At 42.4% G+C, this 127544-nt stretch overlaps 1 protein-coding gene across 7 annotated transcripts; it reads right to left on the reverse strand.

Moving 5' to 3' along the window:
* Window positions 1–10876: 10876 nt before the first annotated feature.
* Window positions 10877–72527, reverse strand: LOC148019021 (Peptidase S24/S26A/S26B/S26C family protein). Of its 7 annotated transcripts, none has more exons than XR_015695066.1 (5): window positions 72316–72526; window positions 71433–71790; window positions 71139–71304; window positions 70853–71036; window positions 10877–11095 (listed from the first exon to the last, which is right to left on the reverse strand). XR_015695066.1 is itself a non-coding variant. In XM_087701561.1 (5 exons), exons 2-4 carry the CDS (start codon window positions 71681–71683, stop codon window positions 70911–70913), a joined length of 543 nt encoding a protein of 180 aa, XP_087557687.1. In that variant the 5' UTR covers window positions 71684–71790; window positions 72316–72527; the 3' UTR covers window positions 13199–13216; window positions 70897–70910. The 7 variants fall into 7 exon arrangements, 3 of the variants coding, with proteins under 3 accessions (XP_087557687.1, XP_087557686.1, XP_087557685.1); XM_087701561.1 differs by lacking the exon at window positions 10877–11095 and adding an exon at window positions 13199–13216 and having other exon boundaries at window positions 70897–71036; window positions 72316–72527; XR_015695067.1 differs by lacking the exon at window positions 10877–11095 and adding an exon at window positions 13289–14167.
* Between the last annotated feature and the right edge of the window lie 55017 nt (window positions 72528–127544).

Here is a 127544-nt window from a genome sequence, read left to right on the forward strand (position 1 = left end):
ACCTATCATGCCTACACATGTACACTAGTAGAACCACATGAGATTTATGAATACACACCTTTCAAAGGGGATTGAGCCTCACATAGTGCTTCAATGTTAGCCTTAGGAGATATTACTAGGAGAGAAATTATAAACAATGTTACAACTTGGGAAGGGGTTGAGCACTACATAGTGCTTTGAGTGTTGGCTTTGGCAGACACTACTAGGCTAGAAATCATAAACACAAGAAAATTATTATCAATAGCCAAATACTTTACAAGTGTGATAACCATACAGATTACTCTACCAATGGAGCTAAGGTTAAGCCCATGAGAGTACTAAAAGATTGGCTAGGAAATATTGTGGATGAATTAATTTTATGCTTACAAAAAACATTGGCTAGGTGTTGCTCTTGGGAAAACCATGGATGCATAATGTAATACACCTTCAATGCCAAAACAATCAATATTGTTGATAAAAATGTGTAAATTTGCCTTCGTTTTGAGCTTTTTGTGAAGATTTCGAGGAACTACTATATCAAAAGTTGAAACAAAAGTTTTTGGAAACTATGCAAATAATCGTACTAGAGAGTACATTGGAGCGAGTGATCCATGGATTTGGTTGTAGTCCTATTTTGAAGGATGGTACCTACTACATCCTCCCAATAGTCATTGCTTAACCCAAAGAGGCTAAGTAAAGCTTGAGCAACATTCATGAGTGTGCAATTCTTGTATTTGAAAACACCATTTTATTAAGGATGGTAGGGGATTCAATGCTCTTGTTGAATACCTCTTGTTTGAAGATATTCTTCTTCAAACTCATTGGAGAAATATTCTCCACCATGATTATTTGGAGAACAGTGATAGAGAATTGAGATAATTGATTGGTTTTGTTTCGACAAAAAGGAAGTGGTGTTGGTAGAACTGAAGGCTTGGAAAACTTCTCCTAGTACCATAGACACCATATCGAGAATCCTCGCATGACACAAAGGCCACAACTAATAACCAAAGCTAGTAAATTAATGTATACTTGCCCCTAAGAATGAGTATAATTTGGCATACATCTTCACCACATTACCTACCATTCAAGTGAGGTAGAGTGTGTGCCCTCACTATCTAGAGCATAATAGACAAGTTAACCAAGGAGATATCGTATGAGGTGCTTAGAGATTTAGGTTTCCTAGCGCACCAACCACCTTTTCACGCTTGATGTCTCTAATGCTCAACACCTCTGTATTCCCATGTTTGGAAAGATCACCTCAACCAAAGAGGCTAAGCATAGCTTGAGAAACATTCATGAGTGTGCAGTTTTTGTATTTGAAAACACTGTTTTATTAAGGATGGTAGGGGTTTGAATACTTGTGTTGAATACCTCTTGTTTGAAGATATTCTTCTTAAAACTCATTGGAGAAATATTCTCCACCATGATTGTTGGCAGAACACTAATAGAGAATTGAGATAATCAATTGGTTTTGTTTTGACAAAAAGGAAGTGGTGTTGGTAGAACTCAAGGCATTGAAAACTCCTCCTATTATCGTAGACACCATATTGAGAATCCTCGCATGACACAAAGGCCACAACTAATAACCAAAGCTAGTCAATCGATGTATCCTTGCCACTAAGAATGAGTTATAATTTGACATACATCTTCACCACATTACCTACCATTCACAAACTCACATATTAAGCACATGATATGCAAATGAGAAGATATTAGGGCATCAAGTCATGTAAATGGAGAAAGTGAAGTAGAGTGTGTGCCCTCACTATCTAAAGCTTAATACACAAGTTAACCAAGGAGATGCCATATGAGGTGCTTAGAGATTTAAGTTTTCCAAAGCACCAACCACCTTTTGATGCTTCATGTCTCTAATGCTCAACACCTTTGTATTCCCATATTTGGAAAGATTGCCTAAACAAGCATAACCAGTTCTTTAAGAGTTCTAAGAATAGCATATATTACTTAATCGATAAATTATAAAAAAATGTTAGATCTAGGGAGGGGGTTAAGCACTACATAGTGCTTTGAGTGTTGGCTTTGGGAGACATTACCAGGCTAGAAATGAGACATAAGAGAAAAATATCATCAATAGTCAAGTACTTTACGAGTGTGATTACCATAGAGGACAGCCTAACAATGGAGCAAAGGTTAAGCCCATGAGAGTACTAAAAGATTGGCTAGGAAATATCGTGGGTGAATTAATTTCATGCTTACAAAAAACATTGGCTAGGTGTTGCTCTTGGGAAAACCATGGATGCACAATGTAATATGCCTTCATGCCAAAACAATCACTATCACTAATAAAAATGTGCAATTTCGCCTTCGGTTTGAGCTTTTTGTGAAGATTTCAAGGGACTACTATATTGAAAAGTGTACCAAAAGCTTTTAGAAATTATACAAATAATCATACTAGAGAGTATGTGGGAGCGACTGTTGCGTGAATTCGGTTGTAGTCCCATGTTGAAGGTGGCATATGGTGCCTACTATCTCCTCCCAATGGTCATTGCTTAACCCAAAGAGGCTAAGCATGAGCAACACTCATGAGTGTGCAATTTTTGTATTTGACAACAACACTTTATTAAGGATGGTAAGGGATTGAAAACTCGTGTTGAATACCTCTTCTTTGAAGACAATCTTCTTCAAACTCATTGGAGAAATATTTTCCACCACGAATGTTGGGAGAAGATTGATAGAGAATTGAGATAATTAACTGGTTTTGTTTTGACAAAAAGGAAGTGGTGTTGGTAGAACTCAAGGCGCTGAAAACTTCTCCTATTACCATACACACCATATTGAGAATTCTTGCAAGACAAATGCCACAACTAATTACCAAAATTAGTCAATTAATGTATCCTTGCCCCTAAGAATGAGCATAATTTGACATACATCTTCACCATGTTATCCACCATCCACAAACTCACAAATTAAGCACATGACATGCAAATGAGAAGATATTAGGGCACCAAGTCATGTAAATGTAGAAAGTGAAGTAGAGTACATGCCCTCACTATCTAGAGCTTAATACACAAGCTAACCAAGGAGATGCCGTATGAGGTGCTTAGAGATTTAAGCTTCCCAAAGCACCAACAACCCTTTGATGCTTCATGTCTCTACTGCTCAATAGCTCTATATTCCCATGTTTGGAAAGATCACCTCAATAAGCTTAAACAAGTTTTTTAAGAGTTCTAAGAATATCAGATATTACTTGATCGATAAATTATAAACCATGTTAGATCTTGGGAGGGGGTCGAGCACTACATAGTGCTTTTAGTGTTGGCTTTGGGAGACACTACTAGGCTAGAAATCATAAACCTAACAGAAAAATATCATCAATAGCCAAATACTTTACATGTGTGATAACAATAGAGGACAGTCTAACAATGGAGCTAAGTTAAACCCATGAGAGTACTAAAAGATTGGCTAGGAAATATTGTGGGTGAATTAATTTCATGCTTACAGAAAACATTGGCTAGGTGTTGCTCTTGGGAAAACCATGGATGCACAATGTAATATGCCTTCATGCCAAAACAATCACTATCACTTATAAACATGTGCAATTTTGCCTTTGGTTCAAGATATTTGTGTGGGAGCACCTACTTCATTGACTTGGTTGTAGTCCTATCTTGAAGGTGGTATATGGTACATACTGCAGAAGCGGTGTTGATAGAACTAAAGGCTTGGAAAACTTCTATTATCATAGACACCATACTGAAAATCCTTTCAAGACACAAAGGCCATAGCTAATAACCAAAGCTAGTAAATTAATGTATCCTTGCCCCTAAGAATGAGTATAATTTGACATACATCTTAACCACATTACCTACCATTCACAAACTAACAGATTAAGCACACAACATGTGAATGAGAGGATATTAGGGCACCAAGTCATGTAAATGAAGAAAGTGAAGTAGAGTGTGCATCCTCACTATCTAGAGCATAATATACAAGTTAACCAAGGAGATGCCATATGAGGAGCTTAGAGATTTAAGTTTCGCAAAGCACCAATCACCTTTTGAGGCTTGATGTATCTAATTCTCAATACCTTTGAATTCCCATGTTTGGAAAGAACACCTCAACAAGCTTAAACAAGTTTTTTTAGAGTTCTAAGAATATCGAGTATTACTTGATTGATTAAAGTGCCAATTTAGAACTAAGCATTTTTGCAGTATGGGGTGTGTGCTTAACATGCGATGTCTAAAAATGGGATAGTAGAGATATAAGGACTCCTTAAAGTGGCATTACAACTTGTCATCTAAGATATGGGATGGATCAAGTATATAAAGTAGGCTAGCTTGAAATCTATTATGTATCATAAGGTGATATAGAATACATTTTATGTTAGCATGTCACCCTATGATACACACTACATTGAGGCTACTTAGTCAATATATACTTGATCTATCCCATATCTCTGATGATGGACGAGTTATAGTGCCATCTTAAGGTGCGCTTGAGATCTATCTAAATATAATTTTAACAAGCCATGAAAGAGTCCTTATGAGCAAATAAATCCATGAAGATATTGTACAATGGCAAGATAAGCCATACGAAAGTAACTTGTAAAGAGGGGACTAACTATATAATGAGTTCCCTTATGTAAGTCTAAGATGGGACCATTTGGACTTCTATAAGGGAGAGAGGATGTAATGTACCCACATGGGTCGCCATGGTCAGCTAACCTTTCTTTTCATGTTACCAAAATTTATTTGAAGATTTTCGAGAAAACCCATCCATAACTCTAAATTGTCCAAATTTTGATTACATGTGTTTGCATCATGGCAAATTTATTGACTCCCCCCCCCCCCCCCCCCCCTTCCCTTTTTTTTAAAGGTAACCCAATAAGTACCTTTTCAAAGGACTCAATTATAGTGCATATCAATAGAACAAGTTGTTACAGGTTGTTTTTGCATAAAGGAAAATGGGCTCTTGGATCCTCCCCAACATACAAAACAAAGAAAGATGACCAAACACCCCTCCCCCCAAATTTAAGCCATGAGATCTTTCCTCTTTTAGTCCATGCTAAATGATACTAATTGACTTAAGGGAGGAAATTTTCAAGATCTAGGAATTTTTCCAATTAAGGACTCCAACCTTATAGATCCAAAGGGATTCCTCTATCTTGGATGCACAACCCCCTCCCCTCTCATAAAGTATCTGCTTCATCTATGGAGAGTGAAGGAAAGAGAGTAAATTTTCGTTGCCATGAGTGTCCTCATCATTCAACTAACTCTCATTCTTTACATCTACTAGTATCCATCCTCCTAAACCGCTTCGGAGCCGATTCAACAAATCTCATAAAAGCCTCATATCTACCTCCACTATATAACTAGTGCCCACATGTCAATTCCCTTTTGCCAATAAGGATTTGGAGTGCTCTTCATTGAGATACAAGATGCTAACCTATGTCATGAAGCTCAAATGTTTTCCCATCCACCCATATGAGTCAAACGCCAAAACACTATTTATAAGATCTCCTAAGCAAGTAGCTCCCCCAACAAATTTGTAATAATTATTGACTTAGCATGTTTAATGAGATGGCAAGAAATGCAAGTGCCTTATTAGTCGCCTTAGCATTGCGCACACCCTCATCATCAAAGGCATTATCAATCCCCAATTCACTTAGTTTTGAAATTTCTAAGAGCCATAGAAGGTTGTTTAATACTCCAATATACAACTTAAGGATAACCAAGGAAAACCTTGGGAAAATAAAAGGGCTTAAACACCCCTCCCTCCAAATTTTAATCTATGAGATTTCTCCTCTTTTAGTTCAAGCTGAATAATACTAAATTTTGCACTTAAACTAATTTCATTTTCCCCAAGGGAATTTTTTTTCCATGAACGGGGAAATGAGAATTGAGCATTGGACTCTTATAGGTTAAAGGGGATATCCCCCTCTTGAATGCAAAACTCCCTTCCCTCTTTTAATATACACATAAAAGTCTTCCCTTTTCATGTGGAGAGTGAAGAAAAGGGAGGAAATTTTCACTACCATGAGAGCCTCCATAATCTAACTCACTCTCATTCTTTACATTAACTAGTCTCCATCGTCATTAACCCTTCTCAAGTTTAGACTTGATTCAAAATATCTCATTGAAGCCTCGTATCTATGTCCACCACATGACTAGCCACCATATCAACTACCAATTCCCATTTGCCATTCAAAATGTGGACTACTCTTCTTTGGGGTACAAGATGCTAACCTTTGTCATGAAGCTTATATATTTTATATCCAACCATATGAATCAAATGCCAAAACACTTTCTAAAAGATTTCATGGGAAGTTCTCTCTCCCAACAAATTTATAATGATTATTGGCATAATATGCTTAATCAAACAGCAATAAATATAAAAGCATTATCCACTACTTCAACATTGCATAGACCCTCACCATTAAAGCCACTATTTTTTCCCAATAGACTATGATATATCACAAAAGCCGCAAAATTTCACTTAGCTTATAAGAGCCACCAAGATTGCTCAGCACTCGAATATGCAACTCAAGGACAAGGGGAAAAAAAGGACTAAAAACCCCTTCCCCAAAATTTTAAGCTATGACAAGTTTCCTCTTTTAGTTCAAGCCAAATGATACTTACTTCCTTTGTCCTGGGGAAAAAAAATGTATGGTGACCCCCTATGAATTTTCCCAATCAAGGATTTAACTTTTGTAGGTTGAAAAGCATACCCCTCTATGGGATGCAAGACCCCCTTCCCCCTTTAAATACAAACATAAATCTCCCCTTCACATGTCCACAATGTACATAAGAGAAATTTTTTGCTGCCAAGAAAGCTCCATCATTCAACTAACTCTCATTCTTTACATTAACTAGTCTTCATCCTCTTAAGCACCTCTCAAGTTTGGAACCGATTCAACAAATCTCAAAGAAGCCACACATCTACCTCCACTATATGACTAGTCCCCCACATATCAATTGCCAATTTCTTTTCGCCAATCAAGATTTGGAGCACTCTTTACCAAGATACGAGATGCTAAGCTTTGTCATGAAGCTCACATGTTTTCATCCACCCATGAGTCAAATGCCAAAATACATTTTACAAGACCTCCTAATTAGGTCGCTCCCCCAACAAATTTATAGTGCTCATTGACTTACTGTGTTTAATGAGATGGCAAGAAATACAAGAGCATTATCGTTTACTTTGACATTGCATAAACGCTCATCATTAAAGCCATTATCAATCCCCAAGGCACTACCATAGATGACAAAAGCCTCCAAAATTCACTTAGTTTTTCTAAGAGCCACCAACATTGCTCGACACTCCCATATGCAACATAAGGACACGAAATGAAAATCTTGGGAAAAGAAAAAAACAACAAAAAGAAAAGAAAAGCAAGTTGAGAAAGAGAAAGGTCAATTATTGAGCAAAATGTAAGACTTTGGTGGCATGGATGGTCTCTCCTTAATATGCAATGATCAAGAAAATAAAGACCTAGGAATTGCCCTAGAGCTATCAAAGGAGCCAAAAGAAGTTAAGAGTATTCATGCGTGTCTCACACAAGAAGAGATTGCAAATATTGAAGTTGTGGCATATGCTGTTCAATTAAAAAGAGATCATGAACAATAATATGGGTCATCAACAAGGAAAGCAAGTAAGAGTCCAACACGGCTACCTCCAAGGGAGAGCGATAATTTAAAAATTTCCTTTCCTAAATGGTCTAAAATGATCTTTCATAGCAAAATGCCCTCACTCCACAATTGTTCCAATTCTCAATGAGCTCAAACAGGACACCATTAGCACACCAGTCACCCCAACCTCTCAATCTTCTTGTTATTGTTATTATAAAAGAGCATCTCAAACCCACCTATGAGGACTTCAAGACTTGAACTTCAAAGATTCATGTTTTTGTCATCTTTGATATCAAAATCCCAACAAAGCTACTGAAGGTTCTCCCCCTTTTCATCATCTATCAATTCGCCCAAATTGGCCACCAAGCCTACTACCAATTTCACTAAGACCATAAGGCGTGGTGTGCCAACCATCAAGCTAAACATGTAAATATCTACAATTATCAACCAAATTGGGGATCCTCACTACTCAAATGACATGAGATACTAAAGTTCCCTTCTCACTTTACTTCAACCCACAACCGCTCCACTATTCTTATCCCTAAACACTTTGATGGTAAGCTAGATGGTAGGTGTAAATTTCCTAAAACTAACAATAGATATACCTCCAACCCTCATTCCTCTTCCAATGTTATAACATCCTACCTTCCAAGCCTTCTTTGCTTGATGATTTACAATCCTAACCACAAAAATAAAAGCAACATTTTTGCATACATTATTGGATAGATCTATTACCGTTCCATCTCCCTCAACTTGTGATAATGTACAAGGAGGGAATCGATCACCAAAAGGTAGAAAGTCGAACATTTTCAAAATTCCTCAAACTTCGCATGTGATAGTGCCTTAGTGAAAATATCTCCAACATTCCCCTCTATGGGGATATAGATCATGCTAATCTCCCCTGCATGTGATCTCTCTTAGATATAGTGATAATGTATCTCAATGTGTTTCATACAAGCATGAAACACTGGATTCCTTTGCTACTCCAATAGTACTCTGACTATAAAAAAGGATAGGAGTGGGTCTCTCCAAATAAACATGAAGATTAGCCAATACACGACGCAACCAAACACATTCGACTATCGCTATGAAAGTTGCCCTGTACTCAGCTCCACAAGATGAGGTAGCCATAGTAGGCTTTGCTTCTTGCTTAGCCAAGAACTAAATGACTGGCCCAGAAAGAAAAATGTCCCCTAGTGGACTACCTTGTATCTAATCACCAACCCAATTTAAATCATTGTAAGTATACATTTGCAAGTCTCCCACCTTGAAAAATAGCAAACCATATGAGTGTGTTCCTTGCAAATAGCAAAAAACGCCCTTAACAACTTACCGATGTAGTGTCCTTGGACTATGCATGTATCTACTCATCTATGATATTGCATACTATATATTGAGTCGGGTGTTGCACAAATAGATGAGACAACCAATAGCTTGGTTGTAAATAGCAACATTTGATAGATCACTACCATCATGCATCGAAAGCTTCAACCTTGTTTCCATAGGTGTGCTCATAAGTTTACAATCTTACACGTTAAACCTTACTAGTAACTTCTGAACATACTGTGACTAAGACATAACAATACCAATTTTGGGCAAATTGAATCCCCCAAAAATAGTGAATCAGTCCCATATTTGCCATATCAAACATAGACTGCAATTCAACCTTGAAATCTGCAAATTTTCTCATTTGGTCCAGTGGGCAACATATCATCTACATAAAGAATGATGATGATCAAATCCTCCCCTTTCTTCTTAACGTAGAGACTGGGTTCAGTTGGGCTATTTTGGAATCCTTGTGCATTCAAAAATGCATCTATCTTAGAGTACCAATCACGTGGAGCTTGTTTTAAGCAATGCAAGGTAGCTTTATTCAACTTGCAAACCTTGTGCTCTTGGCCATGCACAACAAAGCCTGGAGGTTATGAAACATATACATCCTCTTCCAAATCTCCATTCTGAATTGTTGTCTTTATGTATAATTGATGTACATCCCAACTGAAACGTGCAGCCATAGCAATCACATATCTAATGGTGGTAATTCTGGATATAGGAACAAATGACTCCTCATAGGCAGTGTGCTTTTTCTGAGCATATCCCTTCGTAACCAGCCTTGCCTTTCATCTGTCAATAGACCCATTAGATTTCCTTTTCAGCTTGTAAACCCAACATGTGCCAATCGCCTTTTTACCAAAAGGCAGGTCAACAAGACTAGGTGTTATTTTGCTCAATAAGTGCATCTCATCACTCATGGCTTGCACCCAATGCAATATCGTACATCCTCAAAACGTGTAGGCTCATCTCCATCCAAAAGAATACTAGCAAAAGCATATGCTTCCTCATCATCAATAAGATGGCATATATCAACAAAATGTGCCCCCCTTTATTTCTAGCACTTGAACTTGTACATCTTTAAGAGTCTGTAACAGCCATCTAGAGACTGTTTTGGTTGTATGTATAGTAGCCCTTTCTTGCACAACTGCGTCATCCACCGCCCTAGGAGAAACTAAATTAGTTGGAGGCTGATTTTGGGCAACTAAGGTAGGTTCATCATGCATTGCATCTATCTCTACATTTACGCTAGGCACGGATCCCAATGCAAGTGGAAAAAGACCCTCAAAGACATCACCATTCTCATTGGTGGTTGGCATTTCAAACTAATCAAGGGAATAGGCTACATTTTCAGCAAAAATGACATCTCTACTAACAAAAACCTTTCCAGTGTGAGGCTCATACAAACGATAGCCTTTGCTCTTTGAACTATATCCAACAAAAATACATTTAAGTGCCTTATCATCTAGCTTCTCGTGAAGCTCTTTAGACACATGAGCATATGCTAAGCATCCAAACACCTGAAAGCAATCAACCTTCAGTTTTCAATCATGCCATGCCTCAAAAGGAGCGATCATCTTAAGTGCCTTTGTTGGAGCCCTATTAAGTACATGATTGGCACATTGTAGGTCCTCAAGCCAAAACTTATGTGGCAACTCTTTACTTTTTAGCATGCATCTAGTCATCTCGATAAGTGTGTAATTCTTTATTTCAGCCACTCTATTTTGTTGAGGTGTCATCCTCACAGCCCCATAAGGTGTAATGCCATGCTTAAGCAAGACTGTTTGAAATGCACGAGACATATACTCCCCTCCTTGATCCGTGTATAGGGTCTATACCTTCAAAGTTATTTATGCTTCTAATTTTGCAACCAAGTGTTTGAAGTGCATATGCTTTGGCCTTCAAACTATACACCGAAGTGTACCTAGAGTAGTCATCAATAAATATAACAAAATACAAATGACCACCGAGTGCTCTCATCCACATAGGACCATACACGTTGGAGTGTATAAGCAACATTTTCAAGACATCACACACTGCACCATCCTAGCAAACTTGTGTATTTTGCCAATGCAACTCTTACAAGCATGGGGAGGTGAAACATCCAAAGTAGGCAAAGCATCAACCATCTAACACCTCTGAAGAGTCATGAGACTGCCAAAACTCATGTGACCATATTGAGCATGCCAAAGCTCCACATTCTGCATAGCGGGAGTTAGTGTTCTAATTGTCAGAGCATGAACAAATTTATTCTCATGAGTATCAAGCTTATTGAAGGTTGAAACTGAAAGAAGGTTTTTAGCGATCCCAAGCACAAACAAAACATTCATAAGCTTAAAATTTGACCCATCTGTAGTAGCAGTGATTATGACTGTATCAATGCAACACCATGAAGTGACGAACATAGATGCCCCACTATTAAAATATCATGTATGCTGCATTCAACAACATTAAATATTGAATCAACAATAGACATGTCATAGCTGCAAGTCAGAAACCTCAACCAATTTGGATGTAGCATCACCGTCTAAAGACCAAGTGACTGATGTTTCCTAGATAGCCAAGCCAAAGTCCTTTTCCTTTTCTAACCTCTTGCCACATTCGTCTATGTAATGACCTGCCCTTTTACAATAGTGGCATTTTCCCTTCTTTTTCCCTTTATTTGAATCTTGGACAACCTTGGTAGGTGATATCCCACATCAACCTTAGGCTAATTTTCATATGTTCTTTAGAGTCTGTTCCCCCTACAACAAGAGGCCGGTCAACTCCACAAATGTGAGGGGCTGTTGTGTCCCCCCTTAAAGATAAGTGCAATGGAGTGTGAAAACCAAGATAAGATTCTAGAAGACAATTTAGGGTGGTGATGATTATCTCCCCATTGGTCATCACCTCATCAAGCTATTGCTCTCGCAAATCCTAAATGTACGTAAGGTGATTTGTCATAGCATCACCCTCATGTATGTATGCATTTGCCAACTCTCTTCTCAGGTAAGAGATTCTAGTTTCATTGCCGGCTGCAAACATCTACTCAAGGATATCCCAAGCTACCTTTGAGGTCTTGCATGACTGGATATGAGGTATAATTCCCCCCTTGATTGAAGAGCAATGAAGGATAAGGCATGTGCATCCTTAAAGTCCCACTTCCTTGGTTCTTCAATAGGAGGAATGTGGACAGAAGCAAGGGCAGCTTGCTGTCCTCTAGCCCCTCTTTGAGGGGTCTGAGGTGCAAACCCTCCTAGTCTAGCTAAATTGCCAATAACAAAATCCCAAAAACCCTTGGCAACAAGCACATTGCGCACCATGAAACTCCAAAAGGAGTACCTAGCACCATCCAATTTATCCTCCTGAGTGAGGACACCCAAAATGTTGCTGTGCTCATTGTGGCAGTGCACAAATTGCGACCAAACACTTCCAAGATGAACTACAAAATGCACTCACATAAGTATGGAGATCCCAACACAAGATAGGTTACACAATCACAAAACTGTCTCAAAGCAAAATCTGCTTTTAAATGCCTTGAAAAGTTTGCCAAAACTGTTAAGAACAGCAGTACACTGCTGTACCTCAAAATATGTGTCAAAAAGTCAATTTCAGCAATTTAATGCTGTAAATGCCCAAATTTACAGAATTTTTTTTGTCAAATTGGATCCAAACAACAAATGTTGTTGCTGCACCTATTTGTTGCCTTAGGACGTGTGCCAAGCAAAATCCCCAAATTTTCTCAACAAAATTTTAAGAAGTAGAACAAATTGTATACTTACAACCTTAAAATTCAGTGTAATGTCACCTTTGGATGTGCCTAGGCAGCAACCAACAACTGGACTTCATCTCGGAATGCATGACAGACCCAAAAATCAAAAAAGCCCCAAACTTCTCGCACCAATGTCAAAGAAATTGCACAATCTTGGCAATTTCAGTGGAGATTCACGCAAAGGAACTCGGATTGGGCACAAGACTCAAATTTTCTCAAAGAAATTTGAAAAGCAATTTTGGTAAAATATCACGCACCATAAAGTCAAACTATACGGTCATCCATCCTAGATAGCGGATATTTATCTTCATTATCACTTTAGTGAGACCTTCGCAATCAACCCAAAAGCACATTATGCATTAAGTAGCACCTTATCCCAACGATCCACACTAGGTCATCCATCCTAGATAGCGGATATTTATCTTCATTATCACTTTAGTGAGACCTTCGCAATCAACCCAAAAGCACATTATGCATTAAGTAGCACCTTATCCCAACGATCCACACTAGGGCCCTCCACATAATGGACACAATAAACTTGGTTAGTGGGTACTGAATGGAGCTACAGTTTCTGCACCAACCAAGAAGTAAGGAAATCGTGAGTAGAGTCATTATCAAACGAAATTATAACTTCTTTGCCATTTATACACCTAGTGACCTTTAAAAGATCATCCGGACCAAATACAATTTTGTTAATGGAACAACCATTGCAACTACTTACATTAACAAAACAATCTTCCAAAAAGATTTCAAAAGAAATACCTAGAGCTTTGATAATGTTTACTAAAGTCTTAGACTTCAACTTCTTATTTTGGGGACACTCTTGACCGCCACAAAAATGACGTGTCTCATAGGAAGCAAAGCAACAACCCTTTGAGCGATCCTCACTGCAAGTGACCTTGCACTCATCATTTTTCTTCATATGCAACTTTGAAGGTAGTTGAGGAGTTGCTACCGGGGTAGATTACCTTTTTTTACTTAAAGATAGAGGTAGCTCGAGGGAAACCACTCAGTCAACTGGCTGCCCCTATTTGCAGCCAAAGTATTATCAAATTTTTTTTGCATACCTGTAGACGTCCTTGAGCAAGAGTAATGGATTGCAGAGCACCTTGGTTTGGGTATCCGGCAGCAATCCAAAAAAGTATCACATGTAGACTAGTGCTTGAGGATTATCAAGGACCTTGGTTTTATGTAACAAATATATAAACTCTTGAGAATGTGCATCCAAGCTCTTCTTCCCCATATCTAGCTCAAAAAACTTATGGAAATTTTCAATCGGATCATTGGCTATGGAACTCTTCCGAAAAATGGATTGAAAATCAGTCTCTGTCTCACGCTTGTACATAGCCCCATGCAGCAAGTGTACGCCTTCCCCTATAACATGATTTTTATCTACCTAATATGTTGAGTGTCAAAGAACTAATACAAATCAAAGTATGCCATCCATTTGGCCAGTCATGAATCGATGTTCATCTCATTACATTCCTCCTTCTCTCGGTTTGGAAACAGCCAAATAGACATCCTCCATATGTTGAAGTTCAGTAGGAATGAGTGCCATGATGGTAAGACAGAATGTATAAACCAAGAGAAAATAAGAAGATTGAGAAAGCGCATAAGAATATTTGTTAATCAAAATTGAAAGAGAGACACTGCACTATAAAGAACGTGATTATAAACAAAGTGAATTTAATGGAGATCTCTGCAATCTTTTTTTTTTTTGAAATTAAAGCAAGCAAGGGGGTAACTCTTTTTAGAAACCTTTTAAAAGAAAGGTTGTAAGAAGAGAAGAAGAAGAATGATATATGAGCCTTCGGCTCTTCTTTCTTGTTAATAAGGTCTATTATATGCGGCACAAAAAAAAGGGCTACATCTGGCTCAAATACAACCTACATTCCACGTGACATGTCTAATGACCCCCCAAAAGAATAATAAAGTTTGTTTGGGATCCGTCACGTCAGATCCTGCACAGCTACCAAGTCCCAACCTGATTGCAGCCACTGCCTTGCCAGATTTAGGATCGATATCCTATGCTCAACCCACTCGACTTCCTTGCACCCAAGCAACAGACGCCATCCTGCACCCAGTCAACAAAGAATCCCTCTCTCTTTCGCTCTATCCACTACTCTGTATCTATTATTCTCACACCCCACATCAAGAGAGTTCCTCTCTCTCTCTCTCTCTCTCTCTCCGTGCATTCTCCCCGATTGGTTCTGAGCATCTGTCTCCCCAGCACTTAACAAAACATTGACAGTAATATTTGTGTTCATATTAAACATAATATTAACATTAGCATTAAAATTAACATAAATGGTAACATCACAATAACCTTTAATGTCTAGTTAACATTAAATTTAATGGTAACCTTACTTTAAAATATCAAATCAACAAAAATCACTGTTAATCAAAATTCTAATACCTATACAAGCTACAAGAATTCAGCTTGCAATGATGGTCTATCATAGCCTTGGAGTGACAACTCCTCAAACTCCAATCATCAGAGCCATTGAAATTTCTTGCACACAAGCATCACCCCAACACAAAACCTGAGCAGGAGTACCAAACAAGAAACATATCTTATCAATGTACCCACCACCCAAACATGTGCCCCTTGTATACACCACTCCCACTAGAAGTGTCCCATACCACCCTAAACGAGACAAAGGTGTAGCTATCAGGTGTAAACCATCACAGTTCTATGAGCAAAAGTGATTTTATGCACGTCATTGGATCTCATGTCCAATTGTAGGTTGATGCTTTGATACCAACAAAATGTCCCCCTACGATACCTGCACAAGAGACACGACACAAGAAATATCCACAAATAAAAGAGGCTGGTCGTCAGAGTAACCTTCCAAAGCCACAAAGCCAAACAAGCTCACCCCCACACTTGGAAGTTAGTAGTGCTCTAGGTCACGACCACATCCAAGGGTTGGTGTCCCATACCACTAGCCCACACCATCCGGTGCACACATGCATTGGCCAACGAGCCAAGAGTCCAAGAGTGGTAGACAAACTACCTAGGAGAGCCTTCGTGACCTCTAGGCAGCTAGCTCAGGCAAGACAAGAGACCTCATGGTATGCACAGGTTGAGTAGTGGCTTACAAGACATGATCAATATGGACCATCTCCCCCCCTTCAGTATGATCCTGACTTCCCCCTTCATACACCTCTCCTACACAGAGAGGAACTTCATCATGTAATAAGGATCTCTATTAATTGTACACACAGCACACATGGCTATTACCTAGGCAGCCCCTTTCCTCGAAGATATCTTACTACAAAGACGACTTCATGAAGACTAACATGGATGGCCTCATTGAGAGACCTGGATACCTAGATGTATACATGCCACATGAGAGGGGTATAGCCATTGGCTAGCTTAGGGTATCCTCTCACTAGCTCGAGATCGAGGTCGGGAGAGCAGCCCATATCCCTAGAGCTAAGTAGATTTGCAGATTATGCCGAGATGAGATAGAGAGCGAGGATCACTACATCTGCAAATGCACAGCCTATAGCATAGGCCGAGCTAGATACCCCACGCTATTTGGAGGAGACACCTTGCTCAGACTAGTTAGGGAAGCCCCACACCAACGCCACTTGGGCCAATTTCTAGTTGATATCCAAAGGCTCTACACATCACTACTACATGCTGGCACTACATAGAGAGGGTAGCACCAATCACAACTTACTAATTTCTTCCAAACAATGACCACACACAAGGCACCTACACAAAGAGAGGGGTGACAGTCTGTATACCACCTTAGCTTCTTTTACAGTATATCACTAACCAAACTCCAACATGTCACATTTTGATGTCCAGTGACGATCAACATTGTACATGACTATCTCATAGGCCAATTTGGCCTTAGAAGACGTTAATATATTTTTCTTTCTTCCTTTCTCTCATCACCTATCCAACCCTTGCCAACTTCAACCACATTTACTACAGCCCTTCGCACCCAATTCCTAGCTGATGTTCACTAAAGCTAGCGGACGGCCTACTAGTAGGAGTTATCGAACGGTTGTGTTTGCTATCAACCTACCATCACCAGCTGCTGACATCATTTTCTCTCCCTTCTGTTTGCTTTTACGACAACTCCACATCGCCCTACATCAGATTAGCCATCCGCAATTGTAAACCAACCTTCTATTGTTAACAATGATCAAGTGACGTCATCATTTAGGCAGTACACTACTGCGTTTACAAGGTCCAACCCTCCAAACAGCTACATTTTGGTTTTCAGCCTGCTACCCTTCACATTTCAGCTTTGATTGGGTCATTGACCTTGCGACCTACCTCCCACGAATGTCACACTCCAACTATTTCTATTGCTCTGCCTTTGAGCATTCTGTACATTCTTACATTCATTTAAAACATTGATTCATTCTCTTCAGAGTTCTCTCTCCTCTATTTTTGTTTTGTGTTTTTGCGTTTATAGCATTCTTGTTTGAGTTCTTGTGTTTCAATCGTGTTCATACATTCTCTGTTTTCTCGTAGAAAACCCTAGCATCACTTCACAACTACTTTTTTGGACCACGACAAATGGCTGAGTTAATTTTTAAAATTACTAATTCTGAAATTTAATTAAAATGATCAAAAATTCAAATAGATGGCCGCCAAGTGGCAAAACAGGCTACCAACTTCCAAGTGGCAAACTTTTCCATCCAAGCTAGGGGAAAGGCTGTGGGGGTTGATTGAGAGTCATTCCAGCCATTCTAAAGGTGGTGGAGGCTGAGAGAGACAAAGGTGAGGTTTTAGATGAAATGAAGCAATCTTCAAACTAAAAATCAACCATCACTTCTAGCAAAAATAACAAGAAATCATAGGAACCCATAGCCACAGCCATATCATACATTGCAATAATGCACATAGCACAAGGAATGCACATGGCATCGTAGGAAACCATAGCTGGAAGGAGAAAGATAACAAAACATATGTGGTGGCTCTTAATGAGGCCTACTCATGCATGAATACTCACCTTCATGCTAGGTGGACATGAGAATTCACCCTCATGTGAGGTGGGAGGATCCAAGAACCTCAAGAGCTCCAGAACGGTAGAAACTTACAGATGGTAGTCCAAAAATGATCAAAAGATGTGGCACCAAGCTAAATGCCCACCTTTTATAGCAAACACTAATTCCCTAGGTTTAGTGTAAATGCCATACCTAAAATTTGCAACATTATAGCAAACTACAAGTGCCAGCTGTTCCAAGTGGTTTCCACCCAATAGAAGACTACCTAAGGCCAGGTGATAGCATCCAAGAGGTGTACTGGGGAGCTGGGCGACAACATTTCCAGCCCGATTGGCTGTAACGGACAGCCTCCAAGTTGATCCGAGTGGTGGCAGCAGTTCTAGCCTGTTTTCTATGATAGAAGCCTGTAAATTCTTTCTCATCAGCTTTCTCTCTTATCGACACACATTTCCATAGCAGCCAGCAACCTTGGGTCCCATGCTTCAGAGTTGAAGACCTAGCACTTGGAATCAGCTGCTAGAAATTGGCCATTTTTAGAGATTCTAAGAGGTCAATTCATCCCAATTGAATTTGGGGTTAGATTTGACCAGACAAGTGTCGATTGAAGGCCAATCCTTTGTCAAATCAAGGGACGAATTGATTTGAAGGCTTGGTGATCATTATGACAGCAAGACGTATCGGATTTCAAAGAAGATTGGAGTAATCTAAATGTACTTCTTCCAATTGCAATACAAGTTAAAGGAATACCACAAGGGGCGCCAAAATTTGTGGCTAATCAAGAGTCCACTATCTAAGATTAATCGGTAACATTTGTATTTCAGTTTTATGTAAATTTATTGCTTGCTGTAATTTGTATATAATCAGGTCATTTACCACCCTTTCAGAGGACCATTGATTTCAGATTTGGTCCTTGAGAATAAATTAATGACAATATTGATACATACATAGCCAATTCGTAATATTCGTAAACTGAAACCACCGATCAAAAGTACTGGTTAGTTTACAAGTAAGGCTGTTTTGTGTCTCTAAGTTGCACAAAAAGACTTTTTTAGCATAAAACATCATTGACTAGCATGAGGCAATCGATTGGCATTTGGGTCATGAGAGCATCAATGTAAGGAAATGCCAGAGCAAACAAACAAAAACAGAAATGTATAGCACAATAAACAGAATCTGATGAATGCTCAATGAAGATGGTGTATAGGAATGATGAATAATACAAGGAGCATCAAACCTCTGTGTCTCAACAACCAAGGCAAAGGTCAGCTGAAAGTGGTATTGGAGACACCAAGAACAGCTCTAAGAGCGTGTTGTACTCAGGATGGATCCCAAACACAGCAGCAACATTTGAGGGAGTGAAACACAGTCCTCCAAGCAGTAAAACATATTCCAGGCTGAAACACAGTTCAATCTGGATCAGTTGAAGAAGACGATGATGACAACAGCTCTCGCCCACCTAGCAGCAGAAAATGCAGGCCACAGATTGAGAAACGCGAGCTGCTGCTCCTCTTGGCAGGCTGCAGCACTCAATTAGGTAGCAGCAGGTGGCAGCCTCAGGATGGCTAGGCATCAACAACTGATGAGACCAAAGCCTTTAGGATGATGAGCAGCACCTCCTAAATGTTGACAACAGCTGTTGAGCTACCAAATTTGTCTTTTAAATTATCACATTTTTCTAGCATTTTTTAAGGTCATTAAACTACCCAAAAAGGCATTTTTGATTTTTGATATTGCTCTCTCTTTTTGCTTTTTGTGTTCTTGTCCAACTTCACTACAGTTTCGCCTAGTGCTAGCTCTTTCGTGCAAGTGGCAGCCACTCTCGCAATGTTCCACTCTAGGTCCCTACTATATGTTTGAAGTGTGATCTGAAGGATAGCAGGTTTAGGTTGTCTGTCCGAATCTCTATTGGGGTATGGTCAGTGATGACCGCAATTGCTCCTGGACTGTCGGGTCTCAGCTCTCGAGTCAATCAGCTCTATTGCCCCTTTCACTCACCTAGGGATCTACCAAGGTGTCCTACAGCTAGGGCTTTGGCCTCTACAGGGTCTACTGCGGTCAAAGTTTGTCAGAATTTGAGGTTCTAAACATAGAATAATGCCATAAGATCACAAAAATAGGCACCAGAAAAATGCATAAAATATGCTCTTGTGCCCAACCCATTAAACTACATCCAGACTCACTCATGAGCTGACTAATCTTCTAACACTCTCTCCCAAATCATAGGTGATTTGATACAATACAATGATACAATGATTATGACTCATCATAGTCCATATAACAAAGACTATCAAAACAGGACCATGGATACCCAAGCAGTGAGTGGCCAGCTCACCATCAAGGTGCCCCATCGAGAACCTGATGTCAATGTTGATCGTACTAGATCTTGAAAACAAAGAAGAATCATAACAGCTCTCTATGTATGTTAACAATGCCTTGCAATAGCATACATAACCATCCTGTCAGCAATGCCTCTTAGCATACATGAACATGGATTCTGCACCTTTTGTCATAGTGCAACATTGAGCATATGACTGGACTGAAAGAAAATGAACACAAGAGAAGAGGAAGAGAGAAAAGAGACAGTAGAACCTAGAAATCTGCAGCAAATGAATGCTGAAATGAAGAAGGTAGATGTATACACAGGCTATCAAATGTATCTCCATGAGCTGCTCTCTCTCTCCACCTGAAAACCAAGTGAATGCAGGGCAGGCTGCCTATGAATAGGTAAGAAAAATACACATAAAATAATCAGGTCGGCCAGTTAAAAATTGGCCTACTACTGCCCAGAAAGCAATCGCTGAATAAAATAACACATAAAATGCTGCACAATAAATGTGGCTGCCACATGGCATTCTGCACAGCCTGTTTGGCTTGCCCAATTGCCCAAAAGTGCTTGAAATAACCTATAGACTGCATAGAACTATTTGACTTGAAAATAGGAAATGTGTAACTGTGCCCAAGTGTACTAACTATACAACAATAGACTGCCAATACCTGTCCAAGGGATGAATCGATCTATAACACCCCTCTCACATCCTAGACGGGACATAAGGCTGAGGGATCAGGAGTGCTATTGAAGAATGGCCTAAGGAAAAGCCTTCGTATACAAATCTGACAAGCATGAGATGCATTTGGAAGTAGGAATTGAACCTTTTCATGAAATGCATGGAATGGAAAATTGGGATCAAGGGTAGAGGCTGACCAAGTAGTGACTCACTGCTGACTTACCCTTATGCAATGGATTTTTTAATGATTCAAGTGGTTCAGTCAAGAAACAACAACTCAATTGGTTAAGATAAGCAAAAGCAATAATCCTCAATGAGTTTCAGCATGAATTTACCCATTCCAATGTGATGAGAGTGAAGCAAAAGGATTGTGAAGAATTGAACAGCAGACAAGCATCAAATTTATCTCTTAATGCCTACTTGAGCTCTTGCATTCTCTCAAGCAATTGGTTATGGCTCAGCAAGAGGATGAATTTGAGAGAATAAGAGTTCAAGAACCAAGTACCTTATGTGTCCTCTGTCTTGAAATATACCACATCAAAGGTCTCATCCAAGATCTCCCAAATGAAATGGTATTGTCTCAATGTGCTTCCACCTAGCAAGCAATACGAGATTCTATGCCAAAGCAATGCAACTCTCATTGTTGCAATGCAAAGTAGTAGGAGGTTTCTCATTCCACGTGCAGATTTCAGCCATCAGCCTCCTCCCACGTGGTTGTCCAGCCCTTGAGAGTGCTGCCACTCCATTCGTGTTTGCTCCTGCTGCTGGTGCCTTCATCCATACTGACATCAGCCGCTGGCAACATCATCATCTGCTGTGATCTGATCATCCAATGATCACCAGCCACATCAGACACTGTTTCAGCCTGCTGTTTACAGCAGACTGCGCAATTTCCAACCTCCCATCGGTGGTACACTGCTGCGTTTACCAATTTCCAGCCTCCAAACTGTTGTGTTTTGGTGATCAGCCTGCTGCCATTCACTGTTCAGCACTCCTACACTCTAACAGGTGGTCATAGACTTGGGATCCGTCTCCGGTGGATGTCACACTCTAACATTGCTCGGCCCTTGAGCACACTATACACTCTTACATTCTTTTACAGCATTCATTCACTTCAGAGTTGTGTTCTCTCTCTCCCTTCTTCTGTTTGTGTTTGAGTTTTGAGTTTTGTGTTTAGGGTTTGAGTTTTGCCCTCTGTGTCTGTCTCTTTGTGTTTCTGTCATGGACGTACACTCTGTGTGTCCTCAGTGCAAACCCTAGCAGTTTTCTTCACATGGTATCAGAGCCGGTGCTCTTGTAAAGAGTATCCTGCGGATATTATGGAGAGCTAGTCTTTGTGCGAGGCACACAATACGACTCGTAACCAAATCACAATGTCCCAGACACCTCCTTCTCCAGTTCCTACGATGCCTTATCAGGCTTCTCCATCATTGGAGGCCCTGAGACGGTATTATGGACTCGGTGAGGAGGACGACACTCCACCTTCACCAGATTTCACTAACATGACAGAGAAGAACTTTGAGGAGTACTATCACAACAAGTACGGTGATGTTTACACCCCTCCTACTAGTTTTGCTACCACATCCGGACCGGTTGGTGAGCCTGGCCACCTCTCCAATCATGGAGGACATACAGCATTCGGAACGTCTAGCAATCCATCTTCATCATCTCAACTAGGTCCAATGTCAAGTTTGTACAATTCTTTTGTGTTGCATGAATCAAAACCCTCGCTTGTTTCTTCTTTTGAGATACAGGATCCAGATGGATTTACGTATGTGAACTTCAATAGAGGGGGCTCACGAAGCAGACAAAATTCACGTACATCTATAGCTTCTGTTTCATTTGAGCATGTCACACACACTTCTCACTTCCCTCCCATCCCACCCTCTTCAATATCACACCTTGATCACCTCTCATCATCTTTCCAAAACCTTGGATTACACTTCACATCTGCATCACACACCCTAGGGGTTGGATCTTCCATCTCCGCTCCTAGCACCTTTTTCTTTGCACCATGGTACTTCGTTAGGGAGAATGCCACCCTTTAACACAATGCCTCTCACCTTTCAACAAATGAGCACACCCATAACTCCTGTGTTACATTTATTGTGTAATATTTGGGAAACAAGCTCAAGGGATGATGGTCCGGGGGCCTTGGGCGCCCAAACGGGGTCAAGGGGAGCCTAGGAAGTAAGTGAGTTTAAAAATAGTATAGCTCACCTGAAGTTAATGGCTCGCAGTTGGGTCAATTTAGCGAGCCAGCAACCTCCTAGGCGTTGCTAGGGGGTAAGACGAAAGGATCTCTCATGCCATTTTCCTGTTACGAACAGAGGGCCGTCCACAAAGTTATCGGCAAAAGACAGTCTACCAGATACGTAACACTGGTATCTAACACTGGTATCAGAGCCACGTCAACTATCACTCGGCCACCTCTCGCCCAGCTGCGCAACGTACGGAGAGTTTGGATTTGCGATTTAAAGTCGGACCTGTAATCTGTCTGGGCCGTCGCCCGTTTTTTCTTCAAGCAACTCCATAAACGTGGCCACTAGCGTTTTTTTTTTTAATGTTTTATCCGTTTCCTCTTCAGGCAACCTTGTAAAGTGTGGCCACTGCCATTTTTTTTCACTGGCCGACAAATTTTGTTTTCTACACCAGCATTTTCGCCATCCAAGCACAGATCAACACAAGAAAATGGCCAATCCAATCAAGGATATCTATAGCATTATCGTGCATCGAATCTATACCACGCAATCTGCACATAACTAGTACAGATCTGAGAAAAGCTGCACTGTTCTTCGCGCCATCTTTACCACTGAGCTATAAAAGCCATCGACATCTGTCCTACCTTTGTAATCAGGGAAGTGCCTCATCTTTGCCTGCAAATTTCTTATATTTTCTTTCCAATTCCAATGTATAGATGGAGGGGAAAAAAAGAGAGGGGTAACCGAAGGCTCTAGTTTCGGGGACCACCCTATGGTGGATCCCATGAAACGGAAATACAAGAAGAACAATGGGAAGAATTTTTTGCTACACGAGAACAATTTGATGATCTAACTACTCGTGTGCAAGCACAGGGGGTTCAAATGGAGTTGCTAACTCAAGCACTCACAAAAATAAAATCCCAATTAGCCTTACTACTAGAAAGGGATAAAGGTAAGGTAGAGACCTCAGATATTCCATCTTCATCGAAAGATGTAGATGTGACTATGCGAGACCCTAGGGAAACCCACCAAAAGCTGAGAAATAACCCAGTGTTAAAAGATATGAAACCCCCTCAGTTTCATGGGGAGGAAAAAGATAGAAATAAATATATTATCTTTAACTTCCTCCAAAAATGGGAGGATTTGCACAAATTAAAGAATACTCCACCACATCTTCAAGCGCTGGAGGCCAATTTAACCTTGGGGCCAAAGGCATATAAATGGTAGATAACTTTAAAGGAGGCAAATAAAATACCTGAAACTTGGGCTCAATTTGAATCGGTCTTTTTGAAAGAATTCCTTCCTAAAAATGAAATGGAAAGAAATTGGGAATATTGGGATTTTGTCAGACAAAAGGGAAGATCTTTGCTAACATATCTGGAGGAGTATTGTGAGATAATACTCAAATTGGAAGAAATAGATGAATTTCAAAAGACAAGAGGATTCATAAGGGAACTAGATAAGACCTGTAAAAAGGAAGTGAAAAGGAGTTCACCCAAGACGCTTGAAGAGGCAATTAAATTTACATTAATCAATAAAGATAATACGCATCCAGGCGCACTCACTAGTCTCACTAATACGGAGCCCAAGACTAAGGAATTTGAAGCCTCAAAATTTGTAGGCAAATCCAAAAGGAAAATGCCATTCCTTAAGGGTAAGAAATAACTCTTTGAAAAGAAACAATATGTACGGCCGAAGCCAAGTCAAGCTAACTTCGATAAGGCAAAAAAAGAAAGGTTGTGTTTCAATTGTCTATCCCCTAACCATGATGCTTGGAATTGCTCTCAAAGAAAGAAGGGGGAAGATAAAGGAAAGGATAAGGACAAAGGCAAGGGAAAAGATAAACAAATCCATGTAGTGAAGACCCTAGAATTAAAGGGGCATGAAAAGTATAAATCTTTACAGGTCTTGCACAAGGATGTACAACACAGGTGTTGTATATCAACTTCTATGTGGCAACCTACCTTCGGGCCTCATGATTTAGTTAGAGTGCATGGATTGATAGCTAGAAAGAGGGTTAGAGTCATGATTGATGACTCTGCCACCCATTACTTCATAAATTATGCACTTGTCAAAAAGTTGAAACTTCCCCAACAAAAGAGTGAGCATCAATATTTTGTTCGTATGATGCAAGGTCAGGATAATAAAATATAGGAGACAATGGTATCCAATTTGGAAATCGAGATCCAAGGATATAAAGATAAGCTTGATTTCCAAATAATGAATATGGAAAGAGCCGATACTGCTTTAGGGAGGGAGTGGCTATGGGGATCGGAACCATCCTTAAAGCGTAGTTATCATCATAATACACTGGAATTTGAAAGGGATGGTAAGACTTTTGTGATTCAAGGTGAACATGAAGTATCTGATAACCAAAAACGTGGCTGCTGCTCTAGGCCGAGGACGGCGACGGAGGCGGAGGTTCAGGTTGAGGTGACGGGGCGCGGTGGTGTCATATTTCCTTTGCTATCACATTGTTGATCTGGACACACCAAGAACATTTTGCTCCTGATGATGATATATGAATTAAGTAGTTTGTTAGATGAATTTAAAGATGTCTTTCCATCTGACTTACATAGTGGCCTTCCACCAGATAGGGGTGATGTAAATCACCCAATTGACATAGATAGGGATGCACACCCAGTTTCTAAACCACCTTACAAGCTAAGTGCAATACAGCACCAAGAAGCCGAAAGACAAATCAAGGATTACCTTGATAAGGGGTTTATACAACCCAGCAATTCACCTTGGGCTTCGCCAATTTTATTGGTAAAGAAAAAAGATGATTCTATGCGACTTTGTGTTGATTATAGAGCACTTAATAAGATAACAGTGAAGAATAAGTTTCCTATGCCCAGAATGGAAGATCTTTTTGATCAATTACAAGGGGCAAAATTCTTCACAAAGATTGACTTAAGATCAGGCTATCACCAAGTAAGAATTAAGGCCCAGGATGTTCCTAAGACGGCATTTCGTACTAGATACGAGCACTATGATTTTTTGGTGATGCCTTTTGGTCTCACTAATGCACCAGCTACTTTTATGAAGCTGATGAATAGTGTTACGGCCCTATCTATGACACTTAGTAGTAGTCTTCTTGGATGATATCTTAATCTTTAGTAAATCAAGAGAAGAACGTTTGGAACACTTACGGTTAGTATTCCAATTATTAAAAACCCATTCCCTTTATGCGAAGAAAACTAAATGTGAATTCTTCCCACAAGAAGTCAAATACTTGGGGCATATTATCTCGAAAGAGGGAATCAAGATGGATTCAGAAAAAGTAAGGGCAATTACTGAACGGCCATCTCCAAGGAACCTGGAAGAGCTGCAGATCTTCCTAGGTTTATCTAGATTTTATCGTAGATTCATTCGAGATTATGTCAAGATAGTTGTTCCAATGACGGACCAACTTAAAGGGCAAGGGAAGAGCTTTAATTGGGAAACAAACCAAAATGAAAGTTTTCAAAAACTTAAGGTAGCTATTGCTACAACTCCAATACTATTAATTGTGGATCCCAATAAACCATTCGTGGTTGAAGGTGATGCCAGTGATAGGGCAGTAGTAGGCGCGGTCTTATTACAAGAAGGTCAACCAGTTGCTTTTGAAAGCAAGAAATTAGACCGTGCAAAACGGAATTATTATGTTTATGAGAGGGAGCTATATGCAATAGTACATGCAATGAAGAAATGGAGGCACTATCTGTACGGTGCCAAACTTTTGATCTTGGCGGATCATGAAAGCATTAAGTGGCTTAATGACCAACCAGATCTACCTACAAGGGCATAAAGCCAGATGGGCCGAACTCCTCCAAGAGTTCGACTATGAGATAAGGTATAGAAAAGCAAAGTACAATATAGTGGCTGATGCGCTCAGTAGAATGCCCATCATAAATGAATTGAGTTTTACTCGGTTCGCTTCCGATTTACTTGAATCCTTAAAAGGAAAATGCCAGGTTGATCCGGCATATTCCAACATATGGGAAGCAATTGAAAATGGGGATCCAAATGGAAGGGCCTCCACTGAGGAAGAAACATCTGAGGATGCTCAACAAGGAAATGGAGCATCAGGGGTTGCTCGAATGGGATTCAAGTGGAAGAATTTTACCATTGATAATGGTTATTTACTCTATAAGGATAGGATATGTGTCCCGAAAGAGGAAGAAATAAGGCACCAGATACTCTTCGAGTGTCATGATACCCCTAGTGTGCGACATCCAAGAGTTAATAAGACTTATAGTCTTATTAAAAGGCAGTTCTATTGGCCAGGAATGAATAAGGACGTCCTTGACTATGTGGGCAAATGTAATAAATGCCAGGTTAATAAAGCTGAAAGATTGAAAATGGGAGGACTTTTCCATCCATTAGAGATCCCTTCGGGAAAATTGGAGAGTATCTCCATGGACTTTATTGTCGCGTTACCTAGGACACAAAGGGGGCACGACTCTGTGTGGATGATTGTGGATAGGTTAACCAAAATGGCTAAGTTTATTCCAACTTCAACTGATGTTAAAACACCAGAATTGGCTAGATTACTCATAGAGAACATATACCGATTATATGGCCTTCCGGCAAATATAGTATCTAATCGGGATAGAAATTTTAATGGTTAATTTTGGCGTGTTGTATTTAGGAAGTTGGATACTAAACTTAGCATGAGCACAGCGGAGCACCTATAAACTAATGGGCAAACTGAAAGGGTTAACCAAATCCTTGAAGATATGTTGAGAGCATAAGTAGAAGGCAAACTAATTGGGAAGAGTATTTACCAATAGCAGAGTTTGCATATAATAGTGCCAAGCACTCTTCCACTGGATATAGTCCATTTATGCTAATGTATGGGTTTCAGCCCAAAGCTCCTCATGCAGTAGAACTGCATAAGAAAAAGGTTCAGGCAGCAAAGGATTTTTTGGAGGATATGAATAGTATGTTAAAATATGCTCAAGAAAATATTAAGAAAGCTCAAAATCGAGCTAGAGCTTATGCAGATTCTCACTGAAGAGACATCTCCTTTGAAGAAGGGGAATTGGTCTATCTTAAGGTGTTGAACAAACTAAAACCATGAAAACGGGACGATGTCCAAAGCTTTCACCCAGGTATTGTGGTCCTTTCACAATACTTGAGAGGGTGGGAAAACAAGCTTACAAGCTCCAACTACCTGTTGGTAGTAAAACACATCCAATTTTCCATGTAAGCAAGCTAAGAAAGAAGCTGAGTGATATGGATAATCTAATCTTAAATGATAACATTGAGGAGTTAATAGGTGACCAATCTATTCCACATGAACCAAAAAGAATTTTAAATGTTCGTAACAGACGAACAAGGAATATTATTTATCAAGAATATCTGGTGAAATGGAAAGATTGTTCAGAAGAAAGCTCAACATGGGAGCGAGTAAGTACCTTAGGGAAAAGGTTTCCCAATTTATAGTTGGGCCTTCCAAATATCGTTTTCGAGGATGAAACCAATTCTTAAGGGGGAGGAAATGTTACATTTATTGTGTAATATTTGGAAAACAAGCTCGAGGGATGACCGTCCGGGGGCCTTGGGCACTCGAACAGGGTCAAGGGGACCCTAGGAAGTAAGTGAGTTTAAAAATAGTATAGCTCGTCTCAAGTTGACGGCTGGCAGTCGGGTCATGATTTAGCAAGCCAGCAACCTCCTAGGCGTGGCTAGGGGGTGAGACAAAAGGATCTCTCGTGCCATTTTCCTGTTATGAACAGAGGATCGTCGGTAGCATTGTCGACAGAAGACAGTCTACCAGATACGTAACAATGGTATCTAACACCTGGGTCGACTATAATGGGCATCCCCCTCACTATCCCCAGCTTCACATCTCACATGACCACTCATACGAAGGGGTTTCCATCCTCAGCATATGGTGTGTCTTCACACTATCCTTGGGTTACACCTACGCAGGGATTCCCATCTTCTACTTCCCGTGTTCCCATCCCACCTTGTTAACCCTCAAACGAATAAGGTGGAAAAGCCGAAAAATTTAAAGCAGAAGACAAGGCAAAGGCAAAAGTGAAACAGAAGACGAAGGCGCGCCAAGAAGAATTTAGAAACACAAGAAGTGCAGGAAAATCCTAAATCAAGGAAAAAGATGCACATGAAAAAGCGCGAGTCTATACTGTTATAAAAAAGCGCAAGGCGCACCATGATTTATTTTAGGAGTGTTAGGCTCTTACCCGTGCAATTTGCAAATGTAGACAGGCGGTGGAAAGAAAGCTAGGAAGATAGGAGGACAATGGGAAAAATGGCCTAGGCTACGGCCGACCATGTAAAAAAGGGGATAAGGGGATGACCGCCCAAAAGGGATTTAGGGTTTTGTATATAAAGTTGAAAAGTAAATGAGAAGCTCATTCTTATGTGTGGCCAAAAGTGGGTCTCCTCTTCTTCTTCTTTTTCTTCTTCTTGTTGCTTGCTTGAGCTTGTGCTTAAGAGAGGGAGTGTGAGAGTGTGAGGAAGTGAGTGTGTAAGGGTGAGGGACCGGGGAGAAGAAGCTCTCCATCTTCTCCTCTCTCCTTCTCTTCTCTTCTCTTCTCTTCTCTTGCTCGTGGCAATGGAGCTTGGAGCATGGAGCTTGAGGAGGGAGCTTGCTTGAAGCTTGCACTTGGTTCATGGAGCTACCGGAGTGCACATGAGAGGAGGTAACTCGATTGGCATGGAGGTAAGCTCACTACACCCGTAGATATGGATGGCGCGTTGGCTATGTGAGAGGTAGCCATTAGTGCTCAGCTTGGAACGCTTGAAGCAATAAGCAGTCCGTGGGTCTTGGCGGTTGAGCAAAAGCTCCCACATTTTGGTTCCGTTGCCGAGACCAACGGATTCAAGCCTTGAGTGCTTGGGCACTTTGAATCGAGCATTGAAGTAAGGTTTTTCCTGAACCGGTACTTAAGGTAGATCGGTAGGAATCGAGGGAGTTTGAAGAGATATTCGATCTCCTTAGAAAGTAGGTTTTTGGTTTTTGAACTTGGAAAAGCATCTTGGAGTAGTGTAGATATTTGCTTTGTGATTTGGATGCATTAGGGTAGGAAAAAACAAAGAAAAATAAGAAAAATAAGCATCAAGGTTTCTGCTGTCATAACAAGGCATGAGGATTTGATTCATTTGCCGATTTGCATTTTGGAGTTTATTGGCTATTCCAGGTATATACAACTCTTTCCCTCCATCCATAGCTTTGATCTGAAGGTATGTGCAATAGGCCGTGACATGAATCATGTGATTCGAGTGATTTATCATTGCGTCGGTCAAAATCGCACTGCGTTCGGCCCATCCAAGTGACGGCGATTCTGGGCCGAGTCTCAAAATCGGCCCTCGGCCCATCGTCCTACATTCAAACCTCGGACCACTCAATCCACTCGGCCCTTTCCCATTCAGCCCTCGGCCAACTACACTCGAACGCCTTTCACTCAGCCCGTCTGAGTCAAGCATTCGGACTACTTGATACTCGAACTAACTCCACTCGGCCCATCGGAATCAAGCATTCGAACCAGCTTGATATTCGGCCCTCGGCCAACCTACCTCGACCAACCTGCCTTGGCCCAACCTGACTTGGCCCTTGGTCCACTCAACCACTTGGCCCTTGGATACCCACATTCGGATTGGCTAAATTTAACATTCGGCCCAGTTACATTCGGCCCTTTCTCATTCGGCCCTCGGCCATTCGGACAGGCCGAATCGGGCATTCAGCCCCTACAATTCGGACCTATTAGGCCAAATTTGGATTTTTTCAAATTTTAACCTATAGACCTTAAAACTGACCGAGAGACCATATAGAGCCAAAACCACATCATAGGTCTATCACTAGGTTGAAATCTAGAGCAAGTAGTTCAAAACTTGGCTATAAACGGTCCTTCAAATTGCGCATGGTATTTACCGTAACGGCCCTGCGAGCCGAGGGGGACTGCCCCCCTCAGACCCCCGCAAAGAAGGCTCTGCCCCCTCCGCACCTCCCCCAAGTAGGCTCGAGAGAAAACGCGCGCCGTGATAGGTCCTCCAAATTAGATCCTATTGTAGTAATGGCTCTACATAAGCATGGATTCTCACTTACAAAAGAGCAACCAAAAGCCCATACCCGAACAAAGACAAACATAGACCCTAGAACCTCAATAGGCCAATCTAGCCTACAAGGGCAAAAAGGCCATGCCACAAAAACATGTCTACATTGCGTCCGGACTACATCTAGTCAAGCAGAATGCAACAACCTCAAGCTACAATTGCGAGGATGACTAGATATGACAATCTTGAAGATAGATGCACCTTGAATAGCACTGCACAGACAATCCAAGACATCAGTGGAGAATCCACATCTGGTCATGCAGTTGGGGACTCAAGGGCATTTGTCAGGAGGCTTAAATTTATAAGCCAAGACCCGGAAAATAAAGACATAGTACCACCTGCTTATCTTAGGGTCAAACTCACCGCGAAAAGAAAGCACACTGTCGATGCCCTCATTGATGAAGAAGTTGATTTTAATATCTTGACCTATGACGCATGGACCCTACTAGGCCAACCAAAGCTCACACCAACTAATGCAACTCTTAGTCCTTATGGGAGACACTCACAAGCACTTATAGGGAAGTGCGAAATCCTTGTAACTATTGAAACGGAAAGCTTTCCTATCCTCTTCCATATTCCTCTAAATGGTGCTAATTGTGGAAAAGAAACCCTCCTAGAAAGACCCTTCAAAAGGGCGACAAAGTGTGAGGCTGATTATATAGCATAGAGGATACACTTGACACTACCGAGTGTGAGGATAGTCACAACCTTTAGCAAGGGTGACCTCATAGAACCTCGAGGGAAAGGCAAGGAAGGTGTTGACATAACAGGCAAGCCTAGTAATGAGAGTAAGGACCTGTTGAAAGAGTTGATACAAGCACAGGTTGAACAATGAGAACCAGTGAGTGACGCCATGCTTGAAACACGAAGGTTAGGAGACAATGCCAAGGATAGGCTTTGAACTTATAAATATCGTAGAAGACCCCAAAAGAAGCCCAAGCCTTATAGACGAAGGCATCGATGAAGAGCTAGCATAACGCCGCGATGGATACCCAAAGCATTGCTACGTGCACAAGGGTATTACACAAGTAACCGATGGATTTGGGTACCAAAACCCCCGGCTAAACCTCCTCTGTCGGCCGAAGGCGAGGACGTATCAAGAGCAAAGAAACGTAGAAGGTCTAAACGAAAAACCAAGTCTCGAGTCAAAAACATTGGAGTGACCAAGCCCCTCACGATAGAAATCAAAAAACCAAACGGGACTAATCGAAGGGTAGATCCTCAGCCTAGCGTGCTTGACAAGCAGATATCAGATGTAATCGTTGAGGATACGCAAAAGCCACTAGTGCCCAAGAAGCCTTTGATTTTCCAAGTGAATAACAAGCATCATAGGCACAACATTGCTCATGGCAAGGCTAAATGCTCAACAAAGCAAATGGCAGAACCATCTAACAGCCACAAGCAAATCTTCCAACCAGTGTCAAAGCCACTTAGGAGTCCAAAGTCTCCTACACCCTCTTTCCCTAAATGGACACAGGAAGCACAACAGCAGCTGTCAAGTGCAGCTGCTCAATCCCAACCTCTATTTCTATCTAAGCTTCCAAATGTCCAAGAGGTGGGACATGACACCACCTGTAGCTCTCGGCCCAAGGATATGACTGTGCAACCTAATGTGACTAGATCGGCTGATGCTCGATTCACACAAGTGAATGCTCAAAGGGCAACAAAAGACACGACCACTTCCGATCGGTCTAAGGACTTGACACCGCAATCCACCAATAGTAGCCAGCCCACTGAACTAGCTACTACTACTTCCAATCAAGGATCACAGCAGTTACAACCCTTGGCCGTGACAAAGCCCCTAACGGAGCGTGCCCTCAGTCATCCACCTGTGGAGGAGGTGTCACAACTAACATCCTTGACAACTCCAGCACTTCCAAATCACCTAAAGCTTAGACTTGAGGAGAAACCTCTCAAGGATGTGGCCAAAGAGATGGCACATCTGACCAATCAACCTAGCAAGGCTGTTCAGCAAGCCGCAACTATGTCCCATGAGGACACACTAGAGAAAGACAGTGCTAAGGCCCATCCAAGCACATCAACCATTGATCTAGTTCAGGGTCTTGAGTCCTTAAAGGAGACATCTCAATTGCCCAAGAAAAAAAGGACAAAACAACGAAAACAACAACAGCAATTGCAAGCGGTTGTAGACCCCAAGAAGATTAAGATCAAGGGTGCCGAAGAGCTAAGGAATAAAGCATCGAGCCCATACACCAATGAACCCATTGTCATCTCTCCTAACAGCAGTGAAACCTCAAACGCATCCATGTGTTCTGATACGTCAAAGCAACCATTACCATCAACGGTTGCTTGCAACACTCAATCCACCGACAACAGAACTCGCATTGACCAATTAAGAGTGGATACAACACTGTCACAACAGGGTGACAAGACTATACCGGTCACATCCAAGGAGAACCATGACACAATAGCAGAAAGGCCTTAGGAGAAACATGGAAACCCCGAGAGCATAAGCAATCCTAGCGTTGACCAATCTTGCTCATCTAGGCCTGAGCCCCCAGCTACGCTAAAGCCTAGGGAAACTCCTAGAACCTTGCATGAGATAGCAATCGAGCAAGCCCTCGTTGAATATAGAAATGTCGCAGAATGCTTCACTGAGTTAGATGCTAAGCTCAAAGCATTCGCACGTGTCTATGTCCTTGCAGACATAGGCGCATTCCCTAAGGAGCAGCTTGCAGAATACTTGCCATTTCCCCTATCCTGGGAAGAGCAAGAACATCTTGACGCGCATTATGGCAAGCTCCTGTATGAACGCATACGACTCACCTCTGACGAGGAAGCTGACAAACTGCACTTAACCGTAACATTCAATGATATGCTCTGCCAACCAAATCTCTTAGAAATAGAGCAACTAAAGCGACAATCAGAGGGTCGAAGCCAATTTGAAAAACGTTGGTTCGAAAACCGTGTTGCAATGGCCGAACTAGGAGCCCAAATTATGACGGTCTCAGAGGAGCGATTGGCCAAATGGCGGTCTCAAAGAGACCCAATCTATGTGGCGCCGACTTCCTTTCGAGTACTGACTGCCATTCGGGGTATGTAGCTAGAACTAGCCAAGATAACTCTCTGGCTGATAAGGTTCTCACTGAGGAGAAGCTACATGTTGCAAGTAGACTCGGACAAGGTACCATGATACTTGACCTTGCAAAATACCTGATGTTATTAAGAAGGCTGCCACGTGTACTCGATGTGTGTGCCACACTTCAGTACAATCCTGAGTTTTACAATTGGTTTTTATCCTCATGAAGTGACATGGATTCATAAATATATACATAAATAAACAATGAGTTTTGTGACCTTATATAGAAAATATCAACAGACACAAGCAATGATTGTCAAGCGCAGCGAGAAGAGTTCGGTTAGATAAGCTGAGCTCCTCAGGTCCTCCTCTCACCACACATCTAGAAGTTGTGTGACCATTCCCGCCTCCAGGTGGAGGGCATACAACCCTCATTACCGCCATAGGAAGCCCTGACCAACATCTCTGACAGCATAGATGGAATGTTGTCCCCTTCTATATACCTTTCCCCTTTCCAGTCTATCCTTCTGGGGACGAGCCCTCCTCCGCTCCATAACAACCAGTCCACGCAACTTAGCATAAGTCAAGATCTGCTATAGCTGGAATACACTCCGCAGTCAAAGCAGGACGAATATCATCACGGGGGCCGTCCCTCTACAACAAACAATGCATGCCTTACCTCACCGCACTTCTCCTCATATGCGCTTGATAATCCACTATTTAATCCCTTCCATACAAATAATTATACCCTCCCTCAAAGCCTAACCTTAGTTCACATTTTGTAGGTTCCTCTACAATAGCCGTCATGGAGCACCCAGTGCAGCTGGCTTGTAAGGACGCTATCCGCCGTCGGAGGGAGCATGCAGCACAAGCTCCTCCGCCAGAACGCTATGTGTCTACCTTTAAGAGGTATGCAAAGAAACGAGGCCCCAACCGACACCGCCCCAGACGTAAGCCATAAACTTCCCACGCCAGGAAAACAAAAGCTCAGGGGAATGCCCGGAGAGTGGTAACCCCGGCCGTGCGGGCCCTTCCCAGAAGCTCAAGCACTAGGTGCTCAAAGGAGGAGAAGCAAGCTCGATTCAAAGAGGATTTTGATGAATTGTTTCGAGGCATTCTTGAGATCGAGGCAGCCAAGGACTATACCTTTTGATTCCTAGCCGACGTCTTCCCTGCTGCCCAGCCTGCCAAGAGCCCACCACCGGCACAGCCCCAGTCGCCTGACCACCCAAATTCACCCCGCCTCATACAAATCAAGTAGGCCCTATGTTGTATGAGCTACTTGCCAAACACTATCCTGCCACAACTTTTTATCTTTAAGTAGTTAAAGGGACAAGCCTCCCCCAATTGTACAAACCTTCCTTACTACTAATGCATGGCACGTCTTTAACAAGCTCAGATGAGATGCATCGCAATCACCACCATAGAATTTAGATGAAGTAATATATTTATGCATTGCAGCTGTTCATCATAATTGACGCATGTGATTTACATATACTCTCACGAGGCATCAAGTGGATGCAGGACGACACAGGTCTGTGTACGAAAGTGTTCAATGCCCAAGTCAACGCAAGACCACCAACCTCACAAGAGCCATGACGGAAGCCTCACCGCCGGAATCGAAAATCACCATTGCGATCATCCACATCGCACGGCCCACAGCGTGATCAGTGGCAACTCTCTTCTTCTGGGTTAAACTCTACACTTGGTACTCACGGCAGCTGTCACCTCAATTATACCAACATCGCACGTTACAAAGAGATTTTACAAAATCTCCAGTGTATCTCCCCATCTCAACGATGGTTTCTCTAGCAACGAGGCTAGGGCACAATCATCGCTGTAATATCCATTTCCAGAGCCTTCGAATCTCGACATTTTTCAACCCATGGAAAGCCTACGGCCTCAATGCATTGCAATGGTTGTACTCATGTTATTCCAAAAAAAAAAAAAAAAAAAAAAAGAGTCTGGGAAACAAAAGGAAAAAGAAAAAGAAAAAAAAAACACTCACAATCACAGTACGACACCTAGGGGTCCTCGTCACCTTGGTCGGCTGGCTCCGTCCCTAGTCCCCTAGCCCTGTACACATCCCCCACAATTGTTCAGGGCACATCAAGGATAGGACATACCTAGGGAGCTTGTCTCACCTATGGTTAGACCTGTCACCTTGACCCATTTGCATGATTCCTTTTTGCACTCCACCTTAGTATCATTGCAATCGATCGTGGTAAGCACCGTACGAATGGCCATGAGAAGTACACCGTACTCGTCGAGCATACCCTGTGGCTACCAGCAACCGAAAGTTCGGTGTCAATGTGTTCAATTATACTGCATCATGCTATCACATCGCACAGGATGTCTCATACACCTTCATGTGTACTTCTCAACATGAACAACTTTGCTTCATCCACACCTTGTTACGAGAAACCAGCCCGCGGTCTTCTAACTACGTAATATCTAAGTATGCACGAGCACTCACATAATATCTGCACCACAATATATACATAGTTTGGGTCCTCAAGTGCAGGACAATACTCTCAGTTTGCTTAGAGTTCAACCTGTCTCCCAAACTAATCAAACTACATCTTGTGCATGATAAGAAAACTAGCACTACCCCCAAGGAGAGACCACATATGAGAGGTTTTCAATTACAGGTATTGAAGACTCCAACGAAAGTGTCGTTCGCTCTTCATCAACAATCACCTCTGAATTCTTATCCTTTATCGTCCTGCAAGCCCGCCAAGAATCGTCATGTGCAGAATCCCCAAAAACCAATACCCGTGCCAACCATCAGTGCAATTCCCAACAAAGAACAGGCCTATCACCAACTCCAACAACCCTACCACTAGCCACCCAAGCCAACAACGTGCCCCCAACGACCTTCCTCCGTACCACTACCAATACGCCTCCACAGCAACCACAGATGTCCCACATCTTCGGTGCATGTCAAAGCCTGCTACCTATGACAGTGAGTGCCATGGAACTGGCACTCGTCTAGGAGGGGAGTAATGTTAACCCTCAAACAAATAAGGTAAAAAAGCTGAAAAATCTAAAGCAAAAGACAAGGCAAAGGCAAAAGTGAAACATAAGACGAAGGCGCGCCAAGAAGAATTTAGAAACACAAGAAGTGTAGGAAAGTCCTAAATCAAGGAAAAAGATGCACGAGAAAAAGCGCGAGTCTATACTGTTATAAAAAAGCGCAAGGCGCACCATGATTTATTTTAGGAGTGTTGGGCTCTCACCCGTGCAATTTGCAAATGTAGACGGGCGGTGAAAAGGAAGCTAGGAAGATAGGAGGACAATGGGAAAAATGGCCTAGGCCACAACCGACCATGTAAAAAAGGGGATAAGGAGATGACCGCCCAAAAGTAATTTAGAGTTTTGTCTATAAAGTTGAAAAGTAAATGAGAAGCTCATTCTTGTGTGTGGCCAAAAGTGGGTCTCCTCTTCTTCTTCTTCTGCTTGCTTGCTTGAGCTGGTACTTGAGAGAGGGAGTGTGAGAGTGTGAGGGAGTGAGTGTATAAGGGTGAGGGACCGGGGAGAAGAAGCTCTCCATCTTCTCCTCTCTCCTTCTCTTCTCTTCTTTTCTCTTCTCTTCTCTTGCTCATGGCAATGGAACTTGGAGCGTGGAGCTTGAGGAGGGAGCTTGCTTGAAGCTTGCACTTGGATCCTAGAGCTACCGGAGTGCGCAGGAGAGGAGGTAACTCAATCGGCATGGAGGTAAGCTCACTACACCCGTAGATATGGATGGCGCGTCGGCTATATGAGAGGTAGCCATTAGTGCTCGGCTTGGAACACTTGAAGCAATAAGCGGTCCGTGGGTCTTGGAGGTTGAGCAAAAGCTCCCACACATCTCCTTGGGTTCCTTATGTGGCTACCATGCCCATGCCTAGTCAGCCCATCCCTACCTATGGATCCAACTTACACAGTACCCGTATGCCTGGTGGACACTCTAGGGCCCATTCCCAAGTGTACTCCACTCCCCCATCCTAACCCCACTACACTTTTTCACACTATCCATCTCGGAGCGCTACCACTCTTGTTGCAACGGCCAAGAATGCCTTCACAAATAAGACACGTTTTAATAGGTCAAATTTCACCACTTGGTCTAATTTCATGCAACAAGTGCTTGAGTCTCAAGGCCTTTGGGACCTCGTCCTTGGTCTAGACCCTATGCCGTACCCTCGACTAGCTCACCTTGATTACATCCGTCAATGGAGAGCCCGCAATGCCATGGCGAATGTTGAGCTGACACAAGGATTGCTTCCTGAGTTTCACTCTCAGTTGCAGTACTTCCCACTCGCGTCAGAGCGTTGGAGTCACCTTCTCGACCGCTATGCGGCTTGTGATCGTACTCAGCGCATCAATCTCGACTTTGAGCTTCAAGATTTCTCTATTGATGGGATGATCTGAAAGTCAAGCTAGCTGAATATAGGCGGTTACTTGCCAAGTTTGCCACTACTGGCTCTTCAAAGTCAGATGACGATTAGGTTATATTCTTCTTGAATAAGTTGCCCGAAAAATACTTCAATTTTATTCAACACATCATCTCCCAACCTCGATTGCCAACCTTCTACGAGTTTGAGTGCCAGTTCTTGCGTTACGCAAGGCTACATAATCAAGTCCACAAAAAATCCTCATCACAGCCTTATTCAGAGTAGAGGGGGTTGGTTGCCTCTTCTTCGGGAGGGAAAACCACCAGTGGCAAGAACTCGCAAGATGCGAAGGCAAGCCAATCAAAGGGTGACTCCTCTTTCTCAGATGGAACCAAAGAATCTAGACCTATCTGGCAACAACTCCCTAAGAAAAACCGGTTTTGCACCCACTGCCAGAAAGCAGGCCATGTGGACGAGGAGTGTTGCTCCAAGGCCCAAGGTCTTCCACCTAAAAAGCCTCTACAGACCGCTGTAACTGCACAGTCCAATGGGGCTACGCCTTCCGCTCCTGCTTCATCTGCTCCTTCAATACCCGTTGTTGTTCCTGGACATGTGGCTCAAGTACAGCCTCAGCAATCCATCTCTTTCACTACCCCTAAGGGATTGACTGATTGGTCTACAGGTTCCAATCCCGTTGCACTTCATACATCTATCTCACCTTCCTCCCCACCTCGTCAAGCGTTCCCTTGGCACAGCCCTGCTACTGGACGTACGCGATGGTGGCCACCTTCTTAGACTAGCATGTCTCTAGGTCCTTTCAGATACCCTAGGTCAATCTAGCATTCATTTTTCGCACTCTTAGAGTCGGGTCCATAGGATTCATTGTCCTTAGCTTTTCCCTTCTTTTGTCTTCCACTACATTTACTCACACATTCAATGCATTTATTTCAAGTTAGCTTTTCTTTCTGTTATGTTTTGCTTTGGAGCATCTTACCACTAACCTCTGTGTTTGCAGATTCTCATCTCTTTTGTAGGGTTTTGTCTTTCAGTGTAGGGCTAACTTGCAGATTGCTTTGGTTCTATCTGGGCTAGAGACATGGAGATGTGCACCGTTCCTTTCATGGTTTCACCATTCTAGGAGTGCTTGCTCTTCTTCCAGCATGGCGGTTTTCCTTCCCGAGGCGGATCATGCAGCATCTCTCTCCATGCTATCATGGCGGTGACTTCCACCTTGCTCTTCTAGCGGGATGTTTCATCCACTTCATCTTCTTTCATTCCTTATGGTTCTCGGCACCATACGAAGACCGACATCAGGCTCCTTTTTCTTCTTCGGTATCTATATCCAAGTTGAGAGGGGGTTCCTACCCTTCTCGGTATTCTACAGGCTTCAGCACTTTGTCTTCGACATGGGCTTCTCTCCCCTGTTGTACCTTACCCTTTGCATTGCATGATTTCATCATCTTTGTACTAGGGCGCTTGGGAAAGTAAACAACTTTCCCATGAGGAACATTGTCCAAGTGACACCTGCTACATGAGCATTCTTCAGCATGTAGCATACTTTACATCTCATTGTGTCAAGCACCACTTGAGCGGATCCTAACTTGTTTCCACCGGCGGCTATTATTACTACACCACCATCCTCCATCACATGGATACCTCAACACCTATTTTTCCTCGTCATCGACACCCTGAGTGGATGGGTTAGCTTGTTCTGTTTTGTGATGTGTTGGGTGTACCCTCCCTACTCCTACCTTCTAGGTCACTATTACTCAATCGGCCGCATCCCATAAAATTTACCTCACTTCTTTTTTTTTTTTAAGTTCCATGTAGTTCCATCCGCCTTTGTAGGGCTTGGTAGGCCACTGGGCAGCTGACGTGCACCCTTTGTCCGATACACTCTCCTCTCTGGGGTGACTACTTGGATTCCCCTGGTAAGATAACCATCGCCTCTGTAGTCTTGGTAGGCCACTGGGCAGCCGACGTGCACCCTTTGTCTGATGCCCTAGCTGCTTTGGGGTGGGACGCCTTGGGGTCAATAAACATCACAGTGGTTGGCCTAACCTTTCGGCTCAGTTTTGGGCTTGAAAGGGGGTGTTAAGCTAAAACATGCATTACTTGCTGATTAGCCTTTTAAACAGCCCCAAGACACACGAAAAAATGCTCTTTTGGAGTTTAGGGTTCGAGAGAGTTCAGTGGAAACCCTAAAACGGGGAGTGGTTCGAGAGAGTTCAGTGGAAACCCTAAAACGGGGAGCGGTTTGAGAGAGTTCAGTGGAAATCCTAATTTTTGGGGCGCCCTTCCACATCTATAAATAGACAGGCTGCCCCCATTCAGCCTCATTCCGTCTGTGCAAGTTTCTCACTCCACGTGCAGATTTCAACCATCAGCCTCCTCCCACGTGGCTATCCAACCCTCAAGATTGCTGCAACTCCATTCGTGTTTGCTCCTGCTGCTGGCGCCTTCATCCATGTTGACATCAGCTGCTGGCAACATCATCATTTGCTGCAATCTGATCATCCAATGATCGCCAGCCACATCAGACACTGTTTCAGCCTACTGTTTACAGCAGACTGCGCAATTTCCAACCTCCCATCGGTGGTACACTGCTGTGTTAACCAATTTCTAGCCTCCAAACTGCTATGTTTTGGTGACCAGCCTGCTGCCATTTACTGTTCAGCACTCCTACACTCCAACTGGTGGTCACAGACTCGGGATCCGTCTCCGGTGGATGTCACACTCCAACATTGCTTTGCCCTTGAGCACACTGTACACTCTTACATTCATTTACAGCATTCATTCACTTCAGAGTTGTGTTCTCTCTCTCCCTTCTTCTGTTTGTGTTTGAGTTTTGAGTTTTGCGTTTAGGGTTTGAGTTTTGCCCTCTCTGTCTGTGTCTATCTCTTTGTGTTTCTATCGTGGACGCACACTCTGTGTGTCCTCAATGCAAACCCTAGTAGTTTTCTTCATAGAAGCATCTTTACCCGCCGTATACGGTAATTCTCCTCACCCTAAAGCAATCAATGTAGAATAGAATGCACTAAATCGGGGCGGCAACTACAAAAGAAAAGTTATTGCCATGTCCTCTAAGATAGTTACCTTTCATGTGTTTTGGACTTGCATCTACAATTGCCAAAGCTTATTGACATACTCCTGCAGTGGACTTGGATGGGTTCATCGTCCGCCTTTGTACCTCTAGAGACGACCATTTCATAACGGCCATCCAATTGTATGACTATGATCTAATTCCAACCATAACTCACAAGCAACTATCAAATAGCTCTATGTGAGCTACAACGGCTAGAGTACAAGAGGGAAAGAGGAAGGACCGAATACGAGCATGCAATTTATCCCAATGTGCTTGTACCTTGATCAACTCGTCAACTTTCTTGCTAGCAGAAAGCTTGGAGGCATCACAAGCTATAAGATGGTCTAGACTCTATAGCCTCAGCCATGGGCTCCACCAAACCATAGGACTCCAGGATGGCAAGCATCATTATCTGCCATATACAGTAATTCTCCCCATTAAGCTTCTAATCGGAAGGAAGAGCCGGTAACTGTTAGCAATATAGTCAGCTCATGAGTGAGTTTGGGATATGCCTTGGTGAAACAAGCATTGCTAAGTATTTTAGGTGTTTTTTTAGTCATTATGGTGATTATTTTGGCATTTATTTTTAGCCAACCTGATCAAATTATTGGCATATTCTTTGCCTTTATATTATGGCTCCCTCCTCCACAGTCAATCATTCACCACTTGCAAATTCCAATGCAAGGTTCTATTGAAGAGAGGGAGCCAGTGCCAGTGCCCACACAAACAGTGACTCACTATTGTACAAGACTGTCTCATGTTTGGTATAAGGATTCCCTTTCCCAAGCATATTTCTAAGTTCTCCTTTGCAATGTTCTTGTGTTTTCTCTTTTCTTTCTCTTTTGTCTTGTGTTCAGCAATTTGTTTTAGCATTCTTCTATGCTTCCATTGTTACATCCACTTCTAAATATTAAGGATAACATTCTCAGCCATATAATGGATGTGAAAACTCTTAAAAAATCCTACGAGACCTTGAAGAACATACAACTGAAAAAGTACATCAAGACAAATAGCCTTGGGAGTCAAGCTAACCAACACAAAGAGAAATGAAGAAGAGACTGCCATAGAGTTCATCAAAAGAGTCGAGGATCTACATTAGCAACTAATTGTAATGGGAGATAAAATGACAAAGAATGAGCTATCCATAATCATCATTCATGGTTGAAAGGGAGGATATAAAGGGCCTGTCCAAGGCAGCATCATTTGGAGGCAAAAACCCTCACTCGATGAGATGGAGCATATTCTTAAAGATAAAGATGAAAGACAAGTAGCTATGAAGAACATTCAAAATGGAAACTCTACAAGTACTTCAGCAAGTACACTTGATAAACCTTTCTTTTCAACAAGAGGAAGAGGAAGAGGAAGATTTAAGTCCCAAAGGAAAAAAGAAAGACAAGATCTACATCTGCATTGCTGTCTTCTGCTGATTACTGATCATCTATGTCTATTGCAACTAGGCGACTAGTTCTGGGGCTTTTCAGCCATCAGATATTTGCATTTTACTACTACGATCATCTTCCAGGCGGTGTTGACTGCATTTAATGCTGTTGCTGCCTGCATTCTCTGATTTTCTGCATTATTTTAATGCTGTCGCAACAGCATTGCAACATTTGTGTTTGCAGCCTCTTGGACTCCTGAAGGCTGCACAACAGGGGTTTCAGCCTCTATCCATCTTTGATTGGCTGATTCTTTCTGATTTTTGAAGATTCCATGATATCTACATTGCGTGTGAACTTTGTCTCTCCTCCTCTTCTTTCCTTTAAAGCATTGTTTGTGAAGCAGTTATGGTACATTATTCCTGGAGCTACTAAGCGTCCTAAGTGCCCCACTCCTCTTCTAGTTGATTTCAACGAGGCCAACCTCGAGGAAGCTATGCTCACATCGGATTCCGATGATGCCCGTGCATATTCAAATCTTCTTCGTTGTATCTCTAAAGAGGTTCTTCCGACAGTCACCTCCTGCAGGACCACTTCAATCACATGAAGTTTGAGCCAAAGGATACTATCCAGTCATTTTTGCTTCGTGTTACACAAGTACATGATCAACTTCGTCATACGCAATAAACCCACCAAGAGGCTCATCTTGTGGGAACTGAGCTCTACAAGCTCCCTTTGGAGTTTGATGGAGTAGCCAATGCTTTGAGGGCCCAAATGTCATCAACACTAATAAGCTTTACCCATTTGTTCTCCATGCTACTTGAGCATGAGGCATCTTTGCGGTTGTCATGAGGACATGTATATTTGAAACCTCACTTAACATGTGGATTAATTTTTAATCATGTGATTAAGTAAATGTTGCACATATGAGGTGTAACTAAGGTTAAAGTAAATTTACGAGCCCTGGACCTGAGAAAATCACAAGATGTCAAAGGCAAAAGTTGCTATAAGTTATGTTGCACAGGTACTTGGTGGAATCTGGTGTCAACTGTTGAACTAGGTCATTCATTTGGCCATAAGTGTCAATTGTTTGCTGACACTAGAAATGTGGCGTTTAATGATACCTAACATCGATCAATGGTTAAAGATGGCATAGAGAGACTCGGGAGTGGAAGATACCTAGCTAATTTAATTATTGGCCAATTAGATTATTTTTATGGGCACCAAAATAAATATTAGATTAATTTTTAGTAATTAAAGGCTGAAAATTAATATTTAATTATGAATAATGTTGGAAAAACCATTTGGGAAGGCTGCCACTTGGCAAACTTGCCCATATAAAGGCTGAAGAAGAGAAAAAACGAGATCATCCTTGTTGTAGCAAATGTGGGAGAGCTGTGAGCAACCATGGCTAGCCTATTTTCAACCATTGCAGCCAATCACAGGTGAGTCTTAAGGAGGCGATTGTGGTTTCGGACCCTTCACAGCAGTTGGGCGATTGCATCGAGATACAAGTTAACAGCTGATTTGGATGTTCCAGTTGTAGGCGACAGCATTTAATGCTGTTCTGGCAGGGCAACAGCCACATTTGACTGATTTTCAATCATTCTTCGAGACAAAACTCTGAATTTTCTCTCTCTACAGCTTTCTCTCTCATCTTCCAACCATTTCACAGCCTTGCTCCAAAGATCTCAACATTTGGACCCTTGGAGACTAAGAAATTGCCAATTTCTTTGATGTAAACCCTAATTTACAGAAGAAATTAGGGTTTACCAGCAACCTTGAGAATCATGCCAGAAATTGGAAACTCCAAGACTTGGATTTTTTAGCGCGGAAGGTGAATTTCAGCTAAATTCAAGTAGAGGACTAGCCAACCACTGAATTTTGGGGCATTTCCATCGTCAATGAAGGGGGTGAACGCCAATTAAGTGCCCGAATCAAGGGGCAAAACAAAATGAAGACTTGCTGGTCACTTTGGATAGCAAGGGGAGTTTGGATTGCAAAGGGAATCGCGAGAATCCCATTGTAAATCAACTTCTTCTTCAATAAAGCTAAAGAAATACTACAAGGGGCGCCAATTTTGGGGCCAATCGGGTGTGCAGGGTTCAAGATCAATAGGTAAATTTGTATTTTCAGATTTGCATTTATTGTTTGCTACTATAATTAAGTTACAATCAAGGTTTCACCACCCATCTACAAAAGGAAGGCTGGTTTCATGGTTCCATTGCCGGGATACCATCAAGTCCTTTGAATTGGTGGGCCCGTGGTACTTGATTGCAACTTGGGACTATTGCATTATTGCTGAAATTGTTCTCAGCAATGAATTACAGCAAGCATGTCTTCACATGGTGATATGGGATCAAGTGGAGAGGATGCAACACTCCTTGATCAATCAATTATGTGGTGAAGAGGGAAATGCAATGACTGATGTTGGGCATGGTTCTTAGCATGGACAGCATGCTGAAAATGTGGCAAATGACCCAAATGTTGGCACTTCAATGCATAAAGATGCTGATGACCAGCAAGGGGCTGAAGAATTTGATGATAGCTTCAAGGATCAAATGCGTACAACAGCAAATCTTTTTGCTGAATTGGCAAAGGATCCCCAGTTTACTCGATTCTTGAATGCCCCAAAGGACAGCAAAGGCAAAGAGAAGAAGACACCTTCTACAGCTTCGGGACAACCACAAGAACTAAAGGAAATGCCTAAGCCTTCTTTAGAAGAGCCCAAAATGCCAGATGAGCACAAACAGTTGGTATCTGTGGGGCAGTAAGTACAAATGCATGGCCAACTTGGTAGTGCCAATCCATGGCAACATGGACACCAAGGCAATTATACCCATGCAAGCATGGGACAGCAAGGATAATTGGTGGTGGTACCATTTTTCATGCTATGATTGGACAGGCATCGCATACAAGAATGTATGGCACAAATCCCTATGGTATGCAGCAGCCAATGCATGGCTCACAACACCCAATGTATCCGAGTAATGCAAGTGGAATGCCTAACCGCATGTATGGCAGCATAGGCATGATGCCTAGGGCACAAACGGAGCCATATGAATATGTATCAGCACCCCCAGGGACTGTTGGAGCACAAGGATTTGGTGCTAGTCATGTAGGTGCTTTAGATAGTATTGGTTTTTATGCAAATACAGCCAATGCACCCTTTTTGCACCAGTCCATTTATGATAACTTGACTCCCATAGGTCCATCGAAGGACTATGATGAAGGTGGCAAAAGTGCAAAGTTTCAATGGTACACAAGATAGGCTAAAAGCACTTGTTTTTATTCGGCAGTTTAATGCAGCCTATTTTGGAGGCAACTTCACAAAGGCATCGAAGATACACAAGGCAACCACATTTTTTAAGGGAAATGCATTGTAGTGGTGGTCTATACTTCTTATTCAAGGGAAGTCACCTACCACTTGGGTCCAGTTCAAGCAAATGTTTGCTCCAAATTGGTTGACAAATACCTTTAAAGTAGAAATTATGACAGCTTGAAATCAATTGAATTCCAAAGACTGCAAGAACTTGAATCAGTATACTAACAAGTTTTGGGATGCATTGCTGCCAGTTACTTCTTATTGCACAGTATCCCTCCATGAGCAGGTGGAGAAGTATATTTGTGGTTTGCCAAAGGCTATTCATGATTTTTGCATTAAGTCCACTATCTCCAACATGTCTCAATGTATAGAAACTGCTACTACAGCAGACACATTGTTGCATGGAAAGGATGCAGGATTCCACGATGATGATGCCAAGTCACATGTCAACATCAAGTCACATGTCAAAGAGGCAAAGGCTGAGAAAAAGGGTAAATCTAAAAATAAAGCTGAAAATCAGGGCAGATCTGAAAATAGGGCTGGAAAGAGGAACAGATCACACAGAAAGAGTGGGAAAAGTGATGCAGGACGTAAGAAGCTGATGGCTGCAACTAAATGCTATATTTGTGAATAGGAAGGACATATGGCACGCAACTATCCTAATAAACAACAAGCTGAAAAGGATGATAATTAGGGAGAGAAAGGCAAAACCCCTGCTGGTTTAGTGCTTGATATAGTGGCAAATCAGTCTAATCAAGATAGTACTGAACTTTGCAGGACATGGGGCAAAATCAAATATCAGCATGCATTGATTTTTCTTGATCCAGGGGCACGGTCAAATTTCATCTCTCTTGATATGGCAGTCTGTCTAGGCATCAGAGAGGATGACATGGGGCCCATGAGTGAGATTGGTATGGCATGCAAGGGACATGCAGAGCTGGTCACTCCTATCATTGGAAAGCTTTGTTTGCACATTCAAAGTTATGTGGACAGCCAAGAGTTCTTTATTGCTCTATTGGAAGGATATGATGTCTTGCTTGGTATGCCTTGTTGTCATCGTGTGCATGCAATGATTGATATTCATGATAAGATTGTGACCCTCTTCCATAGAGGCAAAGTTCATACTTTGGATGTAAAATTGAAAGGGGAATCTGTCCCTGTTGCATCTACTCCTGCTATTTCCAAAGTAATGAAAAATCATCTTTCAGCTTACTTAGTTTTCACCAAGGATAAAAGTGATAATGGAAATGTTGGGAATGTGCCTACTTTGGATAAAGATCGCATGTCATTTTTGCAAATGTATGCTAATTGCTTTTCTCAGTCACTTTCGGCACACTTGCCACTTGAAAGGCCCAAGGATCATAACATAGATTTGATTCCTGGCAATAGCCCACCTAATAACCCACCTTATAGGGTTAGTGCAGCCCAACATGATTGTTGGAGAGGATCACTAATGCATGCTATAGGCTGAAATTGCCTCCACACTAGCGGATACACGATGCCTTTCATGTGAGCTTGCTTACACCTTTTCATGGAGATGTGCCAGAGGATGTATCTGCTGAAATTCAGCCGGAGGCTGAAGAGCTTGATGAAATACTAGTAACAGAGCAGATTTTGGCACACAAAGAGAGGAAGATCAGGCAGAAGGGTTCTAGAAGGTACTTGGTGAAGTTTTAGAATTATTCACCGATGGATGCCAAATGGATGGAGGAGGATGACTTGGCAGGCCATCCTCAGTTGTAGCTTTACCTTGATGCTTTCCAATTAGAGCCGACTTTAATTCTGGCTCAATCAGGTTCAGCAGAGCAAAGGTCCTGAGTATTACCTAATGCTTGTGAGGGAGCTAGCACCTCCGCCCCTCAAAAATGGACAGCTCTAGAAGTAGTGGATCTCGAATGTATTCAGTAAAGTAGTGGATCTCGAATGTATTCAGCATACATTTAGGGTATTGTAGCTGAACAGTATGTTTGCTAGGAGATCAGTATTCAGTTTACTAGTCACTATGTTTGGTATGCAAATTGGTATGGTTTTCACAGCAACTCTGAAACTGTACATATGCATCCGTTATGCTCGGTGTGTAATCAGTTATGCTTGGAATGGCATTGGTTATGCTTGGTGTAGCATCAATTAGTGATCATCAGGGGATGATTATCGAATGTTGGTTTTCAGTGTATGATCATTAATATTCAATGGTATTCAGCGAGACAATAGGGTTGGCGCAGAGGAACACGGAGTGAACTCGGCAAACATGGAGAAGAGAAGAGAAGAGAGAAGAAACTCTGATGAACGGAATGATGAAGATGTGAATCATGGAGTGAATGTGATACAAGGGAACAAAGGTGCCGTAGCACAAGGAAGATGATGAAGACAGCCACGAACCACGAACCGCAATGTCCTCGTGAAGGGGTATGAGGGTAGTAGAGAGGCTGGAGAGAAGAGGTGACGGACTGAATGAATCAGCCGTAAGGAATGAATGAGAGACTAGCCTATAAATAGGCATAGTCAATCTAGGATGGCGCCCCTTTTTGGGGCTGCAAACCCTAAACGCAAAACACAGAAACACAAAAACGCAAACTGCGGGTGAAGGGTGAAGGGTTTCTCAACACCCCCTCTCAGGCCCAAAAAAGGGGAACAAGAAAAGAGTGAGGTGGAGATGCAATGCTACATGCTGAAGAATGCTCATGCTGCAAGTGCCACTTGGACAATGTCCCTCATGGGGAAATTGTTCACTTTCCTAAGCACCCTAGTACAAAGATGATGAAAACATGCAATGCATAGGAGGAATGTTAGACTTTGTGTGGTGCCAAGAACCATAAGAATATGCACGTACTCAATCTCGGGAGGTGGATCCACGCTGACCAAGTGACGAAGGCAAGAAGATGTAGAGGACCCCTAAGATCCAAGATTTCCACCGCAGAGAGAACCTGTAGTAAAGAACAATAGATAGAGTGAACTCGAGAACCCGAAACTCAACCTCAGGAGAGAAGCCACTAGCTCCATGCATCCATACTGGAAGGAATACGAAGGCATCGTCACCAAGTCGCGGCTGAACCTCTAAGGTCCCAATCTAGGTGGTACCTGAAGATCCTAGGTATCAGTAAAAGAGATGACTGGTCGAAGACAGCCACCCCAAGAAAGTAGAGGATGGGTGAAGAACTTCATGTGGAGTAGGTTCCTTTCTGAGGTGGGAGGTGGAGGGGCCCCCGTTGAAGTCGAAGAAGAAGTAGATGCCCCCTCTGAGGGCAAAGAAATAACATCCCCCTCAAAATCCCCCTTTGAAGTAGATAGGGAATCCAAAAACTCATGGATCACGGATACCGAAATGTCTCATGACAAAGAAAGTGCTGCCAGTCGTGCCGAAGAAGATATCTGGGGTGCCGAAGAGCTCCCATAGGTAGCCTCTTGAACCTAAGTAGTCGAGGGTGGGGAAGGATGGGGCTCAGAATGAGTAAGAGGTGGGCAACAGTCGTCGTCTCTCAGTGGATTAAACTGGGTAGCCGAAGAAGAGGAAGGAGTCGAGCAGCCACTGTCTCTCGAAGGAGCAGACAGACGAGGAGACGGTATCAAACAATCACTATCTCTCGATGGAGTAGACTACAGATCCGTAGGTCGTGGAAGCCACTGTACCGGAAAATAAGTGGGAGAAGACTGTCACTGGCATTGCGACGATCTCCAGGAGGTCGTAGCGCCAATCAATCCTCCATGTGCTCAAAAGGACTTAGTACGCATTGGATGCATCTTATTGCCTTGAGCATAGCATAGTACTCTGATAGCCGATGTAGAACAATCTCTATGGCCCAGAAAGGAGAGGTGGCACAAGGAGTGCCTAGTGGAAGATGCATATACTCCAGAGGGGTGGGGAGCAAACGTCAAAGTCGGCAAGCATCGGTGGTGTGGCCGGTGATGCCACAGTAGGAGCACCCAGTAGTCTGGTCATCTATTGGTAAAGAAGCCATGGATACCAATGTGCCTTGCTGAAGAAGGAAGAGATCAACCACCATGAACCACGAACAGCAATGTCCATCTCAAGGGGTGTGAGGGCAGTGTGAAGCGCGAACCACAATGTCTGCCTCAAGGGGTGGGAGGATAGTGGAAGGGCTAGAAGTGAGCTACCAGTGGGAGGAGAATATGACCAGCAGTAAGAGACTACAACCAGTAGAAAAACGCAGGTGAGGAGAGAGAAAGACTAAAAACGCAAGCAGGAAAGCCTGCAAGAGAGAGAAAGACTAAAAACGCAGACAGCATGATTGTGATGACGTGGCAGGCTGTACGGCAGTAGGTCTGCACATGAACAGTAGTCGCCTCGCTGGAATGAGCTCCAAACTGCGTGAAGAGGGCTGAAAATCAGGCACCAACTAATGGAGACAGCAATGGACAGCTTCGACTGAGATGTCCTCCGCGAACGGGAGTGTAGGCAGCAAGCTAAAACACCTAAAATCTGCAAAAACAAGATTTTGATGCAACGGAAGAAGAAGAGAAGCGGATGCCGAACCTGCCACTGGTCTTTGCCTTCATTGGAGTGGAGAATCTTTGCTGCTAGGTGAGCAGATCCAGCTCTAATACCATATCAAAAGATGACGTACCAACGAGACAATAGGGTTCACGGGTAGAAACACGGACTGAACCCGATAAACATGGAGAAGAGAAGAGAAAAGAGAAGAAACTCTGATGAATAAAATGATGAAGATCTGAATCATGGAGTGAATGTGATACAAGGGAACAAGGGTGCCATAGCACAACGAAGATGATAAAGACAACCACGAACCATGAACCACAAAGTCCTCCTGAAGGGGTGTGAGGGTAGTGGAGAGGCTGGAGAGAAGAGGTGATGGACTGAATGAATTAGCCGTAAGGAATGAATGAGAGAGTGGCCTATAAATAGGCATAGTCAGTCTAGGATAGCGCCCTTTTTTGGGGCTGCAAACCCTAAACGCAAAACGCAGAAACGCAAAAACGCAAACTGTGAGTGAAGGGTGAAGGGTTTCAACTTTCTCAACAGACAGCAACATGTCTTATGATGCCATTGATGTTTCAGCCATGGTTTATGGGTGGTTTTCGCTATACTATGGTTTGGTTTTGCTAGATGAGTTGAGCTCATGAGAAACGGACATGTCACACGATAATCTAGCAATATTTTTCAGATTCTTTGCGAGTCTTATGTTATGTTATGTTGGCTGGTAATTTTCACCATATCTTGGGCATATGGAATGGTTGAACAGCAGTGCGCAATGTTGTGTTGACTATGATGCCCTATGAAAATTCCAGTGTAGTACTTTGCTTTTGATGCATTTGGCAGTGCAATCGAGGACGACTGCAAGGATTTCAAGGGGGAGGGCTATCATGAGAACATGTATTTTTGAAACCTCACTTAACATGTGGATTAATTTTTAATCATGTGATTAAGTAAATGTTGCACATGTGAGGTGCAACTAGGGTCAGAGTAAACTTATGAGCCCGGGATCCTAGAAAATCACAGGATATCAAAGGCAAAAGTTGCTATAAGTTATGTTGCACAAGTACTTGGTGATATCTCGTGTCAATTGTTCGCCCAGCTCATTCATTTGGCCATAAGTATCAATTGTTGATGACACTAGAGATGTGGCGTTTAATAGTACCTAACGCCGATCTAATGGTCAAAGATGGCACATAGAGACTCCAGAGTGGAAATTGCCTAGCCCCAATTTAATTATTGGCCAATCTAATTATTTTTCTGGGCACTGAAATAATTATTAGATTAATTTTCAGTAATTAAAGGCTGAAAATTAATAATTATGGATAATGTTGGAAAAACCATTTGGAAAGGCTGCCACTTGGAAAACTTGCCCATAAAGGCTGGTAAAAGGCTAAAAAATAAGAAAAGCAAGATCATTTTTGCTATAGCAAATGTGGGAGAGTTATGAGCAGTCATGGCCAATATATTTTCAGCCATTGCAAACAGCCACGAGTGAGTTTTGAGGAGGCGATTGTTGTTTCGAACCCTTCACAACAACTGGGCGATTGCATCGAGATACAAGGTGACAACTAATTTGGATATCTGAATTGTAGGCGACAACATTTAATGCTGTTGTGGCAGGGTAATAGCTGCATTTGACTGATTTTCAGTCATTCTTCGTGACAAAACTTTGAATTTTCTCTCTTTACAGCTTTCTCTCTCGTCTCCCAGCCATTTCACAGCCTTGCCTCGAAGATCTCAGCATTTGGGACCTTGGAGGCTAAGAAATTGCCAATTTCTTTGTTGTAAGCCCTAAGGTGAATTTCAGCTAGATTCAGGTGGAAGACTAGCCAGCCACTAAATTTGGGACATTTCCATCGTCTATGAAGTGGGTGAACGCCAATTAAGTTCCCAAATCAAGGGGGAAAACAAATTGAAGATTTGTTGGTCACTTTGGACAGCAAGGGGAGTTTGGATTGCAAAGGGGATTGGGAGAATCCCATTGTAAATCAAATTCTTCTTCAATAAAGCTAAAGAAATACCGAAAGAGTCACCAATTTTGGGGCCAATCAGGTATGCATGGTCCAAGATCAATAGGTAAATTTGTATTTTCAGATTTGCATTTATTGTATGCTATTGTAATTGTAATCAAGGATTTACCACCCATCCACAGAAGGAAGGCTAGTTTCATGGTTCCATTGCCAGGATACCATCAAATCCTTTGAATTGGTAGGCCCATGGTACTTAATTGCAACTTGGGACTAATGCATTATTGCTGAAATTGTTCTCAGCAATGAATTACAGCAAGCATGTCTTCGCATGGTGATACGGGATCAGGTGGAGAGGATGCAACACTCGTTGATCAATCATGTGGTGAAGGGGGAAATGCAATGACTGATGTTGGGCATGGTTCTTAGCATGGACAGCACGCTGAAAATGTGGCAAATGACCCAAATGTTGGCACTTCAATGAATAAAGAGGCTGATGACCGGCAAGGGGCTGAAGAATTTGATGATAGCTTCAAGGATCGAATGCGTACAGCAGCAAATCTTTTTGCCGAATGGGGAAAGGATCCCCAGTTTACTCGATTCTTGAATGCCCCAAAGAAGGACAGCAAAGGCAAAGAGAAGAAGACACCTTCTACAGCTTCAGGACAGCCACAAGAACCGAAGGAAATGCCTAAGCCTTCTTTAGAAGAGCCCAAAATGCCTGATAAGCACAAACAGTTGGTATCGGTGGGGCAGCAAGTGCAAATGCATGGCCAACTTGGTAGTGCCAATCCATGAGAACATGGGCAGCAAGGCAATTATGAAAATGCAAGCATGGGACAGCAAGGATACTTTGGTGGTGGTATCGTTTTTCATGCTATGATTGGACAGGCACCGCATACGGGAATGTATGGCACAAATCCCTATGATATGCAGCAGCCAATGCATGGCTCACAACACCCAATGTATCCGAGTAATGCAAGTGGAATGCCTAACCCCATGTATGGCAGTATAGGCATGATGCCTTGGGAACAAAGCGAGCCATATGGATATGTATCAACGCCCCCAGGGATTGTTGGAGCACAAGGATTTGGTGCTAGTCATGTAGGTGCTTTAGATAGTGTTGGTTTTTATGCAAATACAGCCAATGCACCCTTTTTGCAACAGCCCATTTATGATAACTTGACTCCCATAGGTCCGCTGAAGGACTATGATGAAGATGGCAAAAGCGTGGAGTTTTGAGCCTTTCAATGGTGCACAAGATAGGCTAAAAGCACTTGTTTTTATTCCGTACTTTGATGTAGCCTATTCTGGAGGCAACTTCACAAAGGCATCGAAGATACACAAGGCAACCACATTTTTGAAGGGAAATGCATTGCAGTGGTAGTCTACACTCCTTATTCAAGGGAAGTCACCTACCACTTGGGTCTAGTTCAAGCAAATGGTTGCTCCAAATTGGTTGGCAAGTACCTTTGAAGTAGAAATTATGACAGCTTGAAATCAATTGAATTCCAAAGACTGCAAGAACTTGGGTCAGTATAATAAGAAATTTTGGGATGCATTGCTGCCAGTTACCTCTTATCGCACACTACCCCTCCATGAGCAGGTGGAGAAGTATATTTGTGGTTTGCCAAAGACTATTCATGATTTTTGCATTAAGTCCACTATCTCCAACATGTCTCAATGTATAGAAACTGCTACCACAGCAGACACATTGTTGCATGGAAAGGATGCAGGATTCCACGATGATGATGCCAAGTCACATGTCAAAGAGGCAAAGGCTGAGAAAAAGGGCAAATCTAAAAATAAAGCTGAAAATCAGGGCAGATCTGAAAATAGGGCTGGAAAGAGGAATAGATCACACAGAAAGAGTGGGAAAAGTGATGCAGGACGTAAGGAGCTGATGGCTGCAACTAAATGCTATATTTGTGAATAGGAAGGGCATATGGCACGCAACTATCCTAATAAACAGCAAGCTGAAAAGGATGATAATAAGGGAGAGAAAGGCAAAACCCCTGCTGGTTTAGTGCTTGATATAGTGGCAAACCAGTCTAATCAAGATAGTACTGAACTTTGCAGGACATGGGGCAAAATCAAATATCAGCATGCATTGATTTTTCTTGATCCAGGGGCACGGTCAAATTTCATCTCTCTTGATATGGCAGTCTGTCTAGGCATCAGAGAGGATGACATGGGGCCCATGAGTGAGATTGGTATGGCATGCAAGGGACATGCAGAGCTGGTCACTCCTATCATTGGAAAGCTTTGTTTGCACATTCAAAGTTATGTGGACAGCCAAGAGTTCTTTATTGCTCTATTGCAAGAATATGGTCTTGCTTGGTATGCCTTGGTGTCATCGTGTGCATGCAATGATTGATATTCATGATAAGATTGTGACCCTCTTCCATAGAGGCAAAGTTCATACTTTGGATGTAAAATTGAAAGGGGAATCTGTCCCTGTTGCATCTACTCCTGCTATTTCCAAAGTAATGAAAAATCATCTTTCAGCTTACTTAGTTTTCACCAAGGATAAAAGTGATAATGGAAATGTTGGGAATGTGCCTACTTTGGATAAAGATCGCATGTCATTTTTGCAAATGTATGCTAATTGCTTTTCTCAGTCACTTTCAGCACACTTGCCACTTGAAAGGCCCGAGGATCATAACATAGATTTGATTCCTGGCAATAGCCCACCTAATAACCCACCTTATAGGGTTAGTGCAGCCCACATAGTGACAGGAAACGGCCGGAACGGCCCCCCGGCACGTGGAATCGCCGTCCCCGAAATGGATCCGTCATGAACCGTGTTCCCAAATGATGGAACGTTCCCTGTCCCGTTTCAGACAGGGAACGCGTTCCCTGTCTGAAACGGGACAGGGAACGCCACGTGGCAAGCGAAACTTACTTGCGCCCGGTCGCCCGCATTCTGCATCTGCCTACGCTTCGCGTTCTAGTCCCGCCCGACGCCCAAACTCCCGCCTGCATCCTGCTCTTCGCGTTCTACTCCCGCCTCATCCTGCTCCCGGACCCGCCTGCATCCTGCCCCCAGCGCCCAGCGCCCAGCGGCCCAGCCACCTTCATTCTCTTCCTTCTTCTTCTTTCTTCTCTTCCTTCTCTTCCCTCTCTTCCTTCTTCTTCTTTCTCTTCTTTCTCCTCCCACCTCCAACCTCTTCCTTCTCTTCCTTCTTCTTCTTTCTCTTCTTTCTCTTTCTTCTCTTCCTTCTCTTCTTCCTTCTACCTTCTCTTCACTTCTCCCTTCTCTTCTTCCTTCTTCCTTGAACCTTCTTCCTTCTTCTCCTCTTCTCTTGAGTCTTCCCTTCTCTCTGGACTCTTGAGTGAGTCTTGACTCTTGAGCCTTCTCCCTTCTCTTGAGCCTTCAATTTCCAGCCTTCAATTTTTCCTTCTCTGGACTCTTGAATCTTCAATTTTCAGCGTGAAATCATAAATGGCTTCATCTTCCCGCCCCGCTCGTCGGGTTGGTGGTCGAGGAAGAAGGTTTGATGATTGGTCATGGTGGGAAGAAGTAAATGCTGACCGCCCTTTGAGTGGTGGAGGATCTCGACCATGGACTTGCAAGCTTTGCCCATACAAGCGAACTAGTGGAGCAAACAAGGTAATCCATTGAGCCGAGCATTTGTATTTCAAATTTTTATTGATTTTTTTCCAAGTTCCTTAAATATTAGAATATAGACTACCAATTGCCACTTGTTCCATTTTAATATTTATGCATAATCAGATCCGAGCTCATCTCCTATATGAGCCAAATTCAGAGGTGCAGTTTTGTCCAAATGTGACCTTGGAGAGGCAAAGGGAGCTTCGTGACCGTGTAGCAGGTCAACAAGCTTATCTTGCATCTAGACCACGACGTGTTGCAGTTGACCCTGCAACTTTTGTGACACCATCCCCATCAGATGTATCTAGAGCAGGGTCAGTATCAAGAAGTGCCACCTCCACACCTACTGCAGGCATTGCATCGGCCATGGCATCAACAACGCCACATGTTGCACGTAGACAAAGCACACTTGATGCTAGTTGGGATCCCAAGAAGAAGGAAGAGGTGGATACATCAGTGGCACACTTTTTTTATCATAACCACATTCAATTTCGTACAGCCAGGTCAGAGTATTTTAAATTGATGTGCAAGAAGATTGGTGAGTATGGCCCTTCGTATGTACCTCCATCATCAGAGACCTTACGCACCACTTTGCTCGACAAGGAAAAGCGCCTTGTTGAGCAAGCAACAGTGACTAGAAAGAGCATGTGGGCTAAAAATGGAGTTTCTTGATTGCTGATGGTTGGAGTGATACACGCAAGCGATCCATTCATGGTATGGTTGCTTATTCTTGTGGAGAAATGTATTTCATATCTTCACATGATGCATCGGGGACAGGAAAGTCAGCAGATGTACCTGCAGCAGAGTGGGTTACAGGTGTTGAGCTTATTGGCCCAGAGCATGTTGTGGGATTTGTTGCAGATGGAGAGCCTGCAAATAGGGCAGCAGGTGCTATTATTCAGGGATATTATCCGCATATCACAGTTTCATATTGTATGGCTCATTGCTTGAACAACCTACTAAAGGATATTGGTAACCTGTCATGGATTGCACCTGTCATAGAGCAAGGAGCTCAAATGGTTAGCTTTGTTTTGAATCACCAGTTTCTTCGCCATCACTTCTCTTTGCGGTCGAAGAAGACACTTTTAAAATACTCTGATACCAGATTTGCCTTTAACTTCTTGATGCTAGGCAGGTTAAGAAAATGCAGTGGTGCCTCTAGGCAGTTATTTCTTAGTGATGAGTTTACCTCATCAACATTGGCAGATACTCCTACAGGTATCTTATGCTTGGAGAAAGCAAATAACTCCACTTTTTGGGATGATGTAAAGCGAATAGATGCTATGGTATCACCCATTGTACATTTATTGAGGGTTATGGATGCTATGCAACCTTGCATTGGCAAAGTATATGAGGCTATGGACAGGTTGAATGAAAAGTTGCAAAAGTTGGCACCAAATGATGAGGCGTATGAGGAAATACACCATTTAGTTGTGACGAGGTGGAACTCCTATAGCTCACCCATGCATGCAGCTGCATTTGTTGTGGATCCTGAGTTCCAGGGCAAGGGTCAGGAGAATGACACTAAGGTTATGGATGCATGGAGACTTATATTGTCTCGTCTAGTGCCTGATCATGGCACTAGACGAAAGATCAGAGATCAGCTTTCATGTTATAGGACCTTTCAAGGTTCTTTTGGTTGTGGGGATGCACAGGAGGATCGCTGTAAGATTGGGGCAGCTTTGTGGTGGGAGGACTATGGTTCGGATGGTCCTGAGTTGCAGCAACTAGCCATCCGTATTTTGAGTCAGTCAGTTAGCTCCTCTTGTTTGGAGCAATTGTGGAGTACCTACGCTCACATTGCTTCAAAGAAGAGAAACCGTCTTGGTGTGGAGAGGGCAAACGATCTAGTATTCGTTAGTGCTAATTTGAGGATGTTATGTAACAGTATGACAACAAAGCCTGATCCATTCACAGAGTGGGAGATGCAGCAAGAAGAGGAGACACATGCTGATGTTGAGGGAGATGCAGCAATTCATGGTACACATGATGATGAGGCTGGCACTTCAGGAGTAGCTAGAGCAGCCTCAGATCATGATCATGATCTTTGATTTAGCTTACTTATCAGGAGTCTCATGATACATGAGTCATGACACATTTACATTATATATGATATTATGATCATTGATGACACTGTGACACTTGGGCTGTTGACAGTTGTGCCATGCCAATATTATATTTGTACTTGAGTCTTGCAGTCTTGCAGTTGCCCTTTGGGCTATTTTGGCATGCCGCATTTTGCTTCAATCTAGAGATTAGACTTTATATTTGTAGTCTTTTTTGGGGCAATGAGCATGTTCTTTCAAAGATTAGACTTCAATTTCATATTTGTAATCTTTTAAGTTTTTTGGCAATGGTACCATAGGCATGTTCTTTTAGCTTAGACTTTAAAGTTTAGTTCATTGTCCATTATTTTATCATTTATGATTTTTGGCATATGTATTATGGATTTTATTATTTATAATTGAATAGCTTACCTCTTGAGCCTTGTAAGTTGCAATTCAATTTCTAATGAGTAGTTTTAGAATAATGCATGATATCTTAAAGTTAAAACTTAAAATGATTTGTCCTTGTGGATTATATACCTTGGTTTTAAGTTTTAACACTCCAGAGTCCACATGGATTATAAGTGAAATATTAAATTTTTTTCATGAATTTTGATTTTTTAAATGCCGTTCCCATTCCCACGTCCCCGTTCCCTAGGTTTGGCATTCCCGTCCCCGTCACCATCCCCGTTCCCTGTTCTCGTTCCACATTTCATGTTTATATGGCAGCCCGCCCAACATGATTGTTGGAGAGGATCACTAATGCATGCTATAGGCTGAAATTGCCTCCACACTAGCGGATACACGATGCCTTTCATGTGCACTTGCTTACACCTTTTCATGGAGATGTGCCAGAGAATGTATCTGCTGAAATTCAGCCGAAGGTTGAAGAGCTTGATGAAATACTAGTAAACAGAGCAGATTTTGGCACACAAAGAGATGAAGATCAGGCATAAGGGTTCTAGAAGGTACTTGGTGAAGTTTTAGAATTATTCACCAATGGATGCCAAATGGATGGAGGAGGATGACTTAGCAGACCATCCTCAGTTGTTGTAGCTTTACCTTGATGCTTTCCAATTAGAGCCGACTTTAGTTCCGGCTCAATCAGGTTCATCAGAGCAGAGGTCCTGAGTATTACCTAATGCTTGTGAGGGAGCTAGCACCTCCGCTCCTCAATAATGGACAGCTCTAGAAGTAGTGGATCTTGAATGTATTCAGCATACATTCAAGGTATTGTAGCTGAACAGTATGTTTGCTAGGAGATCAGTATTCAGTGTACTAGTCACTATGTTTGGTATGCAGATCGGTATGGTTTTCGCTGCAGCTCTGAAACTGTACATATGCATCCATTATGCTCGGTGTGTAATCAATTATGCTTGGTATTGCATTGGTTATGCTTGGTGTAGCATCAATTAATGATCATCAAGGGACGATTATCGAATGTTGGTATTCAGCGTATGATAATTAATATTTAATGGTGTTTTGTGGACAGCAACATGTCTTATGATGCCATTGATGTTTCAACCATGGATTATGCTTGGCTTTCACTATACTATGGTTTGGTTTTGCCAGATGAGTTGAGCTCATGAGAAATGGACATGTCACATGATAATCTGGCAATGTTTTTGAGATTCTTTGTGAGTCATATGTTATGTTATGTTGGCTGGTAATTTTCACCATTCTTGGGCATATGGATGTTAGAGATCATAGCCTGACTGGAGGGCAGGCAGCTGCACAGTCGGACTGTGCAGTCGGACTGCCACGTGGCAGTCCGACTGCCTGCAGCCCAGTCGGCTGCATTTAATGCAGCCGACTTATTCAGGCTGCATCCTATTTTCTGGCGCCCCAGTTTGTGGCAGTTTTCGGCTATAAATACCCGACATTTCCAGCAGTCTGGTCACTCCTCTCTGTTGCAGATTACAGACCGGTGCCGCGCAGATTTCTGTCTCTGTTCACAGATTTCAGACAGCAGACAGTGCAGACTGCAGCAGACTTCGAGGTGGACAGCAGGTCGCATCGTCGAGGTGGAGACACGCAGTCCAGCGCACTGCGCCCGTGTATATCTTTGTATTCAGCATTCTTTATACAGCAGATCTTCATTGTCCACTGTCTCTTTCTCTCCCTTCTCTCTCTGCGTTCTCTCTCTCTCAGTCCTACGCTTCCGCACCGCTGCACTCTGACATGGTATCAGAGCAGTGTTTGAGGGCTGACTGAGCGCAGAATCAACCTGAAGTGGAGTTTCCATCGCGACACAAATTTGCGTTTTTTTGCGTTTAAGGGCAGACAGGAGGGCTGCGCCTTGGAACAAGGCTGAAACGAGTGTGGGCGCACAGGAAAGGAGTACAGGTGGTGGATTTGCTGCTGTTTATTGCTGTTTGACACGGAGGAAGTTTGAGTTTTCAACCTAAAAGTGCAGGTTTTGCTTTTTCATCGCCTCCGGCGGGTGAAGAAGCTTCGGGACGCGGAAGAGCCTTAGCAGGCTGAGTGTACCCAGTCAGAGGGGGCTGCTTTTGCGTTTGAGTAGGCATTGCAGTTGAAGATGTCTACAGAGATGGACTTGGAGTTTCAGGCGATTATGGACCGGAAGGTGCCTGTCTTACCGGCTCTTCCTACAGATCAGAAGCTCGACGGCGACAACTACCGCATTTGGCGCGTTATGATGTTGGCCATCCTTGAGTCCTATGATTTGGCGGAGTTGGTACAGGAGGATATTGACCGGCCTTCGGTAAGAGATGAGTCCAAACTCTCTTCCGATGCTCGTGCGGAATTGGCCAGGGCCCAGTCTCATTGGGACAAACTGAATGCCAGGATTCGAACCTTTCTCTTTCTATCATGCACTACAGCCGTGATCGCTCACATCGAGCACTTGACGGTGGCTCATGAGATATGGCTGGAGCTTGATCAAATGTACAATCGGATGACCTTGATGAAGAGGGTTTCTTTGGAGATACAGATGCGGACCTTGTCCGTCAATAAGTCTTCTTCGCTAAGGGAACACATTAACAAGCTAAGGCAGCTACAGATGCAGGTTCAAAATGCAGGGAAGCCGATTTCCTCCGAAGACATGGCGATCACACTATTGTCCCAGTTGCCACCACGATTCGGTACATTTTACTCTGCCCTTATTGCTTCGGAGCGAGAGTCTACTCTTCGCTGGGAAGAGTTGGTTCCTATGGTCTTGGACCAAGAGGAACAGTTAAAGGGACAGAATGCTTCCAAGACGGAGGCGTTGACAGGTCAAGCCTCTCAGAAGAAGGGGAAGGACCAAAAGAAGAAGAAGGGGGATAACAAGTCCAAGAAGGACAAGGAGAAGGACAAGGACAAAGACTCCACATGTCACATTTGTGGAAAGACTGGCCATTGGAAGAAGGATTGCCCTGACAAAGACACGAAGGACACCAAGAAGAAGGATACCAAGGATTCTGGAGCGGTGGCTGCACCCTCATCAGCTGCATTTCTACATTTAGTTGTCATTGAGGACGCTTCACCGAATGCTTCTGATGCTGCGATGACGGCTCCCCAAGCTCAAGAGTGGATTGTTGATAGTGGTGCCTCACGGCACATGACTCCTTCATCAGATGGTATTGCCCAGCTGCGACCTTCGCGTGGGCAGGTTCTCATTGGAGACAGCTCTTCAGTTTCTATTGCAGGTCGGGGTAAGATGCAACTTATTCCGGATGGACGAGGTGGCACCAATACCTCAGAGGTTTTGCATGTACTAGGATTAGGGTACCATCTCCTTTCAGTTCATAAGATTTGCTCCCTTGGTCTTTTGGTGGAGTTTGACAGTTCTACTGTGCGAGTCCTTGATCGTGAATCGAGGAAGGTTCTCTCATCCGGATATGAGGAGAACGGCATTTACAAACTGAAGTCTTCCACTGCCCTCTCTACTCTTCTTCTTACCTCACAGTCACAGTCTGAGTTATGGCATGCTCGGTTTGGTCACCTGAACTATGACTCTCTTCGGAGGGCGTCACGTGGACAGCTTGTTCGAGGGTTGCCGGATATAGTGGTGAGCCAGCAGCCATGTGTCTCCTGCATACGGGGGAAGCAACATAGAGATGCCATTCCCCACACCGCTTCGCGGCGGTCTACTTCACCGATGGAGCTAGTATCTACGGATCTATGTGGCCCTATGAGGAATGAGTCCCTGCGTGGGAGCTCGTACTTCATGTTGATCGTGGATGACTACAGCAGGATGACATGGGCCTATTTTTTGGCACTAAAGTCAGAAGCTTTCTCGCACTTCAAGGATTGGCTTCTCTTTGAGGAGAACCGATCAGGCCGGAAGTTGAAGACCTTGCGATCCGACAAGGGAGGTGAATTTGTATCTAATGAATTTGCTCGGTTTTGTGCAGATAGAGGAATTCACCAGGAGTTTGCCAATACCAATACTCCTCAAGAAAATGGTATTCTAGAATGGAAGAACCGCAGTGTGATCGAAATGGCGCGCACCATGATGGAGCACCGACAGACCCCTCAGGTTCTGTGGGCCGAGGCTGTGGCTACTGCAGTCCACATTCTTAATCAATCCCCTACTTCAGCTGTGGAAGGGATGACTCCATTTGAGGCTTATTTTGGGACGAAGCCAAATGTTTCTTACTTTCGAGTCTTTGGGTGTGATGCTTATGTTCACATTCCCAAGGCTCACCGTGATAAATTTGAAGCGGCTTCCCGAAAACAGGTATTTGTTGGCTACAGCTCCCAGTCCCAAGGCTACCGACTGTATGATCCCGTCAAGCGGGATGTATATACTAGCCGTGATGTGCGGTTTGTGGAGGTTTCGGCTTCTTCAACGGGTGAGGAGCACCCCGTTCTTGGAGATCTAGGGGAGAGTTGGGCTCCTTCTACAGTTCCACTGGAGCCCGTGCCTTTTGATTATGATTCTGTTTCTGACACAGAGTCTACTGTTCCACCGGACACCTCTGAGGAGTTACCACCGGTGGATATTCCAGAGTCTTCTGCTGATGGAGAACGATGGGGGGAGGTTCGGCCTCCTCCTCGCTGGGCCCGTGACACACTCTGTGATTCAGGGATCGAAGGGGTTCCTGAGGAGTGGGGACCGCAGGATGGTCCGCGGCGGTCACGGAGGCACCAAGCGCATTCTTCGGAGCTTGTGTGCTCCAATTATTATTTGATGTCCCGTGTTATGCAGGATCGAGAGCCCACCTCCGTGAAGGAGGCTTTACAGTCCGCCCCATGGAAAAAAGCTATGGAAGCTGAGTTGGAGACTATTGAGAGGAATGGCACTTGGTCACTTGTGCCACGCCCCCCGAAGAAGAAGGTGATTGGGGTCAAGTGGGTCTTCAAGACCAAATATCTCAGTGATGGTACTTTGGATAAGCACAAGGCTCGCCTTGTTGCTAAGGGTTTTGCTCAGCGCCCAGCGATTGACTATCATGACACCTTTGCCCCCACAGCTCGTATGGCAACCATTAGAGCTGTTCTTGTTTTGGCTGGCCATAGGAGATGGCCTGTTTATCAGCTGGATGTGAAGTCGGCCTTCCTGAATGGTGATTTGAAGGAGGAGATCTACGTTGAGTAGCCTCCTGGCTTTGGTTCTTCAGATGGGAAAGTCCACAGGTTGAAGAAGGCCCTGTATGGCCTCAAGCAGGCCCCGCGAGCTTGGAACGAGAAGATTGATTCGTTCCTCCAGTCTCAGTTGGGATATCGGCGGTCCAAGGCCGATCCGCAGCTGTATGTTCACACTTCCGAGGATGGTTGTGTGTTGTTTGTATTATATGTTGATGATTTGATTGTCACAGGTGATGATGCACAGTAGGTCCAGGAGACAAAGTCAGCTTTACATCGGACGTTCGAGATGACGGATTTGGGGCTACTCCATTTTTTTTTAGGCCATGAGATTTATCAATCTCAGAGGGGGATTTTTCTCTCCCAACAGAGATATGTACAGGAGCTCTTGGTGTCTTTTGAGATGGAAGATTGTTGGGCCCTCTCTACTCCTATGGATCCGAACTAGAAGGCCACTTCCCATTCAGCTTCTCCTTTGGCGGATGCGTCCCGCTATCGACAGTTGATAGGGTCCTTGATTTGGCTTCTCAACACCAGGGTTGATCTATGTTTTGCTGTTGGGCTCTTGGCAGGGTTCATGAGTGAACCTAAGACGGTGCATTGGCAGGCTGCTCAGAGGATACTTCGGTATCTGAGGGGGACGTCTGATTTGGGGATTCATTACCCCGCAGGGACAGATGGGTCAAATCTTGTACTTGCAAGTTGGAGCGACTCGAATGGGCCGATGACGTGGACCACAGGCGGTCTACTACAGGTTACTGCTTTACTTTGGGTGCAGGTGTTATTTCATGGAGTAGCAAGAAGCAGCCCACGGTAGCCCTTTCGTCTACTGAGGCGGAGTATCAGGCCGCGTCTTCCACCACCTACGAGGTTGTGTGGCTTCGGAGATTGTTGGAGGAGCTTGGGTGCCCCCAGACTCGTCCTACATTGCTACGATGTGACAATGAGAGTTGCATTGCCTTGGCAAGGAACCCTGTTTTTTCATGCCCGGACGAAGCACATTGAGATTCAGTACCACTTCATCCGAGAAAAGCTTCTGGATGAGACCATCACTGTGGAGTATTGCAAGACGGAGGACAATCTTGCGGATTTGTTTACGAAGGCGCTTCCTCAGACTCTTCTTCGGCAACATTCTAGATCCCTCAGGCTTCTGCCCTGTCCAGGCTCTGAGAGGGGGTGTTAGAGATCATAGCCTGACTGGAGGGCAGGCAGCTGCACAGTCGGACTGTACAGTCGGACTGCCACGTGGCAGTCCAACTGCCTGCAGCCCAGTCGGCTGCATTTAATGCAGCCGACTTATTCAGGCTGCGTCCTATTTTCTGGTGCCCCAGTTCGTGGCAGTTTTCGGCTATAAATACCCGACGTTTCCAGCAGTCTGGTCACTCCTCTTTGTCGCAGATTACAGACCGGTGCCGTGCAGATTTCTGTCTCTGTTCACAGATTTCAGACAGCAGACAGTGCAGACTGCAGCAGACTTCGAGGTGGACAGCAGGTCGCATCGTCGAGGTGGAGACACGCAGTCCAGCGCACTGCGCCCGTGTATATCTTTGTATTCAGCATTCTTTATACAGCAGATCTTCATTGTCCACTCTCTCTTTCTCTCCCTTCTCTCTCTGCGTTCTCTCTCTCTCAGTCCTACGCTTCCGCACCGCTGCACTCTGACAATGGAATGGTTGACCAGCAGTGCGCAATGTTGTGTTGACTATGATGCCCTATGGAAATTCCAGTGTAGTACTTTGCTTTTGATACATTTGGCAGTGCAATTGAGGACGACTGCAAGGATTTCAAGGGGGAGGGCTATCATGAGGACACGTATTTTTGAAACCTCACTTAACATGTGGATTAATTTTTAATCACGTGATTAAGTAAATGTTGCACATGTGAGGTGCAATTGGGGTCAAAGTAAATTTACGAAATCACAGGATATCAAAGGCAAAAGTTGCTATAAGTTATGTTGCTATAAGTTTCGGACCCTTCTCAGCAGTTGAGCGATTGGATCGAGATACAACGTGACAGCTAATTCGGATGTCTCAGCTGAAGGCGACAGCATTTAATGCTGTTGTGGCAGGGCAACAGCTGCATTTGACTAATTTTCAGTCATTCTTCGCGACAAAACTCTAAATTTTCCCTCTTTACAGCTTTCTCTCTCATTTCCCAAGCATTTCACAGCCTTGCCTCGAAGATCTCTGTATTTGGGCACTTGGAGGCTGAGAAATTGCAAATTTCTTTGTTGTAAGCCCTAATTTACATCAGAAATTAGGGTTTAGCATCAACCTCGAGAAGCATGCCTGAAACTGGAAGCTCCAAGACTTGGATTTTTTAGGGCTGAAGGTGAATTTCAGCTAAATTCAGATGGAGGACTAGCCAACCATTGAATTTGGGGCATTTCCATCGTCTATGAAGTGGGTGAAGGCCAATTAAGTGCCCTAATCAAGGGGCAAAACAAATTGAAAACTTGCTGGTCACTTTGGATAGCAAGGGGAGTTTGGATTGCAAAGGGGATCAGAAAAATCCCATTGTAAATCAACTTCTTCTTCAATAAAGCTTGGGTATGCATTGTCCAAGATTCGTAGGTAAATTTGTATTTTCAGATTTGCATTTATTGTTTGCTGTTGTAATTAAGTTGTTATCAAGGATTTACCACCCACCCACGGAAGGAAGGCTGGTTTCAGCGGTTATAGAGGAAGCTTCCATCTCAATACGGTGGCTCCAATGAGGGATTTGCAGCGTCAGAGAGGAGTGACAGGAAGCAAAAGTCGAAGGCACAATGCTATCACTGTGGTAAGAAGGGCACCATTTGCATAAGGATTGCAAGGAGTTAGCAGCTTTAAAAAAGAAAAAGGAGGAGAAAAAGAAGCAAGATACAGACTCCTCCACCGAGTCGTCCTCCTCCTCCGACTTCGACTTGGATCATCCGGCCAAGGCCAAGACCAAGGTCCAGAAGGGGTCATCTTTTTCGGATCACAAGATGGGCTTAGCCGCCTCTCCTTTTGTTGCTTTCTTATACAAGAAATACAGTCAGCCCTCATGACTCTTTAGCAACACAAAGGGAGTGTGAGAGGGTGATAAGCTAGGGTGGGTAAGCCTCATCTATACAAGTGCACAAGTTCCAGAGAGGAATTTCCCTTATGCATCAAAAGTTTGGCAAGTTTAATGCTAGAGCTAGTATTGACTTCCAAGTTCATGATGGGTTGTTACTTGACAAAAAGCACGATTGACTCCTAGTCCGAGCTCACATGAGAGGACACTTTGGCTTTATTGGCCAAAGATACGAAATCCGTGTTCACATATGCTCAAAGGCATTTTTTACATGATGGTCATGTGTGCTATGACGAGGCATTGTTGACAAACATAGAGAGTTGCTATGATTCTTCTCTATTTTCAAGTTTTGGTATAATCAGCATTGACAAGCAGGTTCTTTTAGAGGCACCTTGGTGGTGGCCTAATCACCCACTGCTTGGGTATCCATGGTCCTATTCTAGTGGTCTTTGTTGTCCTCATTGTGATGAGTCATTACCATCGTATCCTTGTATTATATGAAATCACCCATGATCTAAGAGAGGGTGTTAACAGTATAATCAACTAATGAGTGAGTTTGGGATGTACTCTTCCATTAAGAAAAGATACATATGAGACCAAAGCAAATGATTGAGGTACACATGGTGATCTTTTAGGAGGAGCCTCTTATTACAGTACAACTAGCCCAAATGAGATAGCCTACTCCCCGCATGGGAGCTTTGAATAGGAGCCAATCCCACTCTCTATCAATAAACAGCTCATCATGAACCTAGACATCAATCCCAACTCTAGGATTTCAAACCTCCTAAACTTCAATCAATGCAAAAGGGAAATCCCTCTATGGATCCTTTGCACCAGTACACCTGTATAGATGAGGCTCGCAAGCCTTATCTCACCACCCTTACTCTCCCTCTATGGCACTAGAATTGTGAGGGATGACCACGTCACCTATATGAAAAAGCAACAAAGAGAGGGCAGCTAGCCCCTTCCCTTTCTCTAAATAAGATTACCCCTTTCGCACATTGGCCTTTACCTTGGCCAAAGAATCTAAATCAAAGTCAAAGGAGGAGGATGAGGATGACTAGTTGGAAGAGTCCATATCCCACTACTTCTCCTTCTTCCGCAAAGCCGCTAGCTCCTTACAATCCTTGAGCAAATGCCCCGTCTTACCATAGTGATAGCACTAAGAATTTGACCACTTCCTGTCACACCTCTTTGAAGCTGCAAATGCCTCATTATGGCCACCTTGCCGAGATGGAAACCTCCCTTGCAATCCCAACAATGCCTCATGCTCAAGCTTCATCGAGGACATATGTGTCAAATTGACTGGCATCAATGATGTCTGGGTCTGCAAAGCACTGGCTACTCCATCAAACTCTAGTAGGAGCTTATAGAGCATAGTCTCCACAACATGAGCCTCTAGAGACATGGATTGCATATACCAAAGCTAACCCTGTTCCTATGTAATACAAAGTAAAAAAGATTGGAAAGTCTCCTTCGCCTTGAACTTCATCTCTTGGAGCTATCCATGAGAATCACTACACTTCTAGTCAATGGAGCCTCATACATCATCTAAAGCTTCTCCCACACCACTAAAGTTGTTCTACAGCGAGTGAACCCAGATAGAATTTCTTTAGAAATGCATCATCATCATAATCCCATGTAAGCATAGCTTCCTCATAGTTGGCAAGGTCTTAATCATCTAGAAGAGGAGTGGGAGGTTAGGGACGCTCAATAGCTCTTGAAACAACATACCATAATTGCTTCTATACAAACCACGCTTTCATGACAACACTCTAGGTAAGATAGTCAAGGCTATGAAGTTTCATCATCAATAGAGCAACAAGGAGATGCCATTTGGAGAGGATAAGAAGAGAAGAGAAAAAGCAAAGAAGAGAATTAGAGAGAGTACAACCAGAATATAGCACAGACTACACTTGCATGAGTTCACACAATGTAGAGACAATTGATCACAAAATGATTGCTGCAGCAAAGAAAATATCATTTTAAAAATAGTCAACATGCCCTAAAAAAGCAGTTGCCCAATCTGCAAAAGAGAAAATCTGAAAACGCAGACATTGGACAGCAAAAAGCAATCAGTATGAGCATTAAGTGCAGGAGGTGCTGAATAAAATAATGCAGAAAACAGAAAATGCAGATAGCTGACTGGAAGATGCAAGCTGTAGGTCAAAAAATGAAGGATTCAGATGGCTCAAACAAACTGATTTGCAACCGAAATTGATCGCCCATGCAGCAGAAAATAGAGAAAGATCAGCAATGGCACTTGACAGACCTACAATGGCAGAAAATAGCACTTCAAGACCTAACACAAATGTCTAATACCATGTCAGAAGACGGTGCGGTGCAGCAATGGAAGCGTAGAAGACTGTTGTAATAGGCTGCACAACACAAGAAAGAAATGAGAAAACACAAGCATAGAGGAACACTACAAAGAGAGAACTCAGAGATATGCTTAGTAAGTAGAACCCATATGCCAAACATGAGACGGTCAAATACAACAATGAGTCACTAGCTGTGTGTGGACACTAGTACCAGTCCTCCTCTCTCTCCTATAGAAGACTACAAGTGATGAATGAATGTGGAGGAGGAAGCCAAGCAATAAATAGGCAAAAGTATGTCTAAATCTCAATTAGGTGTCGGCCAGCAATAAAATAATCATAAATGCTGGTCGACTGTAAAATAATGACACAAAATCACAAAAATAGGCACCAGAAAAATGCATAAAATATGCTCATGCGCCCAGCCCACTAAACTGCATCCAGACTCACTCATGAGCTGACTAATCTGCTAACAAACAACACTGCACCAATTAGGCAATGCTTGTGAAAAAGAAATAGATACTGCACTCATTGCCAACACCTAGGTCATGTAGATTAGGCCCAAGGTCATCCTCCTGGATCTTCTCCCCAGCAAACCTAGAGTCCATCCACAGATGGTTCTCCACCTAGGCAGTCAAAAGTAGTTCCTACTCCCAACACATGCACTCATCACTCTCATTCATCCTAGTTTCCATCCATCTTAATGGTGACCCACTTGACATATGGTTTATAAACAACTCCTCCAATTAGCACCTTTTAGGATACTTGAAGCTACATCTAAATGGACTTGTGCACCACCCACAATGGACTTTACACAACAACCTCATCTTGCCATCCTCATGAGGGCTCCTCACGCAACCTTCATCCACTTGGTTTCTCCCCCTTGTCACAACTTTGTCTATCAAATATTTATTGAAGAACAAGCATGATGGTGATCATATCCTTAGGCTAGCATTGTCTAGGTCCCTTTGGGTACACTAGGCTAGTATATCCTTAGGCTAGTCTAGCATTTACACTACTTTTAAGTTTTAACTCCTAAGGCTATCTATGTGAAGCCCATAGGCTAATGTGTCCTTAGGCTATGTACTTATCGTAGTTTCTTTTCATTGCCTTTCCTCACTCACTCATTTATTAATTGCTCCGTTGCATTCTACTTCTAGTTTAGCTTTGCTTCGTCTTTCTTAATTTAGTATGAAAGCATCTCAATACGATGCATTGGTATGCAAGTTTTGGAAATTGGTCTCCTTTGGTTCTTACATGCTAGGTTTTGTTTTTCAATTTTGCAAGTGTTCACCAGCCCTGATTGGGCTAGAGACACGGTTTCTTGATTGTTCCATGGTAGCTCCATGGCCTCTATTGGTTGATCCCTTGTTCCCTTGACCAACTTGGAGGCTCCCACACTTGAAGCCAAGCTTCAAGCAATACTTAATGCTATCACAATGGCAACAATATAACTGATTAGAAGATATTGAAAGGAGTGCATGGCATCACAATATAAAAGAGCTTTGGATTGTTTTTTCTATAACTTTGTCCTTGGGTTTAGGCATACATCTTTTTTGCACTTGGCTCCTTGAAATGTCTATTAAAAAGCATGCAGATTCAAAATCACTGGTATGCAACCAATGTGTCATGTTACTAGCTGAGAGGCTTAAAAAACAACGCAATTCTAAAAATCATTAATGTTTGTATTAGAGTATTAGACTTCCTCCAATACATTTACGCATATCCACAAGCATTGAGGAAAAAATTGGAGCAGCTTCTACTTCTCAAGACCCTTCAAAGGAACTTGGAACTCACTGACAAAAAATATCTCCGCAATTTTACTCTGGACAACTTCTCACATAAAAATGATGCCTCAATGCCCGGCTGTTACATCATCCAGCATGACTCGTCCAGCAGGTAAACGTCTCTCCACTCTGCCAACTCTGTCGGGAGGCCACACTTTGTGAGTGACCCTTCCTTTAACCAAAGCCAGGGGTATCTGCATCTCACAAGGAAAATCAATGAGAAAACCGAACATCATTGGGACTTTCATACTCAATCAGCTGACTAGAGTACTAAAAGATAAAGAAATGGCACTGACAGGTCCAAAATGTCTGGAATCAAGACTGACTTTTCCATTATCCCCCTCGACCCAGCAGCGACCCTTTGGTATTTGAAGTATATCATATGATCCTGGAACATTAATCCAATCCCCTTGCAATGCTAGAAGCCGTTTAACCATCCACTGATTGGGATCTTCAGGTGACCTATAGCCACAGCATTTTTCAAAACCAGTACAATTGAAGAGACAAAGAAAGTGATTAACTAGTCAAATAGCTACTCAATCAAGGTGCTTCTGTTAAGAAAGCTTTAAAGGTGCATGTTAAAATACTACCTTAACACAACAACATCTCCACGAGAGAAATTGTAAGCTGGAGCAGTAAACTTATCGATGAAAACAATATCCCCTTTTAGAAACCCAAGCAAATCATTGGAACCAGAATTCAAAGTTGGCTGCATGGAGTTTCCTTGAGTCATTGCTACGGTGCCAAACTTGTCTGTCAGAGTTATAGTGACTACAGCAGCCACAGCTGACCTCTTTGCCAAGTGCCACAAGTAATGAGCCATTGACAGTAAGTAGAGCATGCACCAGAAACAATGGACCCTTAGTTGCTGAATGTCAGAGCCTCAAAGTCATGGAAATTTCCGCCTTAAGACACGGTTTTATGAAAGTTGAACAGCATCACCTCTTTCTGCATAAAATTAGAACAAATTAGACCAATCAAACTTTGCCAAATAATTAAATGCAGAATCGGCAAAAAGTCCAATATAAGTACTACAATTTAAGGCAACCCAGCTTAATACTGAGTATTTAAGTGAAGAAGTCTGACAAGAATATTTGCAATCTGTGATCTCAGAAACTAGACCACATAGAAAATCACACTTCTGGTGCACTTTCAGTGACTCATATCACAGAATACTTGCATTCTGTGATTTCGAAAACTAGACCAAATAGAACATCACGATTCTTCTGGTACTCTTTATGTAGTGACTAATATGAATAGCCAAAACTAGAAACTCAACATGCTCATTTGGAAAAACCTTTATAGACAGGAATACATGGCCGGCATTGATTACCGCCAGTAACCCCTGGATCAGCATAAATTCTTTTGAGCCCGTTCCAAGAGCTTGAAGAGCATCTTCCAACGTTCATAGCCCTTTCTATAACCATAAAGGACATGTCCATAATCATGTATTAGCAGAAGCTGTGAGCGCACCTGATCCCGCTAAAAAGTACATCCACCAGCGGGCGCAGCAGCAATGGAGCTCGCAATCCAGGCATGGCTTCTATAACGCATATGCATCTGGAATCTCAGATTCTTCGTCTGGGCAATCTTAGGGTAACGCCATGCGCAGACTTAGTAGACTTCTTGAAGGTCGAGAGCAAGTGAAGAAATCTCCGTGTGACACCTTTTTTCAAAGCTTTTAGTTACTGTATGAAAGGCGAGCACCTCACTTACAACACCTTAGAGCCCAGCCAGACGCATGTAAAATCTACTTGTGTGAGTCAACTATGTGAAAGTTAAGCATACGTTCCAACCTCAAAATTTGCGCAACTCAAGTCAATCGATTAAGGGGCACTATTTTTAGTGAGACTTCCATTAACTCAGTCATGATCGCCACATGACAATCAAGTGGGCCCAAATGACCTGGATTTAAATAGTGTTATCTCCCTGACCTCATACTGCACACAAACTGGCAGTAACCTGTTCATCTGCATATGCTTACCTACACATGGCCATGGTTGTTTGTCAAACTACTTCAATGGTAATTCGGTCTATAACATGTGTGTGGCTAGGCTCTTAGAATCAGCCAATTGTTATTTGCATATGACATGACCTTTCCCCTCTCTAAAAAACACTCTCTCTAGGTTTGTATAAGGCCCAAATTTCAGCCCATTTTAGAAATGCATGATAGGTCAGTGTCATGCAAGGTGGTAGGGTAAAGAAGCCAATAAAGTGACGGCCTCAAAAGCAAAACACAACAACCCACCCCAAATTGGTGGCAAGATGTAGCTTTTTCAACCACTTACAATTTTTTCCATATTATATATCATCTTAATGTGAGTCAAATAATTGAGCCATGTAAATTCTTTTTATATTTTGGAGTTTGTGAAACATTAAAACAATACATCCTTGAATGTCACTCTATTTGGCCCCTTGTTATCACTCCTCCCTGAACCATTCATTTATAACTAGGTCTACTCAATAAAAATATCAGAATGCTCAATTTTTTTTGGAAATCTCCATATGATATATATACTTTGACTGTTAAAATCATTTATATAACTCATTTGGAAAAATATATATATAATGGGGGATTGTTAGATGACACTCTATTGGCCCCTTTACCCTAGTGGGGGATACCGCGTGCTCACGTCGGACGTGAGGGGTAGCGTTACCACAACTCCCTCGTCTTAAAAATTGGGAAATTTCATAAATCTATTTTTGTGCTATATTATTTCACACTAAGTTGCTAAAGTTGTAATTTGTAAACATTATCGCATTATTTTGCTATGGTATTCAATTTACTATCGCTTTGTTGCATGTTTCACATCTTAGATTAGAATTTTCTTTGTGGAGGTTTCTACTGACATATATTGAGTTGGAATTTTATTGCAATGACAATCTATCGTAGCAAGTGCCATCTAGAATTCTATTTCTTGGCTTCGTAGTTCTGTTTGTTCATTGGTTTAGTGGGTTCATTTAGCCCTTCATTTGCTTTATTTTGCACTTATTAAAAAGAATAGGTGCCAATGTTCAAAAGACAATGCATACTTGAACTATATGGTTGAGAAATTTTTGCTATTTGTAATGATTAAGATTTTTTGAGTTCCAAAACATTGACCATCACATGTCTCTCGAACATAGCAAGTACAAATTTGAAGTGGGAGAGGTATTTTTGTGAGATGAACTATACATAATGTGCAACAACATTGATTAAACTCTATGAAAGTTGGCAAATATTTGATTATGAAAAGGCATTTAAATTAGTTTAACAAGAATTGAGAGTTTTAAAGACTTTTATTGAGGCATTGCCTCAAAGGTAAACATCCAACCAAAACAAGACACTATGATTATTAAGCCATGTTCAAACATCAAGATTCCTAAGGTCGACCAATGCAACTATTTAAGAATTTAAATATACTAGATTTCTAGCAATAGGATTATGAGACTATGTTAGAAACAAGAGATTGATTCATAAGATGCCAAACAAATTGATATACTTGTTCCCTTTTGAAACTCACTACAAGAAGGTCCATCTCTAGAGTTAAGAGAATTGCTTCATGTTCTCTTACCTAAATGCAAGACCATATGAAAATATGTGTCTCATGATTTTCAACCACCCTAAGCAATTGCATCTTGCAATGCAAAGTGCTACTATGCATGCCAATTTTAGACCTTCTAATGACATGGTGAGGATGCTATAAGTAAAAATGGCCATTGCTCAAAAAGAAATAGATGCTTATGTTTCCAATAAAATTTTCTACGATCAAATACAATTTCAAATGGTAAGTTAAATAAAAGTGATCTATAAGATTTGTTACATATAATGCCAAATATACAAACAATCTCTTTTATGCACTAAACTTATAAACTTTCATCTATACATGACCATAAGAAAACACATCCTTGCATTGAATGATATTTAGGAATAACAATGTTATATCGAAATGGATCAAAGAACAAGCATTACAAAAAGGCTTTCTATAAGAGATCTAGTCAAAACAAAGTTGTCTCCTTTTTTTAGAAATCATTTTTATCTCCAAGTAAGACAATCACAAGTGAAGCAACCTCTGACACTAGCATATTTGGCCTCTTTCTAGCATTCATGCCATGAAGGGAAGGTATAAGACATTTTACTTTCCATTAGCAAGCCATGAAGGCCAGCTTTTAGGCATCCTACTTTCTGTCTCTACGCATGCCCGATTGTCTCCAAGTGTTACGAAAATGGCCCAATGCCCACAAAAAAAGAGCAATGTCTCCAATGAACCTAACAAAAATAGAGTTTCCTCTTCTTTGAGGAGTCATTAACAAAACCTTCATCCTCAAGCAAAACATACAAAGGTGAAATGAGAGCTAATCCCACATTTTTTTCTAGTAATGGCATGGGGATGCGATAGTCTCATCTCTCTTTTTGGCACTTGTATTTAAATAAAATCACAATATAAGTACATGATGTTGGGGGTAAAGGTGCATGTGTATTAGTTGCAATGACAATACCCACACCATGTATTGGTTGCATATATACTTGTACACTATAGGTGGCGGGTGCCCATCACTATTACTTCATTCTTTATTATTTCAGTAACGTTTGAATAAAGGGAAGGCCAGTCACACATTGTGACTATTGGAGTTCTCACATCTTGTGTGTGTGCCTCTCTCTCTTATTCTTGCTCCTTCCACCATAGCTCTTGCTTCTGCTCCATGCTTCCACTTTAGGCCTCACTCCCTTCAACTACTATCAAATCCATCTTTCCCTGAGAACTCGAGGTTGATCCAGTATTGCTTTAGCTTCCATTCGAGCTACCTACAATAGGGTTTCAACATTGGCAGCCATTACTTCGCGAATATGTCTCTAAAGCCATTGAGTAGTTTTGTGACAAGAGGGGTATAAAGCGTCAGTTGACCACCCCATATACCCCCCTAGAATGATATGGCTAAGCACATGAATACGACAATTCAGGAGCAAGTCTACAACATGCTTAGCGAGGAAGGTTTACCACATCATTTTTGGACTGAGGTAGTTTACTAATGTCATATACTTGATTAATTGGTTTCCATGCACTGCCCTTGACTATCAGGTTACAGAGGAGGTATGGTCTAGAAAACCTCCCTCATATGCTCATTTGTGTGTCTTTGGTTGTGAGACTTTTTTCCATGTTCCCAAGGACAAGTGCAATAAGATGGATCCTAAGTAAAGGAAATGCATCTTTCTTGGTTATGGAGATGTAAGTGAAGGGGATGCAATGGCAGTGGAGAAGGAGAAGGAGAAGAGGAAGATGTAGGAGAGAAGAGCACACACAATGTAGGTGCTGTCCAATTGAACTAACAGCCTTATTGCACTATCATATCATATATGAATAAATAATGGGCAGTCATAGTGTACAAGGGCAGGCCCAGAGGCCTTTTACCCCAACAACCTCCCACTAAAAGGCCAATTTAACTGGGGAGTGTAAACAAAGAAAAGAAAAAAAATACAAGGTGAGGAATCATGACATCTCATCCAATGCCCAATCGGAAAGTGAGCTGTGTAAGAAGTGTCAGAAACCTCTGCAAAAGAAGAGTCAAGCATCCCCGAGTCCATGACATCCAGGAGATAAGCGATCCTATAGCTCCATACAATGGAGCAATCCAAGAATGCTTCTCATGAAGCAAGCACAACTCATCAATGCACAACTGTAAAGCATCAGAGTCGTGCATAACATCACCATGGCGCATACAAAATAGCGGAGAGCAGTCAAACTCTCCAGAGTCAATCACTGAAAGAGAGTGAACATCTCGGACGAGGTCTCAAGACTACATGTGGCCTCAACGAAGCGGAAGACTGACATATGGCTGGCTATCTAGCTTGCAAAACTATAAGAAAATGGCTCTCATGAGCCTGCAAAGGGGTCTAGCAATTAACCACCAACAACCTGACCCTGACTGCTAGGCATAGCTATGTCATCTAGGCTAATAAGTGCCTCATTTTCAACATAAACAGCTTGTTGTAATGGCACTATAGCTGCTATAAAATTAGCCATAAAGCGTACTGAATGCTCATCAAGAGGCCTGAGAGGTGTCTGTGTCTCATAGAAGACAGCATGACGGCTGCGTATGACCTGCTGGGCATCCAAATCCCATAATCTATAGGCCTTAAAGTCACCATCTCCATAACCAAGGAGGATACATCTACATGGCATAGGCTCATGTGGCATACGTACAGATGCCTAGCAGCCAAACATCCTCAAGTAATCATAGGAGGACTGCATGCCACTCCATGCCTCATGGGGTGTAATATCATCCAAGGTCAAGCACGACATCCTGTTAACCAAATAAACTACCGTCATAAGGGCCTCAGCCCAAAAGCCATAAGACAGTCTAGCTGTGGTAAGCATAGAAGCAACCTTTGCCTGTAAGGTCATGCACATGCCATGAGCAATCCCATAATACTGCGGGCACAAGAAATCAATGCCATATTGTTAACAAGAGTTCCGAAAGCTGGGAGAGAGAGCATGACTCTCATAATCCATCTGCAAGCACCTAGGCCTGCTATCAGCAGAATCCATAAACCTGTCAAGCATAACTGCAGCATCCTCAATTTGCACGGTGGGTAGTATGATCAACAAAGGTCTCAAAGTACGACACTCCACCAAGTGACTAGGAAGGCATAGGTCCATATACTACACAATGGACAAGATCTAGAGGAGCATGCCTCGTACAATTGCCACAAGCCAAGGGGGCTCTGCGAGAACCAAGAGTACAATCAGGGGAAGCATCAAGATTTGTAAGTGACATAGGAGGCAACAATGAGTCTAAATGAGACAAGATCTCCATCTCTCTGTGGTGCATATGGCCTAGGCAATAATGCCATAACAATGCATGTGGTATTCGGATAACTGCAACCATAGAATCTCCCACATGAGAGACATGCATTGGGTAATGAGAACCAACTCTAGAACCTTTGGCCAAAACCAAGCAACCACGACAGATCTTCCATGACCTATCCTGAAGAGAAATAGTATATCTTGCATTATGCAACTGACTGACAGAAATCAAGCTCTTATTAAGCATGGGAACATGTAAAACATCCCTGAGTATAAGAGAAGTCCCATTAGGCAAAGCTAGGTGTATATCCCTTGTACCAACAATAGCATAAGCTACTCAAGGCCCAAATCAATACATCCGTCAACCTTCGTGTAAGAAGAGAACCATGCTCTATGAGGGATATAATGACAAGATGCCATAGAGTCCAAAAGCCATTCAAACACATAGGCCTGATCACTGAGCAAGTAAGCTGTAGGGAAACAAGATGACAGGAGTACATGCTCAACTGCATCATCATGGGTAACTGCATGTACCTCACCATCAGTAAGAGTGGTAACACCTGCTACATCTGTTGTATCTCTAACTCTCTACTCATGTCGAGTCTCGTCTCTGTCTCTACTGCTCTCTAGTCCATCTAAAGCATTTTCTTTAAACATGCCCAAGCTTCCCACAATGGAAGCAACCAACATTTGAAGTAGAAGAACCTGTAGAAGATGACAAGGAATCCAAGTCATCATGAATAGGGCTATCCATAGCATCCATAGAGCTCAAGCATGCGAGGGCTATCCCAACGGAGGGAACCTCCTCATAAAGACAATCATCTGCAAGTACATTAGTGGTGCTGCAAAGGCTCATGAAACCTCAACAGACGGGAGGACATAAAGGCATCAACCAAGGATGCAAAAGCTCCCACATGAAGAGGAGTCATAGCCAACTGCATGACATAACCGACCACAATACGATAAAGCATAAGACATCTGTCATAAGAGCATATGGTATTCAGCCATAAAATCAGACCATAACCATAATGGCAAACATGACTATGCAGTACATTAGACCACATAGTAGCATCCAAGTCAATGCAAGACCAGTAAGTGGCATAAGATCCTGCAATGGTCAAGCTCCAGGAGAAGCCCAAGTATCTGTACAACAACATCCAAATAAGTGGCTGTGTGTAAAGTACGTGATAGTAGACAAAGTGCATAGCCGGTTAAGCATAAGAGCAATTGCTCTCTGACCTGTATGGGCAAAAGCAACCTAACTAGCATAGAAGCTAGGCAACACACAAGCAACAAAGCCATAACTACTAAACCCAAGCACTGTCAAGAAGTCCACTGATCAAGGAGTAACCTACAAAGAACCAAGCATCAATGAGCAATGAAAGCTCAATAACCAACTGCCAAGACAATGGAGCAAGCACTGCTCAAACATGTATCTGCATCCAAGTAAATCCAAGATCCATAATCAGGGCATTAAGGGCCAAATAGCATCCGAGCTGCATAAGTGATAAGCCAACCAAATGCAAACTACTCCACAAAATTCTCAAATGCAAGTCAATTCAAGCCCAAATAGCTACCATATTGTAGCCGGACCCAAAAGCATCCACATCAAACATTAGTCCCATAATGGGTAGATGGGGCATAAACCTTGTCAAGTGAAATGCCAGCTGCAAAGAAAATGACAATGAACCCAGAATTGAGCTCTATTCTTTACTCAAGAAGCATCTGGGAGCATAAACATCAAAGTGGCATCATCCAAATACATCACCATATCATCTTGAGTAGTCGGGAGTACCCGACAAACCACTAGAAGGTGATCTGTTTATGACATGCATAGTTGTACTAACTGCCTTAGCCCAAAAGCTCTGTGGTAGGCCTGCATGGCTAAGTATACTACGTACATGCTCCTGGATGGTTCTATTCATCCACTCAGCCAAACCATTCCGGGGGGGGGGGGGGGGGTGTAGTGTACTTAATACCCCTCTCATCACATAACTACTCAAAAGCACGTGAGACATACTCACCCACATTATCTGTTCTTAGGCATTTTAGCCTATACCCAGACTGGTTCTCAACCAATGCAAGCCATATCTGAAACACAACCAAGACATCGGATTTCAGCTTAATGGGATAAACCTAAACTTTCCATGAAAAATCATCTATGAATGTAACAAAATACTTTGCACCACCCATAGACTGACAAGGCATGGGCCCACAGACATCCGAATGTACCAATGCTAAGGGCTCACTCATGCGTGGCCTACCAGACTTCTTATGCGTAGACCTAGTTTGCCTACCATAAAGACAATACTCACATGAATCAAAACATGCATAATCAAGGGCCGGTAAGTACTGCAAACCAGAAAGCATTTTCATTCCCTTCAAAGACATATGGCCCAAACGGGCATGCGAAAGAGATACATGTGGGATAGAACCCACAGACAAAACATGATCAAGGGAAGAAGCGGATACAATCAAGGGATAGAGGCTGCCAGCCTTGGCACCTCTCACAATCACAAGTCTGCACGAGTAATCTTCCATGCAGAGTCTCCAAAAGATACATGATAACCTGCGTCATCAAGCTTTCCAACTGACAGGAGATTGTGTGTCAAAGCAGGTACATGACGTACATCCTGCATAACAAAACTGTTGCCAGAAGAAAATTGCAACCTAGCATCACCAATGCCCACAATATCAAGAGAGATGTCATCACCCAAGCGCACAAAGCCCGAAACAATACGATATGAATGAAACCACTCTTGACAAGGTGTCACATGAAAGGACACACCAAGGTCCAAGAGCCAACATTGTGCATACATAGAGCGTATCTTTGTCATCTGCGAATCACTAGAAGAAGCTGCAAGGATATAATCATTATCAACATCCTCATGCTGCATAACATTGATCTCTTCAATTTTAACGCTGGACCTTGCAGGCACTATGCTGCGATCAGAAGACTTATCCTGCACTTTGTCTTTCCCCTTATCTTTGCGCCTTTCATTGCGTAGTTCATGGCATTATGGCCTAATATGGCCCTTTTTCCCACAATGGTGACAAGTAACATATGCATTCCTGCCACGCGATTTGCTACGTGACTTCCCACGAGACTTGGATCGAGATTTTTGAGAATCCCGTCCACGGCCACTGCCACTGCCACTGCCATGCTTTCCATATCCATCATTCTTGCCTCTAACTGTCATAGCATGCAATACACGAGAGACATCCAAATTCTTACGGTTAACCTCTTCCTGCAAAAGAGTACTCTCAACATCAGATAATTTCAAGGTAGCAGCAAAGGCACATAATACAGTGTGAAATACATCCCATGACTCATTAAGAGTACCAAGCAAGAAAAGAGGAGTGACATCCTTTGTAAAAGTGATGCCCTGCGAAGTCAAGTTCTTGAGTATAGCATGGAATTGGATCAAGTGAGCAGACATGGACACATTCTCCTTCATGCGTAGATCCATAAGCTGCTTCAGCCAATACATCTGACTCACTGGACTTTTCTTGTCATAGAGATTCTTGATTTTATCCCATAACTGCCATGCACTTTGTTCTTCCTCAAATACATTGTAATGAACCTATTCTGTGAGAGATAATACAATAGTGGACTTGCATAACTCATTAAGCTCAAGCTATTCCTCATCTAGCATAGTTGTAGGCGGATGCCCGCTCAACCTCAAAGGTTTGATCTGCGATTTCTGCGCCAACACCTGCCAAATTTGGCTCTTCCAATAAAAGTAATTTGTACCATCAAGCTTAGTGATGTTGAAAATAGCATGATTAGTGGATGAACTCGCCATAATGCAGGCTGGAAGACTGCAGACAATTTAAAACTGCTTGTTGTTTATTGCGAAAAATGACCAAAAAGTCATCAAAATCAAGAGAAAATGGCGAGAAAAGTGTAACCAAAGCTATTGCCTACCAAGTACTAGTGAAAGTACATCATTTCAGAATATTTCAACATGAAAAATCCATGTCAGTCTGGAGTTATATGCTTGCTGTAATAAATGACAACAGGGTACTATGAGAACAGGCATAAACCATGTCATAGATGAAATGCCAGTTGCAAAGAAGTGATAGTCAAACCCAAATCGAGCTCTAATCTTAGCTCAAAAGCATTCTGAAGCATAAACAAGACGTGTGGCATAGTCCAAATACATCATGACATCATACTGAGTAGCCGGGAGCATCCCATGACCAATAGGTATACCCCAACTGTAGCATAAATAGCTTCAACCCTAAAGTTTTCAGTAGCATATAACCTCTGTAAACTGAGAAAATCAGTGCTCAATCCAAGCTCAAATCCGTAGGCAAACCATAGGCATACATTCCCGTATGTATAGGCACCAACTGGGTATAATCGAGCATCAAATGCCAAGACTTGTAAGCATAAAATTGAAGTAACAGGTGGCTGCCCTGTTTTGGACAGATCTGGGATTGTTCAAAACAGTCAATGGCTAAGATAAATCAACTCCAAATTTGTCTCACATAAGAGGCATAACATCCATAAGTGATCCGGTATCAATAGACATCAATAGAAGCATCACATAAGCCATAGGCATACAAATACATGCTGTCTCAGACCTAAAATCTATTGTAGAATATTCTATCATCAGAATTTGGTAAATCCAACATCACCATTGCGTCCAGAGCATGCCAAAACCCCAACGTAGACTCTTACCTTGCCTGAATCGGGTTCCAAATGCCCGAGATATAAGAAAAAGAGTGTTTTTTGGGCCAGATTTTGAAACAAGAGCAAAAAAAACGTGAGCTGCCTAGGGGTCTGCTGTCCCACGTGTCAATAATGGGGCCCAAAGGGGGCACAAATGGGGGCCAAAGAAGGCCTACACCAAGCCTCAGCAAGCCTTGATAGGTTGGAAGCAAGATTTAGGTGAAGGAAGCTCCAAGAGGTGTGAGCTATGGCTGCCCACAACTTGTGAAAACCCTATTAACCTAGACCTGTGGACTGAAATAAAACTCTGAAAAAATGAGAGCTCGGGAAGTCGGGGAGTGACAAGAGCTCAAAAGAATGAGCTATGGCTGCTGAGAAGGAGACCCAATACGAGTGGGGAGTCGATGGGAAGCTGAGAATGCCACGAGCCAAGCTTAAGAGTCGGAAGCCGTGCTATGATACCAGTTGAAAGGTGAGAAGGATTGAAGCTTGCACTCGAGAGCTATGGCGGGAGAGCAAGAGCAAGGAAGAGAGAGACAAGAAATGGGAAATCCAACAGCCACAATGTGTGACCGGGCCTTCCTTTATTCAAACTGTCACTAAAAGAACAAAGAATAAAGTCACAGTGACGAGCGCCCGCCACCTGCAGTGTGCGACGGTGATTGTCAGTGTAGTAATACATGGGTGGCTAGGCGGAGGTGCCTTTACCCCCAAGAGAGAGAGAGAGAGAGAGAGAGAGAGATGTGGTGGTGGTGAAGGTGAGATAAGTAGCATAATTTGAGTGAGTGAGAGAGAGGGAGGGAGAGATAGATTGTGTGTTGTGTGAGAGAAGAGAAAGAGAGAGAGAGACAAAGAGAATGAGCCGTGCTTACATGTAGAGAGAGTGTGTGAGTGAGTGAGTGCAGGTGGTGGTGAAGGCAATGATGGTGATGGTAGTGGTAGAGCTAGTGGTAGCGGTGGTAGCGAGGCAACGGACGTAGTGGTGGTGGTGAAAGTGGAGGTGGGTACATCTAAGGTTGGAATAGGTGAACGATGTGGAAAAAGAATAGAGGGGTCACAAAAAAAAAAAACTCGCTTTTTGCCCTTCCCCCTAGTTGTCCAAGGTAGCATATAAGGCTAGATTGGTTGCTAAGGATTTTAAGTAGGAGCATAGCGTTGACTTTGATGAAGTATTTTTTCTTGTAGTCAAGATGACTACTCTACGCTTTGTTTTGGCCTTGCTTACATAGTTTGATCTAGACCTTTATCAGATAGATGTGAAAATGACTTTTCTACATGGGAACTTGCATGAGAGCATCTATGTACAACAATCTACGGGCTTTATGAAAAAGAGTGCAGGAGCTTTCGCTCAACCGCCAAGACCCATGGACTGCTTATTGTTCAAGCATTCCAAGCTGAGCACTAATGGCTACCTCTCACATAGGCGACGCACCATCCATATCTACAGTGTAGTGAGCTTACCTCCATGCCGATCGAGTTACCTCCTCTCCCATGCACTCCGGTAGTTCCACGATCCAAGTGCAAGCTTCTATCCTCAAGCTCCACACTCCAAGCTCCATTGCCGCGAGCAAGAGAAGAGAAGAGAAGAGAAGAAGAGAGAAGAAGATGGAGAGCTTCTTCTCCCCGATCCCTCACCCTCACACACTCACTCCCTCACACTCTCACACTCCCTCTCTCAAGCATAAGCTCAAGCAAGCAAGAAGAAGAAGGAGGAGAGCCACATTTGGCCACACACAAGAATGAGCTTCTCATTCACTTTTCAACTTTATATACAAAACCCTAAATCCCTTTTGGGCGGTCATCCCCTTTTCCCCTTTTTTACATGGCTGGTCGTGGCCTAGGCCCTTTTTCCCATTGTCCTTCTATCTTCCTAGTTTCGTTTCCACCGCCCGTCTACATTTATAAATTGCACGGGTGAGAGCCCGACGCTCCTTGAATTAAACCATGATGTGCTTGTGCTCTTTTACTAAAGTATTGACTTGCGCTTTTCCTTACGCGCCTTTCTCCCCTATTTAGGACTTTTCTCCTTGGGTGTCTTTGTCTTCCGTTTCTCTTTGCCTTGGCCTTTGTCTTTGTCTTCTGCTTTAGCTTTTCTGGATTTTCCACCTTCGTTCATTTGAGGGTTAACATTACCCCCCTCCTAGACGAGTGCCAGTCCCATGGCACTCACCATCGTAGGTAGAAAGCTTTAGCGTGCACTGAAGACGTGGGTGGCAAGGACATTTGTGGTTGCCATGGAGGAGTATTGGTAGTGGTGGGGAGGAAGGTCGTTGGGGGCCTAGGTGGCTGGTAGTAGGGCTATTGGAGTTGGTGGTAGGGCTGTTCTTTGTGGGGATTGCACCGATGGAGTACAAGTGGCAGTTTGTTGGGGATTTTGCACATGACGATTCTTGGCGGGCTTGCAGGATGATAAAGGATAGGAATTCAGAGCTGAGTGTCGATGAAGAGCGAACGACACTTTCGTTGGATTCTTCAATACCTGCAATTGAAAACCTCTCATAGGTGGTCTCTCCCTAGGGGTAGTGCTAGTCTTCTCTATCGTGTATAAGACATAGTTTAGTTAGTTTGGGAGATAGGTCGAACTCTAACAAGCTGAGAGTATTGTCCTGCACTTGAGGACCCAAAATGTGTATATATTTCGGTGCCAGGATAAGGAAATGGCAAGTATTCTTCAAGCTGCTCTTTAGGGAATGTGCCCATGTCTGTCAGGACGTAGACACGTGTGAACACTTTGAGCTTAGCATCCAACTTAGTTAAGCACTCTGGGACACTTCTATGTTCAACGAGGGCTTGCTTGGTTGCTATCTCATGCAAGGTTCTAGGAGTTTGCTTGGGCTTTAGCGTAGCTGGGGGCTTAAATCTAGACGAGCAAGTTTGGCCAATGCTAGGATTTCTTATGCTCTTGGGGTTTTCATGCTTCTCCTGAGGCTTTGTTATTGCATCATGGTTCTCCTTGGATGTGATTGATATAGATTTGTCACCCTATTGTGACAGCACCATATCCACTCTTGATTGGTTGATGCCATTTCTATTGTTGGTGGATAGAGTGTTGCAAGCAACCATTGATGGTAACGACTTCTTTGATTTCTTAGAGCACATGGATGTGTCTGAGGTTTCACCGCTATTAGGAGAGGCATCAATGGGGTCATTGGTGGATGGACTCGATGCTTTATTTCTCATCTCTCCAGCGCTCTTCGTCTCAATGTTCTTGGGGTCCACAAACACCTGCAACTGCTATTGTTTTTGCTGTTTTCTCCTCTTTTTCTTGGTCAGTGAAGGTGCACCTCTCAATGACTCAGGACCCTAGACTAGGTCAACCATTGATGTGCTTGGTTGGGCCTCAACATTCTCTTTCTCTAGTGTGTCCTTTTGGGACATAGCCGTGGCCTGCTGAATAGCCTCGCTAGGTTGTGAGGGTACAACTGCCTCCCTCTTTGGAGAGTCTAGCTCTTCAACCAATTCCCTTGTGTTTAACTCCTCCAGCCTAGGCTTTAGGCACTTTGGAAGTGCTGGAGTTGTCAAGGGAGTTGGTTGTGACACCTCCTCCACAGGTACTTTACTAAGGACTCGTTCCGCAACAAGGGGCATTGTCATGGCCAAGGGCTGTGACTGCTGTGATCCTTGACTGGAAGTAGTAGCGGCTAGTCCACTGGGTTGGCTACTCTTGGTAGATTGCGGTGTCAGGTCCCTAGGGCGATCGGAAGTGGTCGTGTCTTTTGTTGCCCTTTGAGCATTCATCTGTCTAGATCGAGCATGAGTTGATCTAGTCACATTAGGTTGCGCAGGCATATCCTTGGGCCGAGAGCTACGGATGGTATCATGTCCCACCTCTTGGACATTTGGAAGCTTAGATGGAGATAGAGATTGGGATTGAGCAGCTGCACTTGATGACTGCTGTTGTGCTTCCTGTGTCCGTTTGGAAAAAGAGGGTGTAGGAGATCTAGGACTCTTAGGTGGACTTAGCACTAGCTGAATGATTTGCTAGAGGCTATTAGACGATTGTGCCATTTGCTTTGTTGAGTAATCAACCTTGCCATGAGCAATGTTGTGCCTATGATGCCTGTTATCCTCTTGGGAAGTCAAAGGCTCCTTGAGCACTAGTGGTCTTTGTGCACGCTCAATGGTTACATATGACATTTGCTTATTAAGCCTGCTAGGCTGAGGCTCTTTCTTTCGAACACTCATGTCTGGTTTCTTGCCTCGATACCTAGAGTTTCTCTTAGATTTCCTCCTATGCTTCGTTGCTTTTGATACAATCTAGCCTTCAGCTGATAGAGGTGGTTTAGCAAGGGATTTTGCTACCCAAATCCATCGGTTACCTGCATAATACCCTTGAGCACGTAGCAATGCTTTGGATATCCATCATGGCGTCGTGTTGACTCTCCATCGATGCATTCGTCTATAAGGCTTGGGCTTCTTTTAGGGTCTTCTACGATATTTGTAAGTCCAAAGCCCGTCCTTGGCATTATCTCTTGACCTTCTTGTTTCAGGCATGGCCTCACTCACTGGTTCTCATTGTTCGACCTGTGCTTGTATCAACTCTTCCAACAAGTCCTTGCTCTCGTTAGCAGGCTTGACTATCATGTCAGCACCCTCCTTGCCTTTCCCTCGAGGTTTGATGAGGTCACCCTTGCTAAAGGTTGTGACTATCCTCACACCCGGTAGTGTCAGGTGTATCCTCTGTGCTACATAGTCGGCCTCACACTTGGTCGCCCTTTTAAAGGGTCTTCCTAGGAGGGTTTCCTTCCCGTAATTAGCACTACTTGGAGGAACATAAAATAGGATAGGAAAGCTTTCAATTTCGATTGTCGCAAGGATTTTGCACTTCCCTATGAGTGCTTGTGGATGTCCCCCGTAAGAGCTAAGAGTTGCATTAGTCGGTGTGAGCTCTAGTTGGCCTAGTAGGGTCCATGATTCATAGGTCAAGATATTAAAATATGCTCCTTCATTAATCATAGCATCGATAGTATGCTCTCTTTTCACGGTGAGTTTGACCCTAAGATAAGCAGGTGGTACTATGTCTTCATCTTCCGAGTCTTGGCTTGTAAATTTAAGCCTTCTGGCAAATGCCCCTGAGTCCTCAAGTGCACAACCAGATGTGGATTCTCCACTGATGTCTTGGATCGTCAGTGCAGTGCTATTCAAGGTACATCTCTCGTCAAGAGTGTCATGTCTAGTCATCTTCGCATTTGTAGCTTGCTGATGTTGCATTTTGCTTTGACTAGACACGGTTTGAACACAATGTCTTTGTGTTCTCATGGTGTGGCCTTTTTGCCCTTGATGGCTAGTTTGGCCCATTGATGTTCTAGGGTCTCTATTTCTCTCTGTTTGGGTATGGGCTTTTGGTTGCTCTTTTACAAGTGAGAATCCATGCTCGTGTAGAGCCATTACTACACTAGGGTCTAATTTGGAGGACCTGTCACAGCGCGCGTTTTCTCTCCAACCTACTTGGGGGAGGTGCGAAGGGGGCAAAGCAGTCCCCCTCGGCCTGCAGGGCCGTTATGGTAAACACCATGTGCAATTTGGAGGACCGTTTATAGCCCAAATTTTGAACTACTTGCTCTAAGTTTCAGCCCAATGATGGGTCTGTGATGTGCCTTTAGCTCTACGTCGCCCTTGGGGTCAATTTCGGGGTTTAGATGCTTCAAAATTTGTGTTCCAGACACCTGTTCGATTTTGATAGTTTTCTGTCCGATTCTCAGATGTCCGATTTTGAGTGGTCCAATTCTAGAAATCGGATCGGACAGGGTGGTCCGATTCTAGTAGTTGGATGGGGGTGGTTCAATTTTCACGGTGGTTCGATTTTCAGAGTAGTCCGATTCTGGGACTACTCTGATTCTAGGTGGTCCGATTCTGGGACTGGTCCGTTCTGGGAATCGGATCGGAAGGTGGTCTAATTTTCGGAGTCAGACGGTCGAACTCTAGTGATAGGGCAATCCTATTCTGGGACTCGGATGCACTAGTCTGACTGTATGGTCGACGGCCCATGAGTTGCACGCAATGCTTTAGACTGACGTCTACTTCACCAAATCGTGCTGAGCCACCTAATTAGATGCAAAGCCACAAAGGGAAATGCTCGACGTACCTGAAAATGGTGTGGTGCTCTAATCGACTAGCACACTGATGATCTCCCCGCAGGTCTCTCTCTCTCTCTCTCTCTCTCTCTCTCTCCTTGGCTTTAAGATCACTCTCTTCTCAGAGGGCAGGATGTCAAATGTGGCCTTTCCTGGTTCCCTAGGCCTCTTATTGCCCCATCCTAGCCTGCTGTGACCACACAGGTTAGTCCCTCATACTCTTCTAGCTAGAAATCTGAATCTGTGCCCCTATTTCCCTATTTCAGCCTGTTATACAGCAACAGAAAACCCTACTATTTTCCTTCTTTTTTCCTATCCTAACCTTAACCTTATGCAACAAGAATCAAAACCAGAGATGGAGATGGATGGTCCTACTCTAATATTCAACAACAAACCAAAATCAACAACAAACCAAAATCCTACTTGCTAAGGAGATCAAATACCTCTTCAAACTCCCTCACTTCCTACCCATCTACCTCAAGCACTGGTTCGGGGAAAACCCTACTTCCATGCTCGATTCAAAGCGTGCAAGCGCTCAAGGCTTGAATCAGTTGGTCCCGGCAACGGAACCAAAATGTGGGAGCTTTCGCTCAACCGCCAAGACCTACAGACCGCTTATTGTTCAAGCGTTCCAAGCTGAGCACTAATGGCTACCTCTCACATAGCCGACGCGCCATCCATATCTACGGGTGTAGTGAGTTTACCTCCATGCCGATCGAGTTACCTCCTCTCTCGTGCACTCCAGTAGCTCCATGATCCAAGTGCAAGCTTCAAGCAAGCTCCATCCTCAAGCTCCACGCTCCAAGCTCCATTGCCACGAGCAAGAGAAGAGAAGATAAGAGAAGAGAAGAGAAGAGAAGAGAAGAAGAGAGGAGAAGATGGAGAGCTTCTCCACCCCGGTCCCTCACCCTCACACACTCACTCCCTCACACTCTCACACTTTCTCTCTCAAGCACAAACTCAAGCAAGCAAGAAGAAGAAGACGAAGAAGAAGAGGAGAGCGACTTTTGGCCACACACAAGAACGAGCTTCTCATTCACTTTTCAACTTTATATATAAAACCCTAAATCCCTTTTGGGCGGTCATCCCCTTTTCCCCTTTTTTACATGGCCGGTCGTGGCCTAGATATGCCCTTTTTCCCATTGTCCTTCTATCTTCCTAGCTTCGTTTCTACCGCCCGTTTACATTTACAAATTGCACGGGTGAGAGCCCGGCACTCCTTGAATTAAACCATGATGCGCTTACGCTCTTTTACTAAAGTATTGACTTGCGCTTTTCCTTGCATGCCTTTCTCCCCTATTTAGGACTTTTCTCCTTGTGCGTCTTTGTCTTCCGTTTCTCTTTGCCTTGGCCTTTATCTTTGTCTTCTGCTTTAGCTTTTCCGGATTTTCCACCTTCATTCGTTTGAGGGTTAACAAAGAGCATGGAATACCTAGCATGCACGTTAAGAAAGAGTCTCTATTGCTTTAAGCGAGTACCCAGGGAATGGTACCATAAGTTCGATGCTTTTATGCATTCATAGGGATATAGTCACAATATCTGTGTTTACATACAAAGAAGGCCCAATGACAGTAGTCTCATTACCTTGATGCTTTATATCAATGATATGTTGATTGCTGGGAGAGCTCATGATGAGCTGGATGCTTTCAAGACTCAGCTCAAGAAGAGCTTTGAGATGAAGGATATGGGGTAGGTCTCACATTTTCTTGGTATGTGAATCACACACAATCGCTCTCAAGGGTATCTTTACGTGTCATAGCAGGCATATATATAGAAAGTACTTGAGCAATTCCATATGCAAGATGTTAAGCCTATTGCTTGTCCTTTATCTTTCCATATGAGGGTCAACCAAGCTAATTGTCCCCAATCAAATGAGCAGAAGGCTGAAACGACCAAACATCCCTTATGTATCTATAATGGGTAATTTGACGTATGCCATGATAGCCACTTGCCCTCACATAGCATTTGTAGTGGGAATTGTGGCAGGCTATATGGCTTTACTTGCATGATCCATGATATTAGGATACTCTAAAGGGTATCATGAGACACGTGAAAGGCACTGCAATTGTGCGCACTTGCATAGTCGTGAGTTACATTTACTCCAACTATGCAAGACATTTAGATAACAGGAAATCCTCCTCTGGGTATGTCTTTTACTTTTGCTGGAGGTGCTATTTCTTGGATGTCCAAAGTATAGAAATGCATGGCCTTGTCTACTATTGAGGTAGAGTATATTGCAACCACTAAGGCTTGCAAGGAGACCTCTCTAGTTAGGATGTCTAGTGGCAAACCTTGGTGTTACTATTACTTCTATATTACATTTAGATTCTATGAATGCTATTCAGTTAGTCAAGAATCGAGTCTTCCATGTGAAGACAAAGCACATTGAGCTGCACTATCACTTTATGTGAGAGAGGTGGTAGAGGAAAGGTCTGTTGATTTTATCAAGATCTCGACTAATAAGAATCTTACATGTCTACTCACTAAAAGTCTCTTAGTGGAATATTTTTCCTTCCTTAGGAAGATAATGGGCGTAAAATGAGATCTCTCATCCTGTTGTACTTTATGTACATTTGTATTTTGTCACTTTTTTCTTGTTCTCTCCTCACTCGAGGCACATTTGCCTTTAAGTTAGAGGTTGGGGGTAAATGCACAAGTACCTTTGCCACTCCCTATTTACTACAAACATCATGACTACACACCTGTACATTTTAAGTGCTAAGTGCCCATCACGATTACTTTATTTTTTATTCTTTCAGTGACTACTAAATAAGGGAAGGTCGATTACACATTGTGAGTGTTGGAGTTCTCTCATCTCTCTCTCTCTCTCTCTCTCTCCCCACCATAGCTTGCATCTCTCTTGCTTTCACTTACTCGTGTGTTGACTTGGGCTCCACCTTTCATTAAGCTCTAATCAGTCCAAAGCCTTTTCAAAGCATCAATATATCATCCAAGCATTGCAAACATTTTCTATAAGCATCAGTAGAGCATAAACAAATCATATGCCTGCTGTTTAAACTAGAACTATTCTATTCTATGTAAAATTGAGAATTAAAAGCTACATAGCTCTTATCATGTCTTCATTTTTAGCTATAGAACACATTAATCCAATATTGTATAGAAAAGTTATGACCAAAATATGAAAGTGTGGTTAAGCTACCATAGGTATCCATGACTTCTATAGCATGCTCTGTATCCACTCAAAATGGATAGAATGATTGCAAGCTCCTCAACAAGCCAGGAGAAAGTTGGAATAAGCTAAGAGAAGGGAAGACTCAATTCATTCCTCGGGAGGAAGAATCAATGGCTATTGTGAAACCTTAAGTTGAAGATTCTTGACAAGATGAAGCAAATAATCAGTGAAGCTCCTTGAGTCTAAGCTCTAATATTGGTTGAAAGGTAGAGTGTGAGTTGCAAGCGCATGCAAGAGCTATGGCAAATGGAACAAGAGAGCAAGACAGAGAGACACCGCATGTGGAAACTCTATTAATCATAATGTGTGATTGGCTTTCTCTTATTCAATAGTCATTGAAAGAATAAAAAATAAAGTGACAATAGCATGCGCCTACTACTTGTAGTACATAGGTATGTAGGTATAGTGTAGAATGCGTAAATGTGGGAGAGGGCTATGCAGTCTAAGATAGACTCCGTGCACAAGAATATGACTTGGGATTTGGTTGCATTGCCCAAGGGCAAGAAGAATTTGCCATGCAAATGGGTGTATAAGCTGAAAAGTACCCCTAGCCGGCTTATAAGACAAGACTTGTTGCTAAGGGTTTTAAACAAGAGCATGGAGTTGACTTTGATGAAGTTTTTTCTCCTGTGGTTAAGATGACCACCCTACACTTGGTTTTGGCCTTAGTCCCGCAGCTTAACTTGGACATGTATTAGATGGATGTCAATATTGCATTTTTGCATGGGGATTTGCATGATGAGATATACATGGAGCAGCCTAAGGGCTTTGCAAAACCTAGTAGGGAGCACCTAGTGTGCAAATTGAAGAAAAGTCTTTATGGCTTGAAATAGACACCTAGGGAGCGGTATCACAAGTTTGATGCCTTTATGCAGTCAGAGGGCTATAGCAGGAGTGCTATGGATCTGTGTCTTTACATGAAAAAAGCCTGTGATGGCTCATTGCTTATTTTGGTACTTTATGAAAATGATATGCTAATAGCAGGGAAAGCTCATGATGAGCTAGATGCTCTTAAATCTCAGCTGAAGAAGAGCTTTGAGATGAAGGATTTGGGACAGGCCTCTCACATTCTTGGTATATGCACTAAGTGCGACATGCATCAGGGACTACCCTAACTCTCATAGAGGGAGTACATTCATAAAGTCTTAACAGGCCGATTATCTGCAGATAGAGACAAATGAGCAGAGGGCCGAGATGGCCAAGATCCCTTATGCATTAGTCGTGGCATGGTCAAATAATAAAGGTATTGGGGGTTCCCAAAGTGCATGGAAATTCCTAAATTCCCTAATATAGCGTTCCTATTGCCATGATGGCATTCGACTGCCGTCACCTACCGTCTTGGCTCAAAATCCTACAGGTGGTCATGAGTCGACAGCCATCCATGTGTTAAGTTGCATGACATTGCATGTTGCCTCTACACCATTCATTTCTCTATTCATCCATAGCAATTGTCGATGAAGTTGCCAACTCATGGATGCTCAATTTTTCCATTACCAAATTGGTCGGGATGATCCATTGACTACATTGCCAAATTGGCTTTGACACTCCATTGCCTTCAGTTGAATCATCACCAATTTGCCATCTTGGGTACCCTATTTTATCAGTTGGCTATAGTGCCTGAGCTATCTCACACCTTTTGGCCCATGCCAAGTCATGGATCTACACGAATAGTAGCTGTCTAGTTGGACATGGATGTACACATGCACAAAGTATGGTTGCATCATCTCAAAATTTAGATTTAGATATTACATTATCACTTGGAACTTCAAGGTTCATGAATACAAAATGCCTTGAAACACTACGTATAGATCAATGGGTATTTTTGAAATTACAAGGATCAGCTATCGTGCAAGGCTAATTAAAATTAGAGGGCTTTGATTTTAAAATATAGTTACAAAAATAGACAAATGACTACTATTTGTGTGGTACTAGTGTTAGATTCTCATAAGAAGTAACTAGTCTCTCAAGTAGATGTGGTGTGAAGAGGGCCATGTGGCCCACAGCCCTTCGACAACAACATGTGACCTTCCATGCTTGGACCTTGAGCTATTAATCAATAGTTTGGGTTGCCGAGTTCAACTACACTCTAGGATCATCCAATGATGCAATCAAATAGCCTAGATGGGTGCCAATTAGGGCCTAAATATGATGCATATGGAAGCAAGGATAATGTCAAATTGAATTAATTATTGAAAGGGAGGAAGTTAAACTCAATTGAGTGGCAATGCTTTGTCTAAATGTCCATCACGTTAGAACCATTTGTTACATTTCTCTTTTAATATTTTAGGCATCTCAATCACCCCCACTCATTCTCAACTTGATGTGTTAAAAGCCTCCATATGAATATTCATGGTAGATATCTGAGAAGAAGTAACACCCAGTTTTGCTTAAGACATACCCCTTTGGTTTAGTGATGGTCATACTACTCCAATCATAGTGTCCAATTGTGTCACAGATGCCAAACATGATTTAAATGATGATGCTTTTGCTATGTGTGGTCTCATTAGCTCCATGTTTGATACCCACACAACCCAAACCTTGACTCATAAGCCTAGGGTGAATTTCACTTTTTTTTTTTGCTTTAGGGGGTCATGCTAGATTTGTTCTATTTTTGGAACCCAACATCCCTTTTAGTCAAGTTGATCCCTATAACCATCCTTTAGCCTTTGATGCCACTTCAAATGCTTCCACAATCATAATCATATGGATCAACAACCCACCATATCATCACGACTTTGAACCTACACAACTGTATGTCACACGAGATCACCTTGAGAGGAGATAAGTTTGAGTGGTACTTGCTAATTTGCAAATCCCTAGGCTTCATGAGTGGGATACCATTTCCATTGAACATGCAAAGGATCATTGAAATCAGACGTTTTGGTTGGCATAGGTTTCCCTAACTATGGCTGGAGAACTCTACTCCTTAACATTTAACTCATCCATCTAGAGATTGTAATTATGAGGGCTCAAGGTGGTTGTCACCATGATGCGATGCGATTATGCCATTTTCATGATAACTTCAACCATTGCTTAAAAGGCCCACCTTGAGCTACACATCTAGAGATTGTAATTATGAGGGCTCAAGGTGGTTGTCACCATGATATGATGAGATTATGCCATATCCATGATAACTTCAACCATTGCTTAAAAGGCCCACCTTGAGCTACACATCTTGAGAGTGAGCCAACTTGGGCTGTGACGCACCTCAAGGTGCTCTACAGCCTTCATCAAGTTCCTTACCTAGTCTTAGAGTTAGCATTTAGAGCATAACAAGAAGTATCATGAGCTAGAGCCCAAGTAAGTGGCCTAACAATGAGAAGTGTCTCAATGTTAAGTGGTTTGCCTAGGTGAGCTCAAGTAGACACAAATCAAATTCCTTGAGTTGAGGATACACCAAACCAAGGAGTGAAAATAGTTATACATCATTGAATAGAATCATTCTAATCTCAAGTCACTCAAGTCAACACTAATGCAGTTACTCAAATTGAAGCACAACGGTTAATTGGGGCTATCCACCAAGCCACTTGTAGGTCACCTCCATGATGCAAGAAGCATATTATCTATATTAAATGGGAGAAGAATCTTACACCACCTTTAGCAACTAGTGTTGCCACTTTGAGTTGAGACATCTGAGCCACCTAAGAAATATTTGTACGTATCTAGTTGAAAGCACTTGCAACTCACTAGGGGTAATTGAAAAGGGATGGAAGCTTGATTTAACAAGTTACAAGTGGTGGTTCAAATTGCAACACCACCACCTTGACTGTAATGTGTGCCTTAGGCTACATGCCTCAAGCTACATGCCACTAGAACCTAGTTGCCCTGCTACTCATGCAACAATCAAGGGAACTCAATTCTCATTAGGATTCATCCAATTGAGATAGAAAATGCAAGGAAACATAGCTTGGTTAAATTTTTCATTCATCAAAGACCTTGCACTTGTGATTGCCATTACTAGCTCAAAACATACTAGGTAAAAGAGCTTGATGGCTTACTGGGGGCTAGAAGGAACAAGGAACAAAATTGGCACTCTTGATTATTGGCTATTGTCCAAGTAGACATCTCAAGGGCATACTTTTTGGTCATTGTATATTCCTCGGGCTAGGGTGTGCTCCTTATCATCATTAATTGGAGCCCCAAGAGAGACACCAAGGAAATAGGGTTTCTACTGCAAGAAAATCTATCTTGTCATAATCAACAAGCTTTTTTATTAGGTTTTATATGATCACAATGAAGAAAAGAACACCAGGCACAACAAATCTTCATGCAGCATCATGTAGATCTCCCACGGATTTTATAAAATCAACCATATTCTTCATAATCTTCATAGTCTCCATCAAAAGAACAAAGAACACAAAGGAATACACCATCTTTGAATGGAAATACATCACATATTATTCATCTTCAATGTCTTCATAATTCTCTCTCTCAATCTCTCACATACAATCACAATGTTTTCATATATTTGACTATCTCTGACTCTCTCTCTCTCTCTCCATCAATAGTACATCATATCCTCACTACAATACTCAATAATCACTCTCAATAATCCTTCTTAGGTCGTGGATACACCTTCCAAAAGGTATGTCTGGTATGAAGGGTCACCAGAGACTTCATAGTGTCCTGTGATGTCTGTCTTTTGTATTGTCTTCTGTAACCTTTTGTAACCTTCTATAAATCTTCAACAGTTACTTCTTCACTTCAATTAGCTTGAATAGAGCTTCCATTCATCCTTTCCTAAGACAAAAAAAACTTCCCAAAATATCCACACATCCATCATAACACTCAACAGAAACAACAGAACAGAACCACAAAGCAACAGAAGTACAGAACAACAGAGCTACAGAAGCTTATAGAACTTCATAGAAGATCAACAAAACCCATAAAAATCATAAAAACCAAAACAAAACCAATTCAATCTTTCATAAACCTCTTCACACAACTTCAATCATCTCTCAAAACATTCATTCAACCATCTCTACTACCAAAACAGAAACAAAACAGAACAAAACAGAATAAAATCAGACCTTACAGAACCAAACATCCTTTCAAACTTATCCAAACCTTTCCAAACACTTCAAAATAAACAACCATTTATAATCAAAACAACAAAAAATCAGCCCAAAAACCAACATATTTCACACTCAACATATCCCCACACTTAGAAAAGGAAGCGTCCTTGCGACCTCAGGTAAAAATGAATAAAAGCTCTAATCTCTTTGCTAAAAAAAATCTTCAATCAGCACAATATAGCAGCTACAATCACAACCCCAACATTAGCTTCATAAAGCCTATAAAATATATTTCAGCTTCCAAATCTTCAACTGCAACTTCATCCAGCTAATAAGCAACATCATCAATCTTCACAACTCCATCTTCATCAGCTCCTCATCCACAAAGAAAAACAACAATACCCAATACAAAAAATACCCATACACAAATATAATCTGAATGGCACATCTCCGAAAAAATGTTGAAGAGAAAGAATAAATTTCCATTAAAAAGAAGGGAGTGGATACAATCAAGATAACCCTCCTACTAAGTAGGATGAAGGTATTTCTTCTTAAACTGCAAACTTTTTTTAAGACGGTCCAAGGCTTTGGTTTCATCCACAAAGTATTGAGGTACATTTTGGAGGAATTGTACGCAACACATCCTTTCCAATAAAATGATGAATTTGGTAGGGAAGGCCTATGCAAAATAATATAAAAGATCCATTTGAGCAACTCCTACATCCTCATTTGGATTAATCATCATCTGGGGGATACCCTTACGAGTATTCAAATGTGACTGATGATGCATGAACGCAAGATATTAGCAAAAATGAGCAGCAAGACGAACTATGGTATCTCCAGAAGTACCATGTACCCTAGCAAAGTGAAGGTAAGAATTGGAACACGCTGCAGAAGTATCCCAGGACCTTGGAATGAGAGGCCAATTAAACACTGGACCTGTTCACTGAATCATGTAATGTCCACTGTCTTCTATGAAGGATGTCACCATCATACCTTGGGGTATCCAGCACTGTTTGGGGAGGAAGGTTAATGCAATCTATCGGAGAGGGTAATGGAATGAAAGGAGAGCATTGTAATGGAGGATAGGACAGATCATAAAAAGAGGGTAATTGAAGGGATAAAGAAGGTGGAAAAGATGGAGAATACATAAAAAATGTATGAAGGGATTTTGTTGAAAAAACTGAAGGAACAGGAGGAACAATAGGTGGAATGTCAGAAGGAGTAGGAGATACTGTAGGATCAGCAAATGAAAGGACATGTAGTGAACACTGGAATGTGAGGAAATCCTGAAGGGTTAAATGATAAGAGAGGAATATTATCAGGGTTAGATGAAAGAAGAGAAACATATAATGGGAAACGATAAGACATTAGGGAATATGATAAAAGATCAATAGGATCTAAAGGATAAATAGAACATCGAAAATTTAAATCTTGAAAGAAAGACTTAGTAAATAATGGGTTATCAGCAATAAAGCTCAACAACTGAGATTGAAGAGGCTGGATATCTAATTTATGAAAGACACTTCTGAGGCGGCGAGGTTCCAAAGCAACATCCTCCAAAGGTGGATGCCAAGCATATCCCTTGCACCAAGACGTCTGCTCATGATAAGTTCGTAAACTCTTTGCTAACAGAAGCTCAACTGAATGTACATACATCATTGCCTGTAAGATGACATCTCCCACATAAACATTTAAATCTTCCTCATCAGGGATCTATAAATAGCCTATAAGATACATGAAAGAGAGTAACTGGACCTCATGGGAAATCAAGTCATCCACAAATCTGTCAAAAATAGCTCGTAAGAGATGCGCAGGCCAGAGATTGGACCATCCATCCTCTGGAGGCTCCAAATCCACATTGTTCAAAGAAATATACAAGGCAAACCTCTGTTGATGATATTTCACCCAAAATGATGGAGGAGGTGATACCAATTTAGTATAATGGACAAAATCACTCTGCACACAATCCATCTGCTCTGTTGAAGGCGATCAACCTTAGTTGAGAACCCATCACAGAGCTTAGCCTTATGTTGCAACTGATTAAGCTCCTCTTGGGATGACACAACAGAAGATACAGGAGCAGGAGGGGAAACAGAAAGAACATCCACCTTCTGATTAAGTTCTTCAATGAGCTTTCGTTGGGACTTTACAATGTCCTGAGATTGCTGAAACCGACCCTCACTGGTAGCAAGCTTAGTAGCCAAAGTGACCATCTCTGCAAGGACAGAATTCTTCTCAAGCATCAAAGATGCATTCTCCTCCTCTAGTTTAACAACCTTAGCTTCTACCTTCTGAATAGTGACCTTCTGTGAATCCATTAAGGCTGTGGCAGTAGTCATCTGATTGTGGATATCACTAAGGGTAGCCCTTTCTGAAGATAGATCCTCCAGTGCCTTACTCAATTGACTAGTGAGGGAATCCACCTTGTCTTGCATGGAAGTGTAAACACTGGTGTACAATGTTTGAAGACAAGAAGTAAGGGAAGTTTCCAGAGTAGACTGGACATTGGAAACCATTTGTGGAAGCATGGGTCCAGCTAAAATGGTTTGTAATGATGAAGGGATCTGTGAATCTAATTTTCCTTCCTTTTGAGCGACAAACAGATTGGTACAGGAAAGGAATGAAGGAAGGGCACTGCCAGACACAGCAGGAATGGATGTTTGCACCAATGGATCTTGGACAAAAGGATTGGAAGGTCCCTTTGTGCGAAGGCATGTCTTTCTAGAAAAAATAATAGGCGACTCCTCATCTTCTGAATTAAGTTGCATGGGCCTAGGAGAAGAAACTGATACTGTAGGCTACACTGGTAAAGGAGCTGGATCTGGCACTGGAACACCACCAGGAGGAGGTGCAAAAGTAAGGATGTTTTGTAGGAAGGCACCATAAGAAACAGTACTATTTTGACCTTTCTTGACACGCTGGAAATGCTGATCCATCTTAGATAACAGGAAACTTGCCCAGTTGAATTTAGCTCCCTCCAGAAACTTCACAGAAGCTGTGAATAATTCTGTTGACAGGTATTTGGATGCATTCTTTCCTGACATGAACCGGTCTTGTAGGAACTGGCATAATTGCTTCCAGACTGGAGAAGAAATGTGGGCAATAGACACCCCTAAGCTATTAATGAGCTGGTTAAGGAGCAAGGGGGTGGAAGTTTCCTTCTTCATTAGGGTAACTATCTCCTCAGTTGTCAGCAGTTGGTTACCACTGGGTACAAAGGAAGCAGATAAGGGCAAGCATAGTGCTTCACTGATATTGGCTAACTGATAAACAGAATGTCCGGTTGTAAGCCAGGCCAGACTGGTTTTTGTAAGAAGCGAGGAAAGAATAACACAGCTTCTCATCCACAGGTGGTAAAGTGAGAGTCACAAATGAGCGAAGGCCAGCTCGTCGAATACAATCTGCCTCTAACAAAAGAGAATAATCATTGACCACAAGAGGAACATGCGGACCACAATTGGAGGTGTAGAAAGAGGTGCCATTCAGACTATGGTAAAAAAAAACCACACACACAACCAGGAAAACAAAAAGAAAACCTTCAAAACCCAAAAACAAAACCAAGACTGAGACCATTGACAGGAAACCGACTAATTAATACGACTGACTGGACCATAACAACCCCCAGACAAACCACATCCTAGAAAAAAAACAAAATGAGCTCTACACACGTGCGACCAAAAGCTTCATACCATGCAAACATACATGCACCCTGTATCCCCATATCAAGCAAAAAATAAAATAAAACTACATTCCGTAGCCCAGACAGAGGCTCAAAAAATCACGACACAAGCAAATATTCTAACTAAAAATAAAAATAAATACCATGTTGACCAATATCACATTACTACTCCCACTCCCACGTAGCGTTCACGTCCTACAGTGGGATGGAGTGTGTGAGTGAAACTAACGACTCATTTTTTATTATGTAAACAATTAACATCATTCATTATTAAATTAACACGTTAATGCATGGTGAGTCGACATCGTAACCCAGCCCCACTCAGATTTTGACACGACTGGACTAACTAACTGGTTCTCTACTAATGTAGTTCCTTGTTATAATTAGATGATGTATGGCACTTGCGTGCATGCATGCGTGACTTTGGGGATTGATTTTAATTACAAGTTAATGTGTCTGAAACGTATGTGCGTGTGCATGCGTGAATTGATTTTAATTTACAACTTATGTGGGTTAGGGTACAAAGGTGCACGTGCAACGATGGGGGTTCTTTTTACAATTAACGTCCGGTTCATTTTAGTTACAATTTATGAGGTGCAGTCTGTTAATTATGTGTGTGCAACGTTTGGTTGATTTTATTTACAATTAATGTGTGTTATTGTGCAAGTGAGAGAGGGAAAAAGGAAAGAACCTAGTAATGTGTGGGTCTGTCTGCAAAGTCTGAAATCACAACCTCCAAAAGTGGAATGCCCAGTCCACAAAAATCCACAAAAGGTCAAACAGTCGACTGCCAAGAGTCGTCCTGTTGGATAGAAAAACAAAACGAGCTAACACCATGACCATGACAAAGAACAATGAAACGGATGACCTAAAGAAAAGAAGAAAAATGTATGTCTTGGATTTATTTGGATGGGTTGATTTGAAGTGTTTTTATGTTTTTATATTTATTTTGTGGTGTTTTTTTTGTTGTATTTGTTTTTTTTGTGTTTTTTTTGTTGTATTTGTTTTTTTTTTGGTGTTTTTTTTTGGGTAAAAAATCAAGAACCCAAATTTTCCCACTACAAGGACAGAAACCCATATTGTTTCAATGTGATGGAAATATTAATTTAATATTGGGGAGTTTCAAAAAACTTGATTTATAATAAATACATTGTCATGAGATGTTGCAAAAAAAAAATTCCAATATTATGTGAATATTTTTTTGTCAAGAAAAGTTTCAAAATAGGAAAAAGGGTAAATGTGATTTTTTGATTTTTTTTCCTAATTATTTTCTAAAATTTTATGTATTTTTTCTTTAAATTTTTATCAATTTCCATCAAATTAAAAAGATTTTCAGCCAATTTGAAATTTTCAAGAATTATTTAAAACGAATTTCCAAGGAAAAAATTATAAAATGGTAGGAAAAGGTTTCAGTAATTTTTTGTAATTTCTCAGAATTTTTTCAAATTTTCTTTAGTTTTTTCTAATTTTAAGTGTATTTAATGGAGGTGTGGATTTAAAAAATGATATTCGGGATGTCAGAAAGGAATACCTGGACACACTTAAACAGCTGCGTGTGCACGAACCAGCACGCACCACCTCGCGGACAAATCCAAACGCGCGTCTCGCGCGTGAATAGCCGCTAAAAGACGCGCTCCCGCGTGCACGCACGCAAACAACCGCTAGGAGACACGAGAAAAACCCACCGCACGGGTTGTAGGTGGTGTTGATTCGGTTCAGGTGACACGTGGGGCTCGCGGCGGGAGGGGGTGAACAAGAGCTAGGGTAGGGAAGGTGTGCTTAGGAAGGGGTTAGGGTGGGGTGGGGGAAACCGGGGCGTGGAAATGGGTATTAAGGGGGGGGGGGGGGTGGGAATGGGGATTAAAATGTGTGTGAATGGGGGGTTTATGTGGGGGATGGTGTGGCTGGAGGGGGAGGGTGTGTGTGTGACTGGTGGTTAATGGGGGGAGGGAATGGGGGGTTGGGGAATGCGTGTGAATGGGGGGGGGGAATGGGTGGGTCGTGGCCGCCAATGGGAGGGAGGGGAAGGAGGTGGGGAAGGAGGTGAGAGGTGGGGGGCAGAGCGCCAAGGGGAGACGGACGGGTAGGAGGTCAGAGCAGCGGGCGGAGGACCAAAACCGGGCGGCGACAGAGGGAACCAGGTGCCAGGCGAACGGGTGGGGGGCACAGGCGTATGGCGCCTGGGGCGGCAGAGGGAAGGGCGGCCAACTCCAGGCCAAGGCGGCGCTTCAGGGCGGAAGGTGCAGGGCGGGGCGACGAACACACTGGGTACAGGCGGGCGGCGACTCTAGCGAGCGGGCAAAGGGAGAGACCTAGTAGGCGGGCGCAATCGGCACCAGGCGGTAGAATTGCGGCGACCTGGTAGGCGGGCGGCACCAAGCGTGTGGGGCCCTGCAAGCGACGAAGGGGACGAGCACTTCTGGCTGGGGGTGGCCACAGCACCAGCGAAGGAGGGGGAAGAAGGGTGGAGGAGAAGAATGGGGAGAAGGAGAAGAGGGAGCGGGAGGGAGCAAAGGAGGAGGGTGGAGGGAGGAGGGGAGGGAAGGGAGGGAGTTACGGGGAGAGAGAGGGAGGGGGAGGAGAGAGAAGGAAAAAAAACGAGAAGAGAGAGGAGAGAGAGGGTGGTTGGGAGAGGGAAGGGAAAAATAAAAATAAAAATTAATTAATTAAGTGTTGTGTTTGAAAAAAAAGGAATTAAGTAATTTAAAAAAATAAAGAAAGGGAAAAAAGAAAGAGTGAGGGACAGAGGGCAATCCCCCGTCCCACGTGCATGCACAGGATGGGGTAAATTTTTTTTTGCAGTGGCGGGATCGAAACGGTGCCAGGAAGTCGGCACGGGGTGCGCGTATGTGATCAGGCGTGGCAAGACACGTAAAACTGCAAATGCGTGCGTTCACGCGCGAGACGAGTCGCACGAAACACATCAAAATAAAGAAAAATTAATATCTCACAATCCGATCGTCAAAACGAAATGGCGTAAAAACAAAAAATGTAGAAGACGGCAGGGGGAAGTTAGGGGAAAAGCTCGATGGGGGTTCTCGGGGGAATAAATGGTGTGCACATGCAAAAAACACGAAAAACGGCCCTGAAAATACATATGGGGATTAATTTTGGGAAATCCGCTCACCAGAAGGTAGAGCTGAAAGAAGGAAAAATGTGCAGAAGAATGCGCCCAACAAGCCTATTATGTCAAGACACAGTTTTGACTGAGATAGGATGCGTTCACATGGGAAAAACATAAAAATGACATACGCAAATACGGTCAAAATTTAATAACAAAAGATCGGTTCACCGAAAAAGAGGGCACAAAAATGACAAATGTGCGGGGGAAGGGGTTGCATAGGGTTGTCACGTTAAAACGCAATTCCGATAGGGTTCGGAGACGTTCACATGCAAAAAAAAACCAAAAAGACGCGAAAATAATTTTAAAAATTAATAATTAAAAATCCAAAAGTCGAAATAGGGGGAGAAAAAAGGAAAAATGTAGGGAAAGGCGCGGTGGACACGATTGTCAAATCAAACTAGAATTCCGATGCAAGCAAGGCAGGTTCACATGGAAAAATATCAAAAAGACGCACGAAAAGGTCCCGAGAAACCGCAAAAATTAATATTGGACAAACCGTGCATTGGAAGGACACGGAGTAAAAAGGCAAAATGCCAGGGAGGAAGGGCAGGATAGGGCTATGATGTCAGATTACTGTTCCGAAGCAAGCAAAGCGCGTTCACATGGAAAACCGTGTAATGTACGCAAAATCTTTCAAAAATTAATAACTCAAAAACCATGCATTGGAATAGGGGTGGCTAAAAAGGAAAAGGGGACAATTCGAAGGGATGAACAGGGCTATAAGGGGAAATGGGGATTCCACTGAACGTAGGTTGCGTTCACATGGAAACACATCAAAATAAGGGAGAAAGAAAAATAGAGGAGGAACAATCCCAAGGGAGGGGAGAGAGGGGGCGGTTGGGAAGGGACCCCATGAGGGTAAAAGAAAGCCATGGCATACATGCATGAGCAAAGTGACGCATATGCAGGGCGGTATACAATGTAGACGCGCAAGGACGCGTCCCCAAACTTAAAACATTAACGAATAGGGTTGAACGAGTAGCAGGAACGTAATACCACACAACAGACCAACCGCTAACATCGCCACACTTAAATCATGAACATCACTGACAACAAAAAGTGTAGGGTTAGAAAAACTTGGCCCGTGTTGTCGAGAATCAAGATTGACTGTCGATGGCACGTCCACTGTCGTTGTCGATTGCAAGAGGTACTAAGGTATCTTCACAACACACATTCTTCGTGGCAGGGGCCACGCGGCAGCATCTAGAAAGGTAGCTGGTGGATGAATCGTGTCGAGTCAGTGTCACTGACGAAGAAGAGTCACTCAGCTTACAGTACTCAGATGGGATGAGAGAACAGTCACTCGCCTTATTACGGACATCACTCGATGAATAATGATTGAAACCCATATCTCACACCCGATTTAGGAATTGACAAAGGGGATGGTGCAGAGGGAGTATGCCAAGGTGCACAATTGATGGTGCATTAGTGCATCCAACTCGATTGTCATAGGTGTAAGGAGGAAGGCAAGGGAGCCTTACAGTGCAGTGTTCAGAACAGGGTGACGTGTCCTGTGAGGAAAGTAGAAACCCACCCTATGGGTGCATAGGGAAAAGAGAACATACATTGTGCCAAAGGTCGTAACGTCCCTCAATCCTCACCTCTCGGTAATTGATTGAAGAAACTCCAGTCACACTCAGTCCACCCTCTATCTCACGCTCTGTTGATAGATATAGAGGGCAGCCCTGTCCTGAAACCTGTTGATGTAATCCTCACGGTCACTTGTGCAAAGGTTGTATGCCTTGTGCACATTTGATGGTGCAACTGTGCATCCCGCCCTGTGCTAGCATACGTGCAAGAAGGAAGGCCAGGGAGCCTTATGGTGTAGTGCACAGAAACAGATCGTGCTTTGTGCATTGAGAGGCCCATCTCGTGCGTGCAACACTCTATTCACACATCTCACCTCTCATTTGATTGGAAGGGAAAAGACTGGTCACTCGCCCCACCCTCTGTCTCACACTCGTTTGATAGTTATAGAGGGCAACCATACTCACTTCCCCATCCGGTTAGGATGAAAGCTCGCGTCACTCAATTGTTTGTCGATGAAGATCGCGTCATCAGTTGTTGAAGAGGCGTACCCAAGGAGGTAGCCATCAGATCGTACGTTGTATTAGATAGGAACATGGCATCTACATAGAGGACTGTCAAACACTCTACAGAAAGGCACAAGACACAACGTACCAAGGGAGGCAACTTTAGAACTGGATCCTAGGAATGTCAACTGATGAATCCACTTTCTGGACTGTGGGTGTTGCCACCTTTTCCACAGCCAGCTTCCCGCCCAAGGGTGTGGACCACCTTTTCTTGGAACGAGGCCTGCTATGACAGGGAATTTCTTCCTTTTCTCCCATAACAGTTTTTTTTTCTTTAGTTTTTTTTTCGTTTTTTTTCTTGTTTTTGTTTTCCTTCTATTCCCGAGGGTGTCTCCACCTTTTCTCGAAGAATAGATCGGCATGACAGGGACCGAAGTCCTTTTCTCCCATGACCGATATGTATATATTTTTTTCTTTTTCGAATTAAGTAAGGGAATGGTAGAAATACCATTTGTCAGAACCATCCTCGCCATTGCCGCTGGTGGAAAATAGAGGATAAGAGAGCAGGGCTGGAAGGTGGGGCTGAGGGGACAGAGAGTTGCGTCCATCTCATCAGGAGTGGCTGAAGAACGGTTATCAGAAGTAGCATCATAAGAGTTACAGTGCCACGCCAACGGGGGAAAGGATCAGGTGACCGTGATTGTCAAGATCCCCAAGGAGGAAAGTACTTTTTCACGCGATAGCCATTAATCAGGAAGGGATCATCAGAGGCATCAACGGTCTGCACCTGAACAGAGCCATTAGGGTTGATAGCAAGTACCTTATATGGGCCCATCCACCACTATTGAAGCTTGCCAGGAAACTTGCCAAATCGTGAATCATAGGCTAGGACCAAATCACCTTCTTTGAACTCCTTGTGCTTGATGAAGCTATCATAATAGGCCTTGCGTCGCGCTTGAGTGGCTTCCATGCACTGTAGAGCCATCCTGCGAGTTTCGTCCAAACATTCCAAGTGTAGGAGATGACGGTGTCGTGAATCATTGTCCCCCAAGCGCTCTTTGATAGCCACTCTCAAAGAGAGCAATTCCAATTCAACAAGGAAAACAGCTTCTGTACCATACACCAACTGGAAGGGTGTCTGTCTTGTTGCTGCTTTATGGGAGGTTCTGTATGCCGAGAGGGCCTCTGTAAGTCAATCATCCCAATCACGACGATATGCAGCAATCGTCCTTATCAGGATCAAGTAGAGGATGTGATTGGTGACTTCGACTTGGCCGTTGGCTTTGGGGTAGTAAGGAGTGGACTTGCGATGGCGGATCTTATACAGCTCTGTCAACTCTTCCATGACTTTATTAATGAAATGAGTGCCTCTGTCACTTACCAGCTCTAGGGGACTACCAAAATGGGTGATAGGGCCACGCTGTTATCATCGTCTCGCTTTAGGGCTTTAGCTTCACACCACTTTGTGACATAATCCGTACATACCAGGATGTCTCTGTTCTGTTTTCTTCTGGTGGGAGGTTTGATTGGGCCAACGAAGTCGATGCCCCACTTCTCGAACGGCTTCAAAGGAAGGATAGGTTGCAGTGGCATAGCGTTGGTCTTGGTGGGTTTCCCCATCCTCTGACAGGCATCACATCGCTTGCAGTAGTCATAGGCATCCTTATGAATGGTCGGCCACCAGTAACCTGCTAGCAAAGCCTTCCTGGCTGTAGCTTCTCCTGCAAAGTGGCCTCCACATGGCTCGTCATGGCAAGCCTTCAAAACAATCCCAATCTCATCTCCTGCAACACATCTTCTGAGCACTTAATCTTTGCCTTTCTTGTACAGTGCACCGCCTAACAGGGTGTAGGGGGCTGATTCTAACATAAGCTTCTTCCTTTCCCAACTAGAAATGCCAGGAGCGTACTATTGGGTTGCTAGCAGATTGGCAATGTCTGCATACCAGGGGGTTACAGTTTCTACCAGGAATAGGGAAGCATCAGGGAGGTCTGGATCATCCTACTCCTCGTCTGCAGTTTGCGGGATACACGACAGATGATCAGCCAGAACATGGGAACGATCAGGTTTGGTAATTACCTCAAAGTCGAACTCCTGGAATAGAATGAGCCATCTCATCATTCATCCTTTCACGTCTGCTTTGTTCATCAAAAGGACATGGCTTCATGATCCACATAGAACTTAAAGTGTGTGGACAATAGATAGTGTCGAAACTTCTCTAGGGCAAACACCATTGCCAAGCACTCCAGCTCAGTCTCACTGTATAGTTCCATTCCCTATCAATGACTTTTCGGCTTGCGTAATATATCGGTTGATCTAATTTCGAGGGGCCCTTTTGACATAGGACAACACCTAGCCCTTCAACTGATGCATCAGTGTGTACATGAAATTCCTTCGTCCAATCAAGAGGTTGCAGAATGGGTGCCTCAATCAGACACTGCTTCAGAGTGTTGAAGGCTTTGTCACATTCTTCCGTCCAAATAAACTCTGCATCTTTCCTCAGAAGCTTGTGCAAGGGGGTTGCCTTTGTTGCAAAATGGGCTATGAATCTTCTATAGTAACCCACATGGCCTAGGAATCCCCTCAACTGTTTGAGGTTGGTGGGTGCTGTCAAAGCGGCGATCTTCTCGATCTTTGGAGGGTCTGTTGATATCTCTTGTGCAAAGACAATGTGGCCCAACATAACTCTAGAAGAGACCCCAAAGATATATTTTTTGGGGTTGAGGGAGATCCCATACTCCCGGCATCGGTTAAAGCATTGTTCCAAATGTCCCCAGTGTTCACGGATCAAACTATAGACACAGAAGTCATCAAGATACACCTCAATGAAATCATGCAGATGGTTCTGGAAGGCCACCATCATTACTCGTTGGAAGGTAGCAGGAGCATTACAGAGCCCGAACGGCATCACTCGGTAAGCGTAGATCCCCATTTATGTGGCGAAGGTTGTTTTGGATTGATCTTCTTCTGCTATCTGCACTTGGTTGTATCCACTGAAGCCATCTAACAAGGAGTAACACTCATGGCCTGCCATTATGTCCAACAGATGGTCTGTAAAAGGGATAGGAAAGTGATCCTTCTTCGTCTTGGAATTCAACTTGTGGAAATCCACACATATACGAAGCTTGCCATTCTTCTTGGATACAACCACGATGGGTGAGACCCATTCACTATTGGCCACTGGATAGATGAACTCTGCTTCCAAAAGCTTCAGCAGCTCTGCTTTCACCAGTGTGGAATAATTCAGGTTCATTCGTCTCTGTCATTGCCGTACTAGCTTGGCATCAGGCTCCAAGTCAATATGATGCTAACATATTGTGGGATCAATCCCCTTTAGGTCTTTGCAGGACCATGCAAACACGTCCAAATTCTCTTTCAACAAGTTGTACAAGGTTGACAACTCCTCTTCTGGTAGGCTGCTACCCACCTTTAAATGGCGTTCAGTGGCATCTGCATCCACAAAGGTTAACTGCCTTTCACCTTCTACTTCACAGATGAAGGTCCCATGGACTGCTTCTGGGTACAGATCCGACTCCTTCAAGAGGGTGGTGTCCTCTTCTGATGTCCCACTAGACCCAACGTCTTCTTGCAATACGGACTTAGGTTGCCCCTTGAAATGCTGAAATGGGATCAAGGCTGTCTCAGTTTTGAATTACCTTAGAGCTTGAGGACTCCTCTTCAGAGGATGCATCCAGGAATGTTACATAATGGGGGCTCTTGGAATTCTGTTGTGGACTTGGGACTGCTACTTGTTGACAAGGAGCATCATCATCATCCTTTCTTGACAAGTGTGGATGGGTGCGACAAGAACTATTGATAAAAGGCGCCTTATTTTGCTTGATCCACTTCTTATATAGGCTTTGCCTATAGAAAGATCCATTTACCAATCCAAAGGGTACCATTGCCATTTTGTCCCACAGCATGGAGTCTTCTGCTTCTGGAGCTTCTAGAACTCCCTCCTCATCTATGCCTTCTGTGGGTGGAGTGATTTCTTCTGTCTCACCTCCAAAGTCTCCTTCTCCAGATTCATCATCATCCTCTTTAGACTCCAGCTCTGGCTCTATAGGTGCTCTGTAAGAGAAGAACACGTCCTCTAATTTGCCTTCTGCCTCTGTCTCTGGCTCTGCTATGGCCATGTAACAGGGAGAGCAGTACATCCATGCTTCTATCTCACTGTCAGAAGTGATTTCGGAAATCGTTCCTGGTTCAGGCAGGAAGTATTCACCCATTGATAATGACTTTGCATCTTTTGGGAGTTGGCTTACAGTACCCACTGTTAGGGAATGTGCCTCTGTTTTCTTGGGAAGGATCTGTTTGACAGCATCTTCTTCTGCTGATGTTCCATCTGTAGCCTCATTGGGGGAGTCAGAAGATAATTCCAAGGAGGTGGATCCATGTCCTTTTTGAGCACCATATAGCTTCAGTACCACTTTATTGGGTCCTCTACCCAAGGTTAAGGTTCCTTTGAACCAATCCATCCTTGCTCTGGCTTCAAAAAGCCATGGTCTGCCCAGTAACAGGGGGTAGGATGTACCATAAGAGTTTGGCTTCACCACCAGATAGATTAGCCAATAATCTTTTCCAGCCACTGTAGTCTTTACATATGGGAGAATGCCCAAAGGCTTGATTCTGCTCTGACCCGCCAGTCTGATGAGCCATTGAGTTGGTTGCATATCTTGTAGGCCTAGATCCATTGTCACATCCGTCATAATGTTCACTGATGAGCCACCATCAATCAATGCATTTGCAATAAAGTAACCTTCTATCCACATGCCAGTCTCTCTGGGGTACCAGGATCTAGGAAGGCGCTAACCACATCCACTTCTTTTACAAGCTTTGGAGCTTTGTTGGACTTTGTTACTATTGAGGGAGCAATCCTTAAGCCATGTCTTCTTGTCAGTATACTTTTGAACCTTTTTCAGCAACTGGGAGACAACATCAACAATTGTCGAAATGTGAGGTTTGGTTTAAAGGTATCTAGATCTCTGACCAGATCATATTCCTTAATAGGATCCACTGGCTTCTCTAACCGGTTAGGGAATGGGGCAACACCCATTTTCATTTTCCTTTTTTCTTCCAACAAGGGCATCATGGGGACTTCTTTTGCCACTTGTGGCACTTCCTCCTCTTCTATCTCCTGGACCTCTAGTCCTGTCTCTGGAATTGTCTCTGTGACTCTCTGTGGCACTATAGTGCTCTGTATGGCACTGTCAAGCTCTATTCTATTCTGTTCTTCTGTTGGAAGATTAAACTTCACTGTTCTGGCAGGAGGATTATTTTCTTTCTGGACAGGTGGTTCCTTCTTCTTTGCACGCGTGATAGCAGCAACTTCCAATTCCACGAAATTGGAGGTAGGCTCTTGGGCCTTGGATAGATTATCAGTGGCACTGTTTTTCACTGGGGCTGGGCTTGGACAGTCTTTTGCAGTATGGCCTTCTCCTTTGCATCGACTGCATAAGGGCTTGTAATCCACTGACCTTTTGGGATTTGGATAATTTGGTCAAATGTGTCCTTTTTCTCCGCATCTATAGCACTCCACTTCTGATCTCCGACCACCGCCAGACTGTCTTCCTTTGTAACTTTGAGAGGGAAATCTCCTTGGACCGAAATTGGGACCAAACTCTCTAGGCTTGGGTCCAATATCCTGTGTTGTCATTTTGGATTTTAGCAAGTTGAATCTTGTGTCTTCTTCCTTCCTTCTCCTATCATGCATCTCCTTCAGAGAGCAAATATCCTCTGTATGGTTCTTCCTAAGATAGTAGGAGCAAAAAGCTCCAGGAATGGTTGGTTTTTGTGTACATTCAATGGCTAAATGGCCTGCTTGATGACACTTACCACACCAAGTATTTGACCGCATCACATCTCTTCCTGCTCCTGCAACGTTGGATATGCTAGCGGTATTCACTTTCAGTATCTGTAGCTGCTCTATAATCACATCCATCAACTCCTTTTTTATATTTGCAACTGAGTTGGATAAATAATCCTTCAAGCTTTCTTCTCCTGAGGCACTGGTAGTAGGGTTTTGAGGAGTCTCTGTAATCACCGCATAAACAGGTTGGGCTGGTGCGGAGGGGTCTCTGTTCTGATTCTGACTCAGAGCTCCTATTTGAACTGTTGGCTGTTGGCTCCAGTTGGTAGGGTTCCACTGTTGCTGTTGATTTGGCATTGAGGAAATTGTTTGGGACCATTGTTGTTGTGGTTGAACCATCATTTGAGGCATTGATTGTGGCCAATGTGGATTTGGTGCACTGTACTGTGATACTGGGGGCATCTGTTGGTAGGGGTAGGGGATAGTCCCTGGGGTTGCATTTGGCGGGTACATCATTCCTGGCATCAGAGGAGGTAGGACTCCTCTTCTTGGATTCATCGCCAATCTAGCTTCCACTTTATCGTACAGTCTTGCACCTTCTGTTGCAGCTTGCAGTGTGGCTGGTCTTTGCAGCTCCACAAACTTACGAACTTCTAGTTGTAATCCTCTGAGAAACACTCCCTTCTGAATGCCATCATCTAGATTATGGTTGGTCTATCTCTTCAGGATGGATTCCATTCGTGAGACATAAGCTTCCACTCTTTCTCTAGAGGACTAACTTAAATTCATGAACTCCTCTCGCATCCGCTCTTTAAAACCTTCATGCCTGAATTTAGTGAGGAAGGCCAATTTCAGGTCGTCCCATGTGCCAAAAGTTCTTGTTGCTTGTATCTCATACCACTGAAACGCCGCGCCCTTGAAAGTGGCAGGGAATATTGCTAACCAATGCTCAGGGGTTCTGGCATTGTTAGCCACACATGCTACCATAAACTCTGCTACATGAAGATCGGGGTCTTCATTGTACTCTCCCTTAAAAATTGGCAACGGGACTACATTCGCTAGCCTGTCATCAATATTTCCAGGACGGATTTGGCTTGGAAGTGGACCTCCAACAGGAGGAGGAAGGGCTTGATGTGCCATTGGGACTTCTGTAAAGAGTTCTGCAAGGGCGCCAAAGGCGGCTTCTCCTACTAGCTTGTTCTCGGCTTTGATTCTTGCTTTCTCTCTTCTCACGTACCTCTGGACTCGTTCTAATGCTTGCCTCTTTATTGCGTCATTCATCAGGGGGTTGGCTCCACTATGTTGTTAGTGCTCCACAGAGGGATAACAGAAGGCTTCAGTCTCTGGAGGACTCTCTTGCCAACATTTCTTCTACTTCTTCCTTTTCAATGTCTCTGAATTCTACTTTCATGCCACTGCACAGAGGAAGGTATTCGGTTCTGAAGGTGTCAAAATGCATACGTCTAAGCATTGTGGTGGTGCCATCATCATAGTAATGCCAGTTCCTGATGGTTTTAACAGTGTATGTTGTAAAGAACACTCTGTCTACCAACTTCCAATGGGTTGCCAATTGGACAAACAAAAGATTGTCAGAACACCAAGCATCCCACGTATCTTGCTGTTGAGCGTCTACGAACAAGTCCCAGCTCTGTTCCTTCTTATTTTTGTGAACCTCCACAAACCACGACTCTTGAAGCTTCTTGACTATTTCCCACTTGATGATGTTTGGAAATTCTTCAATGAAGGCCAAATCCTCCATTGATACTCATTCTCTCCGTCTACTCTTCAGTTTTGTGGGAGGAACTTTGCAACTGTGATGCAACTTTGTACAGCTTTGAGAGGATAGTGAAAATAGACCGTCACAAAGGGACTTCATCAGAATGGCATTGTGCTTTCTCCATTGGAAAATGAATCTTTTGTAGAATGTTGCCTTGGCAATGAAGGCTTGCAATTCTTCAATAGTGGCAAGAACTCTACTATCCATTGATTTACTTCTTTTTCCACAGTGTCACTTCTTCCATTTTCAACCTCTGTTTATGCTTGTTGATGGCAGTTATTCCCCGGCTGCGCACCAAAAACATGGAGCCCCAAGAGAGACACCAAGGAAATAGGGTTTCTACTGCAAGAAAATCTATCTTGTCATCATCAACAAGCTTTTTTATTAGGTTTTATATGATCACAATGAAGAAAAGAACACCAGGCACAACAAATCTTCATGCAGCATCATGTAGATCTCCCACGGATTTTATAAAATCAACCATATTCTTCATAATCTTCATAATATCCATCAAAAAAACAAAGAACACAAAGGAATACACCATCTTTGAATGGAAATACATCACATATTATTCATCTTCAATGTCTTCATAATTCTCTCTCTCAATCTCTCATATACAATCACAATGTTTTCATAGATTTGACTCTCTGACTCTCTCTCTCTCTCTCTCCATCAATAGTGCATCATATCCTCACTACAATACTCAATAATCACTCTCAATAATCCTTCTTAGGTCGTGGATACACCTTCCAAAAGGTATGTCTGGTATGAAGGGTCACCAGAGACTTCATAGTATCATGTGATGTTTGTCTTCTGTCACTGTCTTCTATAACCTTCTGTAAATCTTCAGTAGTTACTTATTCACTTCAATTAGCTTGAATAGAGATTCCATTCATCCTTTCCTAAGACAAAAAAACTTCCCAAAATATCCACACATCCATCATAACACTCAAGAGAAACAACAAAACAGAACCACAGAGCAACAGAAGTACATAACAACAGAGCTACAGAAGCTTACAGAACTTCACAGAAGATCAACAGAACCCATAAAAATCATAAAAAACAAAACAAAACCAATTCAATCTTTCATAAACCTCTTCACACAACTTCAATCATCTCTCAAAACATTCATTCAACCATCTCTACTACCAAAACAGAAACAAAACAGAACAAAATCAGACCTTACATAACCAAAACATCCTCATCAAAAACCATAAAAAACCCTTCAAACTTATCCAAACCTTTCCAAACGCTTCAAAATAAACAACCATTTATCATTGAAACAACAAAAAATCAGCCAAAAAACCAACATATTTCACACTCAACATTAATCCTTTAGAAGCACCATATAATGTGTCTTTCTCTTCCTTACATGGAAGGTCAACATTAGCCTATGGATTGTTTGCAAGGTATGGAATAAGCTAAAAATGTTCCTTGTCATTAAAACCAAGTAAGCCTTGCACTTAGATACCCCGCCCTTTGACCCCATATTCACCTTATTTTGAGGCAAAGTGAGCTCAATTTACTATTCTAGGCTCAACAACAAGTCTATTGTAGCTTGCCAAAGGATCCTTAGGAGTGCTAATACAAACAACGATTAGAAGAAGCTTAAATCATGCCACCATTTTGAAACTAGTGCTATTGGGGCTAAAGAGAAGGAAACAACCTCCCGAGACCATAAAGGGTAATCAATGGGCATCATCACATCAACAGTCTACATCCAAAAGTCACAAGCCTTCTAGACCCATACACTAGTGGAACACCTACATCAAGCCAAGCTCGTCAAACCTTGAGCCTCATCAACATAAGAGATACCAACACTTGAAGTAAAGTCATATGAAACATTCCTAAGGATTCTTCTAGGCTTATTGCACTACATACTACATTTGCTTACTTCTCAACTTTTTTGGAGAAACTTGTGCAAGAAGTGGTTGTGGATCTACAAACATTGCACTAGGAAAGGCCATGCCCTGAATTAGTATGCTCAAATATTATCATTCCAAAACCCCTTGCCAAAAGAAAATGCTATGCTCACAAAATCAAGGTGCCACACACCTCTAGCTAAGAGCATCCCAACTTCTCCAAGCTTCAAGAGATTGGTTGGATTAAAGACACTAATAGTAGCTTGTGTTGCTTTCACAAACCAAAACATCAACTTGATCCATCTGTTGAATGGAAGCTATAAGATGCCTACACTATCTCATTCCCAAGAAGCCATACCTATTTAACATCCTATGAGAATCCTCAGAGCATCCAAGACCATGGTGGTGCTAGCATAGCATTCTCGAGTACAACTTTTGTGAGTAATATTGTGAACTAAGCCACACATGAGCTAGTATGCACCATAGAAAGCATCATCACTTGAGGACAATTGGACAACAGAATAGTGCCTAGCAAGATCCCTTAGGAAAGGAAGCTCATTCGACTCACATATTCAACTAAGAGGGAATCTCCATAGTCACATGAACTATTGGAATCGGCTAGAAGACCTAGTGCATAGGAAGAAAACCCAAATGACCCATTGGGAACCATGCTTGAAGACACATTTTCATCAAGGAAATTCTGCTAAAGACCCATCATTCACTTGCTTAAGAAGTAATTCAAAACTCTAGGCCAGAATCCTCCTTCCAAAGTGCATGCAACATTGATTCACTAACTTACCACAATGAAGCCTAAGGGGATTGTACTGCATTGAAGACTACCTAAAGATGGCTAGGGAGATCATACTCAAGTGAGAGAAATAGTGTGCTTGGAATTGAGGACAACAACCATGTTACATAGTGTTAAAAATTTGTTTGTGCATAATATTGTGTTGATAACAAAAAGTTGAAAGCCCTATTGAGCACGAGTTGCAACTAGCACACTTGAACTTATCTCAATAGATTGATTAAGATGAGCAAAGGCTTGGTTGTGCACACACACCCACTTATCACAAGAGTCTAGGAAAAAGAATTGTGAACACCATATATTGTGCAAGATAAACCATTACAACAAGGATACGAGAAAAGAAGTGTGCTTGCTTCAAACAAGACTGACCAAAAGACATAAGAACCACATTCACAAAATAGTGACAAAAGGGAACATGGAACCACATTGTAACAAACATTAAAAAAAGAGAGACTAATACAATGCTAAACACTGTCAAAGGGAAGTAAATCAAACTAAGAATTCCTAGGAGAACAAACCAAGGAGTGACCACACCTAAGCAATAGGCCTTAACATCTTAACAAGAACACAAGGAAAAAATAAGGGAACCCCACACCTAGGTAAAGGAAAAACAAAGACCAAAGAGCTCCAATGAGCCTCCTCACCCATCAAGGGAAAATAGGCCATGCAGGAATACCTGCATATTGTATTCGAATTGCACTCGGTCTCAAAAGAATGCAACACCATCAAAAGATCAACATGAAGATGAATCAATTCAACAACCTTAACCTTGAATGCAAGAAGAGTAACATTGCACAAAAGATCCATAATTCTAATACACAATTCGCATCTCGTAGTGTAGCTACAAGTCTAAGAATCCACATTTGAAAGGTTGCATTATGGACCTAGACTTGAAAGGCAATAATATAATAACTCATGCCTATCTCAGGGTCAAGCTTATTGCAAAAAGAGAGTATGTTGTTGACGTTCTCATTGACGAAAGAGTGGACTTTAATATTTTGAATTATGAAGCATGGTAGGCCAACCAATTGACTAATGCAACCCTCGACCCATATGAAGGAAAACCATACTTTCTCCAAGGAAAGTGCAAAATCCTCACTATTATCAAAACTAAAATCCTACCCACCTTATTCCATGTACTCCCAAACAATGAGGATATGGGAAAGGAAATACTTCTTGGTAGAATTTTCAAGTGAGCAATAAAAGGCGAGGTTGATTATGCAATGCAACAGATATATTTAAGGCTCCTGAATGTGAGGATAATTACAACTTTCAACAACAAGGGTGATCTTCTCAATCCTCAAGGAAAAGGCAAGAAGCAATTCTCTGACCCAAAAGAGATACTAGCTAGTGAGAGAAGCAAGGAAACACTTGAGAAGTGCTCGAATGAAAAGAGAGAACCTATCAGCACATTTATTCTTCAAATGGAAAATATAAAGAGTGATACCAAATACAAGATGGACCTACAAAAACCATAAAAGATTGTGGAAAAGACCCAAACCTCATTGTGGCAAAAACATTAGGGGAGACCTAGTATGCAACAATGGGCTCCATGATCCCTTCTACTCTTTCAAGGGTACTAGGCAAGAAATCATTGGTTATGGTTGCCCAAACCACCTACAAGACCACCTCTATCACACTACCCACAGCCTCCTCAATAGAAGGAAAACAAATCTAAACATAAAACCAAGCCTAGAAAGAAACATTCAAAGGAGACCACACTAGCTATAATCCCTAATGAAAAGCCTTCCATAATTGAATGAGACAAAACCCCAGAGTTAGCAACTAAGTAAGAACAATTGCTAGCACCCATGATTAATATGCCTATAATGAAGGGGAGATTGTTGAAAGGCTCAAATCTGCAAAGCAAAAGGTAATTGAATCACTTCAACCTAGCAATATTGCTCAGTATGACTTACAGAAGCCTCACAAGGAGGCAAAAGGAAAAGAGATCCCGAATGAGTAGTCCAATGATACAGTTGCCAAACCAAGCAAAGACACTGAAACTCCTAAGTTTGCACCTTCATCATCCAAGAGAAAGAAAAGAAAGCAAAAGAAACAACAATAGCAACAAGTATCTGCACAAGCCATAAAAAAGGAGTCCACAAAGCCAAGTGAGAAGCTAATCACCTTGCCAATCCATAAACACATCCATTTCTACTTCTCCCCAAAATGTTAAGCTAGTGAATGCTTATGTGTGTTCTTAGGATGGCAAGCAATTGATACTTCCAATTGATGTAAATAAAACTCAATCAGCTAATAATGAAGAGTCTGATGACCGGTTAAGTGTGGAAATAGAACATTCACAACTATTAATTGTTGTGACTACACCTATCACATCAGATAAGAAACAACACATAATGTCCACAAAGCCTTAGGATAGACAAAATAATCTTGAAAGCACAAGTAGTTCTACACTCCTTCAATGTTGCCCATCTTGCCGTGAATCTCCTATCATATGAAAGCCCAAAGAAACCATCAGAACCCTAGCAAAAATAGCAAGGCAAAACAACCATGCTTAGAAACTAGGAATGTCATTGAGTGTCTCATAGAATGGGATGCTAGTTTGAAGTTGCTTGTATGCATCTATCCATGCCAACTTCGGCACATTGCCTAAGATATTCACTAACTTGGAAGGAGTAGCAACATCTTGGTGAGCACTATGGTGAGCTACTAGAGAATCTTCTATGACTCATATGGAGGTATATGGAAATCTCAAAGAGACCCAACCTATGTGGCCCCTACTTCTTTTCATATCCTAGCTATTATCCATGGTTTGTTGGCCTTAGAGAGACCCATCCTAGACTATCCCATGCTTGATAAAAATCTAACGAAAAAGGACCTACATGTTGCTAGTAGACTAGGACAAGGAACAATACTACTCAATGTTGCACAATTTTTATCATTTCTAGTAAAGTTCCCACAACTCCTCAATGCTTGTGTTGTACCGGGGTATAAAGTTCTATAATTGGCTTCTAACATCTTGGAGTGACATGGATCCATAATTGTAAATGTGTACATAAATTGACTATGTTTTCAATGATTGTGTATAGATCAAAGAATGTTTTATTTGTTAATATTTGTATTTATTTTTAAAAAAATTTGCACACCATACAAGTAATGATTGTTAAGTTAACCACAATCAAGGTCAACACAACTACACTCAAGTAAGTGGCATTGTTCCAATAGAGTCCTGCCAATGGGTTTTGAAGCACATCAATGGCATGTACTCTGATATTTTTATCAACTAAATGCAAGATGGTCAAGTGATCACATAGGTGGATCAAATGTTTGAAGAACCAAGGACTACCATCCCCTACAAGAATTACCAAAAGCACCACCAAGCAATGTAGGCCTACCCTGAACATATCATTGGAAGAAACTACAAGGACTCATTTGCAAGGATCATGGTCCATATACAAGTGTGCCTCCATAGGCATCCTCTTATAGCCACTCTCTCTACCAATAAAGAAGGCATAATATCAATGAGAAGATAAGCTTCTATGAATGGGAAAAGCTCCTTCATCAATCAAGCCGTGATTTTAACGAGAGCCCTACCTCAAGTCCCATGAACCACTTCATCATTACTACTTTGACATCGATTGTGTTATCCCACCTTAAGAGCCTCCTTAAGTCTCTCGATCTTATTGTATTATTCTCAGCGAGGTTGGAAAGTGCTTTTGTACTATATTGTATTTCAAAAGAGATTTTCTTAGAAAAGAGAGAGAAAAATATGCACCAAACATGGCACTGCACCTAGGGGTCCTTAAGTTAGCTATGCCAGTGGCATTGGTCAACTGACTCCATCCCTAGCCCTGCTTCCTATTTTGAGCGTGCTTTCTTGTTTGCTTCTCTTCCTCCAACTCCTTCACTAGTTGCCCTTGTAGTTGCTTCAGCTCCTCTAGCTCCCCTTTTACCTTGGATTTCTCTTTCATTGCTTGGATACATTGACTTTCGAGTCGCACATGATTTTCTATTTCAACATTGCATTGTTCCTACAATTCTTCATATCTCCTTGTCTCATTACTTTCCTTTAGCATGGCCAATTCTTTCTTTAGACCAAATATTTCTCTTGCTTTCTATTGTCAAGAACTCCCCCTTGAACTTAAATGGTCAAATCCACATGTTGTGTGATTGCTCCAAAGTTCATTGCATGTTTTTCACACAAATTCTATCACTCCATTCTTAGCTCAAGCTCCTCACAATTGGTCTAATGGTGCCCACAAGGTTTGGTCGGATGAAGTGTTGCCCTTTATCAAGATTTCCAAATGCTATCTTTTGGTTGTTCCTCTCTTTTCATGTGATGGTGGGTTCTAACTAGAACTCTCAGATCCCCCTTGAAGTTGTGTAGTCGATGCCCTTGCCAATGTAGTCGGTGATATCTCTAGGTCATAGTGTTTGTACACATGGGTCCTCAAATTGTTATCCTCAAGATATTAGCCATACTCCCCTTTACTAGTATCAATCTAATAAGTGCAAGAATAACTTTCTTGCAATGGTATTCTTAGTTTAAGTAACATGCTTTGAGATGCTTAGTTGTATTTGATGGGGTAAAGGCGCATGTGCCTAGCCACCTATGTATTAGTTACACTAACAATATCTGCACCATATATTAGTTACCCACACACATGTACCCTATAGGTGGCAAGCACCCATCACTGTCACTTCATTCTTTATTCTTTCAATGACATTTGAATAAAGAGAAGGCTGGTCACACATTATGACTGCTGGAGTTGCCATATCTTCTCTCTCTCTCTCTCTCCTTCCACCATAGCTCTTACTTCCGCTCTGTGCTTCCACTTCAAGGCTTGCTTCCACCAATTGGTATCAGAGCCATCTTCCCCAAGAGCTCGAGCCTAACCCATTTAGCTTGTGGAGAATACCTACATTTCACAATTTTCATGGTAGCCATGACTCATTCTGAAGTGGTATGTATTATGGTTTTCTTGCTTCCCATCTTGTCTAGGTATGTTCCAGAGCTTCATTGAGCTCCCCTTATGCCCCATTGACATCAACACAACTAGCAAAACTCCCAAGACAGCAAGCACAATTTTCCTTGATTCGAAAACCCCCCTTCCTACTCAAATTTGATCGACACCTTTGGCATGAGTTTGGGTATCAATTGGAGTTCCTGGGTTCAACCATTGGCTCATAGTTTATGACAGTTTGCTATAATGCAGTTCTGGATAGCATTTCCATCACTGTCTGGAGGTTAATTATGCTTCCCGAGATGTTGGATCAATTGGGGATGCTATGTCAATGTCTTGGAATGCTATTGGACTGATTTGAGCACTCATTTTCTTAGTTTTATAGAGGTTTTCATTGTTATAATAAGCAAAGCTAAATACTATTTTGTCATAAAAACTTCATGCTTATTTATTGTTGATGCTTACCGACTACTCGGCATCATGCTACATTGATGGCTATGGTTGATGCCATGTACTTGGCTATGATCTCCAAATGCTCTTGTGCTGAGATTGAATGACTTTGACTGTCATTTCTCACAACAACAAGCATTCATTTGAGACACTTCATGTCTCTCATCATTAGATGATAGATGAGCCATTTGTTAGATGTATTCTAATATGGATGCTACAGTCTTGGTTGTGTTATGATGTACATTGAGCTTCACATTTGACTTGCACTTGAGCTATCTTAGAGCTTGGACACTTGACATTGGCTGTCATTTGCATCATTGGATGCTATAGTAAGAACTTTGCCAATTACATTGGGTTTGAGGCTCCTAATATTTGTTACTTGGAGCTTGGATGTATGGATACCACTCACATGAGGTTTTGAGTTTTTCTTGCTCGTCTAGCATCTGACTTTTGTTCGAGTGGTGGGAACTGCTATTTGACACTTAGATGTACTACAGAGCATTTGGTTTATGCAATTGAGCTTGAGCTTATTATAATGAGATAGTGGGACTCATTGCGACATGTACATGCTCTCTTGATATTCATTGGATGCAGTTACCCTATCATGGGCTAATTTGATATTTTGTCTTAGACTTAGCACTTATGTTTGTCACAGTGTTATTAGTGGTATTTATATGCTTATGGGTTATGTATTGAGCCTTGCTTTGTGGGTCATGCATTTGGAAATTCTCTTCATTTACCTTGAGACCTACCTTGTGCATAACATCTATGACTCTTGCATGTATGGTTACTGACACACTACATTTGTGACAAACTTCAATGCCAATTGTTCGTGACTTTTCTTTTTCTCTTGGTTGCTCATACTTGATTGTTTGCACATTGTTGCAATTTATTACAACAACTTTTCATTTTAGTTCTATGCATTCTATTTGAGGGCAATCACTTGGATTTGACAGTTTCTTGCCTACAATTTGTGGATGGCTATTACTTTGGTAATACCCCTTGTTTTCAACTTGATTTGGCATTGGTTTTGGGGCCAATTCGCATGTTATTACAATAGACCACTTTGCCCTTCTATGCACTTGCTTGGTCCCATTATGGCTGGTGGTTCTCATGATAGTGCTATCTTTAATATTGACAAGTTGGATGGCACCAACTACAGCTATTGGAAGGCCAAAATCTGACAAGTTTTAGTGTAGAAAATATAGATTAAGCCTTTGAAACTTGAGGGTATCAAGCCCAAAAATATTAATATAGATGAGTGGGTTGAATTGGATGAGCTATGTAAGTCCAAACATGAGGGTATCAAGCCCAAACATATTAATATAGATGATTCGGTTGAATTGGATGAGCTATGTAAGTCCAAGATCATTTAGACCCTCTCCAAGCACGTTTTCTATAATGTTATCTATGATTGGTAGTCTGCATAGGACTTATCGGATAAGATTCGCAATGTCTATGAAAAGCAGAGCCCTACTTCTTAGATGTATTGGTTGAAGCAACTCATGGGCCTTCGCATGAAGAAGGGCACTTCCATGTCTACCCACTTAAATGAGTTTCATTCCATTCTTAGTCATTCGTAGGGGATTGAATTCAGGGCTAATCTCCCTCCCTTGTTCCTCATGGTTACACCACTTGAGTCATGGGATATATTTTGTATTGCTATGTGTGTAAACATGTCCACTAATGAGTTAAAGTTATGAGATATAGAGCACTCTTGAATGAAAATGTTAACAAAAAGCATGTCGATGCTTCTTGCACCTCTCATGCTTTGACAGTTAGAGGCCATAATGGTAGGAGCAGTAATAATCGTTGTGAGAGAGACTCTCAATAGTCTCATTCTCTGTCACATGGACAATCTCATAGTAAGTCCCATGGCCATAAGTCCTCATTGACTTGTCATTACTATGGGAAAGCAAGTCATATTCGACCACATTGCCATAAAATACACGAGGATGAGCATAAGGAAAAGGGCAAGGGTAAAGTGCAAGACAAGAATGATGATCGCAACATTGTCCCTAGCAAGTGCAACATCAGGATTGAAGAGATTAATGTCATGCAGAGTGATTCTAATGATGATTTCATACTAGTAGCTTCTTTTTTTTATGCTTCACATTTAATACTCAATGTTGATTGATAGATTCAGGGGCTTCCTTTCATGTAACCTCTCATAGAGAGTGATTTCACTCCTATCATAGTATGACTAGATCTATTCATTTGGATAATGACCTCACATTAGAGATAGTTGGTATCAGTGATATGCATCTGCAATTTGGTTTAGAAAGCATGTTCACTCTTCATGATGTACATCATGTACTAGCTCTCACGAAGAGCCTATCTCTACTTGCATTTTGATGATGCAGATTATGTTGTCTCCTTTAGTGATTCCTCATGGAAGATTACCCATGGGAATCTTGTTATTGCACATGGTACTAAGTCCAATACTCTTTGCCCCTTGCTTGTATTTGGGTCAGTTGACCATGTTTTGATAGTGGATGTAGTTCCACATGTATTCACGTCTTTGAAAGGAACAAAAATGCTTACGCATTTGCAGTATCTTTAGTCCCTTATCTATAAATGTTTTGAGCCTTGTGATCATTGTTTATATGGTAGGCGAACAAGCAATGCACATAAAAAGTGTGGTATGATACATATGGATGAGCCTTTAGCTTTTGTTCATTCAGATGTATGTGGTCCCATGCCCTGCAAGTCATTAGGTGGCACGAAGTATTTCATTACCTTCATTGATGACTATACACAAGGTCTGGGCATACCTATTAAGTAGAAATTGGAAGTCTTGGCTACATTTCAGCATTGCTTGCTCTTGTTGAGAATCAGTCTAGGAATAGGTTGAAATACCAAAGGTCAAATAATGGGGATGAGTATGTCTCTAAAGCCTTTGAGAAATTTTGTGATAAGAGGGGTATTAAGTGTCGATTGAGGGCCCTGTACATCCCATCCCAAAATGATAGGCTAAACACATGGGTAGGACAATTCAAGAGCAAGTCTATAGAATGCTTAGTCATGCAAGCTTACCATAGCATTTTTGGGCTGAGGCAGTTACTACTGTTGTACACTTGATTAATCAGTCCCCATGTACAACTCTTGACTATCAAGTATGTAGGGTGATATTTCAAGAGGCGCCTCATGCTATTATATAGCTAACTAGATAGCGTGCAGTAGTAGCTGATGCTCTAGTAACCCAAGTCCCTGATGCTCCACCAGATGTACGGGTCCCACAGCTTGTTTTGCAACAATCTACTAGAGAATGGTGACAGCTTGCTAAGCAGTTTGCTTCCTCTATGGGTTATGTTATGGTGATAGATGCTAGTGAGCCTCTTACTTGTGATGAGGCCATGCACAAAGGTGATACATTAGTTGACTCGAATCAGTGAGACTCTTGTTATAATTCCCATCATGTGCTTGATTACTAACTAGGATAGAGTAAAAACCCTACAAGCCTAGGATAGGTTCTCTCACAAGGCCCCAACATTAGCTAAGGGTGGATTGGTGGTGGATTGTGCCCATGGCAATATGACACATGTATCAAGATACTTTGGATATGGATACTTTTTTGAATTATTAACAAGCTATGTTACTAAATTCAAAAAGAGATGCTTTCCTAAAGAATAAGTTGTTTGCCTTGTTTTTTATTGAAACTTGGAAATTTTCTTTAGGTGTTGTGTTGGCGAACCCTAGGTCTCTCATCAAGACTTCCTCACCAGGAATCAGTTCTATCTTAGATGCTAGGATCGACTCAAATGATGAGACCTCTCTCTGCCGTAGTCGACTCTACTCTTGAGGCATATGGGAACCAATAGGGCTTTTGTCATAATTCCCATAATGTGCTTGATAACATATTAGAATAGAGTAGAACCCTACAAGACTAGGTAGCTTCTCTCAAAAGGCCCCAACCATAATTGAAGGCGGATTGCTCAATTGTGTCGATAGCAATGGGACACAGGTGTCCAAGTACTTTGAATATGGGTCTTGGTATAAAAACCAAAATGCCAAAATGAAATTGCACCTTGAAAAAGATGTCAATAAACACTTTGCTTGTAATGTTTTCAAAAGATTGTTTGAATTTGCATTCGTGTCCATGCCTAATTTATACAAACAAACATTGTTTAAAAGGACTAATTAATGAAGTTGATTTCTATACATCCAACCAAAGTGTACTAGATTTATTAAACATCAAGTGGTTGAATCCCTGATGGATCTTTCTAATGGCAAGTTGGTCTTAGTTAGCCAAAAGGCTTCCATCATAACTCAAGCGTTAGATTAGGCAAGGCTAGGAAGGGCTAAAGTTGACCATTCAAGCATGTTGTCATTAGATCCTAACCAGTGTCATTTTAGGGGGCCTGAAGCTGAGACTATATCATATGGGCAGAGGAATTGATGTGTATCACTCCCCCTCGTTTCTCACTCTCTTTGAACTAAGCACAACAACGGTTTGCTTCAACATGTGGGGTGATAGCAACACAATCACTCCAAGAGCTAATGCTAAATGGCTAATAGAAGACTATTGTATTTAAGTTAGGCCATTATTTTCAAGTCAATCCTTGTTGGTTTGAGGTGAAGCTTCCCTTGTGAGATAGACTCAAGTAGTTCAAGGTTACAAACATTCAGTAATTCTAAGGAGTTTCGAACAACAATGATCTTCCTTACTTCTTGATGAGCTTCTAAAACACATAATGAAACAAATGTATTGTGTCATACTTAAAGTAGTCATTCTATCCATCAAGTTTGAAGTAAAATGCAAGCACATAATCAATACCTTTGATTTGGAAGGTTGTCCAATTCAATTTTCAACTAGCCTAGTGCTAAAATCATGAAATACAATGCAACGTAAGAATGGTGGAATTTCGGGTGTATTATGTATAGTAGATACACACAAGAGTATGAAAGGAAAGTGAGTTGATGTCAAAGATGAAAACAAATAGCTTATGTGTACAAAAAGAGGAAATCTATCACGTCTTTTCTTCTTGCTTACTTATAGACTAGCTAATCATTAGTGAAGAAAAAGCATTGACCATGGCATAAAACCTACCAAGCCTCATCCTTTTGCCATGATCAAACAATATGAAATCCCACCTCACAATCATATGTGTCATCTAATCCGTTTCATCAAAAGTATCTAGCTTTGTAGCACATAAACAACCAAATTGCTTTCAATACAAAATATCAACCAACACATTTAATTCAAAAAAATAAGCCTTTTGCTAGTATTTCAAACATGTTTGATTCACAAAACTAACGATTTTGTTAGAATGTTACATAAGACAAACCAATATTGTATCCACCATGCACCATCAAAGGCATATGTGTAATCAAGTGAAGGTGCTCTCTAAGATTGACCCCCACTTATTTAAGCTAAGCTTTCTAACCAAATATCTTAGCTCATTGCCTACCAAAGAAATAAGTATATTAGCTCATACCTCTTCAACAAAGCATGGGCGAAGGAAAATTCAACTAGCATGCAAGAGCAAAAGAGTAGCATACAATAGCACAATAATAGAGTTGTCACAACACTAGAGCAATCATAAAACTAATGGGATTAGCATGGAAGCTAGTCATTATCATTACAATGACAACAATCACAACAAACACTACGGCTTGTATGCAATTAAAAATGAATGTTGTCGCACAACTCCTTATTCTAAAAGCTTGATTGAAATTTGTTCTACCCAAACTTAAATTTCATTTTCTCTCTTTGGGATTATTCCAAAGTGTTATAAATTACACAACACTTGTGTGATTAAGAATCAATTTCTATTCAATCTTTTTTGTGCTTAATAATAGGCTAGCTACCCCACAAAACCTTATCCTTTTGGCATGACCAAACAATACAAAATGCCACATCACGTCATAAATGATATCTAATCCATTTCATCACAAGCATTAAGTTTTGCAATAATAGACTATTAAGATTAAAATAATATTAGACATTAGAAATAGCTTCATGAATTTCCCTCCCATTAAACCAAATCTCTTTCTATGTAAAATTTCAAACTAAGGCTCTTGTATTTTATACATGTTTGATTCACACAACTAAAGTTCCTACTACTAGAATTTTAAATAAGACAAGTACCTACTATTAGGATTTTAAACAAGACAGGCCAACAACAAAACCACCATGCACCATCAAAGGCATAGATGGAATCAAGTCAACATGCTCTTGTGATTGATCCCAATCCTTGTTTCCTTGAGTGAATTGTATATCTAATTTTGTTGTCAATAAACTTGGAAGAGTCACCATGCTCAAACACTCTTGCAATAGATTGCCCACAAGTGATTGTCACTCTCCTTTTTTATAATGTTCCAATCCCCCATGGAAAACGGGTCATTCAAGTGGTCTTTACTAAGCTAAGCTGGAAATACATCCTTGATATACTACCATTCTACTTGCACTGGAAGTTAGTGATCCAAATGCACTAGTCAATTCATGTATATACTCTACATAAAAAGAGCATCAATAAAGCATTCA

This window comes from Lygodium microphyllum, chromosome 20 (genome assembly GCF_053477565.2).
Source record: "Lygodium microphyllum isolate KBCC chromosome 20, Lygodium_microphyllum_v1.1.10, whole genome shotgun sequence".
NCBI classification, from domain to species: Eukaryota; Viridiplantae; Streptophyta; class Polypodiopsida; order Schizaeales; family Lygodiaceae; genus Lygodium; species Lygodium microphyllum.

Coding starts and splice junctions, on each gene's coding strand:
- LOC148019021 (XM_087701561.1), bottom strand. CDS start 71,683: ATGCTCTACTTACTGTCAATGGCTCATTACTTGTGGCACTTGGCAAAG. Junction 71,305..71,432: donor GGAGATGTTGTTGTGTTAAG/GTAGTATTTTAA, acceptor CTGTGGCTATAG/GTCACCTGAAGATCCCAATC. Junction 71,037..71,138: donor ATTCCAGACATTTTGGACCT/GTCAGTGCCATT, acceptor TGTGAGATGCAG/ATACCCCTGGCTTTGGTTAA.